The sequence below is a fragment of the Callionymus lyra genome, chromosome 6 (assembly GCF_982586985.1).
Source record: "Callionymus lyra chromosome 6, fCalLyr1.hap1.1, whole genome shotgun sequence".
Taxonomy (NCBI): Eukaryota; Metazoa; Chordata; class Actinopteri; order Syngnathiformes; family Callionymidae; genus Callionymus; species Callionymus lyra.
In genome coordinates this window covers 27,147,077-27,257,299 of record NC_141823.1, presented here as the reverse complement: position 1 = coordinate 27,257,299, position 110,223 = coordinate 27,147,077, and the positions used below count along the sequence as shown (strand labels likewise).

Below are 110,223 nucleotides of genomic sequence, written 5' to 3'. Positions count from 1 at the left end.
GAAGAGTTAGTTCACCTAAAATTCAAACTCATTTTCTACTCACCCTCATGTTGATTTAGGGTTTGGATTACTTTCAATGTAATTTGTCTCTTTTTGGAGTTATAGAGATGTATGTTCATTTGACGGTCGTGGATGGTTCTCCATTTTCTTCCTCCAAAAAGACACACTTAAAAACATCCAAATACCTCCATAGTGCTCGTCTGTAACGGCCATCTTGTATTTAAGCCTTGACATAAGAAATTGGAATTGGAAAAAGGTCAATAAGTCTATATTTTAGTCCTGTTTGTAGCGGAAGCTAAAAGGCTAACAAGGTTAACTATGAGGAAGGTGGTCACCGAAAATACAATCAATTTGAATTTGTAGGAAACTTCTTTTCTTCTGCATTTTGCGCTGTTAACTGAAATGTTAACAGAAATGGAAAACACACTCAGGATGACACACACTAACAAAATGTGAGTTTAGTTTAATGATCATCTGTGCGGTGACATGCAGTATCTCCGATCAATGGAATGAGAATGATTTTGCACTCATAAACTTGCAGTATTTTTATTTTTCCATTTTCAAATAATCTGCCTCAGAAATCACTTGCATTTGCAACTGTTTTTTCCTAAAATACATATGTTGCTTTAAAAAGCTATTATTCAAATTGTATAGAAAATCATGTTTTAAAATATGTGTAATATTGTCTTCAATGAGTGATGTTAAGTATGAAGAAAATAAAATGCAAAAAAACAAAATAAAGATTGTTATTGACTGCAAATGGTATTTCTGTCTTATATTGACACACAAAATAGAAGAAGATGAACCATAATTAAGGAATATAAAATCTGAGTACTACCGGAGCTTTAAAATAGTGTTTAACCCTTGTGTTATCTCAGGGTCAAGGTGACCCGAAGGCACGAAAACAAATGTGTTTAAGGTATCGTCATTTTCTTTTTGTTAGAACTTATTTAATATGTTTGGTATGAAAAAAAGTATTATTCAGGAACTGGTATATCAAAGTGAAGGTATCAGTAGTGGTATCAAACATTTCCGGTTGATACTAATTGATAAAAATTGAGACAAATTGTAGCAAAAGTACCATATAAATATATATTAATTGTTGCTTGATATACTTCCCAGCATTTTCTGGGTTAGTATCTGGGCCTCCTCCCACCTGAAACACCATGGAGGTGTCTAGGAGTCATCCAGACCTTGGGCCTTATGTACTAACAAGTTCGTAGATCTTCTACTAAATATGTCCGGAAACTGAAATCCAGAAGATGGCGCAGCACAAAAATATTTTCGGATGTATGAATCTGTGCACGATACAAATTTAGGCCGTTTTGCTTCGTACATCCCAGTCGACAGACTTGTTCGTCCCTTTCCACGCCCTCCTTTGCATATGCAAATCATATTTAAATGAGGGCTGCACCTGCCTATCCTTCCTGTTTGATCCAGAACGAAAATGGGGAAAAGCAAGAAACGTTGTCCTCCGGGATCAGTTAGGAAAGAAAAAGATCTGAGTGGGAGTCAGTTTGTGTTACGGTCAATGCCGTTGGATCGGAGCAACGCACAGCAGCCGAAGTAAAAAAAAAATTGGTCGGACATAAAGGAAGAGGTAAAGCAGAGGATGACAGTCAGTTCAGGAGTGCGGCGAAGATAGGTGGGGGGACAGGTGAAGAAGCAGCCACCCCTTTTTTAAGAGAGAGTGGTTGCTATAATCGACGACACTGCTCTCTCAGGGCTGTATAACAATAAACCCCTTGCCCTGCCCAAGCAGCGCCACCGTCCCTAGAACTGGCGATGATCCTTTCCACGACTGACCCAGTCCGAGAGTTTCTAAGCGGCGTCATTAGCCAGCTGTTAAGTTGGTACCTGTAGTCGCAATGCAATTACTTGATTCTTTAATTGTCTACATATTTGAATCAAACACACTTATTGCAAAAAATAAATCGAAAGTTTAACTTTAAAAGCCATCAGTGACTATGAAATGTTCAATTTGTAAGCGCACAAGATCAAAACGCATCACGCATTTTCAAATCATTTTTAATCAGATACAAATATATGAACTCGACCAGAAGTCAACCATTACGCACAGTACCAGCTTGTGGTCTGTTCCCAAGCATGCTGTTGCGCAGAATGTATGAATCATGTGTTGAGTCAGGCCACCTCGCCACAATATTGGTAAGTCACACATGCGCATCACATATGAGCTCCACATTAATTGAGTGAAAACTTTCACGGTTCACATAAACATACTCATTATGTGATGGCGCCTTTATTAGAATGTGTGTGAAGTCGATAGATCCGATCACATTAAGAAATCCCGCTTTCGCGGCTAACGTTGGCCCGTTCTGCTGGATGGCATGGGAATTTGACATACCTGTCTGAGATGTTGAGGATTGGCATGGCTCGACTGAGGGTCCAGATCGGTCAGCCCACTCCCTCTGGAACTCCCCGGTTGCCAGGAATCCAAGTGTGGTCGGTACTTGAACTGGCACCGGCAACGAATGGCTCCTCGCTGTGCGCCTCTCCAAAGCTGGTCGCAGCTCTTCAAATAGCCCTGAAAGAATGGCTCTGGGGAACCTGAAGCAGCTGAGAAGCCATGTGCGTCGTTTGTCAACAAGTCCTCTCTGTCTCTAAAAAAATAATTCTCTGGGAATTAATCGGGTTAACGTTGTCCTCCAACAACGCTAATGTAGCCATTTTCTATGCACTATTGTTTGTTAAACTTCACCCATGCTTTTATTCACACTTATGTAATCTCTCGTGTAATTGCAGACACGCAGGAGTTTTAAATAATGATGTAGGTTGACAATTAAAATCTCTAATAAACACTTCTCAACATGACCACTTAGTGCTGCCAAATGGTCGAACCAGCTGATCCGGGCGTACGCGACCTACAGACCTCGCAGGAATTAACAACTGTATACTGCTCTTTTCAATATTGATACATATGGACTTTGACGTGAAAGGTGGCTTAGCACGTTTTTTGTGCGTATAACCCCTTAGTACATAAGGCCCCTGGTACCCAAGCCACCTGGACTTCTTACGCTGTAGAGGAGCAGTGGTTGCATTTAATTATCAACTCAACTTTGTCGGTGATTTTTTTTTTTTTTTTATAAATATGAAAAGTTGAAATAATATAATAATAATAATCCAGATGATATATCATTGTGCTTTGAGGCAGAAATGTTATGTCCTTGTATGAAGGTGATTGTAAATAAATTGTTATTTAAATTCTGATGAAATAAAACAGATGCTGAAGATGTTGAAATTGTTTATTATAATGTCCGGAGAAGAAGGCGAAGTCAAATGAGTTCTTGGATAAATGAAAGTGGAGAAAGATTTGCAAGTGAAACTCTCAAATAGACGACAGTATTTGACTGTGTTCAAATGACTCAGGCTGGGACCAGTGAGTCAATCAATCATCCTGTGACTTTCTTATACATAATACAACACGTTATTAAAGACAAACATGTGGAAGCCTGAGCAGCAGTAGGTTCGTAAACTAAGGCGAGGCACACAGACGTACGTGAAATGAAGCTGCAGGCTCCAGACGGTGAGGAAAATAGTCCGGCGCACTTCGGTTATGTATCGTTTGTCCTGATTCCTTTAGATCCTCTCTATTTTCATTGCCCTAATGAAATTTTAATTGTCTCTTTAAAGCTCTTAAGGCAAAAGATGTATGTCAGAACAAATAAAGCGCTGAGACCACCTGTGGCTGGTGTCTGTTTTTGGCTCCACAGAGGAAAAGGCAAAGGCAGAGATAGCTGTGGGGTGAAATGATGGGGTGGGTTTGTTTTGGGAGCTGAGCAGAGCTTGTTTTTTATTTCCCCACACAAGCTAAATCCATATCTGAGCTAAAAGTAGTCATGGAATAATGGGCATCCCATGCTATTTATGTTTCAGCCCCCCAATCTGGTTATCTCTTATTTTATTTATTTAACAACAGGTTTTTGTTTTCATTGTCACTTATTTTTTACATATTTTTGCAATGTTTTGGTAGATTTAGATTTTTGCTCCTATTGACATTTCAAACTAATCATCTTATCTATATTGTTCATTCCAGCTTACGATGCTATTAATAGATGTGTTTGTAAATTTAGACAAAAAGAAATAAACACACAACGTAGGTATTCAATCTTGTTTATGTTGAGTGCGAGATCTGTTACGTTGTTGAATAAATTAACTTAAAAACCTGAGTGATGGTTGACTCCATAATAATAGTAACGTTACAGATTAATGCTGCACCGTGTGGTCTTCTGGAATTTTGGATGTAATTTATCCAAATTAATTTAATTTAATTTATGTGTAGGTTTTTTATGTTTATTAACTCAACACTATTGGGTCTAAAAGGGAATTCAATAATTTAAGATTCATTAAACTTCATTAACTAAATAAACAATCCAGTTGTAATAACAAAGATGACGATGTTTTAGGATTCATTGATCTCTGTGGCTCATACGTGAACATCTTTCTGCAGTGCTAGTTTCATTTCACCCCCTAAAATCTGAACCCAATTCCAGATTTGTACACAATCTATGAATAAAATAAAGTACATAATTATCTTCGAATGGTGCGCGCTATTCACTCCTCAGATCACTCTAATGTATGTCATGTCTGGGACACACACCATATTGAAGTCTTGTATTTCTAACTCCAGGGAGTCTTGCTGACAGTAAATAAGACGATTCCACATCACTGTGTCCCACAGATATGTCAACAAGCTCATTCATCTGGAATCTGCGGCAACTCCAGAGATGCACAGCAGACTACCAGACAGTTGAAGGTTGAAGGTCGACTTGGAATCACTGCTGACCATGTCCACTATAAATATCCACACAGACGCTCGTAGACAGTTGTGCGCAGACAGACTCTTAAATTTAACCTACTATGGCACTTTAGTTGAGTGGCTGGGCTTCCATAGCTCTTTCTTTGAGGGAAAGATGAAGCTCTTCAATATTTATCACTGAGGTGCTACTTCTTTTTTAGGGAGCTATCATACCAAATATTGCACAAGTCTGGTACAACTTTCTTTTTAACTCTAAATACTTAATTCAAACCTTGGCCAGTGAAAACCCGCAGTAATACTGTCAGGAAACGCTTCATTCAACACTCTTTCTCATTCATGCTGGTTAAAAACACTGGCATAGAGTTTGATGTAAGACCTTTTTGTTTTGTCCTAGTCGCCACCATTAATGATGAGTCAGCAGTGCACTTTGAATAAAACAGTTCTACTGAAGGGAAATGAGATTTTCAAATCAATCCCAACATAAACCACACGGCGAACCCCATCAGCATCCGTGATAGTTTGGGAGGCCTTTCAGATCATTTGCCTCCGGGTGTCTGATGCTCCCCATATGGCAGCGTGTCTGTTCGCGTCTTCTTTTTAGTCACGCTTTCTCAATCCTTACCAGAAGTTACGCAAGACCTCTGAAAAATACAACAGGTGTCCTCTTGGACCTTAAGATATTGAAACACCTATGATCACCATGTTAATGATAATCCATAAAAAATGTATTAGTAATACAAATAAAATGATCAATTAGCTTTTAGATATTAAAAAGGTAACATTTTTAAGTAAGAAAAAGTATTGTAAGACGACAATCATCAACTGTCCACAGAGACGGTCTGCAATATTTGTTTTTGTTTACCTGCTTGTATCGCCTAGAAAACGTATAAAGCAACCATGGACTTCTAGTACACACAAAAACCGGACGGAAACTTCGCTTAAAGAAAACAGTTTCTGCAGAGAAAGGCCACACGAGACAAAGAATGTTTCCTGGAAACTGACATTTGTTGTCGTCACTGATCCTCCACTTCTTAACCAATATAGTAAGGCAGGCATCAGAGAGAATTTTTCCCCATCATCATAATATCAATAAAATATGTTTGTATTAAAACTACGCTTTGACAGTTTTTCTATATATGTTATTACAAATTACCTATATTTTTACGTATTGACACTATCTTTCTCACATTGTTTTGATCATTTTTTTCTTATTAAAATATTTGTTTTTTTCAAATAAAATTATTTTATAGTATTTTAAAATACCACCAAAAGAACTTACCTTGAAGTGCAAAGTTGTGTCATTTATTCTAAAATAGGGAACATACATTTGCTATCAGGAATATGCTAAGGAAGATTTGAAACAGTAAAAAAAAAAATGAAATCAAACAAATTAAAATAATCTATTTTCTGTGCACGTGACAGTTAACGTGCCCGACAGACGACTCCATCTCTTGTCTCAGTCAAGCACCTCTGATCCTCAGTCTGCACGTAAACACACTCCCGTCAACTTCAATCAGGTTGGTCAGCGTCGCACGATGTATGTGTCGGACATCATCGCACCTGTGACTTTCCGTTGCTGCAGGCGCTTCATACTTTCAGAAAAATGTCAGAGGACACACTGAGGCTTCCTCACAGGGCGTTTGACTTTATAGAACATGGACGCATAACTAATGCATACTTTTAATACTCTTTTCCTTTTTTTAATTGAATGTTTACATCCCAGGTCTTTAATTGGACGAATATGAAGGCAAGTCTAATAGAGCTTTTTAAGAAGGTGTGTATTAGCAAGAATCTGGTGATACCATATGTAATACAGGGGCAACCAAATGAATTATTGCTGTACTATAGAAACTACAAAGCATTGTATTAAAGCCAGACTTGACTCTTTAATTAACTACATTTATAGACTACATGACTCTGGATGAAGTCGTCTTTCATTTGTTTTACAAATAAAAAAATGCCTTAACATCTGCTTTAAAGCTGCTGCAGTCAATTGTATCCTCATGTCCTCAGACAGCGGAAGTTTAATTGCAACACCAAAATGAACAAATGCCGCGAGTAATTGCAATCTAATTAAAAACAAGATCCAATTATTTTATATTATACACACACAAAATGGAAAATAAACCAATGAAAAACTATGATAAAAATAAAACCTGATTAAAATATATTAATTAATATGTTTGTATTTTTTTTAATTCTATGTTGTTGAATATAGAAAAAGTATCGTACCAATGAAAAATGCTATGTATCGCTGTATACATTTTTTTCTTACAGCCCTATTTCTAAGATAAATCTTTTCACCAACACGATAAAAAAAGTACGATTACATGCAGATGTTCTCAGTAGAAAGACTGGCTTCGCATATTTCATCGTCAGTGAAGGCAGCTGCCTCATTACAGTTGTATCATATCAGCTCATAAAACTCACCCGATTGGCATCGTGCTGATATAAAAAATTAGAATAGAATAGAAGCCTCAAAAATATGATTAAATTGACTTGATAATGCAACCCATCGTGCTACAGTGGCGGTTTCATATGTTCGCCTCTAGAGTGACATACTTAAGCAATTTTAACATTTGTTTACTATACTGTACATACATTTGAAGACGTTTCAACTTTGAGACTGTTGGCATCACAATAATGAAACACTCTCTTAAGAATAAATATGAAGACCTTCTATTTTTTTTGATTGGTCAGAAATTAATGTGTTGCTTTGAGTCATTCTTTGCGTCTCCATGTCCATGAAGGTGCATTCAAATCTGAATCTAACACTTTTCTCTGGAGAAATATCACAACTGTGAAGGACTTTGCAGCACAGATAAATTATTTTTAACTCTCTCCATCTATTGACAAATGAAAGCTTGAGCAATGGATCTCTCAGAAAGAGAAATTCAATTAAATCATTTAATGGTCCAAAGTTCATTTTCTTCACTTCTTATCCACGATTCTCTTCCGGTCGGCTTCTTAAGTGCAAAAAACAGAGCGGAATCGAATTGACCTGACCATGAACGCTATTCACTGCAGATAGTTGTTTTGTTTTCTTAGCTTAAAAGTATCAGGAAGATAATAATTATTTGAATTTCTATTTCCTTTTATTCCCCGGGAGGAGCTGGATAATGTAGCTGGGGCGAGGAACGTCTGGGCCTCCCTGCTGAAGCTGCTGCCCCTGCAACCCGAACCCCAGATAAGCAGGGGACAAAAAAAACTAGACAACATTTTCTCAAAGAAATAGTCGGGGACACGCAATTGAATTAAAACAACTTTAAAGAGATATTTGCTTTGATTTACTTTTTTCTGTTCCTGTTCAGAGAACTTTGGCTGAGACTGAAGTGCATTAAAAAAATGGATATATTTTTTTTAATATAGACATATTTGTTTTTAAGGACCATTTTATTTTTGGCCTTCAAATATATATATATTTTTTTAATCATTCCCACAGTACCTCAATATATTGTATCATTGCCCATATATGGTGATTCTTGGAAATACACAGCCCTACGTTCCAGAAGTTTTAAGATCCTGCCACCAAGTCAGGACGAAGGCCTGCATAAAAACTGTGAATTTACTCTTGTTCTTGATCATGGGTTCTGAAGAGTGATGTATGTCACAACTCCATCAAATTGGTAATAATTTCATTATCCATTAGTTCATAATGTGAGGACAAGAAGGTGCCAAATGTGATGAACAAAAAGAAGACATAAATTAATGAATTCAGTTTAACTCGAATCTGGACATACTGTTTATTATTATTTATATATGAGGCAGGTCTTGATTGCTACTGTGGCCATAATGAGACATCAATGTCACAATATTGGACAGTGATTTCTGAGTAAGGCTTAGACATGGTCTTTCATCGGATTCTTTACAGCTGACTGGGCTTGTTTTATACATTTCCCTGTGACTCTCACTGTGCTGTGACAGCGTTCTGTCACTCCCCGAGGAGATGCATACCCCTGGACTTTCTCTCTAGACTTTCAGCTAGGCAGCCTGCCAACCTGAAAAAAAAAAAAAACCTTTTGCCTCACTTGACATCAGCTTGACATCATTGTCAAACTTGGCTTTTTCATCTCTGCTCGGAGAGTCTGGTCACCATCGTGGTTCAACACAAACATGAGACACATTAGCCTCATATTAAACCGTGCGACTGTTGAGTTGTTGCAGTTTCTTACTTGATATGTTACTTTCAGAGTTCCAGCTATAAACTGCAATTTAAAACTGTTCACCTTGTTTCTCTTTTCTACGATGCCTCTTTCTGACTGGCATTCATATTCAGGTAACCTGTGTGTGATACACAACAGAGCAGCAGTTACAAAACAAAGGTCATGTACAGTTTAAGGGTTGTTTCCGGTCTATGTCCATCATCTGAGGGTTATCTTTTCATCATAAAAGTTGAAAAGATCCACGTTAACAGTGCAATAATGTCAACATTTAGCTCTGAATAAACCTTATATGGAAATGTATTTCATTGGAACTTTTAAAAAAACATTTTGATCAAGTCTGCGTTGACTTAAAGTGAGTGTGGATCTATAGCAAAACCAAAACGTTCATCCAAAGTGAATAGAGAAAAAGTATTTTGGGTTACATAAATGAGGTTTTCCCTGAAGTCTCTTTGGAAATTGGTTATAGCTCAGTAAATATCCACGGCCATTTGTGTCTAGCTTTTTTTTTTTTTTTTTTTTAATGCCCTAAAGCCTTGTCTGCTGTTCCCGTTCTGACACCACATATGGGACACAAACCAATCTGGACATCGCCTCAAGAGAGGAACCATTCAGTATTTCACAGCTGATCCTCTCGTTGCCACCTCCAGAAGATGTGTATTCAGAAGGGAAACGTCAGGCCAGGTGTGAGGGTGTGACGCGAGCGAAGAAGCAGCTTATGAATGCAGAAGTCAGCAGAGTTGACGGCAGACAGAAGTTTCAAGGCAGCGACGGTGTGAGACTATTTTGTCATGAAAACAGATGCTCTTTACACAGTACATGTCATTATTCTTGAGCAAGATTTTCATAAGTTTATCACCATGTGTGAAAGAACTGAACACATTTTCATTGTGAACAGGACGAAATAAATTTGACAGGATAGAATAGAGCTCAACAATTTGGCTTTAATATTGATTTTGCCGTACACATCCTGAAACACAAATTAAGTGCAAGTAAGAATAAACCTTCCAAAAAATCACTTTCTTTAAACCTTGCATTGGTTTTTAACACATTCATCACCTTCTGTCTGACAAATAAGCTGCTGTTACACTGAAATAAATGTCTTCATCTTACAGAGCGCCATCACATTATTAAAAAGATGATAGGACAATCATTGTGTACAGTGCATTCAAACATTTTGAATCTTCCATCATTCATGGCACATATTTTTTTTAAATAACATGATTAGAAACAGAACACTATCATGAAGGTGTGTTGCTCTCTCTGTGATCTGCTCCTACAGCTTCAGACACGCTGTTGAACCCTTGATCTCTGTTCCGTGGAGAAGAAAATTAAATGAATCCGTTCGTAATAATGTACATGAATTGTACTACTCACTTCAGAAGTTGTTCCAACTCTCGTTTGATCTTGGTTACCACGGGTGGACCCTGGTAGATCAACGAGGTGTACAGCTGAACTAAGGAGGCGCCCGCTCGGATTTTGTCCATGGCATCTTGACCGCTTGCGACACCTCCGATGCCAATGATTGTAACTTTCCCTACAAAAAACATGTATTTATGGGTGTGACTCTGGATTCCGGAGGAACTTTGAGCGTTGAATGTTTGAGGTGTACCTTTAGTGAGTTTGTACAGTTCTCTCACAGTCTCTGTCGACAGATCTTTAAGAGGCTGACCACTCAGTCCACCAGTTTCTGACCGTTGTGGATCCTTTAGAGTCTCTGGCCGTGAAATGGTTGTGTTGGTTACCATCAGACCATCCACCCCAAGCTAATCATTAAGCAAACAAAGAGTGTGAGAACATATAGACGGTCAGCTATACGTGTAGAGGGAGCGAAGTGTACTCAAAGCTGTTCAAATGTTTACTCTCCTCCCTTGGGTCTCATCAATCTCTGCTCCAGTGGACATGGAAATCATTTGACTTTTGACATGGACAACTGTTTTTGACTTGATAGATCTCTAGTATTTAAATTAAACAAGTTAATTAAAGCGTAAATATAGTTTGCATAAGAAAAGAGGTCAGAACACATTTAAGTCAGATTTGTTAATAGAATTTCTAAGAAAGAAGACAAGTTTCAAACAGACTTTACAGCAATTGACGACCTGCACTTGGATATAATCATGCAGACTCATCACTGGTCGTCATTTCATCGATGAATGAATGCCAAAGTGGGCAGAAAGCCAATTGAGTGACATGATAATTGTAGCGAAGCGTTGTCGTGTCATAACCATTAAAGACCTTCTGATTTTAGTCTGGTTGGAGGCAATAAAAGAAGTTATTGGATGATACACGATTAAGTTGTTGCATTCAAAGACAGAAAATTGATCGTTTCGTTTTCAAGGTCAAGTCAAGGTTGTCAATAAATGCACTTAAATAAATAGACAGATAATAGTTTATGAAACTGAGAATATTTGGCTATTTCAAAATATTTATGAAATAAAAATACTTGCCTTTAGAATTTTGAAAATTAAATCAAGGATGGGTATAGAGAAAAAACGTGCGTTTCTTTTATATATACAGTATATTCATTTGTTTAGACAGGATAATCTTTAAATATGCCTCCTTTGTTAAACCTACACTACTGCAATTAATCCTAGTTAACTATTCGATAAGGTTTTTATATGTGGAAACATTAGCCAACGTTGTTTTTTAATAACTATGATTCTTGCCATACATATTTATAGAATTTCATTAAAAGTAAATGATACTTTTGATGATGCCTTTGATACATTTTTGTTTGTTTTTTTACTCATATATGTCTGTTATATATGTTGAATAACAAAATATATATCCAAAAAATATACTGTATTTGGTCGTATAAAACAAATACTAAAATATATTATAAAAGTAGATAGAAGTGTAAACATTTTAATCACTCCCTCCCTCAGACAGATATTTTTACCTCGGTTACGACTTCGGCGATGTCCTTCTTGTCCTGGGTGGTGAGATCTGGAGCGATCTTCACCAAGACTGGAGGCTTGTGTTCGACCTGCAATGCATCCCGCTCTTGTAAGACCTGACCAGACAGAAACTCGCCAAGTAAGCAGATCCGACTTTAAATTCAACATACATGGTGCAGGTCATACTGTGCTCAAAAGCTTGTGGAGCTCCTTCCTCCCTTGTAGATCCCTGAGGCCGGGTGTATTTGGGCTACTGACGTTGATCACCAGGTAGTCAGCCAGGGGACCCAGCCGCCTCAATCCTTCGGTGTAATCTGCCCTTGCATCCTTGGAGAGTTTATTCTTCCCTAGGTTGATGCCGAGGGGATGACCTGCTGTAAACAAGAGTTCAACAAACACAGAAAGTGTTATTATATGTTGTGTGATGACTCAACTAGGACAGATGCTCCTGATGTGCTAAAAGTGCTGCGAGCAGGTAGAGGCCAGGCGCACCATCGGAGTAACCAAGGACGGGTCACGGCCAGCATGGCATGTACATACGACATATAAACACATCCACGATGGAAAGAGCATAAAAGCAATAGTTCCAGACCGGAAGTCCGGAACTTTTTTACTAGAAGATTTCCATTAAGGTCCCTTGGCTCAGTTTTAAATGGCATGATGGTTAAAAAAAAAGTCAGTTGAAACAGAATTACATTTCTTCAACTAAACAAATACTGTAAAACTCTAGAATTAAATTAATAAGCAAAGAAATATTGAATATACCTTTTCCCTTTTAATTGCAGAGCTTTTTTTGAAAGTGTATTATACCGGGCGGGTGTCCACTTCAACGTGATTGTAGCTAAAGAGTTAACTTATAAAATTATTCATAAACTTTCTCACCTTTACTTCGGTGCAGCGCTTCTCTGGCCTCGAGTCTTTGATGCGCTTCATCAAGACCACAACTGTTGAAACCGTATCTGGAACAAGACATCATACAACAATCAGAGAGTAAGCAAGTGCTCATATACCAATTAACTATGAAAAAAACTTTCTTGATTCTCTATAATTTTCCAGTAACTGTGTCTGTTGTCTGAAATGTATCTTTCTGGTGTCCAATTCACAGGAGAAGTAACATTATTACATTATTGCAAGAAACAAAAAACACCTTATGTTATTTCTAATTGCAATGATACCTTAACAGCCACATTGGAACTATTTTTTATTGCTATTCATTTATAGACCCTTTGAAAAAAACATGACTGTTGTCTTAATAATAATGAAATATTGATGAACGCATGTAGGAGGGATTTACCTGTTAATAACCGCCTGATCTGCAGTCAGGCGAAACACCCGAGGTTTGGGATTTCCTTCCTGGGGTTTGGGAGTAATTGTTCCAACTTCAACAAAGCCGAAACCCATTTTGTATAAACCATCTATGGCTTCACAATGCTTGTCGAAACCTGCTGCAATCCCAACTGGGTTTTTAAACTTCAACCCAAAGGCCTTACTTTCCTTCAAATAAAAGCACCTTTTAAATGTTACAAATTATTTTGGGGTGAAACGGTGAAATGTGCCTGTGCTCACCAGTGAAGCGGGGTCTTGGTATCTGTTGACAGGAACGAAGCCAAAACTTATCAACTTAACGGCCAACACGTGTGCCGTCTCTGCTCCTAGAACCTTCTGCGTCAGAGGCATCAGGTGGTTTGCATAGAAATGTTCATCTCCGACAGCGGTGAGGTACGATGCGAAGAGAAAGCTTCCAGCGCCGATGATCTTTAGAGCCTCTTTGAGCTGCTTCTATTGCGGAGAATTAGATTGACAATATGTTACAAACAAATTTAAGATTCCTAATCTTAAAAATTGATTTGTACTAAAGCAAAAGTTAATAATACTTTTAATTTACGCACAACACATCATTTCAAGGGGAAATGTTATTATTATTATTCGATTTGAAAATCTCACTACAAGCACTTAACATTGAAACGTAACACCATCACAGGCATGCAAACCAAAATAAAGGAGTATAGCATGTAAGTAAGTAAGTAAGTAATATTTATTCATATAGCGCTTTTCGAGACCAGGGTCACAAAGCGCTTAAACAATCAAAACAATACTCAAAAAAGTACATACTTTAAAGATCAAGATAATACTGAGAACAACACAGGAGTTCCAGAAATTCAAGGAAAAGCCTGAACAAATAGAAACGTCTGAAGATGTTTCTTAAAGGAGTCAGTGTGCAATAATGTTCACATATAACGTTAAACAGTTGCATGAGTTTGTTTTGCTAACGCTGAAGGTGGGCTGCTTATAAAATATGTGCTTGTATAGTAACAAGGTCTTGCGTTTGTTAACCCTGAATCTATAATGTTATGGATTATTTATGAGAAGAATACAAAAACTTTATTGAATATTTGAAACCTTGCGCGGGTCTGTTTACATGTATTGGCAGCCGAGTCTCGGAAGCTGTTTTAATAAAAAGAGAAACACAAAACCTTGCTTATAAAAGACAACTGTGTTCAAATTTACCTTCAAAAGTCCCGCCATGACCCCAGTTATGAAACTACATTAGCGGTCACTGAATGAAACGCGCGGCTCTCACGCTGACATGTTACCTAAAAGCCGACACTTCCTGATCGTACTCTCGCGAGACTTGTGAAATCTGCGTCCTGAATCATAAATGGTTTGCAGTCACACACACAAAAAAATCAACATATCTGTGATTTGGTCAATATTATTTTAGTTTGCATTTCAAGGTCATTCCAGACTATAGGCAATATATTACTATCTATTATTATTAACGCACCACTTAAAAAAGACATTGATGTTTTGAAGTCAGTTATATCGCTGCTCTTTTTATTTTGGGAAGATTAAAATATATATTCGATTCTTTATTTTAATAAAAAGATAATTAAAGAAGTGGTAACATCACAATAATATAATATGAACAAGTGAAAAGGAGATGAACAGAGAAACCTGGTGAGATTTTACACTGAAAAAAGAAAGAAATATTTGTGTGACAATAAACCATCTAGGCCAACACAAAATAAACACCACAAAACCTCAACTTATTCCATTAAATATTTACCACTTTGGTGTCAAAGCCGAGCAGAATTATCCCATGAGAGCTTGCAATGTGTATTATTGGTTCAATAATGAATGAAAGTGAACTAAAAACATCTGCAACTCTTACCTGTTCTAATACTGTCATGCACATAATTGTGTTTAAACCTTGTTGTTCAACATAAGTCAGTGGGTGAAGAAATAAATAGAAAATGTACATATTTTATTTATAAAAATAGAGATTTTAATGTAAAATAAAATAGGATCTAAAATCTAGCTGACATAATTGAAAGGACAAAGAATATAGTAGATATAAACGTCTATTATCAGAAACATATTAGCCCATCTTTAAGTCCATCGTGTTCACATAAATTGTTTCTGTGACTAGAAAATACAGAAAGAGGTTTAAATATTGAGTGCTCTGAGGAAAACACCGACCTGGAAAAATATCAAGACTAATTTTGCATCTTGTTTGAGTGTCTTCAGTGATTTTCCTAACGTATGCAGAGTTTTTCTGAGGAGACGTCTCTCATTTCCATGTCAGGCAAGGGAGTCAACTTTTCAGTCTCTGCTGCAGCTTGCGAAGAACTATGCCCTTTAGATCTGAACATCGTGGTGACTATGTACCTCTTACTGCGATTCTTTGGCATTTTTTGGACTGCGGTTGGATTCCTACATAGTTTTGTTTTTTGCCTGAGGGATGATGGCCTCTCATCATGTGAGCTTGTTTACCAAAATGTCTGCTACAAGTTCTCAAGGGACACTAAAACCTGGTCCCAAGCCAGAGACAGCTGTGAGCGACATGGAGGAGAGCTACTGCATGTTATTAACAGCCCTGTGAAGACCCTTTTAATGAACCTCACTAGGGAAAATAAAAGGAACAACTTAACCTGGTGGCTCGGGAACAGCAGCAATCTAACTGGTGGTGAGTGAAGAGGTTTTAAATCGTTGTCAATCATCCCAATAAAATCTTAAATAATGAAGTAGGTTAGAAGATAAAGCGGAAAAAGAATTACAAGACTGATTGAGCGTCAGTGTTGTGAGATGATGGATAGAGGAGAACTGACAGCATTAGAAAAAACTTACTAACATTCCTTCAGACACTTCATCTCACAAGTCACCTTCATGCATGACCGACACATCAGCCTACGTATCATCAGCAGCTACCATTTTCCGTCTTTCCTTAAAAGTCTGCCAGGAAAATGTTCCCAAGGTGCATCAAGAAGGATTTGCTCTTTTCTGCTGGTTACCTTGTTTACTTCTCAAAATATTAATTAAAAGACTCAAGAGTGTATTTATTGAAGGATATGATTATTGTGACAATGGAATTGTATGGTATTGCTATTACTTTTTCCATTGTCACTTTCAGGTTAGAAATGGTTGGACAAAAAACACATCCAGAGGAGTCAGGTTTATTTATTAGAGATTATTCTGTTTCCCCATCAACTGGACTCAAGGTCTTGAAAAACGTTTCACCCTGAACTCGGTGTGTGTGTGATGATTCATGCCTTCTGTGTTTCCACCTCCAAAGCATGACGACCTTGAGGAATGAGAAGAAAAAATGTTTTCTATTACACATTTGAAAAACATCCCTTTACGCACACACCTCATTTGTCGCATTCATGTCTTAAAATATATTCATCTTAATCAGAAAACACTGACGACAGCAGCTGCACGTACATGAAGACCGTACCCCTCTTGATGATCTCGACAGATTGCGACCAGAATCACGGTTTTATCTGCACCTACGGTAGGTGACCCACTCACCTCTTTCCATTACTGTGAAACTATTTCGCCAACAATTTAAAACGAAATTCTTGTTTTCTTTTGTGTTTTAAGATGTGAAGTCGGTTCTGAACACGCAGGTATGACTCTAAACCAGACGGTGTAATGCATTTATTTTTACTTATTCAATGTTTTTTTTGTTTGAAATAGAGACCAAAACTACCATCAGCCAAGACTCGTAAGTACAAAAAGATAAATGCAGCAAAATTGTGAAACACATAAAAAACAAATCGTGTGAGTGAAAGTGTTGCTCTTCTTTGGACAACATTTTCTTTCGGTGTTCGTATGGACTTTTCTACTGCTTTGAAAGATCATATTGTTGTTGAACCTTCCATAAAACTGGATATTTCAGCAAAACATGACATTAAACTGCGTCTCACACCGGTGGAATTAACTGCCAAGGTCTTCCATGGTAGTAATTGATGAAGAGATTGTTTCAGAAAGAGTATAGAAGAAGCAAAGGTGGAAACGTTCTCAGAGTGAACACTGGTTCAACCCTGAAAACAGCTAGAAGACGTATAGAGTGATGGTGAATGTAAGACAGGTTTTTACCTATGGCATCTAGCTGTTTTATAACAATTTATATGCTGGATTATTTTTCAATATGATGAGTTTTAAAAAGTTGTATACACCGACTTTACAGGACACAAAAGGACCATCGATCTGAGCCAGTATGTTTCTAACATTGAACTTCTGCTTCAGGTGAGTTACATTTTTTTTACAAGTCTCTCTTTCATAGAAAATTTTAATTTTTTTCCACCAATCACAACAGAAGGCAGAAGAACTGCTGACTCACATGGAAATAGAAGCAGGGGAACCAACAAATGCTAACATGGTAAAAATCGTTTTTTAAGTTTGCATAAATATGTTTCTTAAATTGTTAAATAAATTGTCTTTTTTTATAGGAACATTTGCTAGCTCAGTTGTTAGCTGGTACAAATGGACTCACCAAAGCCTTTGCCCAGTCGAACAATGAAATAATTCAACGAATTCACGACTGCGCCGTGGCCGTCCTTCCTCTCTCCCTGTCAAAGTGTGACACGACACAAACAAATCCCACGGTGACTCGATTTAAACTTTTATTTTACTCCCTGTGATTGATATGGTTTTCTCTTGTTTGTTCAAGAAGTGTAAATGGGAGTGTAAATTACATAATTTCCCCTGCAAACATCACCAGCTGTTTACTTTTCCATTTTAAAATGAAACGCTAATGCATTCTACTTGTCCGCCCACGCAGACTCCTACAAAGGTCCCTTAGTCTTTATCTTTATCAGAAGACGGTTTTAATTTTTCAAGGGGCAGAAGAATATGCTTGTTAGCTACAATCATCCCTACACAATTTGTGGCCAACAACAGAACCAGCAGATCAATCAATGATAACATGACTAAAACACGAGATGTAAAAGACAAAGTGGGACTAATGAAGGCACTTAGTTTTATGTAACCGGTGTCGAGTGCATCCAGAAAGTCAGTGAGAGTGACGTAAGATGTCAAGATAAACAGCCTATGGTTATGGTTTTGCATTGCACAATAAACTGACTTTTTACTTTAATTCTTTTAACAGGATTTGTTCGAGCAGATGGGTATGGTCCTTGAGGCCATCTACGCGCTTTTAGATCTACAAATAAATGAGAAAAGGGTCTATGAGCATGTGACAGGAACAACATTTCTGAGGAGGTTTGCGTTTTCTCCACAAATCATGTCTTGATTATCTACTAAATGAAACTCATATAGTGGATTCTAATACCACATCTATACTCATTTTTAGATCCAGATCAAGTGACATCAGCGTTGAAGCTCTTGGCTCTGAAGAAACCGGGGAAGTGATCATATTACCAGAATTCTCCTTTCTTGAAAGTCAATTGGGAAAGTATAGCACTTGTGTCTCTCTGGTCAGTTTCAACCCGTGTATATTTTTGTCTTCATGAAGCGCTTGTGTCCAACTTTGTCTTCTGTGGGCAGATGACGACGTACGATAGAAATCCTCACAGAAACAATCAGAGCATCTCGGAAAATGTTGTCAGTCTGAATATTATGAGTGGAAAGGAAAATATCCCTTTGAGGAACCTCTCACAGTACATTGAGGTATGCTATATATATTTGATGAAGAGCTCTATTAACTAAGTTATCATCTGGAAACATGTTTGTGAAAAAAAATGTGTAGTGTGTTTCTGAAAGATCTAAGGAGCTTAAGGCTGATATGCTGCGAATATGATAATTATATTTATACATTAAAATCTACTGTATGAACCTAAAAAAAATGACGATCAATAACTTTCTAATACATTTTTTGGCCAATAAAAGTTCTCCTCCCTTCCTTAGATATTTATGCCTCGATTGGACGGAGCACCATTGCCAAATAGCACCGTCAAGCTTGAGAAAAACACAGTAGCACTGACCAACTTCAACATCTCGGACCCACAAATGACCACCTTTGTCAGCATGGAGCCAAATGAAAATGTTTCTCTGGTTCTTCGGTTGTCATACGATTCGCCACCAAACTCCAGCTACTATTCAAGCACAACCATCTTGACGAAGAAAGGTGAGGATCCGTGCAGTAGTGAATTTTTTCATATACAATTTAAATAAATATAAATAAGTAAATATAAGTTGCATTTAAATTCTCTTCATGATTGTATGACCGAAATCCATTGTTCCACAGTCAACTACCGTTGGATGATCACCCCAGACATGCTACAGAATACAACAGGAGTCTGGCATGTGGACGCTGCTCTCTATAACAGCACATGGACAGAAGGTTTGACTATTACTGTGACCTCCTTTTCGAGCCAATGTTATTACTGGGACGTTCAGAATGAGACTTGGAAAACGGAGGGTTGTATGGTAAGTTTTCAATTTCGAGGTTGAAAACATGCATACCTTTTATTATAAACGTCTTTCTTAGGTGGGTGAGAAAACCACCGTGATGCGAACACACTGTCTGTGCAACCACCTGACTCTTTTCGGGACCTCCTTCTTCGTGATGCCAAACTATGTGGACGTCTCTCGCACAGCACAGTTGTTTGCTACGGTCAATGAAAACTTTGTTGTGCTGGTGCTGCTCTGTGCTTTTTTTGGCCTCTATCTGGTCACACTGATGTGGGCCGTGTATTCTGACCGCAGGGCACGGTCAAGGGTAAATGAAGCTCACAATTTTCACTTCAGCATTGTCATTCATCAAACTTAATTCTTGCCAAGTACAGTGTTGCTATGTTTTCATCGATAGAGGAAGATGACACTGCTGGATGACAGTCACCCTGGTGCCCAATACAACTATCTGGTCGGTGTTCAAACTGGCAACCGGAAGAATGCTGGAACGTCCGCCACTGTAGGTTTCTTGGAGTGATCCAGTATAAATAATAAGGCCTCAAAAGCTTCAGAGTAACACTGGTTAATTTGTGTTTTAAAATCATGCTGATCTTGCGGTTTTAACAGGGTGTTTGTGGCACCCCAGTACTTTATGGTTCAAAAATGTGATAGTTCCTGGTGAGTTTTGTTAACCTGTATTTACTTGTACTGCTACAATTTTTACTACTGCAGTGTTTATAGTGAGGAGTGTAAGTACATAATCCAAAAAAATCTGCGCCATTGGAGAACCCATTCATAATGCCTGCTTTCGATACGTCATCTTTTTCCAGAAAACCTAGTACTATATAAAAGTGTCAGTGCACGATCTGAAACATCAGCGATCCATTTGTATGCATGTGTGTTCCATTAAAAACATAATTTTATTTAAACAGCTGAAAATTAAATGTCTCTTCATGTATCAAAGCATCTATTTTTTTTATGAAAGATGAAGAAAGAAGAAAGAACCATGTTTTTTCCGGACAAACTGTTTTCACGATCATAGACACAAACAAACAACTGCAAAGCTCACGTCTTAACAGGTATATTGATTGGAACCACTTGATGGTATTGACATGATGAATCCCTTTTCTCTTCATTTTTCAAAAAATCTATTCTTTGATACAAGAAGAGACGCTACGTTGTTCGCTATATGATAAAGTTTTGTATTCTCAGAGGTTCTCAGAGACACTCACCTAAATGGGTATTAGTGTAAACTAGTGATGGGTTGATGAGGCCTCATGCAGCATCACATAGCTGATGCTGTATCATCCAATGTCTTACTTTTGAAAAGCCACTAGATGGCTCTCTCTGCATTATAATGTTGGGCTCTGATCTACTAACTCAAAATGGCATCATATTCAAATTGAGAGTGCCATCTTGTGGCCTTTCAAAGGTAGGACACTGCATCATGATACAGCCTCAAACAACTGATGCTGTATCATGAAGCCTCATAAAACAATCACTAATGTGAATATATCAAAGTGTTCCAAAGTGGTCTTGATTATTGATCTCTTCATTGTCTCCATCCAGGTTATGGTGACGCTGATTGGCTCAGAGGCTTCGAGCGACACTCACCACCTAAGTGACCCTGACAAGACGGTGTGTGAGCGAGGGAACGTGGACCTCTTCGTGTTAGCGGTTCCCTTCCCTCTGGGCGAAGTACAAAATGTTCGGCTGCAGCACGACAACAATGGAGGTCACCCATCTTGGTAATGGAAGTATCTTCTTATCAGTATGTTTATATACCTGTGGTCAACAAAAATGATCGCTCCACCTGAGCAGAAACATGGGGGAGAAATGTGCGGCAAGGATATATTAATGAGGAGCTACATAAAAGGGCGCAAAGAGAAACCTTGGACAAAGCAAATACAATACACAAGCATATACAAGGTCCTGTCGCTATGACACAGGCTGTGGGCTGCTAATTGGTCTCTGAACATGCATGGTCTTGTGTATTTGCAAGAATCTGGCAATAGGATACAAGAAACAAATACATCTGGCGGTAGAGAGTATTACAGACTATTGATGAAGTTGTAACTACTTTCTTTTGTTTTGAAACCAAAGTTACAAAGTCAGAATATCAGCTTTAAAAGCTGCTGGAGTCGACTGTATCCTCTTGTCCTTAGACATCGCTAGAAGTTTTCATTGTTCCTTTAGCTGCCAAATTGCCAAGCTGCCAGAAATTTAAATACAACACAAAAATTAACAAACCAAAATAAATGTTAATTGTAAATCTTTTTTTTAAAATAAATCATTTTACACACTTTATTGGAATATAAACCATCAAAGAACAATGGTAAAAGTAAATTATTGAAAGCAAAAAGTAAAATAAAAATAAAACATTATCGATAGAGTGCTATTGAATATCGATACAGTATTCTGAAAGAAATTGTCACAATATATCATGGTATCAATATTTCCTCACAACCCTAGCCTTAAATGCCTTTTTTTGTTGAAGTCTGTAATTTCGGTTTCTAGTCTGAGACTACATCCGGAAAAACTCTACCTTTGATTGTGTTTGTTTTCGTTGACTAAACTGACTTGTGTTTTACATCCAGAAAACTACTATTAGAACCTTGGTAGATAAATTGAATCAAATATCTTCTTTTTGATTCTTGGCCTCTCCCTTCATACTTTAGGTACATCAACAAAGTTACGGTGCAGGACCTCCAAACTCACCTGGTCTACCACTTCTTGTGTGGTTGCTGGCTGAGCACGGACCGTGGCGATGGCATGATCAAGAAAACCTTTAACGCTGCAAAGAACAATGAGGTTGCCAGTTTCAGGTGAGGACACAACTGTTCTCTTCAGATAAGTGAGTGTTTTTCATTTTGTTTTACGTTTTCTTTCCGTCAGGAATATTTTCCAGACTCGGACGTCAACAGGCTTCAGGGATGAACACATATGGGTCTCGATCGTGGATCCGCCCTCCCGCAGCCCTTTCACTCGAGCCCAGAGGGTCTCCTGCTGCATGAGTCTCCTGCTCTGTACCATGGCCATCAACATCGCCTTCTGGAACATTCCTATTGATGCAAGCTCACCAGTTCTCTTTTCCATTGGTAACTACAGTATCATTCTTTACCTCAGTCTTACAACAACTAATGGAGGAGGAAGAACAAAAGTAGGCGTAGCATGTGTCCAGGAGCTATGAGTTTATGAATGCAGGATTAAAAATGCAAAACTGCCCAGAAGATTCTTTTTATGAGCCTGTGAGATTTAGATCTATATAGTTGGATTTAAAACAATAAGTTAAATAGCTCTACATAATGATATCATTCAGAAATTATGCATTCAACCCAAACCAATACTTCATTTCTAAATAAGATTCCCACTGTTATCTTTTTATCTTCTAGCTCTGTGTAATAAAAAGAACCATCATTCATATTTAATTATATTATATACATAGCAGTCCTTTTGAACGTTTGGATAATGAATGGAAATCATGATTAAACACATTATGTCACATTCTATTCTTCAAGTCTCTTTTTATCCATCAAGGTTCATTGCACATCACATGGCAGGAGATCATGGTTGGAATAGAAAGCGGTCTCCTCATGTTCCCCATCAACATTCTCATCATCACCATCTTCAGAAGCATCAAACCTCGTATCAAGTCTGAGAAAGACTCACCAGAGGAGATGGTGAGACCCCAGACGGTGTCCATACCAACCATTCTGAAGGTGGGAACAATTTATATTAGCGGGATTCACAAGGAGTGCACTTGCATTGTATCGCTCGGTTCTGAACAGAAATGCTTGAATTTTTTTTGTTTCTACTTTTGGAAACCCTGCCAGGAAACAGAAGAAGTCATTTATTTGGTAAGCAGAAGTCAGAGAAACAACATGTCAGAGATGAAACGGCTGGAGTCGGTCTCAGATCTCGACTTCGCCCTGGAAAGACTGCACGATTTAATACTTCTAATTCAAGGTACTTTTAAGGAAGTAGTTCACAAAGTATTAATGATGACCTACATGTATGTAACATCCTTGTAACGGCCTCATCTCAAACGGGTAACTCAAAACTATTACCACTGGTCAAGTAAAAAACAAAAGAAAAACAATATATGGTTCTCAGCTTTTATAAACTGACACGATAAAAGGTTCTGTATTTTTGTATTTTATCGCTGGATGAATCTGTTTTTTCTTGTCACAGGGGAAGGTGAGAGTGACCCTCACTGGGTGTACTGCAGCAAGTTCCTCCTGGTTTCCCTCTGTCACCTCCTCATGTGTTTGGAGAAAATAGATGTTAAATGTTTCCCAAGTCCACAAGATTACCAGCACCTGCTGAACACTACCAACATCCTGGTCCGAAAGGCAGAGATGGTCTTCAGCAGCCACCTGGCCTACTGGTCAGTGATCTTCGGATACAACTGCGGACTAGTTTTAGGAGAAGGTCGCTGGAGTTTGGGGGAAATTATAGACTGTTGCCAAGATAACATCACTGGTAACCAGGGGTGATTATTGTAAAAAAAACCTACGATAAGATAAGATACGATACGATGAGATATATTATGATACCGTAGGAAAAAGGATATATTTGAAGTATTGTCCTAGTACTTGACTCTGGTGTTGCAAAATGTACAGACCACATGACCCTTGATGAAGTCATTAGCAGACATCAGCTTAAAATGGCAACTAATGTAAAAACCCAACTATCCTGACTCACTCACATTTTATAAATGTGTAAGTCCTTCTCTCCAAGATAAGTCCCTCATCGTGATGATGCTCCGTTTTAAAGTTATAACTTTATAAAGTTCTTCCCCGCGTTAAGTCTGGCAGAACAAAAGCTTACAAGAACAAAGCCCATTGTTACGACATATTGGGAAAAACTCTTGGAAGCGGAGACTTCCTGGATCGATGACGAAAAGAATGCGGATTCAGTGGGCGGGGCTTAAGTGCATTTTCTAATGTTAATATTTTTTTAAAAAGAGAGTTCACATACTGATGAGTACAATAGAGCTCCTAGATCTATTTAAGAGACACTTTAGTTGCTCTTTAAAAGATGCTGCAGTCTACTCATCCTCAGTCAGCACTAGGATTTCATTGTTCCTTTAGCTGTGGAGGATGTAATGAAGGCCGCCATACGGACAAAAAAGTATACATTTCCAGGGCTGTCGAATATTGATACAGTGTCATTAAAAAAGATTGTGATATAAATAGGTTTCTAATACCCCTACTGGTCACCCTTATTTTTTTATTCTATGCTGTTTTTCCATGTATACTTTTCTATTTCACAATGTCGACCTTATTGCAGTCCCCCGCCAGTGAAGCCGAAGAAGAGGGGCTCCTCAGACTTCTGGCTCCCCTGGTGGTGTGTGTTCCTGGGCTGGTTCCTGCTGCTGTCCATCAGTGCCATCTCCACGTACTTCACCTTGCTCTATGGCTTTCAATATGGACGAGATAAGTCCATCAAGTGGGTCATGTCTTTAGGCCTCTCCCTCTTCCAAAGTATCTTCATCCTTCAACCACTAAAGGTGGGTGCAGCAGAAATGTCTATGGTCTGAAACATCCATCCATCTTGCAACACATGTGACTTCTCCAGCTGAAGTTGATTGTGAGAACACTAATCATTCAACATAGACTCTCCATTTTTTTTTCTTTTTCTAAAAAAGGTGATCGGGATCGCCATCTTCTTCGCACTGCTGCTGAAACCTGTCGCCGTGGAGGAAAGTGAAGAAGTGGAACAAGTTCTGTTAAGTAAGATTTGACTGAAACCATTCAATGATTAACAAATTAACTTCTTAATCCACTCAGAACTTAAATCCACTACATGTTACCTCAGGATACAGAATCATCTGTCATGAACTAGTGGCCTTTCAAACTGTATCACTGCTGCTCATTGGTCAGACAAAAACACTTCCAAGTCAAAACCAAAATGGAAATGAATAATGACATTTCTTCTACTCAAAGGGGCGAAAACTAAGATTTTCTTTTAACAGAAGCTTGTTTTTACTATTTCAAACCTTAACATTGGTAATAAAATGAAGTGGATTATGAAATGAGAGGTCTGAGATCATCATTTCAGAAGATACTCTCCAAGGATTTTAACGTCATTCATAGAACCAGGGTTACCATAGTAACCCGATAGGGGGTTTGAATGAATTTCTGATGATCGAGCATCATTGAAGACAATACGGCTAACACAAGGAACTTGATCTGGCTGATTGTTTCTGCCTATTCTTGATTCAGTCGCTACTAAAAGGTAAAGCTCAAAGGTGAGGGAGGGGAGATGGACCGCCCTGAAGGTCCTGATGTTGCCGTTGACCACACATTCCTCTCTTCAGCCTGGATTTTTGTTTCTGTACAGTACAGGTTTTTTTTTTCTGGGAACCTAAAAAAGAGTCTGCGATGAACAACAGTTGACAAAGAGTATCATTCGTGAACTCTTTTAAATGTTTAATTTGTTACATAAACTGACTAAGCACTCGTTAAATTTTCATGCAGAAGACCAAAGGATCCTTCTCAACTGCTCTTACGCAACAGCCAAGTCGGTCCAGTAAAAATCTTTCCCCCACGAGTTAACCTTTCTCTCCGTCATCCTGACACATGGCTGCACCCTGACCGGGCTCTAACAATCGCTGACCCCTCCGTCTTCTTCACAGAGCAACAGGAGAAGAGCAGACTCTACACTGGCAGGGACTCTCAGTGAGGACGTTCTACTCTTCCGGCGGAGACATCGGATTGCACTTATTGGAACTTTTACTTAGATTACGCAACACATCACGGTGTCTTGTATGTCTACAAGCTTCCTTCATGCCGGAGAAGGTTTCACACACTGGTGACTAAATGACACGCTGGCATGCATTAGTTAGTACAGCCGCTCAAAATAGAAGTTTTTTCAAAAACTTTTTATAGCTGGTTTCAGGTCAGCAGGGTTTGCATGGCCTACCTTGCTTACATCACACCCACCCTGCAGCTGCCAAACCATGATAGCTACACTTATACCAGGAGTCTTCTTTTAAGCAACACAAACAAAACAAAAATGGTTTGAAAAAACATATTTTTTGGTCTAAATTGCAACATGAATATCATGTTAAACTCTCACACCAGGAATCTTATCTATCTAATCTTATCTAATCCAAATTTAATATAAATGCATATTTAGGTCAAACAAAACAGGAGTTTATTATGTAAAAAACCTGAAATGTAACTATATATTTAAATATATGAAATATATATTATTATTCCTGGACTTTCTCATGAAAAAAATCAGCGGCGGCAGACTCAATGACAACACAATGTGACAAACAATGACCCACCTTTTGAACTTCCCGAAACTCACCAGGTTTAATTATGAATACACGTTTCATCTCTTCAACTGCAATGCATTGTGGGAGTTTTCATGACGTAACATTTTGAACAACGCTGCTTATGAATGTTTGATATTTAACTATTTTGGCAAATTCCCTGTGTAAAAAAAAAAAAAAGTAAATGTGTTCTAATATACATAATTGTATTATTTTGCAATTTTAGAAACTAGTATGGATTTGAATTATTTCAAATGATTAACTGAATATCTTGTTCAATCTCCTGTTCAAACAATCCCTGCCTTAGTATGAATAAATGGTGTAATTAAGATATAAGACCCTGAATTTTTAATGTTGCAAAGTTTCTCCACCAATTCCGCATCTTTAACATCCGAATATTATGTATATAGTAAAGAGTGAAGTCGATGATAACTGTTTCAACTGTACATTTTAAAATTGCTAATGCATGACCAAACACTGGGAAACTTGTCTATGGTGAGTCCACAATTATCTGAAGAAAATCATCAACAAATCATATATTAAAAATATATAAATTACATTTAGATAGTTTAAAAAAAGAAACTGGGGGCACACGGTGGTGCAGTGGTTAACGCGATTGCGAAGGTTGCTGGTTCGCTTCCAGGTCGGGAGGGAGCCAACTTGTGACCTTTCTGTGTGAAGTTTGTATGTTCTCCCCTCTCCTGTCTCCTATCAATAAAAGGCTTTTCCAATGAATTTCTACTCGCCATATTTCTATTCAACTATATTATTCAGTAGAACCATAACTTTGTAAATCTGTTTGTAAAAACAAGATGTGAATATGGGCAGAATTCATTAATTATTCAGTTGCATTTCAATTGTAAATTCTTTAACAGGTAAAGCATAAATGCTAAAGTTTAATTTGAAATAGTTTAACCAGTACATATTCAGCAGAGAACATGAACACACCTGCCTAGTAGAAGCATACAGGGTTTTGCTCTCCCGATGTTGGTGTGGACTACAGTGAAAGATTCTATTAAATTGCTCCAAAAAGCATTTTGTTATTTCCCACATTTCTGGGTCTCAGCTGTTCACCTCTTGGTTCTGGCGGAAGCGCAAAAGCCAGCTCTATTCGGCAGTGCGACATAAATTCGTCCGTTTCCTTCCTTTGTCAGCACCATCCTTTTTTATCAGTCATAACGGCAGAACCTTGAGGCCCGAGAAGACAATCTGTGCTTCATATTGCAGCTGAAATGATCATAACTTTTGAAAACTAGCACGTCTGAGACATCAAAATCAACGTCCACTTTAATCTTGACAGTGGCAACGTTTAAAGCTGACTTGGCAAGTGTGAAATGACGACTTCTGCGCTGACGAATCAAACAGACACACACTGTTAAAATCTAATCTGTGGTCATGTAAAATGATAAATAATTAAAAAAAACAAAAAAACTTTCATTTTGTACATCAATATGCAATCAACTCCAATAGTTGGAAGTATAAAGTCTAAAAAAAAACACCCCATAAAAACGGGTTATCAGCATAAAGTCTTGTATAGACATGCTTGTTTGTGTATATGATGCAGCGTTGTGAACGCTGAGGACCTCTACTGGCTACAAGCCAGCACTACATTATTGAAGCAAATGACGCTTCTCCAAATTTCAAAGTCTTTAATGAAACGGTTGGTTCAGTACAGTTAAGAACGGTCTTTCCCGCTGCGTCTGTCGTGAATAAAAACCTTCAAAGAGGAGAAATACAAAGTTTTGATCACAGGTTTGTAGTGTTCTATTCATATATTGAAGTTAGTGATTCATTTTTCATTTGAAGTTTTTTCGATCATTACTTAACATCAATTAAATACTTATAATGTGGTGATTTAAAAAGAATAAGTAGATAATGAAGGCCTCGTATGAAGAGATTTTAATAAGGCAGAAGCAGCAGTGGATGGTGATACAAGTACATTACGTCAGGCCTGAACACGATCGTTTAAATCTACTGTAAGATACAAGTAGCTTTCAACATTCAAAACCGTGGAGGAGGAAGAAACATATGCAGATGATCACATTGCAAAAACAGAAAAACTTTCTCAATCATCTGCGTATACAAGTTTTATTACATGCATGACAGTCACAGACGCCAGTCCGAGCTGGTCAGAGAAGCTCAAAAATCTTTCCGCTCAACACAGGAATCCCGTCAGAGAACTTTCATAAAGGAGTAACAACCTGCATAAAAAGAATGATATCACAGCTTCCTGGAACCAGTTAAGGTACACCGGAGCCACACCCCTCGCTGAGAACCAACCAGGCAGGGCAGACTTGCTCGACTGGTCAGAGAGAGACAGTTTCTGCGAGTGGCATGAGCTACAAAAAAAATCCCCAACCCAAGATACTAATAAATGGCGATCACACAAAAGACATTTTCAGCCAGAGAAAATAACTTGATGTATCCATTGAAACTAGTAAATGTACAGTAGGGCAAGCATCGAATATAAAAGATTTTGAGAAAATTTCACCCCCAGGTCATAATTATCTACATGAGGTAAGAACACATGTTTAATTTCTCTAGATGAACTTATGAGCGTAAAAAGACAGAAAACAATATATAGTTTAGTTTTCAAGCTGTGTTAGTAACAACACTGACTTGTGTTAAAGGAGTATGTGGTGTTTGTAGATAACAAGACCCCTCACTTAGGTCTTCTTCTTCAGCTCCTCAAAGCGCCGCGTTAGATCGTCGAAATCGATGTCATCCGAGCTGGCCGCGTTTCCTCCGAAGGACGACGCGGGCAGAGTGTCGGGGACAGACGGGAGTTCTGGGAGAGCGTTGTTGTCAAGGAAGCCGCGAGTCTGGGGACCAGGACCTTGAACCAGAACACAATTCCCGTCAGCGTCATTAGAAGTTTGGAGAATTACACCAGTTCTTCCTTTTAACAAGCCCGACCCATAATTTCGGAACGGTCTTTTTGGACTTTAAATAATTGAGTGTAGAGTAAATGTTGTGGTACTTGCTTGAGGACATCAAGTACAAGGTAAAGTCAAACCTTATTTTTTAATAGCTCTTACCGATAGCCTGGGAAGGAGCAGATGATTTGTCAGTGAGGTCATCGATCTGAAACACAATACACTATGAGATACTCCGTTTCCTTTGGCATTTCAATAAAATAATGATCAGTGTTAGTGTTGGTCAATACTGCAGAAGTCATGACAGACAGCAAGGAACACATGTGAAAATACAGGGAAACCATCACCTTCAACTTTACTTTGCACTGTAAAATAAATATATATAAACATTGCGTTACTAACTAAAAAAATGACATAAAAATGGAAACATGTCTTACAAGTTTTGCCAGGAAAACAGAAATTATTTTGTGGAATATAATCAAACATTATAATCCAAAATGTCTCTTTGTTTTCCTTTTTTCAAGGTCTTATTATACGTTCGGTTTTAAACTTTAGATTTTGATACTTTGCAAATTATACTTTCAGTTTATTCTGTGATAATATTTAAATACACAAGAATAGTTTACATTTTACAGTGCAAATGTTTTTCAAACTTATCCTAAAACTTATGGGATCAACCCCTTAACGCTTGAAATCTATTCCAGCCAAACATCAGTCACACTTTAAGAGCTCCGACTAAAAGTAACCATCACTGGTTCCTTGAGTAGTTTACAGTAAAATGATCTTGGCTGGTCATGGAAATAGGCGTTAAGGGGTTAAATTAAAGCTTGGTTGGTTGTTAGAACATCAACGATTCATGCCTCGTCCACAGATCCAACAACATTCTCCCCTCAAAGCAGTGCTCAAGTGCAGAGGACAGAAGGAGAAACTGCAAGCTAATGGAATGAATTGCTCTTCCCTGAGTTTTGTCTCTCCATCTGTGTGAACAGGAAGGGGCATGGATGGGAGTGGATTGCTCACTTACAGACTCATAGGTGGGGGGAGAGGTGGGCAGCTGAGGGGGTAACCCTCCTCCCATGGGGTGTTGAAAGTTGTTGTAGGTTCCAATGTTGGGATTGTAAGGTTGCTGTAAAATAAGAAAAGACTTAGATGAGTATAACCTAAATAAACCATCTTAAAATAAACATGTTTTTGTTAAATTATCAGGAAACAGAAATTACCATTGTCATTTTTAACAGCAAGAATATTTAAAACATGTTCAACCACGCAAACTATTCATAACTTCTATTTTAGTTTTTTTTAGTTTAGACATGTTGAGATTTTAATTTTCAGTCTAGCATTTATTTATTGTTTAAGTTTGAAGATAAAATCCAGACATTTAAAAAAAAAAAATACATTTCCCCTAAAGGAACTCTATATTGACATGAAGTTGTTGGTTATGGATTGAACCTTGATAATCCCTAGATCCCTAATGCCAGACATTTAAAGAGTCTTATTTAATTGAATATTTATACAAATATTGACTCAGCCCATTTAAGTAAAAAACGTTTCTTTACATACTACTAGTTATGACAAATGTGTAGAATGTAAATCAGTATTTTTCAAAACCCATGAAAACTTACTGCTCCTTTGGATGGAGGGTAGTTGAATGCTGTTGGCATAGGCATGGGCATGGGCATAGCCATGGGCATTTGCATATGTGGGGGCATCGCAGGAGCTGTGAAACCTCCACCTCCACCACCTCCACCACCACTGCCTCCTCCACCAGGCTTTCTGTCCTGATGCACATCGATCAAGTCTGTGTCTTCCCCGGGACAAACTTCAGGCTGAACATGTGATTCCAGGTAATACAATCAAATTAGACGAATCTTATTCACATTCTAAAACAAGAAAGTTCATACTCACCCAGACTCTAGCGTCCGTTTCATACGGCACATGGTAGTTCTTGGCGATCTCAATGAGGTAGCGCTCCACCAAGATCTTGGGAGGAGCCTCCACACTGAGCTTGTGCATCAGCTACAATCACAACAAATGACTGACTACATAAACCTGAAAGCTACAGTGTAGGCTAAAACAGCTTGTATAACCGAGGGATGAAAGCACCTTACCCTCTCATTGACGGTGCCGATCTGGTTTGTCCTGCACAGTTTGCCGTACTCCTTGCTGTATTTGGCACAAAGCTGGTCAGAAACCTAAAGGATTTCAAAGTGAGGTTATCAACACAAAAATGTGACGAGCCATATAGAAAAATGATTAGAGACTTACAACTTTCAGTTCAGAAACTTCAGACTGGAGACGAGGTGCTACCCAGATCAGAGTGGAGACGGCCTCTTGCAAGCCTGGATCCAGCTCTCTGATGGTCAATCCAAGAAGTACAATCAGTTTTGGTTCCTAAAAAAGTCTTTCTACTTATAGTGATAGTTCACCCAAAATTCAAATTTCACTCACACTTTTCTACTCACCCTCATGTCGACTAAGGTTTGGGATTCATTTCAGAGTAATCTTTTACAGTTATGTACAAAAATGCATGTTCATTATTGTAGCTACTGGAGCTCAGTTGTCATCTTTTCATCTTCATCCAAAATGACTACATTTAAAAACACTGCACTATAAAACATCCAAATACCTCTGTGGTGCTCGTCTGTAATGTCCATCTTGTGTTGAACCCAAGACGTGAGTAATTGTTAAAAAAAAATGTACTGAAATTAGTCTATATTTTAAGTTTGTTCGTAGCGGAAGATCCCAGTCCCTCAGATCCTGCTTGAAAACATTCCTCATTGAGACACATTGTAAGTGTCAGTGTGTATGAGAAAGATTTACACTGATGGCCCATTAGGTTCCAATAAAAACAAGTTTAATAAATAGGCTGGTTTAATATTCTTTCGGAACAATTCCTCATGTCGAGGCTTCAATACAAGGTAGACGTTAAAGATAATCACCATTGAGGTAGTTGGGTGTTTTTAAATGCCTCTTGGACGGAGATAAAGATGACACTACCCGAACAACAATTGCTACATTAGCATCTACTTAAATTTAGGCATATAACTCTAAAAAGGAACAGATTACTCTGAAAATAATTCTAACCCTTAGTCCACATGAAGGTGAGTAGAAAATGAGTGAAATTTCAGTTTACTAACCCTTTAACTTATTTTTCAATTGACATAACAATAGATAAACCCAACAGAATTGTCTCAACTGGATGTTTCTGGGCAATAAACCTGGAATGAGTTAAATCACCACAATGTTGCAGTGAAAACACTTCATTCACAACTCACTTCATCGACTGAATGAGGCCAAATCGAGCCAACAGCAGGTCACAGTGCAGCTCCAGGATCTCCATAGCTTCAACCAAGTAGTCCTCTCTGATGATGTGCTCCACACGGATCCGTGCCCGCTCATCCTTCCCCGATGACAGGTAGTCTGCAATCTCCTTCCTGGCTTTCTGAGCAAGTTCAGCTGCATTTCAAAGTTGACGATTTTAACTCCACAGTTGTTTGTACGAGGCATAAACATCCACTGTAAAAGGTACTTACTTTTCTTTTTCTCTAGAAGTTTAAGTCGGTTGATCACCAGTCGGAGGTTCACCTTTAACCTCTCTACCTTAAAGCCTCCACCCAGCATGATAGTATCTCTGAGAATATGAACGCATTCTTTAAACCCGCTTCCCCAGCACATGATAGAATGACTCATTGACTCTGACACGACCCAAAACAAGAACAAGGAGAGATAAACAAAGGATTTTTCTTCATTTTTGAGGGTCTTAACTTAACAACACCCTCTAGTATGACGCACAACACACATGACTTGACAGGGCAGCAGCGTCGCAACAACAGTTAGCTTGGTCTCGACAACAAGCCTCACCGTAAGTTTAGTGGACCTTAGCTATGTTTGTTCGACGACGGTTAAGCATTTAAAGTGCTAAACTAGATGGTTAAATACTTAATACAATACTGTTATTGTTGCCAATTTGGTTAAGACATGTTTTGCTAGCCGTCTTCTGTCACATGAGCTAGCTAACATAGCTTTTTAGCAAATGTAGCAAACACGCATCAATTATTAAAAATAACCAACGAAATGTTTGGTTAAACCTTACATTTTAAACCACAACCAGGATTGGTGAGTGCCAGTTACTTACCCGTCAGTAGAAGCAGAAGAATAAACCAAGGCTGCTCAAGTTTCGGTCTGGTTGTTGTCTTCGGTTGTTCTACTTCCGTGTAATTACGTTGTGACGTCACCACGGAAATTCTGTAAGGGGCGGGTCTCCAGGCGAGAGACTTGTTTTGCTGAGTCACGGAATCAAACAAATTACGTAAGATTCCATGATGGAATTCTCACAGATAATAAGTTGGTTAAAAATAATATAAGACAAGACAATATAATGGGTTGTCACGTCCGTATAGAATTGTCAGATAGAAGTCGTTAGTCATCCCAGAGTTATTATGAAAGCAACGACGTACTTTTAATTAACAAATAAATAATGTTTATTTTTCTGAATGACGATAAAGAAAAAGAATGCTCTACTTTAGTGACAATGTCGAAAATAATTATTTTTGCTCTACTTAAAAAAAACGAAATCCGATTTATATATAAAAAGAATACATTTACTTCATCAAATGTACACAGCAGAGTGATCATTTTCTGGTACTATATTGTATATATAGAGTTAAAGTCAAGTTTTATGTAAATATGAATGATTGTACATTGAAAACAAAACAATGTGTTCAAAGTACACAAATGAGATGCCCTGTAGAACATAAACTTTATAATTGAAACCATTACAACCATAGATTGCATGAAAAAAATCTGTATATAGATATAGATATGTATACATGTCTTTTTAACAATTTTGGAAAGTTAAATGATGAGGTAATTAGGTAATAGAGGAACACCTTTGGGTGTATTTTAAGGCATGACTGAGTCATCCCATCTTTATGTTGAGACAACATGTCAAACTGAATTAGCTGAGATGACTGGTGGATTTTCTTCACAAACAAACACATGAAAGTAAAATAAAAAACAGCATGGGTGCCATCATGCCAACGGGAAGTCCAGATTCTGTGAAACTTATAAAAGCAGCATTAAGAATTTATCTTCATAAACAACGACAGGGACCTTGATTTTTTCTGATGGATGTCCTGTTGCCCGACAAAACCTGCTCTGCTCCCCAAATTCAAAAACATAAACTCACAATAAATGACATTCAAAACTCATCTGACCCAAATTGTCAAATTACACTATGCAGTTTCTATAGCTGCTTCTGGTTAAATGAGTTTTGCTGCCTTTAAACGTGTGTTGTACAGTGACATTGATTGTCTAGAAAGGCACTTAAAAAAAAAAAGTGCCTGAAATCCGTTTCTGCCATAATGCCTTCTTATTTTGTAGCATGTGAGCTTGAGAATACCACCTTGATGAGACCATTAACATTGCATGGTTGTTAGTATTGAAGCATCATTGAAGGTTAAAGCTTAGGTGCAAACAGACATGAATAATTTCCTAAAACTTGTCGTTAAACTGGCCAAGTTACTTCTGTATGACTAAGTCATGTGTTTAAAGACTTCAACTTGAATTAAACGTGCAGGTCAAACCTGATAAATAATACTTCAATGGGAGAAATGTACAGTATACAGCAGGTAGAATGGTTTAACAAGACTTACATCTAAATGTCATTTAATAGTAAGTAAGTAAGTCATTTTTATTTGTATAGCGCTTTTCCAGACCAGGGTCACAAAGCGTTTAAACAATCAAAACAATATTCAACAAAGTATATACTTTAAAGTGCAAGATAAAACTGATAACACAACAGGAGTTCCCTATGTAATTTGCGCCATCTTGAGAAAAAAGAGGAAAAGAAATTGTGATAAATTGAGTTTAATGATAAGGTTTTCTTGTTTCATCTTTGTGTTAAAAAAGAACAAACATACTGTACAATAAAAAAACAACCTTCTGTGCTAAATCCATTATTACAACTTGAGCTTGCTGACAGATACTTCTTTGAGTTTCTTCTTTTTTGAAGACTGGTCTTTTGCACCTTTGATCTGACTTTTGACCTGATCCTGCAGCTGCGAGAAGAACGCTTGAGAGGAGCGGAGGGCCTTGTCCTTCCCCTCGTCCTGCAGAAAGAACAAAAACGCATAAGATTAGTTTTTGTACACCATATCTTTAATAATATATTCTAAAATGTATTTGCTTTAACCATTACGGCTGCAGCTTTTGAGGCAAGACCTGGATTAAACATCTGACCTAGTGATAGCGAAGCTGATTTTCCTGAACCAGAAAACAGAGATTACATTTCTCTAGCTGGTCCTGGATCTGATCAGACAAGCTAAAACGAGTGATGCACACATTCAAACTCCATCTATGAGAACCAAAATTTAAATAGTTTGGTCACTGATTAGGAGTCAAATCTTCAGTTATCAAGTACATAAAAACAAATCCAAGGTTAAGTTTCGGTTGTGTATTTTATAAATGGTTTTCAGTGTAACCCTGTATCATTAGAAAATTATGTTTAATCCATTTGTAATGTTTTCCATTTTTCTTTTATTTTGATGTATAATATTAAAATAAAAAAATTCAAATGTATATTTAAAGCTCTAAAATAATGGTATCGAAACAACAAGCTTACCTTTAGTATTGTTGCTTTGCCTCCTTTAGTGAGCTTCTTCAGGCTTTCTGCAGCTTCAGCCTTTGACAGCGGCCTCTTGTTCTCTCCCACTGTTGCTGCATCCTTCAGTTTCTGTCTCGTTTCTCTCTCCTTGATCTTAATCTTCTTCGCCTTCCTCTTGTGTCGTCGCTCGCGTTTCTTGTCTGTAGCCGTCTTCTCAGTGGCTCCGAGAATATCACCAGATTTGTTTTTCTCCTTCAGGAAAACACACCCGTCAACAGCTGAACAGACTAGTATGAAAAGTACAAAGAAGTATGGAGGACAAACCTTGATTTCCTCTGGGGCCAGCAGTGTAGCATCACTGGCAGTGACCGGAGCCACTTCCTCCATCGAGATAGAAGGCAGATTGGACACCACCTTGACCTCTGGTGCGGACTAGAAACAAAACAAGGTAGTAAAAATTAAGGATTTCTGTTACTCAGTCCATTTGCTGATCAAAACTTACCGGTTTGGGAGTAAAGTGGAAGTTAGAAAGGGCGTCTAATTTCAAGAAAAGTGTGTCCATTAGTTTTTGAATTTCTACATGAGCAGGTTTCTCTTCTTCTTCTGTCTTTTGCTGGAATAAAAAAAATCAGCATTACATTCAAAACTTAATTTTAATTCATTTTAAGGTTTTAAAAAAAAGTTCAAGGTCTATACCTGGTTCTGCTTCAGGTACTCTTGCTCATAAATTTCTGCCAGACTTTGTTTGCTCTTCTCATGGTCAAGTGTCAGACGCTTTTTGTACTCAAATGCTTCTTCTTTGGGTTTTTCTTTTCGGACAACGTCATCGAAGGCCTAGCAGATTGAAGCAGCCAAAGGTTTTACCAAGAGTCCTCAGCTAACCACAGGAAACCCTTGCATGCACAGTGAGGACATGTTTTGAAAATACTCTGTGATATGTACCTGGTCCTTAATTCTTTGCTTGATAATATCTTCCAACTGCAGTGTTGTTTCCTCTGTGATGGCAGGAGCTGCAAAATGGAAACAAAAATGCATCATTTGTTTCATCATTTGCACTTTCCATTGCTTTGTGACCATTTTTCTGATTACAGCGACAAGTGGCTTGAGTGAAGGAGTGGGAAATGTTTGATGATAAACCACATTGAAATGGATTCTCTGTTGAAAGTCAAATATATATATTTTTTTAAAAACATACCCCTTCGAGATGTTTGCTCAAACTCCAAATGTTCTTCCAGCATGCTGTTCTCTGGACGACCCTCGGCTGTCACTTCTCCCATCAGCTGCCAGGACTTTTCACCCAGAGCAGCTTTCTCCAACTGGTCAATCTTCTCAGACATCTACAAGCAAGATGAACTTAAAACAGTCTGTGTGCACTCTGTGCTTTCTACAACCAATAAAAAGTCTTAGGAATGTCTCATAGTCAAGTAAATATTTGTAGATCTGGTTCAAAACAACTAGCTGGGGCCACCTTACCTTATCTTGGCGCTTTTCAAACGAAGACTTGACTTTCTCCGGGCTTTGCTTCTTTCCTCCAAATATATCTGCAAGATCCTCGCCCTCACTCCCATCTTCCGAGAGGTTAAAGCTCACTTTCTTAGTGGATGGTTTTGATTGGTTGGTTTCATCTTCCCTATTAAGCAAGACAAAAAAGACATTTACATGAAGTTCATAGCAGATGCTTTAATAAAACCTACTCTTGATCGCTCTCCTCTTCAGCCTCAAACTCATCACCATCCTCATCCTCTGCTGCTTCCATGTCCTCATCCATATTGTCCTCATCACTCGACTGGTCCTCCGTTCCACCAACTGCACCATCAGTGTTGTCAAAGTAATCCTTATACTTGAGATTCCTGGAACTATCAGCCTATAAAAGAGAAAAATATAATGTTAGCATAAATATTATTATCACAGTAATAATAATGCATACCGTTGTTTTCTTCTTCGTCTTCTTAGAAAGGAACTCAAGGTTTATGTCACCATCATCATCGGATGGCAAATCTTGAAAGTAATCGATGCCATCTGCATTATCTTTTCCTTCCTTCTTGTCCATGTCATCAAGAAACGACTCCATCTCTGACAATTTGAAAAACTTATCGTCCACTTCTGACGGCACAACTTTAAGCTTAGAATTTTTCCCCAAAGTAATTTGCTGGGATTTTTTCTGCTTCTCTCTTTTTTCAAGAGCATCAACATCAAAGTCCAAATCAGAGTCCTCGTCTGTTATATCTTCATCTTCCTCTCCAGCTGGTCCTTCTTCTTCTTCTTCTTCCTCCTCATCATCGTCGTCAGGTTGTTCATCATCACCATCTTCTTCCTCGTCATTATTTTCATCTACCTCTTCTTCCACCTCACCCTCGCTTTCCAAAATCCCCAACGTCTCATCTGACAAAGCATCTTCTACAGCGCTCTGAAAGTGTTTAAGGACTGCAGAGTTTTGCAGCTCAAGCTCTTGCCAAATTTGTTCCTCATCAAAATGTTCAACCACAAGCTGAGCCAGGGGACTAGCTTTAAAATCCTCTGGCTCTTCTGATTTGTGGAGGTCATAGAGGGTCTTGGTAATGGACGTGAAGTCTGTCGCCACGTCATCCTGGAGGCTGCAAAAGTAGTCAAGTAAGAACAATGAACATTTCATGGAGCCTTTGTGGCATATTTACATCTTGGAGTCATGTGCTGAGTGTCTTTTTTAACCGATTTAAGTGATGATACACAAAATGGACAAATACGATCAATACAATAATTTAGGGACTAGTGCCACAAAATAACTTTATTTTTAAACTACTGTATTTTTTCACCAGGTTCGTCCCATAGTTTAAGCTAGCAGCTAGCAACAAGCTAATTCATGACAAAACTGACAATAAAAGCACCATACAGAAATAAACATTACCTGAGAAAATTCTCTGGATGTGATGTGTTGTGATTGAGCTTCTTAAAACATTCCTCTATCACGTTTATAATGTCTTCACTCGCCATGATTACCCCCACATGTGTCGGATGTCGGTGTTGCAGGTAAACAGGCTCTCCGAAAAACAGACTCGCTCTCTGTTTGGTTCCGGGAGTTGAACATGGCGTCTGCACTGCTGAAGGTTGCAGGTAAGTACAATTTTGTAGCTTTATATGGGAATTTCTTTTTATTGTTTCTGGTTATTTTTCGAGCGTTATTGAGACAAAACATGATACGTAGTTTGCTTCTGTATTAGCTTGCCTTACTACTTCCGTCACGGCTGTAAAGTTGACGTAATTGTGTTTAGATAAAAGTTTTGTATAATTATTTTGCTTGCACACATGAATAATGATTTAAGTATAAGCTAAGGATTTGTAAATACGCTTCTTTTTTTTAAATACTATTAAAGGGATAAGCAATGTTTTAATGAGCGAGACATGTAAAGCTTAAAGATGTATTTTTACTCTACTATCTACACACAAGTGCAAAAAGTACATCATTCATCCTAACAGTAAATTCCAAACTAGGCTATATTTTATATTTCGATACATTTAAAATTCAAATGCATATACAAGGCTTTTATTTTTATTTTTGTGTGCCATTAAACTTCCGACCGCTAGATAGCAGCAGTCTTTACATCCTCTACAGCTAAAGTATCGTTGTAATCCCGCGAGATCCTGGCAATGACTAAGTACGAGAGGATTCAGTCGACTTTTAAAGCAGATGTTTGGCTACACTGAGAGTCATGCGGTCTGTAAATTTTGAAAAGCCAGAGTCAAGCAGTACTACAAACATATTACGCTTCCTACAGGATATATTGTACTATCTCTGTAGACACAATTGTTTTTATTTCCTTCCGCACTATTTTTTTGTATATATTATCTTTATCCATAAATTACTACTTTTTTTTTGTTGTTACAACTAATCCTGAAAACGTTGACAGCCACAGAATGTTTATATACCAATAGGTACTCAAATAAAGCTGCTCTTGAATCTTGACACTAGCACCCATCTTTGTGATAGTTTGTGTGACAAGTATTCCGACTGTTCATCTATAGTCAAGAGTGTTTTATCTCATTATATACTCGTTTTAGCTTCAGGTCTTCCCACATGTTGCCGTCTGCTGAGGGCGCACTCGACATCGGCCGTCCTCCAGCAAGGCATCCCAGGGTCACTGTGGAAGCTCGGGCGACTGAACCACATCGCCATCGCTGTGCCGGACATGGACAAGGCCACGGCGCTGTATCGAGACACTTTGGGAGCCACAGTAAGCGAGAAGGTGCCTCTGCCCGAGCACGGTGTGTACACCGTGTTTGTAGAGCTGGGCAACACTAAGCTAGAGCTGCTCCATCCTCTTGGAGACAAGAGTCCCATTAGTGGTTTCCTGCAGAAGAACAAGGCTGGCGGGATGCACCACATCTGCATCGAGGTGAGGGAACCTTAGGTCTGCTTAGAAATGTGTGTAAAGATGGACTCTGATGTGCTAAATTTCAAGGGCTGCATTAAATAAGTTATTACAGACCTTGACAAAGCGCAGCCCTTTGACTGTTTTTATTTGGTCCTCATGAGGTCAGAGTAGAGCATTTAAAAAAAAGAAAATCCCACTAACAGTTTATTTTGCATTTATTATCATATTAACCTCCAAATATAACTTTCTTATGTTCTTTTGGAGCCTTTTAGTCTTTTTCCATTTTATGAAATTTTAAGAACATATTTAGAAAAAAATTACATTTTATATTATTTCTAAATGAATGGTTGTACAAGTTTTATTGACACATTTGGGTTTATTTTGGTTTATCTTTTTCTTCTTTTTTAAAAAAAAAACTTTATTGGAATTTGGCTTGCGGCCCCTCACAAAAGTCACAGTATATAATGTGGCCCCTGAGGAAATTTTATTTCCGATACCTGATCTTTTAATTAAATAAATTTGATATATTATTGTTTTTTTTATGAATAATAATTTAAAGAAAAGTGTTATTTGTGTTAAAGAACTAGTTGGTGTTTGTTAAAGAGTGTTTTTTGTTGTAAAAAAGTAATTGTTTTCACGATTTGACTTCATGTTTTTGTAAAAGCAGTTGGTTAATCCGGAAAACTTTCCTCATGAGTCTTATAGTCATGAGTGACCCACGAGTTAAAAATATAGATACTTGTCAACAAACACTTAATGTAGGAACTCGTGTTAGCTTTAGCTTAATTATTGAATAGTAAATTCATATGTAAGGACATGGAGCTGCAGCAACAGACAGGTGAAAATGCTCATTGATGTCATATGTCCGGTAAAATCACAGAATGTCTTCACACAGGTTGATAACATCAACGCAGCAATAGCAGACCTCAAAGCAAGAAACATCAGAACTCTCTCAGCAGAGCCTCGGATAGGTGCTCACGGAAAGCCAGTGATGTTCCTCCACCCTAAAGACTGTGACGGAGTGCTGGTGGAGCTCGAGGAAGCATGAGTCTGTAATATTTCAACATATTCTGGTTAAATTGAGCAAAGGATTCAGAAGTGTTACAGCCTTTGTTGACAGTAATGTACGTCGTTGACACTTTGAATAAATCCTCATCTTGAGTACGTAATGATGTCTTGATTCTTTAACAGTTAACTGGACTGGTCCTGCAACACAGACCATGTGTATAAGACAGTTCAGAGTAGACTGTACTTTCTAAGGAGGCTCCAATCATTTAACATCTGCAAGAAACTCCCCTGCATGTTATACCAGTCTGTGGTGGCCAGTGTCCTGTTCTATGCTGTGGTGTGGTGGGGTGGGAATGTGTCCAAGAGGAGTGTCAACTGTGGTTGGCATGAAGCTGGACTCACTGGTGACAGTTGCTGGGAGGAGATCACTGGACAAACTACTGTCCATCATGGATGATAACAGTCATCCTCTGAACACTGTCATCAGTGGGCAGAGAAGCAGATGGAGTGCATGAATGCTCCTCCCATGATGCAACACTATATCTAGACTCAGGGACTCATTCATTCCTCGAGCTATTAGATTGTTTAATTCTAAGTTTGGGGTCAGGAGTGGACCGAAAAGATGATTCTATTCATGTTAATCTTTGTATCATTTTTCTTTTTCATCTATGTTCGTTATCTTTAGACTTAGATTGTGTAATATTGCACTTTCTTTTTATTGAACTTTGTTATTGCTCTTGTTTTATGAATCTACCGTCTGTGTTGATGTGTGCTGGAAAAACAAATTTCCCGAGAGATCTCCAGAGGGATCAATAGAGTTCTATCAACCCATCAGCCTTTTTTTTTTCGTGCTTTACTATTGGCTCAACATTTGTTTTACACACAGGTGATTTAAGGTGAAATCAACAATTCTGATAGCAGCTCTCAATATGGAGTTTAGTGGTTTAATATCAGTAACCACTCCCATAATGATTGTGTAATAGTACCCTTAATTCCATTTGTTTTGTTTTCCAATTGTTTTTGCCTGTAATCAGCTGCATCAAGCCAGTGTTTCCAATCATAATCAGCACCTTATGAGAGTGTGATCTACACAGTAATCTATAGAAAAAAACTAATTTAATTCTAGGTGGTGTTGACTGTAACTGTTGATTTAATACTTTACAGGATCAAATGTATTAAGTAATCTTGTCAAGTATTACATGTTGATTATTAATAACCAAGCATGGGCAGATTTTTAAATTTGTTATTAAAAAAAAAAAACATTAACTGCTCAGTTAAGGTCACTTTGAAAGACATTTTTTAGGAACCACCTGACTGTTTATTTGAAGCCTTCCGTGGTAAGGGGATTTACATTCCCTCTCAAAAAAGGAAGTAAAACTTTCATTTTAAACAGTGCATATCATGTTAAACCCCTTTACTTGTATAGTACTGCCTCTGCACTAGAAGGAAAGAACCAGACAAACATATTCCAGAGGATTTGGTTTATTAAGATTGAAAAAACAACTGAGCAGAAAACATAGAAACTGTATGATTGTTATGAAGCGAGTGGCTACAGGACATAGTTGAGCTTTTCAAAACAAGATCACTTTCACACAGAGCAGATACTAGAGCTTCAGATTAGCAGCCGGCAGCATGCATTACATTTGTATAGAATATATCAAACAAGACAATTTCTTGGCAGATTTAACTGCTTTCTTTGCCCAAGGTGTGTTTGTCAAACAGGTACTCTGCCATGCCGTTCTGAGGGGCGCCCATGCGCCGCAGGTTGGTCACCCAGTCTCCCAGCTCTTTGATGGATTTCACCTGCTCGTCCAGGTAGTGAGTCTCGATGAAGTCGCACAGCTGAAACACATGCAACAGACTCGTCAGAAACAAGATATTACATTTGTAAATACGTGTTGATAAATGCGTTTCAATCTTTAACAATTGTTTAACTACCTTCTAATTAAAATCAGATAGAAAAAGTTTCCAAGAAACAAAAAACCTGTGTCCTTTTTGAAAGCAATACTTTCCAACAATCACTGGATGATAATTTGTACTAGTTTCAATATTGCAAGTTTGCTGAGCATTTTCCTCGGTCTAACATGATACTCACATGTGGGTCGTTGTGGTCGGAGCAGAGCTTGTGCAGGTCCAGCAGAGACTGGTTGACGCTCTTCTCCAACTGAAGGGCGCACTCGAGGGCCTCCACTCCACTGCCCCACTCGTCCCTCTCTGGCTTCTACAGACGTACAGTATTCAGACGTGAAGTTTTCCAGATGAAATATTGATAACATGTGAATGTTTTCGTACACAACGGATAAGAAATAATTTAACGTATTTGAAAAACAAATGTATGATTAAAGAAATTCAACAGTAAACCTTTGTACAAATCGGCTCATTTGGTTAAACAGTCTGAAATTGCCCTATTTGAGTGCACTGAAGGCTGCCTGTGAAAACCAACACAAATATTTGCCAATTTTCTTATCCGTCATTATATTCTAAGTACATTTCAACCAGGTAAACACACAGCACATTAGTGAGAACAGTGGCCAGATTCAGAAGGAGTCGTATTTACTATGCGAATGGCAACTGTTCAACGTTTCAGTGGAACCTCTGTGGGCCAAGCCTGAATGTTCTAGAAAGATAAGGGGAGCGACACGCACTGTCATATCTGACTTGCCTGATGCTTCCCTCCCAACAACGCCCTATTCCAACAGTAACAACATGAACACATCGAAGGTGTGGGCTCATTTAAAAATGCACTCACCCTGACATCTTGAAGGAAGATCCTTCCTCCCCTCTGGTTCTGAAGTTTCATGAGCTTCTCAGCATGCTCGCGCTCCTCGTGGGACTGGTTCTTGAAGAACTTGGCAAAGTTGTGCAATGCCATGTCGTCCCGGTCAAAGTAGTAGGACTAGAAGCGGGGACAAGATAGTGATGCATCGTTAGATAAAAGAAATACACTACTTATGATGATGATGATTCTTCATTTATAACGGTCACTTGTTAAAACAGGCATGTCAATAATATCAGCAAACACCTGACTGAAGTGTTTATTTTAGGCATTCCATGGTAAGTGAGTCGGATCACATTTTCTCTTAAAAAAGGAAGTAAAACTGCTATTTTCTGACAAGAAAATGTAGCAAGTGCATATAATCTTAAACCCCTGTACTCATATAATACATCTTCAACAGAAGAATAGAAAAAGACAAATATTACAGTCTTTGTTACATTAAGATTAAAAAAGTAGTCTTTTTTCCCCCACGAGGCATAGAAATAGTGGATTAAAACACATTTGATTGAGTTTCTACATAGACATTCATACATACGTTGAAATATATTCTCTTTATTTATTCAACTTACACCTGGATGAGGTCAAAGAATGGCAGCAATCACCTCATTGCACCCTTTCTGGCAACACACTTATCTCTCACGTGAACTTCAACCTCTGTTATATTGCTCAACAATCAAGTTCTGGGAAATGTCCAGTTTACCTACTGCACTTAATGTTGCGATAACTAGTTTTATATAATATTATTGTTTAAAAAAACAAAAAAAAAAACATGTTAGACTGACCATGGACATGTAGACGTAGGAGGCGTACAGCTCCAGGTTGATCTGCCGGTTGATACCAGCCTCACAGTCCTGGTGGAAGTTCTGTCTCACTTGGGAACTCATGGTTCTGAAACAAACAGAAGGTGATTTGAATATTAAACATTGAAAGCTTTACGTTTTTTTTATGTGCGTTATATTTATTTAAGGAGGTTATATTCAAAGACAATTGACGTAAAATAAACGGTGGCAAAGTTTTAACATCGTATTATTTTTTACTTATTTGGTTACCATGTATTATTTAAACTAATGCAGTAGCAGCCTGTGTAGGCCGGAAAATGTTGAGGAAAGTGAATAAAAAATATTTAAACAAGTTGTACTTTTAATACAAGGTATCAAGAAATGACGAACACCGTAAAGTTTATTTCTAAATAAATGATAATATAATAAATATAATATAATAATAAAAAAAAAATACAATATTAAAATAAACTAGCAACCAACCGATTTTTTAAAAGGTATCGCGAAAGTTAAAATGTTATTATGAAGTTTGATGAGTCAAAGTTTCCCGCATTAAGGAGCAGTGACACACTTCTGGCACAGACGTGCTCGCCAAGGCCACACTGACGTAAACAAGCGCGTGGTCGCGGTGAAAACAACCGTGTTTACCGCAGGAAATTTATGAACAATTCATATTTTTTAAGAAGAATAATAACGATGTTTCTTACCAGATTCAAGCGGCGGGTTTTCTCTCGAGAATGTAACGAAGGGTTTCGCGTGGTTAGCAAAACAGTATAGCTGCAGTCGTGTTTACTCGGCCTTCTTCGTCGAAGCTCTCAAGTGAAGACTAGCTCGAGGATTGAATGAGTGCAGGATGTAGAAGATGATGGCGTGTGAAGGCAGCAGAGAGGTTTCCGTTCAAGCACTGTTGAAGCAGGTAACCTTCACTGTCCGCTACGACACGATCTGAGCCTTAACACCGCAGACGAACACTACCGAATGGAGGGCGAGCGTGACGTCACTCGCGTGGGCCGGGCTTAAGTAAGCGACAAAATAACTTGTTTTTGTAACTATTGCCACCGTTATGAAATAGTAACTTACCCAAAACAAATTCAAACTTGATGTGATTTACACATGAATTAACATCCCATCCGTTCATTTTGTTCGTTTTCTAAAAACGAGTTTGTCAGACTCTTTATATTGGCTTTGTTCTCAACTTTTGAAATACCTTTATTTATTCACACAACTTTTCGGTTTTGTTGACTTTAATCCACCATTTAATGACCACTGTGGACAGTTAATTGGATGTCCAGTCCTTGTTCACATTGTGAAAAGTTACAAAATGAATTAAAAGAACATCTATTTCAGGATTGCCATATGAAGGAATTGAAAGGGGGCATTGAAAACCAACTCCAGGTTCAATACTGTTCAAATAACCGCTATATAAATAGAAAACAAACAAAGATCAGTCCTGAAAAACTTGATAAAGAATGGTTATGCTGGTGTATGATTCCCCAGTCGTCTCTATATTTAAAACTATATAAGAAACTATATTTGTTCAGGCTTTTCCTTGATTTTCTGGAACTCCTGTTGTGTTATCAGTTTTATCTTTACCTTTAAAGTATATACTTTATTGAATATTGTTTTGATTGTTTAAGAGCTTTGTGACCCTGTTCTGGAGAAGCGCTATCGAATAAAAATTACTTATATCCATTTTATCTGTACATGTACTTGTGAAAAAATGATCACAACAAATCCTGTTTATCTCGGTGGTGTCTTGATCTTTTAAGCATACATTTTATTGGGGATTGTTTAAGCGCTTTGTGACCCTGGTCTAGAAAAGCGCTCTACGAATCTTACATTCTAACAATGACTCAGCTATTAAGCAACATTGATTATTTTACAATTTCAAAACACAGTGGTTATAAAGTTTAGGTTTGACAAACAGGATGTAAAACCAGTCAAGTGACCTCTTAGTCAACCGGTTAAGACATGTTATGACGGCAATTGTATTGCGTGTTTGGATTCATCACCAGGAAACAGTGACAACTATTGGGAATACTTAAATTTAATTTTTTTTAACACTTCTGACACCAAATCTACATATCCAATACATATTTGTATTACTTTGTACTACCTGCTGTTCACTTTCAAGATGTAAAGCTCACCAGTATAATCTTTCTTTTACCACTTTTCACAATAGAACCTGCTAATAGTCAACTACACGTTTAGCTTTATGTTCAATTGGTACATAATCAAGAATAAAAACAAACGTGTTCCATACATTTTTAGACAATTTTTTATTGATTTGAAAAACTTTAGTCGAACAATCCGAATCCCATGTCGTCATCGGACTCCTCTGACTCTTCTTTCTTCTCTTCCTTCTTCTCCTCTGCAGCTGTGACACATAAAAGTAAAGTAAGTCAATCATTACAGCAGTAATAGTGTGCAGTGCTGAACACATTAGACGAGGTTTACCTGCTGCTGGGGCGCTGGCACCACCTGCGCTTGCGCCTCCAGAGCTGGCAACAGCGACAGCGCCACCTGCTGGCATACTGGCCAGTTTGCCGTATCCTAAGGAAAAAAGATGATTGATAAGAATTTAAACTGCAGACATGGACACTGAATTACTTACTAATGCCTTTAAGTGACATTATTTGACATCACTTATGTGGACAACAGAATTGAGCACAAGTTGAATATAAATGCAGTTTAAAATAAGATAGTAGAAGTTGTTTGAATAGAAATGTTGCTCCAAGTGTTGACAGCATATTCAATAAAAACCTGAAAGCTGTTCCGATGAGCCAGACATTAAATTAAAGCATTATAATAAAATATGTAATTAGCCATTATAGAGCAATAATTCAAGTAAAATTCGGCACTAGTTCTCCGGTCAACAAAATACTTTTATTTACCTGTGTTGATGACGTCGGTCACATTCTTGCCCTTGAGCTCAGAGATGACCTGAGGAAAAAGATCAAGAACTGTTAGCATGCATTTGGGAAACCATGAATCCAGATTGTCAAAGCAGAAACATAGTGTCAAGCACCTTGGTCAGGCGAATGTCATCAGCCTCAATACCAACGCTGCCGAGGATCTTCTTGATGTCGTCGGCTCCGGGGTTATCGTTGCCCCCGAGGGAAGCAAGCAGGTAAGCAGCTACGTAACGCATTCTGTAGGAAGATGAAAGGAATACTGGGTTCAATTTGGGACAGTGTTGTCAATGTTGTGTGAATGACAAGATTTCAGCAATGCACACTAAAGCTAACATTTAACCAGTTACATTAAAACATTAAACCAATTACAAAAATGGTCACCATTTTATCATAGTTGGGAGTTGTAACCCTTACAAAAACTTTGAAAATGGCCATTATCACATGTGGTTTGCATGAGAGGCCGACAGATTAATGTTGGAATGATTTTCCCCCCTTTTTAGTAAACATCTGTATAGTTCTGTGCGCATATTATTCCAGTGTTATGATTATCTCTTCTAGAATCAGGGTATGGAATTAGGTTAAGTTAGGTATAACTTTATTGATCCCTCAGGAGGTCTCCTTCGGGAAATTGTTTTTTTTTCCAATTAGAACACAGCAATACAGACGATTATTCATAATAAAAAGAACAAGAACAAAGAGAAATAAAAAGAAAGAAGATGACAATTGAATTGTGACGCCTCAGATAACGGAGACTCAGACAGAGTCCAAGACTACAGACTGACAGTGGGCAGGTGTTAATAGGTTTATTTGATAAATTAAGCAGTAGATTGACCAAACATTAGGTTAAAAATATAGTTAAACATGAACCAAACCATCAGTGCTTTACATTACCGACATGTGGCGGGTACCGTCAAAATGCTAACTAGCGACGGCACCGCAAGTTTAGATTCTTTCACGGTAAAAATGCAACTTTGCGCTCATCTGAACATTGTTTTGACTTTGCTGGGTGTTTACGAAAACGACTTTTGTGTTTCATGACCAAGCTTAGGTCATTGAAATGTATTAAAAAGACACTCACTTGAGAAAGGCAAGAGAACGCGTGTTCACACGGGTTAGCTCAGACGGAAAGGAAGTTGCGTCACGACTCTACTTCGGAAGAAGCTGCTCCTCTTCTTCTTCGCCGATAATGGTGTGACTGGACGCTTCTGCCCTCTGTTGTTCGGAGGCGCACAACGCGTTCTCCTCCGTGATACTTTAACAAATAATTGATTTAAAATGTTGAGTGTTAACAATGATATATTGTTACTGAACATTATCAAATGCGTAATAGATTATGATACATTTTACTGTATAATAATATTCGTTTTAATAATATTAATAAAATAATATAGTACATTTTCAAAGAGAAAACTACAAAATATGAAGATTAAATAAACTACTTGAACAAGGTTGTATAGATATACACATTTATTAAAAACACGTTTTCCTTCTTTTAATTTTGCTACTTCTCTTAATTTGATCACAGGGGAAATTGAGCTTATATCAGCTACTCGTGCCAGTTCACCAGTTCAAAATGTAAAATGTATAGAGGCATCACCTATGGACAGTATGGATTCACTGATCAATCCTTTTTTATATTGCTGCTCAGGATATCCTTCGCTTCTTGCCCTATGTAGCTGGGACATGAACAATCCACCCTTCTTGACACATTGAGTTTCTAAAAGTGGAGCTATTTATATAAAAAAAAAGTCTTGTTCAAAAGCAAGTGAAAAAACGCAACAATCATTTAATTATAATTTGGTGCTCAACCGAAAACACATTTCAAGTTTAGTTGGTGATGTAAATCTGTTTGATGGTAAAAGTGTCACCAACTTATATGGGCGTCATTACTCTTGCATTTATGGAGAATACTTTGAGCCTGAGCTCATCCTCTCTGCCACATTAGATCTTTCTATAGCTCACTAAGACATGATGGTAACTAATAAAGGAAGAAAACGTGCATCAGTGCAGCCGCACGTCAGCGTGAGAGTATGTCAGGTTTGTCAGAGAACATTCTGTTCCACTGGTTCACTCTTGCGTCACTCTTTCAGCAGAACTTGACAGTAAAAAAAAAAAAAAATGTTATGTTTCGCCCCTCGATATCAAATAGAGCTCCGGCTGTGAGTTGCTCTCGATGCTGACTTTATGTAACACATCCAGCCCTTCTGTCGACTCTTCTGCAGGCGGATACCTCCAGCGTGAGCAAGCTCTAGTGTGGCACATATGTAGTTTATCATCAAAGCTCCAGTCATCTCACTGTTATCTTATATAAGTCGTTAGGATGGGCTTTCATACTAAATGGGTCATGGATAACAAGTATTCACCAAGCAGTATCTTATAATTATGTATGGTGTATCTTCGTCAATGAATAAGGTAGATGTTTATCATCCTTTTGGTAAAATTGTTTCCATTATTATATTCATGTTGTTTAGAATATATTGTGTATCTACAGACACAAGATCCACTGCAGTGGAAAATAAATTATTTTAAAAAATGAAGAGCCTCCCGTAGACAATGTATTGTGTAAATAGGTGATAACAAAGACTTTTTTCTTTACTTTCATCATCGGCTACAGTTGTGAAAAATGTTCTGTCTATCTCAGGGGTCTCCAAACTGGTCCTCAAAGGGCCGGGGGTAGTGCAGGTTTTTATTCCAACCAATCAAGAGGACCCATTTTAACCCAATCAGGAGTCTTAGGAGTCTGATCAGTTGACTGTCAGTCTGTGCTGTGTCTCAAATCACATACTTCTCTTAGTATACTAGAAGTTAGTATGCATCAGGATAGTGTACATACTAACTAGTACGCACATTTTCCACAGATAGTATGTCTCAAATCAAACACTGTCGCTACGCACTAACCTGAAATGATGAGACAGCTTCTTCTTCTACTACTATTTAACGATGTTTCAACCAGCTGTTGGAACGCTATCGCCGACACCTGCTGGCAGCACGTTTTGCAAGTTTGGAAAAACAAATAAAGAAAAAATATGAGAATCTAAATATTCGCAAGATATTTAAGCTGGTATCAGCACCGAAGACGTGACGCCAATTTAGTGTGCATGGCGCACTAAATTTCGCATACTAAAAATTGAGACGCACTTACGCACTAAAAATACTAACTTTGAGTACGCAAGTATGCGATTTGAGACACATTACTGGTGTTGCTTGTTTCAGCTTAAAGCTAATGGTTAAACTGTACATGCTTGATCAGTTGGAACACAAATCTGCACTGCCCCAGCCCTTTGAGGACCAGTTTGGAGACCCCTGGTCTATTTAAACAAGATAATATCTATTGTAGTGCAGTTTTCTGTTTCAAATAAAACAAGATTAGAATTTCACTAGTGAGTTACATGGATCACGAACAAATCGCACACTTTGCGTTGATAAACTTCGACTCTTATAGTGAAAAAAAAGACCGTCTGAAGCCTACTGTTAAAGCAGGGGTGTCAAAGTGATCCAGAAAAGGGCAAAGGACGGTGCAGGTTTTCGTTCAAACCAGTCGGGCAAACAAGAGTTGACGAATCAGGGGTCAACTTAAACAAGCATCCCCTGACTGACTGCTTGACTGGTTTGATCCAAAACCTGCACCATCTCTGTCCTTTTCTGGACCAGCTTGACGCCTGTGTGTTAAAGGGACAAAATGCAAGATTCAAACGTTGTTTCTGGTGACCTCGTGTGTCAGAAAATGTAACTGCGGAAATCTCTGACGCACTAATGACAAGAACATAATTTGTTTCCAATCAAGATAAATGTTCTTGTTTAGTCTGTTTCATGTTCAACTCTTTGGTAAAATCAAATTTAAGAATTTTTAGAAGAAAATACTTTCTCTGATCCAGCAGTTTGATGGTCACATGGATTTGATAGGAGGAGGCCCTGAAGTAAACAGAACGATAAGGGTGACTGAAGACACTGCATCCATGTATCGACTATCCCTCCCTGACCAGGAGACTGATGCACCAACATTTCGCACTAAAACTCATTAATAAACCAAAAAAAAAAGGACACATGACAGAAGCATCGTGTTTATTTGCCTCAGATCGTTTATTTTTCTACAACATTTGACATTCCACATCAATGAAAATAAAACCACGACCTGCAAAACTAAAAACTAAAAATACAACACAATCTAACAGTTAGAATCCTAAACAAGCACAGGCAAAACGATTTATCCGACATTATCAAAAGGTTTAACAAATGGCTTGGAAAAGATGTCTGTTCGAAAGATCAGTTCGGAGCGACGACCTGGTTTGAGATGTCAGCATTGCCGTGACCCGGGACACAAACTCCTGGAATTAGATTTCTTTTCTTAGGAAAATCATTTATAGAAAATATCAAATGAAAGAATTATAAAAAATACTATATCAATCGCGCACATTTATAGACAAGAAAATGGATAGAAAATTGGAAAATTTAGCAACTTAACTACTTTTTGACATTCAGTGGAGTGGTTACGTTTCTTTTTGAAACCCTCGCGAACAAGTTGAACATGTCTAATGATGGGAGACATTCATGTAGTGACACACACCGACGAACAAATGTGTGTGTGCAAGAAATGCGGCCCGTTTACATCCAGAGATTTATGTCAAATACAAACTTTCATTATGCTACACTATGGCTTTTTGCTAGCATTCAATTGTCTTCCTTGTCACGTACACTGAGCAATTTTATACTTTAAATGAACAGTAATTTGTTTTTAAGAGGAATCTTTAGCCAACATTTGTTTGAAGATACTTAAAGTTTCTTTAAATGCAACATTAACATTATGTTTTAAATGGAAAGTCATTTAGAAAAAATAAGGTTAAAGACGCAGCACCAAGTCAAGTAGACTGCAACACTAGGACAACCCAGAATGTTGAGCTGAATCTAAGTGTCTTCGTTTAGTATCGACCCATCCGTCACGTGAGCCAAAAGATTTCGGCTTCAAATAGCTGCATGTTATAAATATTTAACAGGTCATATTGTGTTTTAAACATATTCAATAATTTACATTCTGCAGTAAATGGATCATCAAGAGCCATTTTTTGTAAAGTCAAGGAAAACTTGCATAGATGATCGAGATGCAATTTCGCGTTAACTGCCATTTGTGCTCTTATGTTCATGCAATATTTAAGTGGAGTTATAACTCTGCCTCTGTTTGCTGCTCAAGAAATTACATTTTAAATGATTGATGAAGTGAAAATAAGTTTAAACAAACCAGTGGTATTATACCCAGTATAATTATATCTAAAATGTTGCCTTTATGCATGGATAAAATACAGTAACTTCCGGACCATAAGCTGCTGCTGCTGCTGCTGCTCTAATCAAAAGATTTTAAGACCTCCAGGAGGCGCTCTAGCAGTAGGTGCAAATGAGAGAGGGACATGGTGGAAGAAGAAGAGTTTTTCAGAACAAAAGGTGGAGGTAATCCACGTAGTGATATGCTGTGAAGCTTCATAAAGCAGTGTCATGTCGTTCAGAGGTCATTAGGTGGCGCCATCACTTTAAAAATTATTTGATGTTTCACTAGAAGAGTTGTTCAAAACAAATGAAAATAGTGCAGAGACCACCATCTAGTGGACTCTGAAAGATAATGACACTGCTAACATGCGTTAGAAAAATTGCAGTGTTACCATCTCATGTCACCATGTGGACACCTTTGGATTTAGATTTTGTGCTTTTTAGATTCACATCTCCTGTCTAGTCCGGAAATGACGTATTTTGTATCTTTATGGTTTGCTTTTGTGTAAATTATCAGATTTACTATACTTTTGGGCAAAATGAGTAAAGAAAAAGCTACTTTTAAAACCATATTGGTCTTGAAATCCGGTACAGTACGACTCTTGAGAAGGACAGAGGAAATAAATATGGATATTAGATAAAAAACATCACTAAATACCTCCTTGAGTAAAGAGTTTTCATGTAGCATATATCATTGTGTCAACACGTAATGTGATTGCAAGCAGTGATGAATCTTTTAAAAAAAATGAAGGTCTTGCTCATTCTTGAATACAGAAAGGAAAAAAACCCTTCAAAGATGGAGTACATTCCTTGTTTAAGTCCAAACAAGTTGATGTCCCACTGACTAAAGTTTGCCTCTGATTGTATTTTGCTGTGTTTGGAGTACTCGAGTGATTCTAAGCAACAGATTTTCTTTCAAAGTACTTAAGAGTTCAAATGGAATAGTAAACTTCTGTTCCATTTATTAGCTCTGCAGACACACTTGACGATTAAATACACTCCATTAACACAGCAATGGATGGTTGGTGTTCGCCCTCAGGCACTTGCAGCGGCTGTTACAAAAGAATTGAAAACATATTTTCTGTCCAACATTTCTGCTATTGATGTGATATAAAAGCATCATTCAAACTGTCAATTTTACAATAATGCACAAAGTGTGAGTGATCCAGCGCAAACTCAGCCACAATCGTTAGTGTTCTTTAGTAGTTGTGTGCGGTACAGCAACACGTGTGAGTACAAATGCTACAGTAGAAAGGAGGAATCAGTGAGTGGAAACTAAAATAAACTCAGGACAGTTTGCTTATTTTGGTGAAAAGGGAACAGAACAGATGGTCAGAGTGCTCCGGGATTGGGTACAGATACGGGATCTGGGACTCAACGTGGAAAAGATCTAGTTATAGTTGTTCTGTTGACGGCGCTTTGCCGACCTCATTTTCTCAAAACGTGACTCCATCTCCTCCAGGACTTTGGGGGTGTACCTCACCACCAGCTTCACTGTGCCCTGAGCCGCTTTCAGGAGCTCCACTGCTTTCTCGTGGTGCTCGCCCTCCACGCTCTGCACAGAGAGGAGCAACATGTTCGGACGGACTTAACACAGCAACATTTCCTTCCGCCATCACTCGATCAACAACACAGTCAACTGGTTTCTGGGGAAAAAAACAACCTCACTCTTTGATGGAGGGAATCAAACTTGGCAGTGACCTTCAGATTAATACAACCCCGGATTTTAATTGGTACAAGTTGAGAATTCTTGGTGAATGTATTTGTTTGTGTAAGGTATACTTGAGAAGATAATAATAACAGGCAAGTAATGCGTTTGAATGACTATTTTGTGGATGAGGCTCACATCTGGAAAAACTACCAACAATTATGGTATGTTCACAATCTTTTAATTTTTGTCAACTGCATATAAACTTTAAAAAATATCAATATTTTCCCTTTAGCAGAATAACATTGCTATAATATCCATTTGAGATTATTTTAATGTAGTCTTTTTATATAAAGAAGTGCATAGACTAAACTTCACTTCCTCAGCCTCTAAGTCAGAGTTTATTAAAGTTGTGATTTAAACTGAATTTTGTTTACATCATCTACTAAATCAAGGGTATTATTTTAGACAGGCTTGCTACAGCTTAAGGCAAGTTAAACTCAAGACTTTCCAAAACATTTAAAATACCGTTTGAAATTGACCTTAAAACCAACTTAACAAGGCATGATTCTGAAAATGTTCTTGTCTAGTACAAATGGTACTGCTTACATAGGGGAAAAAAGGTTGGTCCTCAGCAAATTTTCATTGAATTTACATCTTCCTGTGTTGCCCAAAGCAAATGTCTCTTTCCAAAGTTGCCACATGAACAGTTTTGAAGAACCGCGACGCAGCCCCTTAACCGTTTTATTGGTTCCACTATTATTCAAGTCAATCGGTAAAAAGAGATTATAACAACCAGATATTATATTTGTTCATATTTTGAAGAGTTTTAAAAACTTATATAGAGTATCATTCGATAAATACATCGAGGATAGCATCTTATGGTTCATCTCACACACACAATGATGGTACTTACCACTCCATTTACTGACAGCAGCTGATCGCCTCTCTTCAGTCCACCCTGCCGGTCGGCAATGCCTCCTGGGATTATCCGCGAGATGTAAATGGGCGAGTTTTGTTCCTTTCCACCCATGATATTGAAACCGAGACCTTCTTCTGTTTTGGGCAGCTCCACCACACGTGGGTGTGAGTGTCCCTCACTCGCTGCAAAAGCTGCAACTGTAGCCTGGAAATAAAACGGCAGAGTGAGAAACCAACCCAACAATCTTGAGAAATGCGTCGAATCAGATGTAAAGTCGTACCTTGGCTGTTGCATTAGCTCTGACCTCAGGACTGCTGTTGATGTCCACAGTCTCGTAGACATGCTCGTAAACCTGTCAGACACAAGCCTCGGTCAATTTCCCAGCAGTACATTTTGAGAAGTCCAGCACCTCTTACTTAGTTTATCAATAGATTGTTGAAAGCTTTACACAACTGAGCCATCAATAACATGCATGTTGGGGAAGTCCATGAAATTCTTTGTCTTACTTCTCTGACTGCATTGCAGAATTCACTCTGTAGGACCCTTTGTAGCGCCTGCAGCTTCTGAGGAGGAACCTCGCCGGTCCTCTGGAGCTTATCCAGCAGTTCAATAGCACGGTTAATATCTGACAAGAGGAAGACAGTTGTCAAACATAGAAACTTAAATAAAATGGAAATATTTAAAGAAGATAAAATCGCATTAAGTGTAGTTAATTTGGATTTAATATGCAGTTTGTGTTGATTACGAATCGTCTCTTTAAACATAGAGATGCTACTGAGGGACCTGTTTGACTTCACATTCTGTTATTTTAGGACACAAGCAGACAATTTTTAGACAACAGATCTGGAGCCTCGTGTACCAATAATTTCGAGGATTTCCTGCGGCCGTATACTTACCAGAAAAAAGCACATTCTTTTGTACATCTCAAACAATGTGGAATTGGGGGCAGATATTACATTTCCTTTCCACGCCTACATTTAATTATGGTCATAAATCAGTACCTGGGATTCCCCTCTCCATTGTGAGGAAAAAAAAGTTGTTAACATGAATTCTAACTGCATTACAAGTGTAAATGAGTGCAAACATGGTCTCTGATAAAAGTGTTAATATTTTACACACAGGGTTAATAACACAAATACTCAACCTCCAGAGTCAATCAGGGGCTTGTTAGAAACATCTCAATACTCTCTCATAATGCAACTTTTAATTGAAAACAGTTCAGCCTCAATTCAACATAACTGGATACAGTTTTTGGCATTGGTCACCTAAGAGTCTTCTCTCCAAGTTTCTGTAACGCAGCCATACGTACATACGATGCAAATGTACCCAAAAACATAATTTGCGCCAAACCAGCATTATCTATGATTATGATTTAGGGGCGCTGCAAATAGCCCCTGATAGTTGGAAGTCAGAAAGGTGCACAATCACATGATGTCAATAGCTTAGTTAGCTCACTTGGTAGCACGCATCACTTTTAAAATTGAGTACCCAGCTCTCTGCATTGTAATTTGACAATTTCTTATTTTATTTTTTATTTGCAGTGTCTTTGTCTGTATTTTTGATGAGTGAGTAGAACATCTCTGATGTCCTAGTGAAGAGGAAAGGTTGTTAATAGTTTAATTACCATTTGTTTTTACTTAATTTATTCATACATTTTTACTCATCATTTACTGTCAAGTCTTGATTTCTACAGGAAATTAATACTGTCTATGTTACACTAGTAGTTTCAACCATTTCTTTCATCGGTATAGGCATGGAAATGTTCTGGAAAAGAGCTCCACCTAGCTGGTCTGCCAATCTTGTAAAATACACTTGAAAAAATCCAAACCACATCACTTTGTTCAAACTTCATTATATCATAAAAATAAATAATAATAATCCCTGCACATCTTTTTTCGAATTGCATGAAATAGCCCGATAAAAAACTCTGAATTAAAACTATCATGTTGGATCATCATTGTGTGAAATAATAAACAAATTTATAAAAATAATATATTTTGATATCCACTTATGTAAATTCAATCAAATGTGTTCAACGATGTTTCTCTTTCTCCCCTTTCAAATGTGTGTGGACATTCTTGGTCACATGAATATTCCATCACTAGCTACAAATAATAACAATAATGTGTAAAGGACAGTTCCCTCAACGTCTTAGTTGCTTATACTTTTACCTCTCTCCCATTTACCACTGCAGAAAACATGTTTAAAGTGAGAAAACCTTCAGTATTTAACTGATATTAAAATTGTTAGTGTTCATATTAGCAGGATTTTAGCAACTGCATATAAATAGATCGTATATACAAATAGAGTTAACGGAAATGGATTGATTTCTGCGTATTACTTTAAAACTGCAACGTTTATTCTACGTTGAATTAAAGATACAATCGTTTCATTCATGTGGAACAAGATGGACATCTACAATACTAGTCGTAATAGACAAATGAAATGCAATATGATGACAACAACAAACATTCGACCACTCTCTAAATAACAACTTGGGTAGCTAGTATTAACCTAGTTAATAGTTTAGTGCAAGGGGGGCAGATTACCGAACTAGTTAGCATTAGGTTAGCAACAAGATTGTAATAAATGTTTTTATGTAATTCACGTCATTCTCGATTATCTAAAAGCAATGTTTACCGTAACTATAGCAATACGACGTGATAGCAACAACAACAGTTAACGTTTAAATCACTGGTGTTATGCTAGGGGGAGCTAACACATTAGCACAAGCTAACAGTGGAAGCTTACCTCTCTCCAGCCGCACAGGCTCTCCAAGCGCTGCCATCGTCCAACAGGAACTCTCCAAAGGCTAAATATATATTTATAGACCAGTAAAAAAAGCAACAACTTTACGTGAACCAAAGTGACGTAGTTAACGCGATCGAGACGATCGAGCTTATTAGCTACGTTAGCGTGTTGGCTAGTAGCTGCAGTCGTGGTGCGTTCAAGGAATCCTCCCAAAGTGGATTATCCAACGAATTACTCACTTCGCTCTTCACTAGAAATTAAAACCCAAATAATGATATATTTTGTACATTATAATTTTCATTAATATAGTTCAAGGAAATTGGTTGGATTAGTAATGTTTTTTTTAAACTTGTTTAAAAGTTTATTGTTTAAAAATCATTATTCGAATTTTAAATCGCATTTAATTTGGTATTAATTGGCATCTGTGGCATTTAGAGTTATTTAGACATTTTCTGCAGCGGGTATCTTGTGATGTACACCTTCAATTATGTATGGGACATTAATTATGTAAACTTTGTATTTAATTATTCCCAAGCCAGCATCCATCGGTGTTGTAAGCATTGAATGACAGGACATTTAAAACGATAATTTTTGTTTAGCAACAAGCAACATTTTGATAGACAACTAAGTAACGTTTAATAGAATATTTTACTTATTTATTATTTATTTATCTATTTTGATTGTTTTTATTTTAACTCAAATTTAAGTCAATTATTACTTTATTTATATTGTCTTACAAATGGCTAATCTGGAAGACATGCCTGTTGTCAAACTGTATTGCATGGAACAGATTGATCATTATTATAGATGATAAGTATTATTTTTAAATGTCTGATGGATTTCAATAGTACTGTACTTATTAAGATCTAGTTTTAGGTTAGATTTGTGAAAATGTTCTCAAGTGACACTTCGAACTTCAGGGAGGTACATTATCTTTCTTCGAGCAGCTATTTTCACCCACGGTGAAATTGTATGTCATTCTAGAAGATTTACGCACATGAATGATTTATGGTCACCGAAGACAACAGTCCGGGCCCCGCTTCTGTCACTGCTGAGACAAAAGCTAATTGAAGACTCCATGTTACTTATTCATTTATTAAGTGATGGGGGATTCTGCCGGTGCAACTGTGTCCAACAGAAATAGCTTCAGGCCGTGATAGCTAGTCAGCAGCTTGCGTATTGTTAAATTGGTTGCTGAGAGTTTGATTCATTGTGTCTGTGTGAAGAGGATTTGATTGCGTTGAGACTTGCAGGCTGAATTTCTTCCTTTAGGTGGAATTTTCCCCTCTTTGTTAGTCCTCCGCTGATGAAAACTTTATTGGCCATGGCATTAAATCTCTGTAAATCTTGTCTGTGACAAGAGATTATTTGAGAATCAGCATGCGCATTCATCTTAAATCACGTGCTTTAGTGCTTTAATTTACCGTCATTAGCAGCTCCTCACGGGGACTTCATGTTCTTCTGGGGGGTCCGTGGGCATTGCTTTGGTTAAGAGTTCTATACCCTTGTTGTTGGCACTGCTTCAAAATTCCAATTCCTCTGTGGTTGACAGGTCAGACTTACCTTCGAGTGGAGGATGTGTTGTAACACAAATATCTGATCAGACGCTGTAATGGTTCTTCTTGTAGTTTCCCGGTCTCTCGTCAAATGTTTTCTGTCGTTCTCATGTGAAAACTAGCTTGAAACCATCACAATGTGTTTACTGGATCACTGCTGGGTTATGGCCTGCAGAAGTCTAACCTTGAGCTGTGCAAACCAACTATCACATCAGATGAGGGCGACTGCACCTGCATATTCAGGCCAGATGATTGTGCTTTTGTCCGGGATTAAATGATGGGATTAGCTCGCACCAATCAAACGCCGGGTGTATATTGTCAGTGTACACAAATGTATGAGAGGATGGATCCATCACTGTCATCACTGCTTCGTGTGCCCTTGTGGCCCAGATGTACTTGTCTACACTCGCAGGAGCGGTGTAATGTGTTTTCGTGATTGGGAAATGTAAGGTGAGATCTTTGAACACCTGTGTACTATCCAACAAAGTGGTCTTGATGGTTCTGAGGTTGATGTGTGTCTTTAAGGTCTTTTGCATGAACCCCCTTAAAAAAAAAGCTGTCTGCCCAAAAATAGATTGTTGAAACTTTATCAACATTGAATTTTTTTTTTTTTTTTCAGTTGCCTATAGTCATTTTTATTTCTTCAAATATTTTCAGTTTAATATTGCAAACAACTTCACAACATACAAAATCAAGAATATTAACCCAACATATCTGTAAATATATATATACTGTGTACTGGTCACAGTATACAGTATAAATATATACTTAAATATTCTTAAATATATCTTTTTCTTCTGGTGGGGATAAAAAAATAAACAGCAAAGCTTTGACAACAGCACCTTGACATATTATGTATTCCAACATTACCTTAAGAAGTTTTGAACAGTAAACAGATAAATTACTTGAGAGGAAATTGTTTTCCGCTGAATACGGAATGTTTTTTTTTCTTCTTTTTTTTTGGTCAGCATTTCCAGAAAGTCTAGAATTTTTCAATTCACAATTGAAGCAGCATGCAAGCTTTTGACGATGGAAGTGTCCTCTCTCATCATTCCTTGCCTGGGATGTTTTTTTCTTCTTCTCTCTCGCTCTCTTCCTTCATCTCCTAATTCTTGGCAACATAAACAAATCACAAAGTCTCGAGAAATGTGATATAGTAATTTAAACTGGGCGCAAATGACTGATCAGATTTTTTTTAATTGTTTACAAGGTCATGAATATGTTCAATAAATAGACTGTAATATCACTTTTACTGTATAAACTTCATCTTTTTTTACATGCAGTCCATAAAATTTTCATCTGACGGAATAATTTACCCTGTTATGTATATATACAAATAGATATTTTCTCTGTATTCTCTTTTTTAAACTCTTCAATAAAATCTATACATTGTATACACTATCTCCCTCTTTTAATGGTCAATGTGCATACACAGGAAGTGTCTATCCTTATAAACCGCCAGCCGATCTTCTTTTTGCTATCCATGGTAAGCGCTCGCACGTAGGACTGGGTTGTCCTGCATTGAGAATTATAATGCCGCTTGTCAATTCCTCTGCAGCCCTCCTTCGTGTACCCCATGGGGTTACATTTGGTCTCATAAAAGTATTGCTTCAGTTGGCCGTTGGGGACAGGGACCTTCTCCATGACGGTGACCGTCTGCCCGGACATGTCTATAGCTGTCTTTTTGTCCACAGCAGTCACCCACTGGCTAATACTGTCACACACGCTGAGCTCTCCGCGGCGCGAGGGGTCGGAGTGTCGCCGCACCCTCATGGACATGTTAGCAGCATCCAGATAGTTTTTGTATTCCTCCAGCAGAAAGAGTAAGGGGGGCTCCAAAGGCACTTGGTTGCTGATCATCACTCGCGAGTCGTACAGGTCCACATCCTTGGCCTCCGTGGCGACCGCAGATGGTGGACCCCCACCTCCCTGGCTCTTATCAGCCCCCTGTCCCAGCTGTGCCGCCTCGCCCTCCACCTCCAGGAGCTCCTCGATCACCTGCTCGAAGGTGTCCGTGAGCGAAGGCAGTTCCCCGCGAGGACCGAGCCCGCCGCCGCTCTGCGGAGTCCCGTGGCCCCGGGTGGCCGTCGCGGCGGCGCCCAAGTAGCCTTCCGTCCGATGGCCCCTCATGCCTGGGGCGTCTCTCAGGGGCATAGCTCTCATGCAACTGAAGTATGAAATAACCATAGTAAGGAACAGGATGGTCATCACTCTTCTAACCTGGTGGAACTAGAGAAGCACAGACGGACAAAAGGGGAGAGAGAAGCAGAGCATTAGTTACAAGTTCACCTTTTCCTTCATTCATCATTTACTCCCCCAGCCTCTCCTGTTCATCTATTCAGACACTCAGCCCTCTCTGGAACCATCACAAAATATTGTCCCGTCTTGTTATCAAATTGTTTGGAATCTGTGATCATGCTCTCCCAATGTGAGGTCTGGCTTTTTATTTGTTGGCAATAAATCACAAAAGCTGCTCCGAGCACCGCTGAGATCTGTTATTACAACAGATACAACTGTTATTTATCGCTCCGTTTATCCCTCGGACTCCATTGTTTTTATCCGGGCTTTGCGGGGATTTGTCGTTTGATGACGATGGAAGCAATAATCAAAAAGCCCCGTCTGATGATTTCTCTGTGATCCTTCATTAATTATCGCTTCCGTGTCACCACTTGAGTGGATTACAACTATTGTGTTTTTACTGGTCCATTACAAACAATCTACAATTTATATTGTGTGTGGCCAATTATCTTAATGGAAGAGTAAAGATTAGAGCATTTTTTTTCAAGCGGTATTTGCCTAAAATGGAGGATCTCAGAAGGTATTAATAGAGAATTAGGGCAGCTGTGGTTGTTAGTTCAAAGACCTTATCCTGTATCCTCTTGAGACCTGAGTCTTTTGTTTGGCGTGTCTTTTATTCAAAAGAGAAGGACCTGTTAATCTAATTAACTTGACCTTTTAAATTATATGAATTAGACATTTACTACTATCAATATCTCAAGTAAAATATGTGTATTATACTTATAGAGAATATATTATATTTGAATGCCATATGAAAATAGAAACTATTGTACTGCCTGATTTTCTGCTGGATATTTTGGGGGATTTTCCTAGATGCTCTAGAAGTCTTTTGCCGACATTTCTGCTAGTGTTCTTATACAACTAAAATGGTCAAAGTAATAAGTAGTTGAATAAATATATGAAAATCAAGGTAAAAATGTTGACAACAATCATTGTGAATGTTCATGATGTGTGTGGAAACTTGTCTTTATGTATAATAACTTAAAAATCACCTCCAAATTGTTATTGCAGACTATATTTTTGTGTTGTGTTCGCAGAGGGAACGTAATGTCAACGTCGCGTGTTTATTTTGTCGTGTTGATCTCGTCGCACTGCCATGAATGGAAAGCGGAGAGAAGGACGGTGTTTGTCTTTGGGAGTTGGGATGATGAAAGCGGTGCAGGATGCTCTAACAGGATGTCGCACAAAACGACAGCGAGATCCGTCATCGCTTTGAGAAGCTGAAGAAGTTGCTTTAAATATTCAAGCAAAGTCAAAGGGGAGGAGGATGAATAAAAGACGCTGCAAAATGCTGCTCATGCGTCTTCGTCAAACACGTCTCCTACCTTTTTGAAGAGCTAAAGCAATTCAATGAGTCTCAGCAGCCGGTGATTTAAAAGCAACATTAATGAAACGGAAATCTGGACCTCGCTTTCCACAGGGGCTCATTTAAAAATAGCCTGGTCGAGGCTTTGACTGCACTTTGCATGTCCCGGTCTGATACTGCCTGGCCTCAGAGCGAATACAGTAAGCAGGAGCAACCCCACCTTAAAAGCGTGTGTTTCATTCTTAATTGGTATCTAGGGCCATGGCTGCAATTAACCGACACCGCAGCGACTGCCATAGAGATATCTGCTCAATAAATAGACGTGCAGGGAGTCTCACAGTCTCTATTCAGAATATCACATCCTTCTTCTTAATGAGCCACTCATTCCCTCAGCTCAGTGACGCGCGCCCTCTGAGTGTGTGTCGACAGTGTGTTTGTAGGAGGGCATGTAGGGAGGGGTCGTGTGGATGGAGGGCACTGCAGCCATAGCAAGGAATCGCACCATTAGTCCTATTTATCTTTATTCTTAATGCAGCCATGAGTGCTATCTATCAGGTTTCCCCCCTCAATCTCACATTACCGTGACTTTTTTTTTTCTCTTTGTGAAATTTCCCAGAAAGGAAACATCACGTAGGTTTTATGGGAATGAGGCCAGTCACGAGCTTTACGTGTAGGATGCATTTAGGCTGATATCATCAGCCCTGAGCCTCAAATGGTTCCACTTCCACGCGGCGGGAAATGACGGAAGAGGGCTGATTACTGTTAGGCGTCAAACTTCAAGCTGGAAATGGTGCAGACGGAGTGCTGCATCTTCCGTAACAGACCACAGGGGTAATATTGCAGTAGCAGGGGGTGGAGGGAGCGCTAGCGTCATTTCACAGCATAACAACCAGAGATGACGTCTCTTCCAGGTCTCCATAGGGGAGGAGAGCGGAGGGGAGGAGGTTGCTGGGGGTAATGCCACTCAACAGTGTGCAATTGCATGCCCGTCCCCTGGGCATCCTCACGATGGGAACAACAAATGATTTTATTTCTATCTTTGTGATTTCCTGTTTGCATCAGGACAATCAATGTGGCTTATGTTCTCAATCAACATCCTGTTAAAAAGCAATAAAGCCAATGATTCATTTAATTGCTGTGGGACTGGCTGGAGATCTCTTGCTTATATCTGCAGCAGCATAAATGTGACAACTGATTGGTTTATACATCCAGTAAAGCTCTGCTTTTATGAGCCAAGCTGGATTTTGGCACTAATGAAGGAGCAGTCTGGAAGTTAACACAATAAGGAGGAATATTCATTCCACTACAGAGCCGTTTAAAATCTATATTTTCTCGACACGTGTTGAAATGATGTTTTCCAATTAAACCAAGTGTTTCCTGAGGGCGAGATTTTTCATTTCAGTGACAAGTCGCCCGTAACTTAGACAGAATTTGACCATTCCCCCGCCCCTCCGACCCAACACACTGAGCCCTCTCTCCTCCATAACCTTTCATCTACACCCCTGAGAAGGTTGTTAGTGCAGATCCCAGTGGATGGTGCTGAAATACTCTGTCTGGCGTCAACGACCACGTCACCAGTCACGTAGATCACATTTCTCTCTGTTTCTGATGTTCTATTAATACTTCAGCAGGGCCACCTTGGGACTGTCTACATGTCTAATTGGCCGATTGTATATTTGCATCACCTTAAAAGACCAGCAGGTGTGCCCAGGTGATGTTGGCGTGGATCAGATAACGCAGAAAAAAAGTGTCACCCATTGCACAGGCATCAATATTGAGAGTGGGTTTATGAGCACAAGAGCGGACTGACTTCTCTTTCAAAGCACTGAGCTAATAACACAGAGTGGAAGGACATACAGCTGCAATAACCACTTGTCAAACACGCTTTTATTCATGGAAACACACACCGCGCGTGAAACACCAGGGACAATAAGAGCGGTTGAGAGTTTGGCTTTGACGTCTCTAGATGACCACCTGTTCATCTGCTGCAGGATATGTAACTTACCCTCACTTTTATTCTGTCTGCCAACTGGGGATTAATGTGATAAATGCCTGCTTTGACAGATGTTGACAAGTTGGTTCTCTTAAAGGATGAAAGGGTGGCAGTAGCGCCTATGAAAGAACGCAGGTAACGTTTGACAGATTCAGCACACCTTATGGCGCTCCTGGTGAAACATCAGACGAGATGAAGGAGAGGAAAAAAAAAACAACTAAACAAAAAAGTCTGATCTCACTCGTGGACCACTATCTTTGTTCACTTCCTTCTCAGCAGACTGGAGAAACTATCCAGAGACATGTTTGGTCATGTTGTTTAGCTCTGCATCTGGAAATATTCTGACATATGACCAGGTTATATAAATGTGTGGAAAACACGCGGCGTGCAAGATCTTAAACCAACAATATAAATATGTAAATACAGGAAGTAAATAAAGCTACAGGACCTTCAGTCACAGATACTACTTACAGTGAAATACGTTTAGTTCTAATGAACAAACTCAGTCTCTTGAGTTTTTGTTATCAAGAAACAAAAATAAGAGAAAAGTTCCATATAAATCAAATATATTATTATTATTATTATGATAAAAGTTGGCTGCTGCAATTCCCATATTTGCACACTAGATGGCGCGGGAGACCGTGACATTATAGGATCAGTTTTTCTTGCTCGATAGGTGATAGCAAAACAGACACATTTCATTAGAAGCAAGGGTCCTAAAGTTGCGGGCTACAACACTCCACCCGGATTAACTATTGGCTGCGAAAGTTGCCGATAAATGCGCCAAATTTTTCCAGCGCTCCATAAAAAAAAAAAAGGCTTTACTTTAAATCGCCTCCTGTGTCTGGTCACTTCTTTTTTTTTTCTCTCTCACTCATTTGACAGGAGCACACAACACAACACCGTCAACCAAAACCGGGTATGTTGGCCAACATCGCAGGGCGTTTAGGTCTCAGGTTGCCCATAAAGTCTTAATGAGTTCATCCAAGTTTTTTTCCCTTGCAACAAAAAAAAAAAAATGCAGACGTTTATGACTCGAGAGATTATCAGGAAGTTTACAGGGCTGTTCAAGAATGTTGAGGAAAGCTTTTTTTTTTTTAAAATAAAGAAATTTAAAGGTGTTATCGTTGCGCGCGCCAGTGGAAACCCCATCAACATAATAAGTCCGTTTTTTTTTCTTATTAACGACCGACAGGATAAGGTTACACACGTCTCATCTCCGGACTCACAACAACCGTATACAACAAAAAAGTAGGAACGTACCTTTCGCTGCCCAGTCGTAAAAACAGACCATTCAACAGGACAGTGTCATCTGGGATGTTCTGGTCAACTCCCCGAGTGTGATTTAGCAGTTATTATTTCCCTTCCCTCTGACTCCTCTCCCCCCAAGATATCTCTTCAGCTTTGGAGCAAATAGATTAAATTATTGATGGTGGAAATTGCACGGCTGAGGTAATGCACTCCCATGGCTGCACGGCTCCTCTGGCGATCGTCTGAAACTCAACTTGTCGCATGTTGTTCGGCGGCAGGATGAGGGAGAGAGAGAGAGAGAGAGAGAGAGCGAGGGAGGGAGAGAGCGAGAGAGCGAGGAGAGAGCTCTGGAGCTGGAATGAGGATCCCTGTGCAAAGAAGTGTAACTTTACTACACAATGACGCTGCAACATGTGACCTGCCGCTGGCTGACTGGTCGCCACTGTTTAAACAGCCCCGAGGCGGAACTATTTAATGCGTCTCCAGCATTGTGCGCTTCTTGTGTTCGTCCGCCTACCGCGCATCCATACCAGCGACGTCTGCAGATATTTAAAGCTCTGCGCTGCTTCCGTATTCCTGCTCGCGAGGAGGCCAGATACACTTTTTTTTTTTCATTATTTATTTTTGGTGCTTTTGCGTAATAGCGTGTCTCCCTCCCTAAGTCGTGATACATCGTGTGCCTTTTTGGAGATGACCTATTTGTGTAAATTTAGATATTCTAGCGATGAAGCATCCACACACAAAGCCAACACCACAGACTCACACTTCATCACCTTTTTTTTTAATATATATTTAAAGCAACCGTTGATGATAACGGGCTGTTGTTTTTTTATCGGATTAAATGATGATTTAACTTTGATGATGTAATATAACGGTTGGCGTTTTATTAATAACGATATGTTTACATTTTGGCAACACCATCGATGTGTTTTAATGTATATGAAGATGATTAATATATAAAGATTCTGCTCATTTAAATAAAATACAAGGTGACTTTTAAAGCACCATTTTCCGTCTTTTGTCTGTGTGTTTGGTGACCCAAAATGCATTTTTAATATCAATAAACATTATTTCAATTATTATTATCCCAATATTGACACCACACTATGAGACTAAATGCGATCCAGCTCGACTGCAACATGGGAGACAACTCCTCTGCAGATGATGTGGCCAGATGTGAACATTGAGGTGTGTGTGAGAAAAAAAAAATCTAAAAATTGATCCGAAACTACTATTACAGAGGGGCATAGTGAAGTGTAACATGAGAGGTTTTTTTAAGAGGACTATCTTCGGGGTCTTAGGCTCTGAGGAGGATGTATATGTTGATGTTGGCCATCATTACAGGAGCTGCTCCCACCTGCCTAATGAGTCACTCCCACCTCCGACTCACCCGTGGGGATGAGGGGATGAGGGGAGGAGAGGAAGGGGGGCACTCGAGATGGATTTAGCCCTCCCCGTTTACTGGGGGAGGGGGGGGGGTCGAGGGGGGTCTGGATGATAAAGACTTGCATCAGCAATCGCTGAGCGACACATGCTGCCGCTGACGGGGGAGAAAAAAAAGCGCACCCATGAAGGATGCAATTCATAAAATAAATAAATAAAATATCACATGGTGTCTCATTAGAGGACCCCTAAAAAAAAAAACAACAACACGGGCTCTTTTTTTATTTGTGCAAATGCAGCACAAGTGAAGGTGCTTATGGAGTATTTTTGGCTCCCTCTCCCTATCTCTCTTTCCTCTTTCTTCCCTCTCTCTCTCTCGCGTGCGTGTGCGCGTGAGTGCGATTTTATGAATGAAAGTTTGAGGCTCTGCTGCTGGTCAGCACTAAAGAGCGAGGCTGAGAGATAGACCAGGGAGGGTCTTGTTTTGTTTCTTTTATTATGATGGGCTGGTATATTAGCATTAAAAAAACAATATTATTTAGTATATTATATTTATATTTTTGATGTGATATAGTATTAATTATGTGCTGAAAAATGTGGCACGCTGTTCTAAAAACAAATGCATTTAAACGCGTTTTTTTGTTGTTCACGGGCAGACTTGAGTGTACAGGATCCAGACACAAGACAGCAGCAGCATCTGACTTGTCTAACGTTTCAAGTGTTCTGTTGCAGAGTGGTGCTGCTGAAAAAAGATCCACTCACTCAGAACAAATTACGCGTCAGGAAGTATAAAAGGCATTTGGGGTGAATTGACGTTCTGAACACGTTGAAACATATAAGAAAAAAAGGGAGATGAAAACCGTTCCTTGAGAGGAAAACACACTAATTCGGGAAACATTGTGTATGAGGTGGGATGACGTCAAACGACGAGGGAGGGCTGATGGGAGAGAGAAGACTGGCTGGTAAACAGGTAACCTGGGCCCTTATAGATTTGAGACACATGCACTCACGCACGCACGCACACATTGCTATACAGATGTGGCTGCAGATAACAAAAAAATCAATGCTCGGAGCATGCGCACTGCATCCCTCCTATGAATCATCGAGCAAATACACAACAACAAACAAACTACAAATTAAAGCTCCAAAAAAATAAGCCAACAGAAAACATCCCACCATCGAGAAATGTTTCCTCGACTCGATCACGATCGGAATTATCGATTACATGAATGCGCGCAGCATCATCTAACCCTGCAGTGGGCCAACAGTGTAAATATCTTCGTATAAATAACACGGCCGTGGGTAGTCAGAAAAAAAAAAAAAAAAGCCCAATTACACGTCTGAGAATCCACAGTGACGTGGCGGTCGCTGACGCTCCTTGTTGGAACTTGTTTAAACAAGCCTGTTAATTGGATGGATTCGATGATGATGATGATGAGGATGGTGAAGGTGGAGGTGAAGGTGGTGACTAAAGCAGCAGCAGCAGACAGGGCGGTGGGGCGACGCGTTTCCATCTCACTCAAGGAGCTTCAGTTCTCGCGTCCTAACATTCCGTGACGTGGAGAAAATCCTCCTCATATCAAGCCAAACGTATGTTTCAATCATGGCTTCAATTCTTCATAGTCCAGCCCAGAAGGCCAGAAAAAAACGGCATCAATTTAAACACATTTTCTCCCACACGTGGGGAAAAAAGAAGAGTTTATAATAACAATATTAAAATATTTTAGGGACGAAACCATCAGATTTGTTGACGCCCGCCCCAACTCTGCAGAGCTGAGTCTCACAGAGAGAGAGATTGGGGGCGGATAAAGGGGTGGGGTGGTGGTGGGGTGGTGGGGGGGATTCTCGTTATAGACAACGCACGCGCAGACGCACGCACGCAGTGACGATTGCAAGCGGACGCGCGCCCGCACACTCGCACACAGATCCATTTATGGAGTGATCCGCTGACGTACATTGCAGAAAAGTGCTATAAAAAAACCTTCATACATACAAAGTGTGTCGTGCCATCCCACAGACCCCTCCTCACCCGCCTCCGCTCATCCCTCCACCCAACACGCCCACGCCATAATCCCACGTCTAACCAGATATATAAAAAATGTTCTTTCTTTTTGGAGATAAAAACGAAATACTAAATCAAAAACAATGGGCAGATGGGAAATTACATTTCGTTATAATAGAAAAAAAAAAGATAATGCGTTAGAATCCGTTTTTTAGATTTTAATTATTGTTTTATTTGATGATATAAAATACGAAGCTCAAGTATATCATCGATTGAAAAAACTAAAAGTGTGTTTTAAACGGTTCTGATCGGCAATAAAATACAGACAGAACATCAGGACTGCTGGTGGGCGTTGGGGGGCTTTTCTCGTCTCTTGCAGTTGTTTCACCAGCAATGATGGGATGAGAGGAATGCAGAGAGGAAATACAAAAAAAAAAAAAAAAAAAAAATCCGTCGCTTCCTATTTTTTAAATCCTCTAGGAATGAATACAAGATGTTCCGGCTGGCTATTTTTAGCACGATGATGGTGTAAATCAGATTATATTCCCTCAAAACCGCCAGGAAGCAAACGAATGTGAACATTTTTATCTTTTCATCACACATCTGTCAGAGGCTGCGATTTGACCACGCCCATATTTGCTGTCAATTCTCACGCAAACACCAGTAAACGAGGCACGTACTAATAAAAATAATCATCACTTTCTAACCCCTATTATGAAGGAATTATTAATTAAAAAAAAAAATATATATATATATATATATACCCCGCAGCCTGCGGGTCGACACACGGACAAAAGAGGGGGAGAGGGGGAGGAGATGAAGGGAGGAGGGGGGGGGGGTAGCAGGTGAAGTGAAAAGCACCTTATGAATGAAACCGTGGAGCGGTCGTAGTAAAAACACAAGTGATTTGATGGCGATGGCGGGGAGGGGGCGAGGGGAGAGGAAGAGTATGGAGGGGGTAAAAAAAAAAAGAAGAGTATGGGGCTATTTTTGGTCGATGACTAAAAAAAAAGAAAGAAAGAAAAATAAAAAAACAAATCCGATTGTTTGACGACAAATCATGCAGCAGTCCCGTCGTACAAGAGGCGCGAGGATTAATAATAATAACAATAATAATAATACAGCGGCGGCTGGTGGAAGAGATGAAATAAAGAGGAGAAGCATCGCATCCCATCGTGCAGGTGAAACACTGCAGCGTCGTTTCAGTCCCACATCGGGAGCATGATTAGGCACAACGCAACCATTACGCAAATTGTGTTGCAGCAGGATGTGGTGGGAAACTCGCACAAAAAACGCCTCTTAATGAAACATTATCATATAACGAAGGACCAGTGAGCTCTGTCCTTTACAGAGAATGCTGCCGAGGAGGAAGTTTATATCAAATATCTAACGGTAAAAAAGTCATCTTTGAGGATCAATAAAGAAGTATAGGAAGACACACTGGATAAAAGATCCCTTACCTTTTTTTTTTAAAAGAGCTGTCAACCACTGGTTAGATCTCCACGACCAACACTTGCATGTCCCAAAGTTTAACGCAGTGTGTGGGGGGGCTTTCTTATCAAGGAGGGGGGTTACCCTTTTTTTTTGGTTGAAAAACCACCAGACGCCTCTAACTTTCGCTATATTAAAAGCCCCCAATTTCCAGCTTCTAAAAGTTAAAAAACAGTCCCAGGTTTTGCAAAAGGGGGAAGGCGGGGGGGTTGGGGAGGAAAAAAGAACTAGAAAGAGCGTCCACTCGCTGTTTCAGTCCATGCACGACTCCGGTGCCTCTGTCCAACGTTCTGAAAAGCGTAACACATCAACGTGGAGCCAGAATATGAGCCCCTGACTTCTCTTTTTCTGCTTCCAGAGCCCACTCCACGCCGCCTTTCCTTTCTTTTTCGCTTCTTTAAAACAACTCTGCTGCTGCTTCCCCGCGTCTTTGTCACGTGTATTTCTCCCCTCTTTGCCAAACCTAGTCTTGTTAATATTTGATCACATGTTGGTCGGACATGTCACCCATGGATCTCTCTATATTTAAACAAAGCATGAGGGTGATCAAGATGCCCTCAGTGTCACGTGTTGCTTCCTCTTAACTAAAAAAGAAAAGACATGCATAAATGATAAAGAGCCACAATTGCGCGCAGACACAAAGCAATCTTACCTCCTCTCTCACTGTACCGGCATAATCCAGAGCCCACAAAAAAGCCTGACAATCTTTTTTCTTTTTTTTTTTCTCCCCTTCGAAGCTTTTTGTCAACAGCAGACACGGGTGTCCATACTGAGTTTGTCAAGTCGCTACATGGGTCCAACCCTTCCAGCAATGCATAGCAAACAGCAAGCACGACTATTTACTGGTAATGTGCGCTCGCTGTGTGTGTGTGTGCGTGCGCGAGCGTGTCCGCGTGTGAGTGTGTGTATATATTGTCTTTTTTTTTATTATAGCTGCTTACCATATTTTCCCCTACGCTGTCCTGGAGACAGAAGTGTCTTAATATCCACTCACTCCAACAGATGCTGGTAGGTAATGTGTCTTGTTTGAAGTCATCATATGAAGTTGTGCTTGCTCAGTAGATCGCCCACCACTTCGCTGACTTGTGATTCTAATAACCCCCTTTGCAATAACGCCGTGCTTAAAACTAATCCAAAAAAAAACGAGGGAAAAAAAAAGAAGAAGAAGGAAGACAAGAAAGCCTCGCTGGCTCGTGCTCAAAAAACAAAAAAAATGTTCAAGACGCCTGGCGTGTCAGGAGGAGAAGAAGAAGAAGCGCGTGGTGATGTATGTAACACCCTTGCCCGGACAACGCCATCAGGGTTCTTCTTACGTGAGTGAAATAAGCGACTGCAAATCCAAGTTTATTATGATCTAGCTCTCCCTCACTCACCGACTCTAACCTTTTCAAATCCAGCCAAACACCTCTACATGGCGATCCTTCCCTGCTCCCCCCGTTACGCACAGATTTTCAACGTCTTCCAAAAACGAAACTTTCCCCAAAACTTGTTGCTTTTGCCTTTTTTTTTATACTTACACTCTTTAAATCCGTCGTGTCCAGGGTGTTGACAACTTAAAGCTCCACAAATCTGACTTTTTTTTCCCCCCTCCGGTCGTGGATATTCTTGAAGTTCAACAGGCAAAATCTGTTTTCAGTAAAATTCCATCAGTTGTACTGCCAACACTCAGCCATCTGATTGTTATGCAGTGACGAGGCGCTGTGCTTGCAAGTGAAGCCCCAAATGTACTAAGTATCATGAGTAATAGGTGATATTTGTCTGACACGATGCCAGCATCCAAAAACTTTCTCTTTTTTTTTTTCAAATAGAAAAAGCGTCTTTTCTGCGTTATGAATGACTATTTGGATCGAATTAGTGGGAATCACACATCATGGGTGTTGCGTTAGTGGAATCCGTGGGTGTCTGGGAAAGACAATAGCAACAAATCTGACAAATACGTGAACTTTTTTTTTTCCACTCACAAACGCAAGTAAGAACGTTTTATGTAACGTTCAGACCCTTATCTTGGCATCTGAGTCACAACAGGAAACCTTGAAAATAAAACACCATCGCCCTCTTACGATTAGGTCGTTTTAATAGGAACACTTATTAAAAGGTTTGACGCCATGACATGTTTCTATAAATATGTTACACATATAGAGATGATTCCTCATACTTCTTCTTCAACACTACCTTAGCTACCCTTATCATCATCATCATATTCCTCATCCTCCTCATCATGATGATCATCATCATCATCGTCATCATCCTCCTCATCTTGTTATTTTTTCAATATAATTTTTACTCAACATAAAAATAGAATACAGTCACAGGACCGTCATATTCTCCCAGATATAGTTGGAAATAAAATAAACAAAACAAATTAAATGATTATTATTATTATTACTCTCACCAAACAATAAAAATAATATAGGATGTCCACATAATATATATATATAATCACAAACCCTATCAAACTTGGTTCTGCTGAGGTCATGTAAACATGTTTTTGGAAATAACAAATTCATCAAACAGGATTACAGAGTTTAACCCACAGCTTGAATGCACCCTAATGTAATCTAGATATTTCATCAAGAACGCACTCAAGTAAACACATCAAAAGCATTGTTGGGTAACTCAAAGTGACGTTAATTCAGTGTTTTTATTATTCACATGAGATACATTAAAAGGAAATAACCACGATTATGACTACAATAGTTTGTGATCAGATATATTTGGGTATTTTCTTGAACAGCTTTCCTTCTACAAACAAACAAAAAACATATAATACATAAAGTAAGTGACAATAATCTCTTTATTATTGCAGCTCACATAATCTAAAAGCATTTAGTCTGAGCCACCTCCACAACCAATCCAACGTGTACGCTATGACCTTTTTTTATTTGTAAAATAGACATTCAAATGATCATAATGAAGAGTCACCAAAAAAAGAAATGATGAAGTGATTAATTCCAACATTCAATCAGAGAAGCTGAAAATAAAACAGCATAATTGACAAGAGTCAGATACAAATAAAAGACTGTGTCATCATCACTTTGGGTCATAAAACCTCATTATTAATGATCAATCTTTGGACTCGTGCCACAGAGCCATCTGGAGCAGTTTATCGACAAAAAAGAACATACAAACTTTTTTTTTTGGTCCAGTACATTTCTTTGTCAAAGACACAAGATGGCATAATCTGATAGAAGTAGAATTTTAATGTACTTTTTTTTCTTCTCCTCGTTCATGAAGCAGACCAGCAACAGGTACGGAGAGAGTGACAGTCTGCTTGTTATTTCTCAGTCTAAATTCAGAATGTTCTTACAGTGGCACTCATTATGATGCTCGTAAAAGTCAGTGACGTGAGCGATCCAACGAGGGAGAGGAAGGTGGCATGTATCAGCCACATTAGGGAAGAAGATTATTTCACCTGTGGGCTGATTAAATGGATGTAGAACGCATGTGTCCTGTCAGTGCCCACCATCATTATCCTACTCGTGCTTCTTGACTTGGTAACTCGACTTGCTCCTACTTGTGATGTTGTTAACACTTCCTCTGCTCCCACAGCTTTTTCACAGACTCCGGTACTGACTCATGCTTGTCCCTTTCTCCACTATGCATGCCCTCCTCTTCACTACAGAGTTTTATGGCTTGAGTTTGAGGTCATAGATCAATTGTTTCACCCCCAGGTTTCATATATAAATCCTCCAAACTGTGTTGTGAGTTGAATATGTGAAGGAAGGTGGGAGGCGGATCAACAGGCAGCTCTGTGGGATCCACGCAGAGAAGAGAGTGCACGGAGTGAAGTTTGTAATTGGGAAGATCGATTTTTGGAGATATTCAGAGTTAAGCTAAATTCTTAGTCCAAGTAGAAAATGCAGAGATTTTTTTTTTTTCACAAACATTTCTTCTGATGGAGAGATGGTCTTAAGCAACCAGAGCAACTCTCCAGGGAGGCATCCTGACTATTTCAACTTAAATCAACTTTTTTCTTTAGCTTCACTTCGAGCACCTCCTAGATAGCCAATCTTCTCACCCATCTCTTTCAGAAGAGTCCGGCCATCATTCGGAGAAAACCCATTACAAAGGTGTGCTATATCTATCCTAAACTCAAGTTCACCTGGGGAAGCAGGAACGGGTGAATCCAGAACTAGCGTGTTTCCTGGGTGACAATAAACATGATAAGAGCAGAAAAACAACCGACATAAAAAAAAGGCGCCTAATATCTTATCATTTTTTAATATTTTATATTTGTTAATAAATCAAATAGATCTGAATGTGTGGTAAAAGTGATCAGATCTTAAATTCAAGCCTAAAAGGGGCCAAAACGCGAAACACCAGCAAACAAAATCTACCAACAGTAGGAAATCTTTAATATCATCATATCAGAACTTTAATATCATCTGTTCATTCATTTTCTGCTTCTATCTTATTGGGGTTCTTCCGGCAAGAGGCAGAGGACACCCCAAACACACAAAGGCCATTAATAATGAGTGTATTTTGGTTGTAAGTTTGTAATGGTTGTATTCATTACAACCTTACAACCAAAATACACTCATTATTGATGGTTGATCTCTCGACAACGGACTATTTCCCAATCGACCTCTTTATGTTGAGTGCCCGGAGGAAACCAAGGCAACAGATGGAGCACATACAAACTCATTGAAAGTTGAAACCTACAACCTCCTTGTAAGGCGGTCGCGCTAACCACTGCATCCATCCGAACTTGATATCAGTCCCAGTTAAAATGCTTAAATGATATCAACATGTATTTATCAAGTACTTGATTGACTATTAAACCTATTTTAATCTTTTGTAATTATAATAATTACAAAAAATATGACTCTGTGTCGTAGTGTGTGACCGATTTATGACGCTGCAAATACCAGACCTGATCCCCCATTCAAACCTTCTGTATTGACCGGCTGGTGTGGATGGTTGGTGCTCCGAGACAGCGAGGCCACGGAAGCACAGAGCAAACTCACAGACAAGAATCTCTCTCTAACACGGTGGATGCATCTGTCACTGGAGGAGCGGCTCACTGATGTCTGAGTCTCATGTGGAGGTTGAGACGGCTTCTACAACATTGATGAGAGCCTGACTAACATCCTCTTGCCCACTGGGTCAAGGGAACATCCCAGCGCTGCACCTTTTTGATCAGTTTGTTCAGTCTTTCCCAACCAGCTACTGCTCCAGCAGACGTCACAAAGTCATGGAGGCTCACTGAAGAAGGGGGTCATTTGTTGTGGTTGAAATGGTCTACTTGGTCACCTACATTCTCTATGGAGGTGGAGGGAAAACCTCTCACACTTCAGAAGATGTAAAACAGTAGTACTGGGAACAGAACTATGACGTTCAGGAGGCCGAAAGTGATTATAATATATACACGAGTGTCTGTACATGTGTTTTAAAAACAAAGTACAACAAAGAAATACGTGAATCTTTAAGAGAAACCTTCTTAACTTAAATTTGTCTTGAAAAATACATACTAAAATAATGTATACAACTGTATACATGTGTGGGTACATGTATACAGTTTTAAAAACAAAGCAGACAAAACAATATGTGATTATAAAGAAAAAAAAGGAACTTATCTTGACTTAAATGAAACTCGAAAAACATACCAGAATAATGTATACAAGTGTGTGTGAACATGTTTACTGTTTTAAAAACACAGCTATACCAAAAGTACATACTTTACTTAAATGTCAATAGACATAATTCTACCAAAATAAAACAAACACATGATTACTTGTGTGTTTATGTGTATACTGTTTTAAAAACTTATTAGACCAAAACATATGGGTTTTTTTAAAAGGAAAAAAGCAATTTATCTTGACTCAAATTTGACTTAGAAAAACATATGCCAAATCTACGTATACAAGTGTATTTCTGTGTGTGTGTACATGTACACAGTTTAAAAACAGAACTAGACCAAAAATATGTGAAATTTTTAAGAGAAAAAATAGCTGCTTATCTTGACTTAAATTTTACGTGAAAAGTATACCAAAATAATAAAATAATGTATAGAAATGTATACTTGTGTGTATATGTCAGTGTGTACATGTCTACTTACTTATTTACTATATATATAATATATAGATGTACAGCTATGCACATTTTTCAGTTAACTTATCTTGACTTGAAATTTCACTTTAAAGACATATACTAAAAATTGCATACAAGAGTATACTTGTGTGTGTACATGTTTACCATTTAAAAATATATTTTTCAAAGGTACTTGTCTTGACTTAAATTTAACTTGGAAAAACATTTCCCCAAATAACTTTTACAAGAATATACGTAGGTGTGTTTAAATGTTTACCATTCAAAAAACAAAGTAGAACAAAAACATGTGAATTTTTAAAGGAAAAAAAGGAAGTCATCTTGACTTCAATTAGTCTCGAAACAGATATGCCATTAATAAAGTATTTAAGTGAATACTTGTGTGTGTACATGTATACCATTAAACAAATAGTCAATAAAAATATCTGAAAAGGTAATTTTTCTTAAAATTTAGATACCTATACCATAAGAAATCTCTTGCCAAATTATACATCACGTAACCGGGAGGTAGGAGTGTAATTTATGTTCTATCTTGGACAAATTAATTGTATTATTACTTGAATCTTCTGTCCTAAAAAAAAAGTCTTAATCATGCTCGTCCTGTCAGATGAGTAAACACAGAAGATCTGACCCAGAGAGTAAATGCCAGCTTCTCAAATGAGGAAAATTAATGACCAAAAAAAAACAATTGTTCAAGGCATTTTTTAACAGCAAGATCCACAAACTTGCCTGTTTACATCTGCTAATTACTTTTGGGCCCGTGCTGGTCTCCGGAATCATTAGTAAAATGTCGAGTGCCAGCCGAAATATTTGAGTCTATCAGCACTTTCCTCCCCCTCACGTTAATGACAAGTATTATGCCAGGACGACTGTAGTTTATCTCTGCCCCGGCATTATCTGTATTCCATAAATATTGATAGCAGTAGTTCAGCGGCGTGAGTTAGTAGTACCTGCGGTTAAAAATAGCAGCTGATGGCAGGTTATCTCTTCATGTCGTATCCCTGCGTCACCTCTCCGCTTACCATCTGTATCTACAGGAAGTTGAGCTCTGGGACAAACAATGAGCAGCTGAAATGTGGAAGTTCAAAACCGCAGCCGGCTGCTTTTGTTCACTGAAGCACATCAATTTGTTTGGGTGGAAACAGAGGTCATGATTAGATACATTTGAGTGCGTGAAACGCTGCTGACGTGATGACTCGTGTTAACCTGTCGACAATGATGTGGTGCATCTGCTGCTCGGCGGTCCGGCTTTCAAAATGATTTCTGTGGCATTAATTGTCAGCATCGGTCAGTGACTCAGAGCTCTGGTCCTCGGCCAGTAATGGATCCAGTAACTGATTGCTCCGCTGTCGCCTATACTTCACAGCCATGCTATGCATTTCTGCTAATTTTTGCTGCGCCGTGTTAGTCGGGTGGGCAACGTGACAGGATGAATGCTAGCTAGAAATAGATTTTGCAACACAACTTACAACATTTTTTAGAATGTTTTGAATTTAAACTTCATATTAAGTGGATATCTATGTTTTCAAACATGTCTAATCTTGAATATCATTTCATTCAAACCTTATAACTGCTTCAACTGTTGCAGTAGAGTGAGCGCTCTCTAATGTATGGACTTCATAACATTGTGTGACATTCATTGTAAAGCACAAAGGTGGCCAATTAAATATCCTCAAGGGCCACATTAGAAACTCTAAATGTTGTGAGCGGCTGTTCGAGCCAAACGTGAGGAGCACTGAGCTAAAATATGATGGAAAGACTTTAAGAAACAAGCGCATAAAGACGAGGGAAAAATAAATAAGCATTAAAAAACATGTACATAATATAAATGTTTTTAAACTCTTCATACTAAATTTACTAAATACCTTCTCGATATTCACTAAAATCATTTTAAGTGGCAAAAAATATTCACCAAAGGGACAAAGAAACAAAGGACTTTTTTGTATACAATACAAGTTGTATTAATTATAATTATAATAATATAATTGTTAGCTGCTGTCATTTTTTTACATGTTCTACACAATTCAGTTATACTATGACATCCTCGGGGCCACATGTGGAGATTTGAAAGTGTTATACTGTGATGTAACATGAGCCAAATAAAAACTGTGAAAATTGTCACGGCAACAAGTTCACAGTATAAAAAGATAAAACATAGATACGCTACACATACGTTTAAACATAAAGTGTAAATATTAAGAAATTATAAGAAAATAATCAATATTATTAACAAGTATAATTATTATATACACTATCGAAATGTTTATTTGTAATGCAAAATACATCAATAAACAGCTCCACTGTCTGTCAGTTAAAAAGTTAATAATGTTGAGTTCAAATAATTGGAAATAAAGCTTTACATTTTGACATTGGGTCCTCACTCATTTTCATGGACACCCCTGCATTAATATATGTTTTCCATGTTGACACTGTTGTATACAGCATCACTGTGTGAAACATATGTGACCGATTCACAAAGATCTCTGTAAGTGCTGTAAAGAATGCATTCACTGCATTTACGTTGACAACTAAAGCATGAGTTGTAAAGGAATTTAAAACACCTGTTTTGGAGAATAATAGTATTCAGCAAAGCTAACGTTTAGCTGCTAGGACGACCCCTCAAAATGATTTAAAGGTGTTATAAAAAAGATGTTTTAAGTCAAGTCAAATTAAGTTCAACATCCAGCACAAACGTCTTAAACACAAAGACAAAAGTCCCGCCAAATTCTATCTGACCATATTGATATAAAGTGCTGATCTTCTTTCACTCATTGTTACTCCTATTGCTGCACAACTGCACCTTAACTCTGATCCAAAATTTGAAATAAAGATAATATTAATATCTTTCCCTTACTTGTTCAATTTCCTTTAATTTTTACCGTTGTTAACGTGCTGACTGGAGCACACATACTACTTTGTACATTTAATGACACAAATTAAAACCTATAAAAAGAAACATGTTGAAATTAAGAGAAATAATTTATCTATTTATGCTCACCTATTTAGAGTCCATTGAACCTTTCCTTACAAAATGGAAAAACCTTCTTTACGTGTTCCTTTGCTGGACGTCTTGTTTTCAATCTTTGGTCTATAACATTCAGATTCATATTTTTAGTGATACAACAGGAGAATATTGTCAGTTAACAAAAAAATGAATTTTCCATATTTTAACATAGTTGTCTACAAATTTCCCCCCCACAAAAATCATGAAATAGATAAACTGGAAATACATTTGTGGTTCAATCTGGAGAGCACAGACGTGATCTTTCCACTCATGTCTCAAAACATCTCTTTGCTAATTTAATGTTCAGAAATAAATATGGTGGAGTTTTCTGTAAGCATTAGCAAGTGACTCAGAGCTCCAGTTTCAAATAAGTAACACTTCCAGTAGGTCCCGTCATAATGTGTAGAGAATTCAAAGATGCCACAATACAAATACAGTTTCTCAGAAGTAGGAAGCATTTTATTAGTTTACACTCAAACAATATCTGGAAGAAAGTTGAGGAATTCCAGTCTGAAGTCTGGCTCATCCTTGGGTACAAGTTCCTGATGCCTGGAGCTGGCATGAACAGATGTATTTGTGGGTAATAAATGTACACATCATTCCAAGAAAAATACATAGTGAAGAGGCTAGCTGAAGTACTGTACCTACCAGGAAGACCCCCAAAGTAACCGTTTGCTAACGCCCACTTCGATAAAGACCTTAGTTTCTGGGATGCAACTAAAATATTGTTTTGGTCATTTTTTTGTCAAGAGCTATTGTAAATATTGAAGCTTTAACTCAAACGCCAGTAAATAGTGATAGCGGCCAACATTAAGTTTGGATCTATTAAATAATCGTCGGCAGTAGTGAAAGGTTGCTACGTCGGAAAAAAGTATTTCTTTGTTTATGAATACAGTATGTCAAAAAAAAACCTTCACCACATTTTAGTTTTCATTTTTTAGTTCTAGAAAAGATAAATGTCTTATTATTTCATCTCTATTGTGGATCGTGTTGGATGCAGTTTTGAGCGAGTTTGTTTGTCCAAGCTTCAATGTGCAGATTTGAATAGCAATATTTGCATCTTGTTGCTCTGCCAGAGGCATTATTGCTTCCCAGTAGTAGTGACCTGAAATTTTGCATGCACGGCAACTCTGCAAATGGTAACCGCTGATATGATCTCCCAAATAAAATGCAAGATGCTGACATTCAATGCAAGAATCATACAACAAAAGATGTTTTTTTCGCTGTCCATTGTGATTTACAACTTTGAGTCTTAACCCTTTTTCAAAAATGTATTTTAGGAGGAGCAGCGATGAGGTTATGTTAGCGTGGTAATAGTGCAATATAGTCAGTCTATAGAAACCTATTGAACTGGACTAATATGCTAATGATTCTCACAGAGAAAATGACGAGAATAAAATGGTAGTGGAGGTCTTGTTCAAAAAAAAGAAAATCCATCAAGGTGAAGGCCTTATGTCTGTGGAAGTTTTCTTGCTCATGTGCTGGAATCATGTTTGAAAAGAGCTCTAGATTTATTTTTCCATGGCGACATGAACTCAACGACCTGTACTGATGTGATTTAAAAAAAGAAACCCAAAGAGTTTCTCTATTCTCTAATGAATTAATAGCAAACAGATAAGTGTGCAAATATTCTAGCTGTCTGAGACAGATAACATACATGTTGATGATGGTTATTCTTCATATTTAACATTAATTAAAACCTGCTTTTGGTGCAGCTTTTTTGGACGATCCACATGTGAACCATCTATTAAACAAACAGTTTAATTAATCAATGATTTAATCTTCATATCACCAAAATTCTTCTGGTGATGGCGGAGACAATACGTTTTGTCAATAAAAGGAAGGATCTGATTGGGCCTTCCCTCAAAGCTGGACACAGACTGGATGTCGAGAACACTTTCCCAGAAGGAACCTTCGAGCAAGTTCATGAATACAGAATCTTCTGCAGCCAGTGTCAAGTAACTTGAAAGTAAAGTCCTTTTTTCTTTATTGTGACCTAGAAGTCTTTATATATTCTTTCTTTTTCTCCGACGTGATCTTTTTTACTTCACGATGACTGCAGCCCTCACTAAGTTGGCAACTGTACCATTCAGTAAAATATGTTTCTGACTTTATATTGATGAACAAACGCTCCTGTACGTGGTTTAGAGTGTTTTGTTCACTGCCACTTAAAAAAACAGAAATTTAGTAATAATTGTTACGGGATGTTTTGTAAAACTGTGCGATTGACACAAATCTCAATTTTTTCCCGTGACTATTATATTATACTAAAACCTTATAAAAACAAAAACCATGTATCGTTCGTACAGCATGACGTAATGGAAGGAATGATGTGTTCAGTTTTTTAACAAGTTAAAAAAAAAAAAGTTTCTCAATATACTTAGTCAACTCCAATCTGAACTTTCTCATCCAAATGTGATCGAAATGATGCACAAAATCTAAATATGTTCAACCTATCGATAAAAATTGTGGAATTCCAGATCACCTTTCAAAAGACACCCTTTCTCTCTCAACAAAGTTAAAATATGCATTAATCCATTACTTTTGGGGCATTTTATCCAGCAATTATAAATAGATATATTATGAGTGACAAATTAATTTCATACTATAAAGGGACAGATCTAGTCAATGAGTTTAATATAAGGCATTTTAATGTAAATGATTAAAAAAAGAGACATTATATAATGTGCTAATAGTTACTTAAATTTCTGGGGGTTTGTATGAGTTAAGGTGGCGGGAAACTCTACGGTGATGGTCAAAAAAAGCCTTCACCAAATATAAATCATTATTGCAAACTAACATTCAAACATACTTTATTATGACCAACGTGGGCATCAAGGGTGTGAAATAAAAACCTATTCATCACAGAATGGAAGAGGAATCGCTGGAGATAATACAGGGAAATTGGGTTTGGCCAGCGTTTGTCTTCGAGGGGTATCCCCTCCATGGTTCTTCCATACATCAAAGCGCTGCTGTAAATAAAAGTGCACTTGTCAGCGGCGAACAAACTCTCTCCTTTTGTGCCGAATAGCGGCCGAAATTCAGCAGCACAAAGACGTTGGATGTACAACAGTGCAAAGAAGACGCACCATTCAGAAGACATGCTTTGCTCTCTTGTGCTTTTGTAAACTTAGACCAAGAGAGATACACAATATCATTGGATCAAAATACTTTCGGAGCCTTTTTTCTCTCTGTTAAACACTCCCGTTACACCCCTAAACACACCCCCTTCCATTCACTGCACCAGCCATTCTTGTCCTAAACAAAGTAAACTTGATGCAGCCTGATAACACACAACCCTCAGGCCTAATGCCCAAAAATGGGGCTCGGTTTCTTCTGGGTTTTTTCAAAGAGTTGTGGTCGGACAGCCTGGACATGGCCAGGAATTGCCTCAGGAAATGTCTTTATAATATTTTCCTTTGTTATAAATAATTGGAAAAAAAAATCTCGCCAAGTTAGACAGATAGAAAAAAAAAAAAATACACCACACACTTCAGATTGATTGTATTTATCGCACAACAAAATAGCTTAATCAGGTCATTTTATAGTTTTGAGTCATAAACAGACAATAAAACGTATTACGAAAATAATTCACCACTAGATGACAGGGGGTTCTTAGGTCGGTCAAGTTTTCTATTTACCTACCAATTGTCAAAAATGACAAATCTTTCATTGTATGTCTTTTTTTGCTACTTCTAAATTGAGAATATGATCCTCTTCTATACATTATCAATCCTTTACCAACTATTTTTCATCTGTTAAGAGTTATTTTTGCAGTTTGAAGCACATTTTCTATTTTTTCAAGTGATGCATGTTATTGTTAGAAAACCGAGCTGCACCCCCAGGTAGATTAAGTTGACCAACTCAATAATTACCTCGATTTCCCTGCTCATCTCTTGAAACTAGCGAGAAACCAATGGGGCCACAACTGGTTTTATAACGTGAAGAAAATACCCAAAGTTGAAATAACTGCAGTTCGTCAAGTGTCCACTTGAGGCTGCCTGCAGACAGATCGGAAGTCATGTAAACACCCAGCCAATAATAAAAGTAATAAAAAACCTACTTTGACAGAACTGAAAAACAAATCCACATCCTGATCCAAATAACATTTTAAACAATCCGCCCCAAAACTCCACTGCGTGACTGAAGTCTGGCTGAACAATCCATATTTGACGGTCTATGAGAAACACAGCACTGACCACGCTTTACTGAGCATATTCAAGATATTTCCATAGACTAAGCGATAGTTCACCCAAGATTCAAACTTCACTAATTTTTCTACTTTTCTAGGGTTGGGATTTAACATACATTTTTGGAGTTTTAGAGGCTAAAATGAATGTCCATTTGAGTGACATGACTGATGCTCAGTAGTCATGTTCTTCATCTTTTTCTGAAATGCCAAACTTAAAAAAACCCATTTAAAAACCACTATGTTGCTATCTGTAGTTTCCCTCTTGTTGTGACACCTCGACAAAAGAACGCATCTATATTTTAGTCTACTGTCTACACTGCTCTCGCAATATCTTCCAAGAGTGTTTCCTGTTTGTGTAGCATGTTAGCCTTCAAGCTTCTGCTACAATAAATCTTAAGTAGACTTGTTTAAGTTTTTACGTAACAATTCCTCTTGTCGGGACTTCAATACAAGATGGACGTTACACACGAGCACCACTGAGATAATTGGATGTATTTAAGTGCGTCTTTTTGGACGAAGACAACTGAGCACCAATCGCCACATTAGGCTTGGACATACATTTTTGCCTTTAACTCTAGAAAGGAAATGATAACTCAGAAAATAATCCCAACCGTGACATAATGGTGAGTAGAAAATGAGTGAAATTAAAATGCCCGGTAAACTATCACTTTAAGATAAACAAATAAATTAAATGTTTCAAAAACTAAGTTAAAAATTCCTTCAGTGCATAATGTCAAATGGAGTTTGAATCTCCAACGAAAAGTCCTGAGAGTCGCTGAAGCTCAAGTCACTATGCCAACCGAATAAGACATCATTTTACTCAAACGATGACTAATGGCGCAGCGAGAATGGACAGCTCCTCACTTCATCAGCAGTGTCAGTGTATGTTTGTTAGCAGGTGAAGGTGGGAGAGGCTTTTATCAATCATCAGAATGTTGTTTATCTGATTTTGATCGGTGCTCTGATGTGTGGAGGTGTGAAGCTTGTACACGGGAATGGTTTTAAATCGTGACTCTTTTTTTCTTTTCTTTTTTTTCAAGAAAGCAGACATAAAAAACAATTACTCTCTGCTGGAAAAAACCGAGCGTCGAGAAAAAAGTACGAGAACCCAACTGTGGCGCTTTGATGAGTTTTCGCAATGCTTATGTTGGATGTTTTTTATTCGTTTCATGTGAGAAAAAAAAAGAAGTGTCAAGAAACACCTGAGACTCTCATCTTGCTCATTCTGAGACCCGATGGCCTGAGCCGCCGTGTTGCTGTGCTCCAGGGATTTCAGCGTGTTGAATGAAGCAAGTCCCTGAGTGAATACGATGACTCATCACCAGGGTCATTGCCTTTCGCTGTAAATGAGTGTGGGCGTCTCACTCAACTCAATTATAAGCTAGATATTGTTTAGTAATTAGCACAGAAGGGGAGAAAAGTGTATAAGGGAGGGTCGCTTTTCTTTTATATATTCAGTAAATATCATTTATTTACATTCATTGCAATCAGATTTTTTGGAAAGTGAAAGCAGGGTAGGATTTAATCTTAAAGTCGTCAAGAGAATGTCGAGAGAAACGTTGCCCACGTACTACAAATTCCATGGTAACACCATTTCACGTAGACGGTTGGAATCATCGGCAGATAGAAGCTCTGTTGAATGTGAAGCGTCGTCAGTTACTTTTGTCGCTAATTGTCCTTCAGGAAATGACGTCACTAACCTCCAGTGGCAAGTGCTTTGCTCAGACTTTTTTCTTTTTTTTTTTTGATCTGCTTTTGAAAAGAGAGTGATTCATGAAATAATGCAAGTCTCAGATTGCGCTTCAAAAGTATGTTTCAATGAAAAGTGTAAATATTGAAAAACATTCATCGGAAGTTTATGAATGGGTGCAGACGCCACTTGAAGAATCCTCTCTTTTCTTTGTAGCCGTGGCATTGTTTACCACACACTCCATCAGCCTGAATAAGTCAGTCTCAAAAAACGTCTGTTTTGATGATGGAAAGGCAGGAAATTATCTGTTTTTAAATGAGCAGTTCAGGGCTTTTTAAAGTTGGTGCTGGTATAACAACTGGACTAGTGCATAATATATAATATTAATTTGATTTTTATTTTAATATTATCTACATTTTCAGCTTTGACAACATATTACCTTGACGTTGACTACATCCAAGCTTTCGCCATTAAAGGATCATTGATAACAATGTAGAAACATGCTGTTGCCATGTCTTGTTATGGCAATTACACCTCAAGCTAAAACAGTCTGTGACGTGCGCACAAACGTGTCGAGGGACTTACGTCATTTTTCACCTCACAACACCACATACAGCTCAGACATGTGTGTGCTGTGCTGCGCAGTAGTAGGCAGGAGGTAACTTGCACATGTGACTGTGCCGTAACTTGCATCCACCTAGAAGTGTCCTTGTACATTATGGATAGTAAGTAAGTAAGTAAGTAAGTGATTTTTATTTGTATAGCGCTTTTCCAGACCAGGGTCACAAAGCGCTTAAACAATCAAAACAATATTCAATAAAGTATATATTTTAAAGATCAAGATAAAACTGATAACACAACAGGAGTTCCAGAAAATCAAGGAAAAGCCTGAACAAATAGAAACGTCTTAAGATGTTTCTTAAAGGAGTCAGTAGACTCCATCAAGCGCAAATAGAGAGGAAGATTGTTCCAAAGCTTAGAAAAACAGCCTGAAAAGATTTCTCTCCTCTGGTCCTGAACAAAAAATATCAACCATTTCAGTAAATCAGGTTTAAACTACTCAACTTAATTCATATAGCACTTAAAAATGACAGCAGTTGATAGATCTGTATATTAGTATGAAACAAAAACAGTCAAACTATTAAGATAATACAATAAAAGCAAGTAAAACAAGTAAAAGGCACTAACAACAGCCCCCGAGTCTTGTGCTATGTTGAAAGCGAGGGAATAAAAGTGACAATAAACTACAATAATCACAACAATTCTTGAGTTCTTACTCAAAAAATGAGATGTGAAAAACCAAGAAAATGTTTCAACTAGTCCATTCCCCGTTTTAACACTTTAAGTAAAAAATGAAGTGTATAGTGTATACTGAAGTGCACCGTGACAAGGTAATTTCATGGCGGATTAAAGTTTTAATAATGGCCGTGAAAGTTTTAAGAAAAAATGGATGGGATTATGAAAAACGACAAGACGTCATTAATCCATATCGACAAATACATGTTATAGTAAAAAAAAAAAAAGATAGGTCAACTCATGGAACAAACATGGAGCATGTGTGACTATTTATCACCTCAGAGGCTTTGAAGCGCAAGAGACCAAATGTGGTGGGATTTCTAGCGAGACAGTTTGCTCTTGAAGACTTCTCTCTGCTCATCTGACAGCTGTCTGTGCTCGTGGCTCTCTTGAAAACACACACATGCCTCTCAGTGACATCAGCAGCTCTCTGGTCAGCATCATCGGACACCATCCTGCTCCACAAATTGCCTTCAAACCTGACCTGAACCTAACAGCTTGATAAGAAGAAGCCTGTGCAACTCATGTGTGACAGTTGAGAAGTTTCACATATATATATATATATATATATATATATTATAAACAATATAAATAACCACATTTGTAAAACAGGATATAAATAAAATCCAACATTAGGTTAACTGTTGCCATAAGGAGTGTTGGCAGAGTTACATTTCTATCTGAACTAGTTCAAAGTTCAGTTTTAATTCAGTTTAAAAGTTCACTGATCCAAGAACCAAGTCGTTAATAGTTCTTTATTTACATATGTTGCTACGAACTATTCTTTTTCAAAATTATTGACACAGCCATACATAACCACAGACAGCAATTATTATATCGGTTTTAACATAAAAAAAAACACGTCACATTTCATTGTCGTATCAGAAACGATTGGTCAATATCTTGAGAAAACACAGGAATTTCATATTGTGGAATACATCGAGGCAACATTTCTGTCTATTCATCCATAGTAGCAATGATGCGTTCATGGTCAGCGGACAAAGTCTGCACAGAAATGTAAGGTTTTCCATCCTCATTGAACTTGTCATGAAACTTATTTAAATAATTATAGACATGATTCTTGATAACTTGTCGAGCCGGTCGACTTCATTTACTACTGTGTTGTATTTTACACTCATTTAGGAAGTTATCACACCGTGAATCATTGATGATAAAGCGCATTAAAACTTTACGGAGCAGATTCAATTCCTGACGTTTTCCTGTAACATCAGCGTCAAAACTTTGACTCACCAAGAGAAAAATAGCGAAAGTGGACCCGAGGGGAAGGCTGCTCGGAAACAATCATGATTTGAATATCTTCATATTTCCAAACCACCCGGAGGAGACCGAGTCAACCAGTCAAGTAACACTAAAGGGTAACGAGCGCTCACTAATGCACTGTTTAATACCAGCAGGTTGGAGACTTCATCCTGTCGCCATGGCGATTGCTGCAATGATGACTAATTTGCTGTGTCAACTAAACAAAATGACGAAACAAAATTTCTGGTTACTTTCTCCGACGTCTCGATGTGTGTTTTGGTAAAACACAGCCAGTGCTTGTGTAACACAGAAGGGATCACATTAGGTGAAGATGTTTCACAGCCAGCGCCTCGCTGACAGAACACAACAGTGGTGTCACTCTGTATGTGTACAATTCAGACTCTGCAAAGTACTTGAATAAGCTCTGGAAATGGTGAAATGTTTATTTGCAAGGCTACCTGCGCCGTACAGCTCATTCTCCCAGGGATGAGTCATCTACTGGTTACATACAGTTGAGGTGGGCTTTGGATAAACTCTGAGAAGAAAGAAAACAGAGGGACTAAAGTGCACCGCTGAGCCATCACAGCTTTACTGAATTTCTGTCACATTGTTTCACAACAGGAGACATTACCTGTCGAAGGAAACTATAGATCTTACCCACCCCCCACTAGAACCACCAGGCAAGGTCTTGCCAACACATGGCAACCATGTCCTAAGTTTGTCTTTTATCTGAAATCGGGAGAAATAATCCAAACTATATTCTACTCTATTTGATCTTGTATCGAGATGTTTGAAAAACCACACCATTAAAACTGTAAAAACCTAACAGATTTTGAGATGTGTATTAAAAATGAAAAGTGATAGAAATATATGATTTTGTTATTGGATCTTATTTACATCTTATCTAGAATTGCAAGATTCAAGAGATCAGTAACAACATGAACCTTTACTTTAAAAACATAAATCACCCATAAAAAAACAATAAAATAAAAATCCATAAATACATTTTTTTTAAACTTACATCACATGATACAGTCGTTCTTTCCTACAAACATCCTGTTTCTTCTTAGGGAACAGTGTTGCAAATGGTGCTTTATATATTTAGAAGTATTATAATTGCTATATATATATATGTTTTGCTAGTTCTCTGAGTTGGAAGCCATACAAGTGAAAACCTTCAATAATCCAGATAAAATAACAGAAAATCATTGTATTTTTTAGAGAATATTTAATTGATTTTGATTTATTAAATAATCCTCTTTGTACAACAATAGTGATAAAGTCTTACCTTGTTATCTGTGATTGCTATGTTTTGTTGTTTCCCCAAATAAAGTCCAGTTTTTAGGGTGGCATACACAAAATGTATAAGTCCTGTTTGTTGTGAACTCCAGTGGAGACAGAAGTGGTTACAACCATCGCATGATGCTGCTTTACATGCCAAACCCTGTGTACATCCCAGGAATTTCCATAACCCCCATTTAAATATTTGCATTTAGAATCCCGGAGAATGTTGAGAAGAAGAAGGAAGTTTGGTTTTGCAGCCCCTTCATCTACATAGCTTGAGCTAAATGATTGGAAATTAACTTTAAAAGTTAAATAGACTTTTTCAACTTCTTTCAACAGGGTAGTTGATCTATTCCTGGTTCAATTTTAGTGTATTGTCCCTCACTCTTCTCTGCCAACTGCAGTGTTGTCAGGTATTTTCTTAACTGTGATTGAACTCTCACAACGTGGCTTTAGGGGAGAGTCTAAAGAAAGGGGGGAAACATTTTTAAATTAATAATTCAACTTACAGTTTGAAAGTTTACCTACCCCACCTTTTGCTAAATGATTATATAGATGAAGTCTAACAACACAAAATATTGAACTCAACATCAATCACACACTTAATCAAAAAACGTCACATCATTTATCACCAAAAATAAGCTGACAACATGAATCATTCAATAACAAAACATAAAACACTTAATCACCAATGATTACACATTTACAATAACAACTTAAAGAGCAACTTAAACAATCAAAACAAAACCACAAAAAAATATATGCTTAAAGGTCAAGACACCACCAAGTGTGTCTTAAATAGATGTTTGAATCTATTGTATCATTAGTATGTGTCTGTTTGTACAAAACTCTCTTTATATTGAAATATTTACAGTAGAAAATGTGCTTAAGCCCCACCCACTGAAACACTTGTTTTTCTGGGGATTCAATTTTGTTTACCATAACCACACCCACTTTGCTGTGATTGGTCACATTGAGGTTTGTCACCGTGCGCCATCGATCCACCTCCAAGAGACTTGTTGTATAAACAAAGGAGGGCATGATTACAGCTGGAAGGAATTAAGTCGTTATTACGTCATAATGGACTCGGCTCTCGTTTGCTGAGATTTCAGACGGGGGAGAACTTTATAAAGTAATAAGTTCAAAACATGGTCATGATGAGGGACTTACTGCATCTTGGAGAGGAAGACTTCGTTTGAAACATTCGAGTGAGTCATGAAATTTTGGTTTTCAAATTAGTTGCCCTTTAATCACTAAACTTTCTGAAACTAAAATGTTTAAATATTTATGTTTATAATTAACTATATTCTTAACCATTATATAAAAAATTAAATTTGGCTCTGTAAGTGTTTAGACGGATCAGCTTGGCTTTACTTGTTTGATTTGATTTAGGAAAATGAAGGTTTTCTCCAAAATGTGTGTTTGTGCGAGGCTTCTCTGTTGAGTGTCAGCTGTCACCAGGCACACGCAGTGAACACACACGTTTGCTGCTTATCATAATAAAAGAGAGGATGGAGATTTTGTGTCAATATTTCCAATAAGCTCAGCAGCTGCTGCTAGCTGAGTTCTTTGGTCTGAAGTTATTGCTGTTTTTTGACTTGACGGCTTCAATAAAGAGACACGAGGCTGTGACGCCATCGTTTTTTTAAAGGTCGCTATAGAGGGAGGCACGGAACCAGAGGTTTTCTTTTCATTTATTTACCCTGGAACATGTTTTTTTTAACAAGTTGGAGATTCATTGAAACTTGCTCTGTGTTAGTGTATATAAATGCCTATACAACGCAGAACTGCTGCAGTGCATTATGGGTCCTGTAGAACAATATGAGTTCACAGTTAGTTAGACATGATGGAATGGGACACTAAGTAAGGGGCCATCGTGAGTTTTTATAGGATGCCATGGAGCCCCTCTGCCACAGTAATACATTGTGGGCCCACCGTAATTGTCAGGCAGATTACATACGATAGACAACATTTTTAATTGTGACTCTACATGCCTTTTAAAGGTCACCTGAGCTTAGTTTGACAACCTCCTGTGAGTCTACTAAGTGGCAACGTTAATTCCTGAAACCTTTTAGTGTCTTTCACATTCATGCTAAATGACCTTGACATATAAAGGTAAAAATGCTCTAATGAGGCATTTTCAATGTTTTTATACAGCTGAATATTTGACGCGTTTTCAAAAAACAGATGATTTGTATTTTACTGGTATCCCAGGTAAAACTGCTGGCCCTTAAAAAAATGTTTTGTGACACCCTTTATGGAATAGAAAAACCAAACAAAATATCTTTTAAAAAAGGGTCCTCAAGTCTTCTGTCACTGGCCAAAACTTTACATCATTGACTGGAACAATAACCATTATGTGGGTCTGAGTTTAAACCTTAAGAAACATCCAATCATTTCTAAATATAAATTGGAAAAATAACTCCCACGACCAAACACGGATGTATGAAATGAAGGCATTATATTTCAAAAAAGTTTTTAATTTCCCTTTCAATCTATTCTGACAAACAGGAAATGGGAAAATAAGGCCAAATGAGGTAAACAAAAAAAAAAAAGAAGAATAAGAAGTTATATTTAGAGTAGAACTGGTAACTACATGTAGAAATAAAATATTTTGTTATAGGTCAGTCCTCTTCGCTTCCTTTTATTTTTCCTTTTGAACCTATAATGATGTTATATCTTTCTTAATGCTTCTATATCATATATCTTTAATCGTATAAGATGACACAATGCACTATTATTATCGCATGATATGACTTGGATTTGATTCTTTATTTTAAAATGCAAAATACATGAAATAATAGTTAAATAAAATAACACACACAAATTGAGAGTGAAGCTTAGTTAAGAATTTCTTTTTATTTATTACTTTTTTAGGGTTTCAATATACATTTATAATAACATATATTTATTTGTCTGTTCCTTCTTTTGGCTTGAGGGTCTTGTATATCAGTCACATTAGATAATATGGCCCCTGAAGTTTAATTTCCCACCCCAGGTTTGAGTTGTGGTAAAAAACAAAAGTGCCCAAAGGACACAAACAAAGTCCAAAAGTTGAAAACAACTCTCTTTGGGGTCTTGAAGTATTTATTTTATAATCATCTTTGAAATTATGTTTTTTAAACTTCCATCCAGATTAATTTGTTTATGTATACACACATGTAATTTTTAGCACACAACCTCGAAACACACACAAAAAAACCGCCAGTGTTGAGATAGAACGGCTGGAATGAGGAGGACAGTTGATGTCAGTGTCCATGTGATCTCTGTGTAACACATTCAAATGCATGTTGTTTTTGTTTTTTTCAAGATCAGATCTCAACACTACGCATGTGTTTCTAAGAGGCAAGATAAAACAATGGGTCCGACTTGATCTGAGATTCTACCTGCAGTTGCTAGGCAACACCCACCTCCAACCCCTGAATCTGTCCCATTGGTCAGCAGGAAACACGCACAAAGCAACCCATTGGCTCAGAGAAAGTTAATAAACTTTAGTCAAGAACTGGCTGGCTGTGTGCACACACACTCTCACATGTGTACAGACAAAATGAAGAGATTCTTGTGAATGAGAGCACGAGAGGGTGTCGGTGCTGATATATGCATTGTGATCCTGAGCTAAAAATAAAGATCACACTCAACATAGTGCTGCTGTTATATATAACTTATAAGATTGGCTTTTTAAGTGGCACGTCTGGAGATGTCGTCGGAGTCCAATTGCATATGAAATGAATCAAAAGCAGCTCCTCTGACTCTGAGCTTGGGACTAATGTTGAATATATGGTGCACAAACTAACATCTGTCCACAGGGCATCAGAAAAAAACGTTAGTTTGTTCAAAGTATTGACAACAAAATTGATATTTGTTTCAGAGTCTTCAATGTTTTAATGTTTTGTTCTAAAATGAACACTTTTTATTTTAATCAAAAATTTCAATACCAATTTCTGATATATAATTAATATTGCTGTTTTAACAAATTAAAATTTGCACAATTATTTTGGCCACTGGTTTTGATTTACATAAAGAGATAAAACGAGTTTAATTTTTGAAATTAGCCGCAAGATCAAAATGTGTACTTCTCAGCTTTAATAATATGTTTTATAATACAGTGGTGTTGAATCTGATCAAGAGCCCTAAACTGAACCCTGGTACGACATGTCGGATTTAGATTGTCTGATGTTTTGAAAATAATTTGTGGCTTTAAATCATAATTAAATATATGTACATAGACGTTGTAAGGAAATGACAACTTTACTGTAATCAGTCATCTAGATTTAACACACATTTCAAATAGTCACTTGATTAACTGATAATCTTTCATATTTAATTCATATTAAATAATCCTATTCTTGCATTGCATTCACTGACTGCAACACAAGGCCGAGGTCAGAAACCCTCACACACACAGAAAGATTAAACTTCCACTACGATCACATGCGACGGCCATTTTAGAAACAAGTGTTTACAGTTACTGACCAATCCTACATTCAGAATTGACTAGAGGCGTTAACCTGAATATTCTACTATAAAGATCCACCATTTTGTGAGATCTTTGCGTTCTGGCATTCGAAGACGCCTGCGATAGATCTCTCTGCTTGCTAGCGCCCGTGTTCACGTAAGTTTGTCTCTGACTTCTGCATAATTCACTAAACGAGCATTTTTCTTAAACTCATCCATGTGTCTGTCCTTCATTCCACCACCACGTACGAGGCTGGGGAGGGGTCGGTTCATCGGAACACAAAATCCCCACAACGTAGAAATATTTAATACTTATGGAGTAAAACATTACTAGTGTAATCATTTGATGTATGTATTTACCTTGTAAGATTTTAAGAGATACACATGCAAAAACGTTCAATAAAAAAGTTGAAGGTATACTTTTCTCCTCACATAAAGACTTTGAAAGGGGGTATCTTGTCCCAGAATGCATTGCCCTGTTACTTATCCACCCACACTATCCCATTGAAATTGTCAACTGGCTAAATTAAACTAAAATGTTACATTTTGCAATATTTTTCTTACGTTCTTTATACATATATATTTGCTATATATTAATAGCAAATAAAATACTAATACAAGTATGAGTGACATCTTCAGTCATTAATCAATCACAAATATTTAAAGATAAATCGAACTGAAGCATTCACTTTAACAACTCATGGTGAGCCATGCTAACACACTTAATGTTGTGCTAGAGGCTTCTAGCCACTTCTAGGTTAATCTTGCAAGATCGTTGCAAATTTAGCTGCTAAAATGATTCAATTTTAGAACATTTGTAAATGATCTTTTTTGTTCTTGTTTCTCATGTCAGGTTTTTCATCTTCAGTACATTTCCACGTTCCATCCCATAGCCGTATCACTTATTTACTGCCAGAACATCATGTAACCCAAACTTGATTGAAAATCACATTTAGACTTGATATGAAAAGCACAAAAGAGGGATGACATTTCAGTGCAGGATTCATTTATTGGGAAACACACAGATCCTGTTACACGCTCACATTTGTCGTCAAATATTTTAAGGCCGATTCCCCTGGACATGCTGCGACAAACTGCATTAAAAAAAAGAAGTTTGGATTAAATGTAATGAAAGAAATGTTGCTGTCGTCTTTTTCTCACTTGTAAAGGTGTTTTTTGTCTGCAAGAGTTTGTTGAGAGGATTCGTTCAACAGAATTCTCATACTAGAGAAGTCATTTCAAATCCAACAAGGTTGTTTATAGTGTAAATGTTTGGTGTGAATGGTTTTGGAGATGTCAAGAGGAGACGCAGGAAGTAGAAGAATGAGAAGAGGAACATGAAGAGCATGGAGCTGTGAGTAGGAATGATGCAGAAGACAGGTGAAGGTGTTCTCAATATCATCCATTGACATTTGTCGTCCACATGTGCTATTCATTTTATAGAGAGAAGAGAGAAAAATAATTCTCTTCAGGCTGACTTGTGGTCATGATGGAGAAATAAAAGAGAATATATATTTAGATCATATGACGACAGAATCAAAGCTAAACCAGACTTTTTCCTGTAGTTGGTGGTCAGAACCTTGCTCTCCTCTGGCTTCTTCACTGGGAATCAAACCCGCATCTTCCTCTTACAAAGTCACTGCCAGCCATTTGTCGAAATTTACAAATCAATAGATATCGACTTGGCCAAAAAAGATGAGCTCCTGTCACTTAGATCCATGTCTTCGCTTTTAAAAATATTTGCCGCCAACATGAGCTCCCTTTCAGAAGAGTTCAACTGTGTTTACCAAAGTGTATTTGTGGTGGAGAAGACAGTTGCTCAGTGGTTCAAAAACATATTGGTAGGTCAAGAGGAAGAGCAGAAAAGATCACAATTTAAACTCTTCCAAGTGCAAACCAATATAATCCTTTAAATATAAATACATGAAAAAGCTTAGCTATTAAAATTTATTCTGAAGGGCTGAAGTATTTAATAAGGTAAAATTGCTTCTTTCACTTTTGTACATTAATAGGACTCAATCCTATTTATATTATTTCTTAACTTTATGGATATTAAAAATCATAGCTTTTTAATAACTCTCCTGTAACTTCCTAGAATGACAAGGACTTCCGTTAGACCTTATAAAGCTCTGACCTGAGAAAGACCATGTTGGGACACCTGGAGAAAGTGAGGTTCAATATCATATTTGAACATAATGCAAGTCATTGGTAATGATAGTAGTCGATACTGAAATTCTGATTCAGTGCATTCTTGCTTGAGCAAGAGGATGACAACTCTGTTCAAACTATTCTCCTGGAGCTCTGCTACTACAGAGTTGATGCTGTCAGAGTGTAATGCGGCCAAATGCAGTTCGACCAAGAGGTGAAGGAGAACGATTTCCTTAGTCGGCAATCATACAATATTTATGAAGTATTTTATTAAACTAAACTAAGAAAGTTACTATGCTGCCATGGTTTAAAAGCCTCTTGAAAGGCAAATTGATTATACTGATCGGAGCCAATAAACTACAGATATTTTATCGTCCATTTTTACTACGAGCGCTTTTTATCTGAAAGTTGACAAACCCAAGAGAACCAGAGAAGTAGATATGACACATCACAAGCTGCTCGTCAACCTCTTCTTTTCTATCTGTATATCCAACTCCTGGACCGCAAGAACAAGATCAAGGACACAAGTGGGCGAGTTGAGCTTCCTGAGGCTGCTCTGTAATGCAGGGGGGGTAAAGGTGAGTATTGGAAAGGTGTCAGCAAAGATTCAAAGAGTCTGCCACTGTCTAATTACACTTCTTCTGTGCTTGGTGAGGTCTTCTGCCTCTACACTCACAAGGAAATTGAGATTTTAATTCCATATGTAAAAACTCACTTTTGAGCATTTTAGATGAATGAGGAGTAAAACAACTACATCGACTAATTGGTCTTTTTTCCATGACCAACATATGGAGCACATGTTGAAGCTGTTGGAAAAATGCTTCTTGCATTTGCACTTGCAGAAGTGTTGGCTACCTGATCTGCCCGTAATTGGAAGCACTGCAATAATGAGAAAGACTCAGGGTTATTTATTAATTCAAAGTCTAGCTCAGGGCAGACATCGCAGCTACAGCTTTCAGAACATATTATACAGGATTATGCATTAATACACAAGTAATAAATAATAATAAAGTTGAAATGAATACAGGAAAAGGATGTTTACTGTTCACACCGGAACCAAAAGTCATCTTTCTACTCATCGTTTCAAATTGTAATGGTCCTATTTAATGCAGTCTCACCACCGTTGGATTTCAAAAGGTCACGTTGGGGTCGACTGCGGTGGGAAAGTTTGGAGCACATGTCCTCCTCTGAGGCCCGGGAGTCTGTCGTTTGGGCTTTGTGGTGGCAAAGACGCAGCAAGATTCCTCCTTCCGTGGAGGCGCATCTTGTTTCACATCTGTCTGATTTCCTCTACCTAAGAGCCCAGACAATCATTAAAAATTAACACGCTTCAACAACACGAGACGCAACAGGACATATTTCTTGTAACCTGGTCTAACAGGTTCTATAATAAATCTGTACGTAAAATTCACAACAGAAATAATTTCACAACTATATGAGCCACAAATAGTCATGATATTATTGTAAAGCAGTGGCTCTCGTGAGCGGAACCACCTCACCTGGATCTAACTGTCTAGCATCGTTCCAAATATAAAATCCACACTCTTTGAGAATATTGAGTGACCAGATGTCAAGCTCACGATGCAGTCGTCCAACAACACAACCATCAGCACAGATGACTGTACTGGAGCGTGGCGGGAATATAACTATCCGGCTATTCCCCTCGACATCATCAGCCATTATTGTCGGCCTGCGGGGAACTTTATTGCCGAAGCAAAATGACTTCAATATGATGTTCTCAGGTTGGAAAAGAGGGAATGGAGATTGGAGATGGTTGCCAATGACTAGGAACAAAATGTGTGTCAATTATTTAAAGACATGAAATATTTTACAATGCTTCCAGTATAAAAGTAAATTAACATGGTTAGAATTCAAGTATTTTTCTGTAGATTTCATGTAAAAAAAGAAGTGGATAAAAATGGGAGAAGCTTAAAAACAAACACAAAGAGAAGCATATGCATTAACATTTGCACGGGTGACAGTCTGGATAATACATCACATTACATAGTGAGACGTAATATTTAACAGATGTGAGTCAAACTTTCGGATAGCACACACAGTGTGGCAACAGAGTTAGCACTCTTCTCTCTAGGTGAGTTGTCCCTTGCAATAAATGGCAGCGGGGTTCCTTCAATCACATATTTTTGGCTTGGAGGGGATTAATACATGCATGAGTTGCTATTTCTGGTGGAGGCTGCACTGAATTAGGGTCGCCTGGTTGCGGCTGCCTGTTTTTTATAGTTTGTCTTTTCTGGTTGGTGGAACAGCAGCGTATACGTCTGTTGACGTTTATGCCTGCCCTGCTGTGGATTTGCATTTTCATGAATGGAGCTCAAGAGGGATTGGGAGGGTTAGATGCGAGACAGGGAGGGAAAGAAAGTATTTGAGGTAAGGATAGGAAGATAAAAATGGAGGAAAAAGCCAGTCGAACAGACGTTTGAAGCGCTTGAACAGTAAAAATAGAAAGGAGAGAAAGGTATTCTTGGAGACAAAAATGGAAGTATGACGTCAAATGCATATAAAAAAGCAGGAGCTGGCAGGTGAAAAGAAGTGGGTGATCATAAAAGCTGTGAAAAACATGTTTAATCTAAACTGACGACTTGTGACTGCAGTATCGATGTCATAGCTGATGACGGGAATCATATTTTTGTTAATCCATCCTATAATAATGAAAAAAAGAAAGAAAACAACTTAGATGGAGCTGGTCTGGATGTGCATGCCAACACTCCCAGCTGAGCGTGCTGCACGTGCATGCAGCGGTGGCTCCAAAATGGGATTGGATTTGACATGCACTCCAGTGGCGTGCACGTGCGAGTTGGGTGATACATTATTAAGGAAAGTGTACTAGTGTGATTTTAAAATAGCTGCCAATCCATGCTGAAAAAGTTTGGAGCATGTGTCACCGGTTTTCTGATGAGATTTTTGAACTATAAAACTGTTACTGTTCTGGAGGTTAGCACAGAAACCTCTTTTTTTTAGAGTTCCCATGATCCAGTTTTCGCAATTTCTTTTGCCCCCTAATACTTCTTAGTTTGTTGCCTCTTTTACCCGCCGTATTTTATAATAAAACTCAGCTATTTTTCATTTGAATCCCAAAAGTATATTATTCACAATCTCAGTTGTTATTTGTAACAATGATAGAAATATGAGATTTTCACTTTACGGAAGATAGTAATTTATTAATATTAAATACAGATCAGGGCAAGAAATACAAGGGATAATTTCAGGTACATGTTACAACACTATTTCAATCATAGTTTCCGTAACACAAGTAAAATAAAGATGTATGAGAGCATCGTGTTTGAATAAAAAGACATGACGTGGAGCTTGAACTAGAATGAAAGTATTTGTTGGCAGGATAAGTATCATTAGAAGTGACAATCCCATGTCGCTTTCATATTTTATTTCCACTCATGAAATGATGGCTGGGGAACTTCCCTTAGACGTCAAATTTCTGTGAACATTTCAACGACATTTGGACCACCTGTGTTGTCGTGCTCGCAGCCCATTTGAAACTTAACACCTCCGAAGATTACCTTTGAACGCTATAACGTAAGAGTTCGAGAATTCATTTCTTTGGATGAGTGGCTTCCTCTGAATAAGTCTTATATAAAAAACCCTAAAGGAAATAATGTTCTTTATACACACACTAAGGTAATATTTGAAACATCTGAAAACTGCAAGAGAACATTAAAGTCAAAGCGAGGCAACTGGTTGAAAAACACCTTTTTTTTCATAAATGTATTATAGCCCTTGTGTTATCTTAGCGTCAAGGTGACCCATAGCCCCGAAAACAAATGTGTATGTTGCATATGTATTTATGGAAGCCAGGGAGGCTGTTCAGCTTCACCCAGAGACAACACAAGGGATACCACAAACACCTTTGTTTCTAGGCCTTTGGGTCACCTTGACCCTGAGATAACTCAAGGGTTAAACAAATCATTTTCAGAGGTATTTAACCTCAAAGCACCTCTGCATTCCCATATTTCATATAATCTTCATCTTAAATTTGGCTTCTCTTTGTAGAAAACATATCCAGTATTGCAGCTTCACATATGTCCACTAAAGACATTTTGAACATACAGTGTTTAGTCATTTTGCCCTGATGACTGACAAAAATATTTTTTCCCACTGTTTTGTATGATTATAGAAAAAATTACAAGATCCAACCACAACCATGGCCTTGATTATTGGTATTATAAATTGAAATGTGTGGCAAAATTCAAATATAATTCTTGATATCAAATTGCAATTGCCTTGACACCATTTGTGAGCCATCATTACAATTGAATTCCACGATATTTAGTGCTTCTTCCTACGGTGTCAACTTTGGTCATACATTAAGTTCAATAGTTATTAGCTGCAAGAGACTCTTTTTTTAGTGCGTTATTATTAAACTGGCATCTTAAAAAAGTATGATGTTATCGGTGTGTTATGATCCGTGCTTCGTCTGCTGTGGTGAAAAGTAGGGGAGGGAACAAGGCCTCTGACGCAATGAAACTACAAGACAACAGCAGAGAGAACATTTGACCAGTGGGTGCGTCACAGTGCTAGGTCAGTTCTGGGAAGAGAGAATAAAGAAGAAAAAATATGGCTGGGGTTTTAGGTAACTGGCTGCAGCGTGAAGGATGAGTAAAGGATATTGATTTATTCTCTTCAGTGATCCGCAACTGAGCTAGAGAAATAAAATGGACACAGTTCTAATTACTGGGGGAACAGATGGAAAGAAAACAAAATCTGTCACATCACCAGCAGAGACACAGATTACCCTTGAAAACAAACAATTCTTTACTAGGAAATAAGTAATGGATGATGTTACTCAGTTTTTAAAGGGCATCTAATGTGAAAACCCAACTGACTCACTCAAATGTTTCAAATGTTAAATCTTCCTCTCCAAGATGCAGTAAGTCTCTCATCATGACTTATGATTTAAAGTTATTATTTTATAAAGTTCTCCCCCGTCTGAAATCTCGACAAACGAGAGGTTACAGGAGCAAAGTCTATTATGAGGAGGACGAGACTTTCGGGATTGATGACGTGTGGGGACAAACCTTAATGCATGACCAATCACAGCAGAGAGCGGGTGCGATTGTGGTAAACAAGATTTCATCTCCAGGAAAAGTTGTCAGTGGGTGGGGCTTAAGTACAATTTCTAATGTAAATATGTAAATGAAAAGAGAGTTTTATACGAACAGACACATACTGATGATACAATAGAGGTCGAAGATCTATTTAAGAAATACTTAAATCAACACATTAGTTATAAAGCTTTCGTTACCAAAGGTTCATTTACTTCAAAACCTCTTTTTTCTTCTCTGTGCAGTCGTTTAGATTTTTCAAAGTCATTTCCAGAATATCAATCCTTTCCTTCATTTGGTCAGCAGTTATTTAGCAGCTATTAGTTAGGACCCATCGTGTCACAACTCACATGCATATTCCACAAAAATACTCGGTTTAGGATAAGGATGTCTATAAAAGGTTTTTACTCAAAACTTAATTATTTGCTATACGATGTTTAATATGGTTAAACGATTAGGAATTTAGAAGGTTGGTTTCATCCGCTTTCAAACTTTTTCAATTTCAATCCCAATTTTTAGTCAGAGGTAATTTTGGTGATGATTTTCACTCTTGTATAGAATTCACAAACCTGACATTGCTGAGACGTTTGCATTGGTTCACAACCATTCATTCAAGGTGACAATGTCTTAACAAACCGTTTTTCACTGTGAAAGACTTTTCTCCACACAAGCCACTGTCGTCAATAATATGGCCATAGAACAGTCTCCAGTGTAAAACTTGACCTTTTCATCTTCACACTTAACCATTCTCACACAGACCTTGACCACCTGTAGCCTTGGTTATGTTTGTGTCTTACTTCACCTTTCATCTACACAAGTCAACATGTAGCATCTTTCGCACAAGAAGAGCGTTTCTGCTTCTTAGAAATGTTTTCAAATGTGACGTTTGGCACAGAAGCTTGCTTTCATTGTTGTTGATGTTTCCCAGTAGCCTGTAAAACGAAGGACACAAAAAATGTTTAAAAAAAAGAAAATCAAATTAAATTCTTCATTATCAAATGGATTATTCAAAGTCTTGGGGTTTAAAGAACATACAGTATTATGTTCTTTGCTAGCATGAGTGTATTGCACCTCAGATGGCTGACACGACAAAAAGGTCATTGCATCCCAGTGAGACTGATCTGGTAAGCCTAAACACTGACAAAATATATAATGTTAACTTAAAATGAACATTTCCGATGTAACTTATTAGTCGTATCATGTTGTCAAAGATTTCCAATGAAAATACAGATTGACGATGATGCTCACGGCTTGCCTTTAATATCCATAATTCTAGTCTTTCAGTGAAAGAGTTGCAATGAATGACTCAAAGACTACCAGGAATGACCGTAAAGAGCTAACACAACATAAAAAACAACAAATTCTGAGGAAGCTGATCTATTCATCAACACAAATCCCAACATACAGATATTATCTTTCAGACCCAAAAAAGATACCAAGAAGCCAGGCTAAAAGGAATGCAGGCATCCTGCCCAAAAAGGGTGAATGTGAGTAAAAACAAGATGAATGAAATCACAATATTGGACAATCACATGGAAGTTATGATATATTACATCAAATTGCAAACTATTTTTGACATAAATATTGGATATTCATTTTCTTCCCTCCTCACAGTAGCCCTGGCACGTTTCGTTCTCCTTCAGCCGTCTTTCCAGATCCAGCTGTTTCTTTCCTGATTCGGGTCCGACACGAGAAGGTTCGCAGCTGAGGCTCCAGCACCCTAGAGTGTAAAAAATGGCAAGGCTGGTTTCAAAAATGCATTGTCAGGAAAACGGCGATAAACAAACTGGGTAAAACTTTTGCCTTTTTACTAGTACAGCGGATGCCATCACCTTTTTAAAGTTTGTCTTTGGGTGCCAGGGTAAATCAGACATGCCAACCTTGCATATTATTGTGAAAGCGTCAACAAAACTTTTTTCACAAAAGGAGTAAACAGCTGAAATGTTAAGATATTTTAAAAGTTTTTTTTGCTTGTATATAAATCACCTTGTCTTAACAGTAGCTGTATTTTTTAATACACATTAACATCTGTTTTCTAATTAACTTAACCTGAAACATGATTTCATTACTTCATCAAAAGCCTTAAATAAGTCGAGGTACAATCTTAAATGGGTAAAAAACATGCCTGAGAAACTTCAGCTGCACTCCAAGGATTTAAGAGGAACTTAATTATAGGCCAATATTCCACATCCAAGAACCAACTTTAAATTATTGACGTGCCAAGATCACGTAGAGGTCACTAAATCAAGCACTTTATTTTCCATAAAGAGCTTATTTAATCATTTTCTCTTCTCATTTGTGAGCAATAATGTATTAATAAGTCAAACCAGATGAGTAATATGATTATTCCTGTATTGACACATGACATTTCTGACAAATTTATTAAAAGAAAAATCCAGTCGCTGACTGAACATCTATCCATCAATCCATTCATCGCTATATATAGCCACACAGCAGATTGGATACATGTGACACTGTCAGCATCTATTTGAGTTAAAGCCGAGGGACGGAGGGGAGAGAGAGCTTTGCAGGTAAATAAGACTAGAGAGCTGTCGCTGAAATGTGACTGCACTCCAGTGACGTCGCCGACGTCATGGCCCTGCTAGACTGCTGAATTTTTAATAGTATAAGGTGCATGCAGCTCTATTCAGAGCTCAGCGTTCGTCGTGAATTCTGATGCTTCTGAATGAAGTGTGTGGGAGCCAGACTCATTCAGCTTTTCTGAGTCCCCCCGCCCCCAAATTAAATATCCAGACTGATGACAGTTTACATTGAAATGAGACAGCCCGGCTGGTGAGGATCACAGCAGATTAATCCGTTGCTGAAATGCATTTACAGGAGCCGGAATTGATGGCACGTCAGGACAGGAGAAGTTGAAATGAAAATGCACAAATGATAGTATTATACATTTAAATTATAATCGGCAGCAGAAGATGACAAGTTATTAACAAAACCTTCAATCAAAGCCTCTTCTTTTTTAGCTTTAATGCTATAATAGATCCGCAGGAATACATTTTTATAGAGATATAAATACCATTTTAGGTGAATTAAATATACCATTAATACCAACATTAAAAATTTAGCAAAACGTTGTAACCACTTTTAAGGAAAAAAATAATAGCAACATATTGACGGTCCTTATTCAAGTAAATCATTGAAAAATATGATCAAAAATCATTTTGCACAATACAAAATGTTTACATTTTCTGTTTGTTTCTCATGGATTGTTGGTGTACTATTTTTTAGTTGACTTTTCTGAACATAAGGTGTTCAATTCAGTTCTTGATTAACACATGTTTTTAATATATAAAATTAATGTTGGCTGTAGTACATTTGCTTTGCTTACCTTGATTGTAAAGCACCTGACAATAAGGTACTGTTTCTTCCTTTTTTCTCATAGACCAAAAATGGACAAGAGCTTAGGCACCCGGAGCAGAGACCTTGTAGACTATCTCTATAAGAGGGTCAGACACAACTGTTCTTTTTACAGACTATGGTGCCTTGGAGTGCAGGGTGCTCTCCTGAGGACCTGTTGGGACTCTGTGGTGGAAGGAGCCATTATCTCTGGAGTGCTCTGGTACTACACAAGTATCGCTAAGTGACAGCAATAAGTTGAATCAGGGATTTTGCTCTACCATAATAAGAGATCTGAGACAAGAGGATATGTACTCCATGCTAAAGCCCCTTTAGTGACTTTCTGATAAATCAACATTATGCGACTTTAAGATTCCATTGGGTTCTATTTCTATGATACTTTATAGACATTTCTCACTGTGTTGTAAACCTTTTTTGACAGCATTGACAATTACATGGTTATAACTTATATTTAATAGATTTTAAAATGTGTTTTATTCAGCAAATACATTAATACATAGAAGAAAATGATGTTTGTTTGCAGTTATTATGTCCCAACAAATGCCTGGTTAAGTATTTATCAGTTGGCATCAGTGATGGCAAGAACCTCATGATGCGACACGCTTCACAATACTCGGGTCAGGGTGGTATCATGATACAGTAGGATATTAATAGTAGTAGCTATCTTTCCATCTCGCAGGATGATGGTAGCACTCTGTTTATGGCTTATCAGTCCAATCCTTGCATGGCGGTCCCGGCAAAAGTCGAATACGTTCTCAGGTGCAATTTCTCTATTTTTTATTTTTTTTCTCTTCATCTTAAGCTGCTTGCTGCAGTTTTCTTGACCCTTCGCCAGCACAACCATTCATTGCAGTCTGCTGCAACAACTTGTTCTCAACTGGCTGGGTTTATGTTAGTGCGCTTCATGTCACGTTTGCCAGCATTCCTGAAGCTTAGTGCTACTGGACGTTTTCCCACGGCTAATTTACAAAATAAAAAAAATGTCCTTTAGGATGTGCCAATCTTTGATTCTTGACACGTCTCAGCCAGTGCAGGCGTGGCTGGCAGAGGAGGACCTGTACAGTATACTCAGGGAGCCATGAGAGACCAAGGATGCGTCTCAAGCAGTGGAGGTGAAAACTTCGAAGGTGGTTTTCTTGTGTTGCATGAGTGGTCCAAGACTCACTGCTGTGCTGAGGACACCTGGACGATCCACTTTGAGTATTGAGTTTAGGGTTAAGCAGATGTTGATCCACTAGTTCAGTCATCACACCTGCAGCCCTGGCTATCCGTCCGCCGAATTCCTTATTAAGAGACACATTGTTGATGACAATCTAACCAAGGTAAGTAAAGTGTTCGGTCACTTCCAGCACTTCCTGACCAATAGTGTTGGTGGGTGGCTTGGGGAGGCCTTGCCCCTTGTTAACCATTTTTTGATACAAGCGTGTGCAAACTGGGTGATCATCTGTTGTAGCTCATGCTCTACATGCGACGTCAGTGCCGTGTCGTCAGTTAACAACAGGTCTCTGATCAGGACTGTTCGGACTTTGGTCTTGGTCTCAGTTGGGCCAGGTTGAACAGTTTCCTATCACTAGGAGTGTGCAGCAGGGAGAAGAAAATTTCGAAACAAGGCCGGTGCCAACATACATCCTTTTTTCACGCCACTCCCAATTGCAAAGGGCTTGGAGGTCTCCTCATCATGGATGACCACACCCTGCATGTGCTTCTGCAAGAAGATGACGATGCTAAGCAATTGTGGGGAACAACCAATCTTTTCAGTAGTTAAAACAGGCGTTGTATAACGGCCTCTGTTAGCACTATATTAGGATAAATTAAAATATTGAATATTATATTAAAATTAAAAACTGACCAAAAACTGTTTCCTTCAACTGAGAAAAATCTCTAAACTTGAAAATGTTGTCACAACATGATCTGGAGACGATAATCCATGCGTTTGTGTATTTCTCGTTTGGACTATTGTTGTGTTGTTCATTTTTGTGTCTGAACAATACAAAATACAAATTCAATACAAAACTCTGCAGCGAGAATTCTTACCTGTTCTAGTAGGAGAACTCACATTTCCCTGATCCTTAAAACTCTTCACTGGCTGCCAGTTTCTTTAAGGATCAACTTTAAAATTCTGGTTCTTACTTTCAGATCTATTCATGGTCAGGCTCCTCCTTACATCAGTGATCTGATCCAGCCTTACACCCCAGCTGGAGCTCTGAGGTCTGTGGATCAGAATCTACTGATGGTTCCTGAACACGCTTTCGGATCATAGGAGGGAAATCCTTCTAGGCTGTTGCTCCTAAGCTTTTGAACGATCTTCCTCTCTCTTTGCGCTTGATGGAGTCTAGTGACTCCTTCAAGAAACACATGATTTTTTTATTTGTGCAGGCTTTTTCCTAATTTTCTCGGACTCCTATGTTGTCTTGGCCTTTTAGAGCTTTTCAATTCGTATGTATTTTTAACCATGTATTGCTTTTCATTGTTCAAGCGCTTTATGACCCTGGTCTGGAAAAGCGCTTTACAAATAACTATTACTTACTTACTTGCTATTCAAAATGAAACACAAGGTATCCCTCAAAATTGTAAATGAACTATTTTATTTATTTCCTTCCACCAAAACGTGTATATTATGACTTTGTTTCTCAAAGAAAAGTGTCTGATGATTAAATATGAACAGCTGAGTAAGTGAAGGAAGGATCTTGGATTTGAAGGAAAGTGAACAATCATTGATGTTATATAGATCATCAAGAAATATATAACACTATATTTATACAATTTTAGATTACCCATGCTACTCTGACCTTCTTCTAACCTCTTTGGTTGAGGGACATTGAGAATTGGAAAAACAATATGGTCACAGTCTGCATCACCACTTTACAGTTGCTGCACCTGGTCAGCCAAAAGTGCATTAGATTAACTGCAGCTGCTTAGATGAGTCACGGTCTCACTGGCCGTGAAGTTGCAGAAAGTAAACTTAAAGGTATTGCCACTAAACAGTGTGAAACAACCACTGATGGATTTTACAGCAGTGTCATCATGTACTGGGAAAAAAAACTATAAATCTAATTCTAGAGTTAAACACTGTGATTAGGGCTCATGTTGAGAGGGTTCCAGAGAAAGTCATTAGATAAATGGTTAAGATAAAATTGCATGTGAGTGATTATCATCAAAATCCTTCTGATGATTTACCTGACTGCTGTGTTTACTTGGGACTATCCATGCCAAACGTTCAGGGCAGAAATCTTAAGAATGATGAGCTCAGTTCACTAATACAGCAGTTTAGAATCTTTAGATAAAATGTATGTATGCATTTCAGATAGATTAATGTCTTGCATGTCTCTGAAAATGTTTGTTTTGTTTTGGAGCAGCAGTTGTTATGTAAACATAATCGCTTACAGAAGTATTGGATTATAAATTCCAACATTTTTAAATAGGGCATGGATGGTTATTTAATTTCCCAAAGGGCCACATTAACACTGACATTTGTCCAGGTCTAACAAAATAAGGCTGCTGTAATCTGAAAACAAATAATGAAGGCAAAAATGATATGGTGAATAAAAGCACCTGATATACAGCATTTGCTGGAGAAGAGCTGGCATCTAATCTTGCTGTGAAGATAAACACATTTAATCTTGAAGGTTCTAACAATAAACAAGATTTTCACTGACAAAAACGATGAACAATAGAATGTCTGGAGAAAAAAAAAATTCTACAAGGCAATAAATGTAATCCTTGGAGGAGAGATTGTGTTCTATATTTCACAAAGAATGTCTTTGGATTGGTACGGATCTGTCCTCAAATATTACATGATAATACAATAGAAACAATTTAATGGTTCAATTTAAAACCTTACAGCATATTTTGCAATCTTTATTTCAAATAAATGATTGTTCTATCATCACTAAACATACTCAAACAGACAAAACAGGCTAACATAAAATGACTGCATCATCTATTTCGTTGTGCTTATTCCTGAATGTTAATCATCTGTCTGCAGACTAAGACTGTACAATCCACACAGATACAATTCCAAGAGTTACATCAAGCTGGAATTGAGCCTGAGACCTTCTTGCTGTGAGCCTGGAGCAACACCTTCTCTGTGCTGGCAACTGATATGAACCACTGCAACAACAGCTTAAATTTGCATGACATTGTACATTGTATTTGTTTTCTTAATCACCAAATAAAAAAGAACAGTGAATGCCCCCAAAAAACAGTAAATTAAGAACATTTTGGGTTGTTTTTTTCTACAAATGTAATTTAACACAGTCAGAGAGTTAAAATAGTCATTTAGTCTGATTCTGGTATAAATGTAATTTATTGTCAATTTCTTTTTATTCCGAGGATTAGCAATTAATTTCGTACATTTCCATTCTTTTAGTGTTAGTGTTTCCTCCTTGTTTCGTTTCTTGGTGAGCTTGCAAGCCAAATATTACATGTTTTTCACAAGGTTTGTGTCTTCCTTCAGTACAGTACTAGAAGAGAGA

At 38.1% G+C, this 110,223-nt stretch overlaps 9 protein-coding genes across 12 annotated transcripts; 2 read left to right on the top strand and 7 right to left on the bottom strand.

The window, feature by feature from the left end:
- Window positions 1-9,861: 9,861 nt before the first annotated feature.
- On the bottom strand, window positions 9,862-14,446 carry dhodh (dihydroorotate dehydrogenase). Its single transcript, XM_087794555.1, has 9 exons — window positions 14,343-14,446; window positions 13,401-13,613; window positions 13,129-13,328; window positions 12,717-12,793; window positions 12,021-12,208; window positions 11,837-11,950; window positions 10,550-10,703; window positions 10,315-10,474; window positions 9,862-10,248 (listed from the first exon to the last, which is right to left on the bottom strand). The coding sequence occupies exons 1-9, from the start codon at window positions 14,358-14,360 to the stop codon at window positions 10,179-10,181; spliced, it is 1,194 nt and encodes a 397-aa protein (XP_087650681.1). The 5' UTR covers window positions 14,361-14,446; the 3' UTR covers window positions 9,862-10,178.
- Window positions 14,447-16,556: 2,110 nt separating this feature from the next.
- On the top strand, window positions 16,557-26,339 carry pkd1l3 (polycystic kidney disease 1-like 3). Its single transcript, XM_087793968.1, has 22 exons — window positions 16,557-16,626; window positions 16,716-16,741; window positions 16,812-16,839; window positions 17,305-17,363; window positions 17,434-17,496; window positions 17,567-17,722; window positions 18,226-18,338; window positions 18,430-18,553; window positions 18,624-18,746; window positions 18,984-19,203; window positions 19,324-19,505; window positions 19,567-19,797; window positions 19,888-19,989; window positions 21,039-21,217; window positions 22,148-22,294; window positions 22,365-22,567; window positions 23,007-23,188; window positions 23,303-23,435; window positions 23,661-23,856; window positions 24,762-24,981; window positions 25,120-25,204; window positions 26,110-26,339. The coding sequence occupies exons 1-22, from the start codon at window positions 16,557-16,559 to the stop codon at window positions 26,154-26,156; spliced, it is 2,889 nt and encodes a 962-aa protein (XP_087650094.1). The 3' UTR covers window positions 26,157-26,339.
- Window positions 26,340-28,638: 2,299 nt separating this feature from the next.
- ist1 (IST1 factor associated with ESCRT-III) lies at window positions 28,639-33,869 on the bottom strand. The gene is made up of 10 exons (XM_087794552.1): window positions 33,766-33,869; window positions 33,164-33,261; window positions 32,906-33,086; window positions 31,896-31,983; window positions 31,739-31,822; window positions 31,536-31,646; window positions 31,253-31,456; window positions 30,655-30,756; window positions 29,793-29,838; window positions 28,639-29,590 (listed from the first exon to the last, which is right to left on the bottom strand). Exons 2-10 carry the CDS (start codon window positions 33,249-33,251, stop codon window positions 29,421-29,423), a joined length of 1,074 nt encoding a protein of 357 aa, XP_087650678.1. The 5' UTR covers window positions 33,252-33,261; window positions 33,766-33,869; the 3' UTR covers window positions 28,639-29,420.
- A 1,613-nt stretch (window positions 33,870-35,482) lies between these two features.
- mphosph10 (M-phase phosphoprotein 10 (U3 small nucleolar ribonucleoprotein)) lies at window positions 35,483-39,225 on the bottom strand. The gene is made up of 11 exons (XM_087794551.1): window positions 39,119-39,225; window positions 38,162-38,828; window positions 37,929-38,098; window positions 37,708-37,864; window positions 37,430-37,571; window positions 37,177-37,244; window positions 36,931-37,068; window positions 36,737-36,847; window positions 36,559-36,666; window positions 36,253-36,486; window positions 35,483-35,740 (listed from the first exon to the last, which is right to left on the bottom strand). Exons 1-11 carry the CDS (start codon window positions 39,202-39,204, stop codon window positions 35,591-35,593), a joined length of 2,031 nt encoding a protein of 676 aa, XP_087650677.1. The 5' UTR covers window positions 39,205-39,225; the 3' UTR covers window positions 35,483-35,590.
- Window positions 39,226-39,237: 12 nt separating this feature from the next.
- mcee (methylmalonyl CoA epimerase) lies at window positions 39,238-41,752 on the top strand. Its single transcript, XM_087794553.1, has 3 exons — window positions 39,238-39,324; window positions 40,270-40,604; window positions 41,479-41,752. Exons 1-3 carry the CDS (start codon window positions 39,297-39,299, stop codon window positions 41,629-41,631), a joined length of 516 nt encoding a protein of 171 aa, XP_087650679.1. The 5' UTR covers window positions 39,238-39,296; the 3' UTR covers window positions 41,632-41,752.
- A 1,305-nt stretch (window positions 41,753-43,057) lies between these two features.
- On the bottom strand, window positions 43,058-46,114 carry fth1a (ferritin, heavy polypeptide 1a). Its single transcript, XM_087794550.1, has 5 exons — window positions 45,854-46,114; window positions 45,150-45,255; window positions 44,341-44,487; window positions 43,687-43,812; window positions 43,058-43,433 (listed from the first exon to the last, which is right to left on the bottom strand). Exons 2-5 carry the CDS (start codon window positions 45,249-45,251, stop codon window positions 43,275-43,277), a joined length of 534 nt encoding a protein of 177 aa, XP_087650676.1. The 5' UTR covers window positions 45,252-45,255; window positions 45,854-46,114; the 3' UTR covers window positions 43,058-43,274.
- Window positions 46,115-47,410: 1,296 nt separating this feature from the next.
- LOC148077788 (large ribosomal subunit protein P2-like) lies at window positions 47,411-49,207 on the bottom strand. 2 transcript variants are annotated; one of them, XM_087794548.1, is made up of 5 exons: window positions 49,140-49,207; window positions 48,175-48,298; window positions 48,041-48,089; window positions 47,604-47,699; window positions 47,411-47,523 (listed from the first exon to the last, which is right to left on the bottom strand). In XM_087794548.1, the coding sequence occupies exons 2-5, from the start codon at window positions 48,295-48,297 to the stop codon at window positions 47,444-47,446; spliced, it is 348 nt and encodes a 115-aa protein (XP_087650674.1). In that variant the 5' UTR covers window position 48,298; window positions 49,140-49,207; the 3' UTR covers window positions 47,411-47,443. The 2 variants fall into 2 exon arrangements, with proteins under 2 accessions (XP_087650674.1, XP_087650675.1); XM_087794549.1 differs by having other exon boundaries at window positions 47,411-47,517.
- Window positions 49,208-52,106: 2,899 nt separating this feature from the next.
- Window positions 52,107-58,830, bottom strand: lin7c (lin-7 homolog C (C. elegans)). The gene is made up of 5 exons (XM_087794546.1): window positions 58,639-58,830; window positions 56,394-56,512; window positions 56,168-56,239; window positions 55,882-56,091; window positions 52,107-54,872 (listed from the first exon to the last, which is right to left on the bottom strand). Exons 1-5 carry the CDS (start codon window positions 58,673-58,675, stop codon window positions 54,708-54,710), a joined length of 603 nt encoding a protein of 200 aa, XP_087650672.1. The 5' UTR covers window positions 58,676-58,830; the 3' UTR covers window positions 52,107-54,707.
- A 2,449-nt stretch (window positions 58,831-61,279) lies between these two features.
- bdnf (brain derived neurotrophic factor) lies at window positions 61,280-73,309 on the bottom strand. 3 transcript variants are annotated; one of them, XM_087794540.1, is made up of 2 exons: window positions 72,860-73,309; window positions 61,280-62,423 (listed from the first exon to the last, which is right to left on the bottom strand). In XM_087794540.1, the coding sequence occupies exons 1-2, from the start codon at window positions 72,860-72,862 to the stop codon at window positions 61,593-61,595; spliced, it is 834 nt and encodes a 277-aa protein (XP_087650666.1). In that variant the 5' UTR covers window positions 72,863-73,309; the 3' UTR covers window positions 61,280-61,592. The 3 variants fall into 3 exon arrangements, with proteins under 3 accessions (XP_087650666.1, XP_087650668.1, XP_087650667.1); XM_087794542.1 differs by lacking the exon at window positions 72,860-73,309 and adding an exon at window positions 72,571-72,834; XM_087794541.1 differs by lacking the exon at window positions 72,860-73,309 and adding an exon at window positions 67,055-67,520.
- Between the last annotated feature and the right edge of the window lie 36,914 nt (window positions 73,310-110,223).

Excerpts from the sequence above, each read along its gene's own strand:
- dhodh (XM_087794555.1), bottom strand. Across the intron at positions 13,329-13,400 it reads ACCAAGACCCCGCTTCACTG|GAAAGTAAGGCCTTTGGGTT; the intron begins GTGAGCACAGGC and ends TTTTATTTGAAG. Across the intron at positions 10,475-10,549 it reads ACTGTACAAACTCACTAAAG|GGAAAGTTACAATCATTGGC; the intron begins GTACACCTCAAA and ends TGTTTTTTGTAG.
- mcee (XM_087794553.1), top strand. The coding sequence starts at position 39,297 with ATGGCGTCTGCACTGCTGAAGGTTGCAG. Across the intron at positions 39,325-40,269 it reads TGCACTGCTGAAGGTTGCAG|CTTCAGGTCTTCCCACATGT; the intron begins GTAAGTACAATT and ends TACTCGTTTTAG. Across the intron at positions 40,605-41,478 it reads TGCACCACATCTGCATCGAG|GTTGATAACATCAACGCAGC; the intron begins GTGAGGGAACCT and ends GTCTTCACACAG.
- mphosph10 (XM_087794551.1), bottom strand. The coding sequence starts at position 39,204 with ATGGCGAGTGAAGACATTATAAACGTGATAGAGGAATGTTTTAAGAAG. Across the intron at positions 38,099-38,161 it reads AGACGAAGAAGAAAACAACG|GCTGATAGTTCCAGGAATCT; the intron begins GTATGCATTATT and ends TCTCTTTTATAG. Across the intron at positions 36,487-36,558 it reads TGGCCCCAGAGGAAATCAAG|GAGAAAAACAAATCTGGTGA; the intron begins GTTTGTCCTCCA and ends GTTTTCCTGAAG.
- LOC148077788 (XM_087794548.1), bottom strand. The coding sequence starts at position 48,297 with ATGCGTTACGTAGCTGCTTACCTGCTTGCTTCCCTCGGGGGCAACGAT. Across the intron at positions 47,700-48,040 it reads GACCGACGTCATCAACACAG|GATACGGCAAACTGGCCAGT; the intron begins GTAAATAAAAGT and ends TTTTTTCCTTAG. Across the intron at positions 47,524-47,603 it reads TGCCAGCGCCCCAGCAGCAG|CTGCAGAGGAGAAGAAGGAA; the intron begins GTAAACCTCGTC and ends TATGTGTCACAG.
- pkd1l3 (XM_087793968.1), top strand. The coding sequence starts at position 16,557 with ATGAAGACCGTACCCCTCTTGATGATCTCGACAGATTGCGACCAGAAT. Across the intron at positions 16,742-16,811 it reads AGTCGGTTCTGAACACGCAG|AGACCAAAACTACCATCAGC; the intron begins GTATGACTCTAA and ends TGTTTGAAATAG. Across the intron at positions 22,568-23,006 it reads ACCAGTTCTCTTTTCCATTG|GTTCATTGCACATCACATGG; the intron begins GTAACTACAGTA and ends TTATCCATCAAG.
- ist1 (XM_087794552.1), bottom strand. The coding sequence starts at position 33,251 with ATGCTGGGTGGAGGCTTTAAGGTAGAGAGGTTAAAGGTGAACCTCCGA. Across the intron at positions 33,087-33,163 it reads ACTTCTAGAGAAAAAGAAAA|CTGAACTTGCTCAGAAAGCC; the intron begins GTAAGTACCTTT and ends TTTGAAATGCAG. Across the intron at positions 31,647-31,738 it reads TCGGCACCGTCAATGAGAGG|CTGATGCACAAGCTCAGTGT; the intron begins GTAAGGTGCTTT and ends TTGTGATTGTAG.
- fth1a (XM_087794550.1), bottom strand. The coding sequence starts at position 45,251 with ATGAGTTCCCAAGTGAGACAGAACTTCCACCAGGACTGTGAGGCTGGT. Across the intron at positions 44,488-45,149 it reads CCTACGTCTACATGTCCATG|TCCTACTACTTTGACCGGGA; the intron begins GTCAGTCTAACA and ends CCCCGCTTCTAG. Across the intron at positions 43,813-44,340 it reads TCTTCCTTCAAGATGTCAGG|AAGCCAGAGAGGGACGAGTG; the intron begins GTGAGTGCATTT and ends GTACGTCTGTAG.
- lin7c (XM_087794546.1), bottom strand. The coding sequence starts at position 58,675 with ATGGCAGCGCTTGGAGAGCCTGTGCGGCTGGAGAGAG. Across the intron at positions 56,513-58,638 it reads GCCTGTGCGGCTGGAGAGAG|ATATTAACCGTGCTATTGAA; the intron begins GTAAGCTTCCAC and ends TCCTCTTGTCAG. Across the intron at positions 54,873-55,881 it reads TGCTGTCAGTAAATGGAGTG|AGCGTGGAGGGCGAGCACCA; the intron begins GTAAGTACCATC and ends CTCTCTGTGCAG.